This window comes from Watersipora subatra, chromosome 4 (assembly GCF_963576615.1).
Source record: "Watersipora subatra chromosome 4, tzWatSuba1.1, whole genome shotgun sequence".
NCBI lineage: Eukaryota > Metazoa > Bryozoa > Gymnolaemata > Cheilostomatida > Watersiporidae > Watersipora > Watersipora subatra.
In genome coordinates this window covers 63066419-63210597 of record NC_088711.1, presented here as the reverse complement: position 1 = coordinate 63210597, position 144179 = coordinate 63066419, and the positions used below count along the sequence as shown (strand labels likewise).

Below are 144179 nucleotides of genomic sequence, written 5' to 3'. Positions count from 1 at the left end.
AATCCATCCATCTTACGTAGCTCAATTGGTAAGATATTTGCCTGGACAAACCGAAACACCCACACTTTAAGATTTATATATATATACATGGTATATAGACAACTTATGATTGACTTTAATATTAAAAATGTTGGGATAGCATAGGTACTGTCTCGTAGGACCTTTATTATGATAATCATAATTAAACAGTAAGAACAAAATTTATATATCAATAACTTTCAACTTAGTGTTTTCCTGACTGTTTATTTGGAGATCAATACAATGCTGTTCGACCCAAATAATGTCAACTCATCATAAATATTTTAGTTATAACATTTGACCAATCAACATCTAAGTATTAGATTTGAGAGTTGTAAAATTTGACCAATCAGCAGGCAAGTACTTTGACTTGAGAATTGTAGCATGTGACCAATCAACAGGCAGGTACTGTGACTTTGTTATCTAAACAATCATAACATTGTAAGCTTATCGGCAGTTTATATATTGTTACTGGAAGAGACCTGCCATGACCTAATTGTTTAAAGGAGCTGACCTATGAACAACAGGTTGAGGTTGTTTCTTGAAAAGGCTGCCGCTGGCAGCAAGGGCCTCTGACCCCACTGTACTATTTCTCATGAATTAACAAAGCAGAGTATGCGCTCTGCCTACCCATATAAAGATTTGCCAAAATATTATGAATTGATTTTGACTTTTCACTGTTTCTGGCCTTCTGTGACATGTGATTTTTATGTGACACATTTCCAAATTTGGTTATAAACAGTTATTTTACCAAGAAAATAAAAGCCGTCATATATTATGCCGAATTGTGACAATGGGGACAGTCATGCTGTTATAATTAAACTATGAAAACTAATTAAGTTTGAACAAAATACAGCAACGAGACTTTAATTGTACAATATATGGCTTCTGTGTTTTGGCCATAGATGTAATAAAACTACTTTTTTATTTGATGCTAAATATAGCATTAGCAATATAGTGTAAGTAAAGTGTAGAGTAAACCATTTATAAAATGATAAAAGTCTAGTGTTTATACTTCAGGGTAACAAGTGAACTGCGCGTGTTACAGGGTAACAAGAGTGAACTGCGCGTGTTACAGGGTAACAAGAGTGAACTGCGCGTGTTACAGGGCTACAAGTGAACTGCGCGTGTTACAGGGCTACAAGTGAACTGCGCGTGTTACAGGGCTACAAGTGAACTGCGTGTGTTACAGGGCTACAAGTGAACTGCGCGTGTTACAGGGCTACAAGAATGAACCCTTCATGATTGTCTATGTAACATGTGGTCTGGGGCAGATGATAGCAAACCTGGTAGCCACTCAGCAGTTTAAAAAGGAAAGCAGATCAAGGACTCGGTCTGAGGGCAGCCAAGGTGAGCATTTTTTACTGTTCAACAAATTTAATAGCTATAGTAATTGTAATAGTTGAAATCAAAATAACGATTTACTTATAATTAAAAAAAAACAGTCATTGAATTTTTTTGGTTGTTTGTCGAAATCGACGATGACATGCATGCATCTTAGCGATGCATGCTTGGGTCAAGCAGTATGGTAGAGTAGAGGTGACCTAGTTCTCAGTATCTACCACTTCTGGAACTGTCAGATTGACCCGAATGGATGCATTTCGCAACACATCCAGTCTGACAGAGCCAGGTAGCCATTTCACTTGCCCAATGCGCGAAGGACAGAAGTGGATCTTTAACGTGCCCACGATGTCAGTGTGGAACATGGGCCCTCCAAGTTATAGTCTAAATCGAAAGTCTAAGTCGAAAGACCCAGCAATTTAGGGTTGAAGCTTGCTGAGAGCTTTTAGTCAGATCAGCATTAAGCAGGACTCGAACCACCAACCCCATGGTTGATAGTCAGAGATGCTACCACTAGACTACCCTAGGTATATGTAGTCTATAATATAAGACTTCTGATTGAGATAACAAAAACCATAAAATGGTTTTTCTGCAAGGAATTATTTTGAGCCAAATTGTAAGTGACAAACAATTTTAGTGTTTGTTCAAACCTTCCCTTGCTTGAAACTATAAAATATCGGATAGAATTTTGAAAAGATCTACAGACAAAAGTACCTTTGGGTGAGGTGACTAACGAACTGTTCTCATAGCTCCTACAAGGCAGCTGATGTGTACTATGAGTCAGCGGGTTCGTGAAAGAAAGGAATTTCCAAACATACAAAAATTTTATGTAGCAATTTCCAATTAATAAAATAAACATTGTCTTCACCAGTGTAACTCACAATGATTTTACTCGCTGCCAATCACTGAAGATATGTCTAGAATCTGTGTTTCTATCTAGTGCTGACATGAGCCCTCTCTGACAGGCTTCAGGAAGACCTGCATAGAGGCAGCTGATTATGTCTTATAATATATTTATGTTATTCAGTTTAGACAGCTTATATTTAGTGTGAGATGAGAATTCTCTGGATACCTTGGTAAAATTTTTGCATAGTTTGTACGATTTTAGATAATTTTGAAGGATGAAGGTTACTTGGAATCGACAGGCCTTAATTCAGAGAGAATGATTTGTGGGTGCAAATTAAGAGAATCACATGTACTATTGCACAACCAAATCAACATGAAAGTAGAAACAGAATTGTTACTGTTTGATGAGCGGACTTATTTTATGGACCAGTGTATTTAAATGCAACTTAATGATGACATTACACACTCGTGTCATTATTATACTGTATCGGAGTCTGGAGAGACAAACATGTATAACCATGCATAATAGTTGATCTGTAGTCTTTGCAAACAAGCATCTAAAAATGCTGGTGATACTAAAAAGCTTCAACAGACACGCGTGAAAAGAAACAGAATGTAACTAGGACATATGTAGTGCTATTGACTCCTAGACTAGAAGATATTTTGTGCTGAATTATGAGATTAAAAGTAAGAACAGTTTTGTAAATCAAGTGATCTAGTGCCCTTAGAGATCAGGCTAGCTCCACACTTTTTTGACAGCGTACCTAATCAAATATCCCAACGCTGTAGGCGCGCAAAGGCTGTTCCAGATATGGATATGCGTGACTGTGGTCAGTGTGGTGTTGGTGGTGGTCAGTGGAGTGACGGTAGGTGTGCAGTTGAATAAACTGGATGATGCACTCGAGGAAGGCCTTGGGGGAGTGATGAGCATGTATGCTGACGGAGCCATGAGCAAGGTATTATTTTTCGTATTATTTCTATCAAGTATTATTTCGTGCTGCCAACAGGCACATTTTTTCACTACCCGTATAGCCTAAGAACTCCTTTTGCATAGTCCCACGACCAAATGAGCGGAGCGAAGTTTGAGAGTTTTTATAATAAATGCATGTGCACACAACTTATGAAAATTACTCATCAACAACGTCGCAAACCCTTGCATCGAAATCTCATCAGCAAATTTAACCATTTTTTTGTAGAGTCGTTAAAGTATAATAACGATACAACACACATATAAACCTATTTAAATATGTTCCCAAGTCTTTGAAAGGTTACCGCAATATCTTAAAACTAACCCATCTGATCGGATTATACATAAATAGACAGATAAATTCGGCCAAAAATTTTTATTAAAACTGGCCAAGCCTTACTTTTATTAAAATTAAAACCGGCAAACGAAACACCGAGTGACAGAGAATAGAACCATTAAGTCGTGCACATTTCACGAAAAAATAATGTGCACATTTCACCAGTCTATAGCATTGTCGAATTGCCGAAGGTTTCTGTAATTAACGTAGAAGTACAGAAATTGTTTGTTTTTGCCGATTTCAAAGTAACTGAAATTTTGGAAACTTTTGAGTACTTTGGTATTCTAACTGATGTCCAAAGCAGTGAAAGTAAAAGAAATGATGATATTTTTTTCTAACGATTCTTATGAGATTATTACAATATTTAATTATAAGTTTGGATGACTATTGAAGTCTTATAGTCACACTAACAACATCGATGATGGGCAGTATGTTACTGTTATTATTTTTTCTAAATAGTTTTGTTAAATAGATTTTCTAAAAATCTATATAAATATCATAACTTCTTGATATTGTTAGCTATGACGTTTTGAAATGTAAACAAAATTATGCATTGGTTTTCTATTATTACTGTATTACTATATTAATAATATTGGTTATTTTAGTAATATCAGTGCATTTTACTTCTAATACTGCATTTCTCCTATTGCAGGGGGAGAGATATAAAAATATAATCTTTTCCTTTCATTATTGCTGCTTGTCATGACCAAACACTTTTTTAAATAGATTTTCTAAAGATCTATATAAATATCACAACTTCTTTATATTGTTAGCTATGGCGTTTGGAATTGTAAACAAAATTGTGCAATGGTTTTCTATTATTACTATATTAATAATATTGGTTATTCTAATAATATCAGTGCATTTTACTGCTAATATTGGCCAATATTGCATTTTGCATTTCTCCTATTGCAGGGGGAGAGATAAAAACATATAATCTTTTCCTTTCATTATTGCTGTTTGTTGTATATAATAACACCTACACCCAGTACATTACAGCTACCATTGCAGTTATCCTATTGCACTGCAGTGCCATTTGACTGCTAATATTGCATTTCTCAACCATCAGTACCCTTTCTTTTTTCCAATATCACTTTGGTCGTGGGCTGTATGACAGGAGAATTTCTAGTTATATGATATTTATATCACAGAAATGTGTTTGGCCTAATAGTGTACCTGCACATGTACTGTGTCTGGAGCTTTACTTCTGTTTGTTCTTAATTCTAACCTTTAGACTCCCTAAAACATGCTCGCAGGTAAACATGCTACTTGCTTTACCTGCTATTATAGTCATAACCTGCGCAGCTAATGAGTTGTTATGAAGTAGTTATTGGTGAAAACCCTTATCACAGTTGTCAAGAATAATTAAATAGCCTACTGCTTTACAATATAAATCAGATTTGAAGTGCTACGAGCCTATTTAGATGAGCTGTTTCTTTATGGTACTCCATAGATGTATACACTATTAGCCATAGAAAGACCGCGCAGGATTTATCAATGTCTTGAGAAGCAGTGCATCTTATGTTGTAGGTTGTTGTAAGTATTACAGTATGTTTGTTGCTAGTATTAGTCTGATAGTAACCAGAGTTAAAAGTACAAAGACTAATGAGAACACAATCTGATAAGACCAATATGGGGCACTCCAAAATCTGGAGGACTTTTTAAATGCCAGAGTACACTTTTTCAGCAAACCATGGATAACATCCAAATAGACTTCCAATGCTGTGGAAGCACTGGACCTGAAGATTGGTTCACAATTATGTGGAAAAAACAAGAATACCTGCGGGAGGAAAGTCTTGCAAGGTATACTGCATGCACAGATATCAGTTGTATTAATCCTTGCATTCTCCCTCACACGTATGTTCTACTTGCATGTAGTTTATTGCAACCGTGTATTGTAGAATGAAGACTAGTGTGTATCATGTGACTGATGTACCATTCAGTTGTTGTGACCCTGAATCACCTGTGACACCGTGTCAGCATGAAGACATAAACAACATTGCAACTCACAGCGCTGTGTTTGACACCCTGAATGAAGATGGCTGTAAGGTGGCCATGCTAGACTATTTCAAGCAAGCTATTCTGCTGCCAGCAGCGGTATTTCTGACCTGCATCATAGTGCTGCAGGTAGACCTGATCAATACTTTGTTAAAGGTGTTGATAACCTGTTGTTTTAACATTCATTTCTATGAACACGTGTGTACAACCAGGAACCTTAGGTCTAATATGTGCAGTTATTGCTTACTATTTTTTTCTAGTTTGTTACCTTCTGTTAACTCTTGATATTTTGTATATTGTATGTTGCAGTTAATACATTTAACGGTGATGAGATTTCTGGAAACTTCTATAGACAACCTAGAATGGGCATCACCAGATGATGAAGATGGTATAGCTCCGAGCTACCTTATTAGTGTAGCTGACTAGAGATAGTACCTAGGCAGAACCAAATGGAAGGGCTCGGAGACATGAATAAAGGTCAAACGTAATTCCAGAAGTTTGTCATAGAAAGAAACATATTGCGGGTTAAGATGAGTACTGAGGCTACGAGTAGATATGGGAACAAGGGCTCACAAATGACTCAAACAATTGAACGTCTGAAAGGATAGCATTGAATGTTATATATACTTAGAACTGTAACAAAATTCAGCAGACGATTAAAATGAAAACCGAGACACCTATTAGAGCCTACCGTTCAACGCGCGTTTATTTTTAACCCCTTATGAAAAGTGTTGTGCTATATAGTTAATTACACAGTTTATAACATCAAGATTTATATATTAAATGCTGTTATAGAACGTTTCATAATTTATTAAGTCAAAATGTGAGTCTTTTACAAACCAAAGTAAGCTCCCAACTAAATTACCATCATTGTACCTCTGCTAGGAACATGTTCACTCTCACTATTAGCTATCCTTGTAGTTGTCAGCACTATTAGCTATCCTTGTAGTTGTCTGCACTATTAGCTATCCTTGTAGTTGTCTGCACTATTAGCTATCCTTGTAGTTGTCTGCACTATTAGCTATCCTTGTAGTTGTCTGCACTATTAGCTATCCTTGTAGTTGTCTGCACTATTAGCTATCCTTGTAGTTGTCTGTTCAAATTAATTTTACCTTTAGCAAAAGATTCCCTGCCTGTTTAGCTAACAATTATCTCATGGACAAACTAGTAGTACACATAAAAGTTGTGTCAGCAGTAGTGACTCACACATGTAAGCTTTCAGCCGTTGCCGAGCAGCATTTCCAGCGCCTTCTGTTCGTGTTTGCTCTTTTTTTCTTAAGGCTCCTTGTTTGTCTCCTCTCAGTTTCTTCAAGTCTCCTTTTATCTCCATTGCTAGTTTAGTCATGGCTCTTTCCTGCGCAGTGGTTTATGACTAATCATAGTGATCAAGCATTGCTTTACACTCGCATTGTTACATCATAAGGAAAGACTATTTCATGTAATCCATAATACAGATCTATTATGTATTTACTACTAAATAAAATATACTACAGCCAGACCGATTTTCTTGTGTCAAAGTCTCCTAATAATTTTCTATTTATAAATCCAAGTCCATGCAGACATACCTTTCTGGTCTGCATGGCTTGCAGATCTAATAACTCATTATGTAGTCGTCTTCTCTGATGAGCGTCTGCATCCACAGCGAATTTAGCCTTAGGCCAACTCATGGCAATGGCCTACACAAACGGCAAGATAAAATAAATGCCGTCTTAGATCAATAATGCATTATTTGAAGCCAATATAATATATCAAGTTGTAGCGTCACAAGTTAACTTAATGTAACTGTCATACATGTAATTTAAAGAGTATTTTTCAGACTCACCGTAATAATGAAACGCCGTATAGAAGTGAACTCTTTTTATCACGCAAGGGCTTAGCGCTAGCTCTCTCTAACAGTACTATATTTAGAGCACGCCTACACAGTACCTGTTTGCACCTTCCATATACTTCCAAGCTAATCTGTACCACAGAACATGGGAACTGTCAGATGGCTTTAGTCCACAACTCATGACGTAAAACGAGCGATTGTAAGAAAGCAATTTACGGCAATCAGCTCTCTGAAATACCTCAGCAATAGCTACAGACTATTTTCAGCCTGTAGAAAGGTAGTTTTGTTGTCAAATAAATAGCTGAACCCATGCAATCAACCTGAGCAAATAAATCAGGGATCTTCAATCAAATAAGCTTTATAGACCCGAGGCTAATTACCTTACAGCATTGGCTTTGAATTTACACTCAACCTACAAGTGGTCTCATGGAAAATGGATATAAAACCGAAACTGCTAATAAATGTAGCAAAACCATCTCATGCCAAGAAATATCAGAACTAGCCAAACTGTCTTCATCTTAACGTATGATTTTATTGTACAAATTTGGAAAGTAAATATTACTGCTTGTTCAACATAACAGAAGAGAATTATTGGATGAGAAAAAGAAACCGCTTTATAATCCCAGTTGAACAACTCGAGTGTTGTGTGCTATACAGTGTAATAATTAATATTTTGCTGTCAAATGTAGGAGGTGTGCATGCTGACCTGGCAGACGTTTAGACCAACAGGCCATGGAGTGTACTATTTATTGTATATTAAGCATAGAGTATTTGTCGAATTAAACGGACTCAGTGCTGATATTTTTATGAAGAGTTTTTCAAGGAGTTAGAAAGCCAGTCCAGTCCCTCATAGAGACCTTCGCCGTTTGTTGCACATGTCGCCTGAATAAACCACTTCCTGTTGCGCATGTTATGTAGGCCAAGTCTATCTGTTATTTCTTGTGGAGTCATAGCATTGGGTAAATCCTGGTAAATAAAATAATATTGATCAAAATTATTTCAAATGAGAAGTTCTCTTACACTTTCGTGTAGAGAGCACAACTCAGATAAATAAAACCATAAAGGAAGACCTAATGTCAATCAGTGTATTAGAAATGTCACACACTTTTATCCTTGTAATATCGAGACCTGCCATACAATGTAGCATTTATCAGTGTGCAACATTTATCAATCTTACTTGGATAAGAAATATCAACACTAGGTGAGTACAAGTCAGAAGCTGATAACTACCTAGAGAACAATCACAGAATTCAACATGGTCAGACTGAAAAGCATGTCACTGACAAGCAGTTGTAAGTGCTCATGTTTCTAGCTGTCTCTCGATAACTAACCCAGCATCTTATAGCTAGTAAACTAATAGACAGATTTTCAGTAAAAAAGTAGTTTTGGAAGTGAATTTGTGGTAGAAAAGTTTGCTAGAACATGTTTAAACTTTGATCAACAAGCTCAATCAATTTTACCGAGTTTCATGTTTTTAGAAACATAATCGTAATTATTTCTGCTCAAGGTGAAGCTAAAAAGAAACAAATAGAAAAACCATAGATAACTTTCAAAGTAATTGTACTCTATTTTGTACAGGATTGTTGAGCAATTAATTTATCAACAATTATTGAAGTTGGGTACCATTACGAAGAAATGAGTGATAGTTTGACTATATCCTATTAGAGTGATGTTTGAACAAACCAATTCCATGTGTTATAAAAGAAATAGAGTTGAAAGGGGATATGTATAAAGCACACAAAGAGGACTATTGTCTAGTCCCAAACTTGGAGTTACCCTCTACACCCACTTTCAACGAATTCAGATTGACACATTGATTACTCTATTAATTACAAACATGAACTATTTACTAAGAACAATAGTCACATTTTCCAATTAGGCGTAAAGAAACATGCGCTTTTCCACTGGAAACGAGGTCCCCTACTCGGTTATCACATACAGCCCTGTAGCAAAATCTTCGCAAAAAGATACCGCGATTCTATCAGAGTTGTGATAGATACATGACTGGAATCCTCCCATCCAAAGTAGACTCGTTACACATATGAAATCACATTCAAACCTCCTGCTGCCAGACATAAAGTCAAAATTTAATGGGACGCCATCAGCAATTTTGGTTCTTAGAGCTTTAGGAGGAAGCGACTCGTCTTATTGAACTAGTCACATGTACTGATGATCTGATTGAAAAATGTATTTAATCCTTGCAAGTATCTTGTGAAATGGCTCTAATACAACTCTAACACAACAGCGATTCAAAGCTATATTATCGATCTGAAATCCAATTACACTGCGTTATAAACCATTTTACCGTGTAAACGCCGATGTATAATTTTTTTAGCTATTGTGACCAAGTTTGATGTTAAAAATATTTTCAAGGCTTCTGGTTAACGACAAACATGGAAGGAAAATGGACCATAACACTTTCCAGACAATTTCTATAAGTCTGGAAACTTTATCTGAATTTTGAAATTCAGATAAAATTTCCAGACTCCCACTCTAATCAAAGGCATAACTTTCTGTTTACCAACTCTTTAAACATAATAATATCTGATACCGACCAATTGACATGAGAATCAAAGTGTCATATTGACATGAGAATCAAAGTGTCATTTTCTAACTAGTATAGAATGGGAACAGGTTGATCGATCCTAATAAAATCCTCAACTTCATATGAAAAAAAACATCGTACATCATCAACTTCATGAAATTAATTTGATATGCTTCAAAGGTTGTTTCCAAATAATGTTAGCTTACTATGTTTAACGTTGACCTCTTGAAGCAAACTTTTATGGGCAGTACTCATTCAATTTTATTTAATCAACAACTGTTAGATGTGTATGAACATTTATTACAGGTTTGGCCTAAATTTTAATTTATTGTGGATAAATTATAAAACTGGAAAGTTAATATAATTTATTATCGCAGGCGGCTGCTCGATTCGGCAGACCGTAAAACTACTTTTTGGCCAACCACTTCAGCAAACATAAATGAATAAGCTGGAGGGCATATCTTGAAATACGGTAAGCGAGTTTAAACATTTGGCAAATGCTGACGAACCTGTTTGTTGGCAAAGACGAGTAGAACAGCTGATCGCAGCTCATCCTCATCCAACATCCTATTCAGCTCATCCTTTGCTTCAGATATTCTCTCTCGATCATTGCTGTCCACCACAAATATCAGACCTGTCCAGAAACACATGCCAGTTCATGGACATCGTAGCAATACAGATGACTCAGTTAAAAAGAGCCAAGACATTGGTAGTGTGTACTTACCTTGTGTGTTTTGAAAGTAGTGCCTCCACAAGGGTCGAATCTTGTCTTGACCTCCGACATCCCAGACAGTAAAGCTTATGTTTTTATACTCTACAGTCTCAACGTTGAAACCTGTCAAAGTATGAAATAAACCTGGTTAGGATCTAAGGCTTGCTTAGCAACCTTAAAGCGAACTATACCGTTAAAAGAAAATTCCACACTTTGTTTTCTATATCAGTAATGTGTATATGAATCTACAATATTTTAACTCAATGACTTTAGTACTGAAATCAAAATTTAACATTGTGGACGTTTCTTCGAATCAAATCATGTAGGCTGTCAGAGACATATTGGTATTTCAGTTACCATGTTGGCTCCGCAATCATAAACATGATCAAGTTGACAGCTCTTTGAGATTATGACAAGAACGGAGAGGCTCCAGTTGATGCCCCTTTTAGATTTATAGCGAAGCCACAGATATGTATGTTGAAGTTGACAAGCCTTTGGATTGTACTAACTAGAAATGTGTGCCTAAAGAGTTAAAATCCAGCTACTTTTTGCATCAAATTATAAATGCTTGCAAACTGGATAAAATTGTGCATAATGTAATTTCTTATTTATTTATTGCCTCAATTACCATCTGAATGAGTTAAAAAAGGCATCTATTATTCATAGACAATTCATTTTTGTGTCAATGCCACTAAATTTGACAAACTAGTTTCCTGTTATAATACTCAGAGAATTCATTCAGCTGAGCGGTAGACTGCCTTTTCTATTGAAAGCTGACCACTGAGTTGTGAGAGACAACTAAACTGTCTTGGAATTTTCGACCAGTTTTTACATAGATCGAAATTTACAACTATAGTACAAATCTTGCATCTTTGCAAGGATTAAATTGTCTACTAACACGTAGCTACACTCATTGTTTCCTAAACGATATACTTTCTACTACAGTTATTACAACAATTACAGCAAGTTTTGCCAATTTTCTATATCTATTACTTGATCAACAAGCCAAAGATGAAAAGGTGTTGTGTTGCGCCTATTTATAAAACATTCAGAATGTAAAATATTATTGTTTAACGCAATAATTTGAAACAATGATGGTGCCAAACGAATGTTTTTTGTCTTACTGTACACTGTTTACTCCATCATATAATCACAAGCAACGAGAAGGAACTACATCACAGTAATTGAGAATAGCATGTGTACAAGAATTCATGTTTTGTCAATAGACAAGTATGTATGCTGAAAACATTCAACATTTGAGCGCTTTGTAAGAAAAGGAAGTGAGCTTTTGAGGATAACTAGAAATTAATCTCCCATTACTCTTGATCAAATGAAAGAGAGATTATGGCTCGTTACATGCAAAACTTAGTTAGCTGACTGTGGCGGAAGTATACGACAGAGCATTGCCCTGCCATGTAGTAAAATGGAGAGCGTGGAGGTTACTGACCTATAGTTGGGATGGTGGTTACAATCTCTCCTAGCTTAAGTTTATATAGAATAGTAGTTTTACCAGCTGCATCCAACCCAACCATGAGGATTCGCATCTCCTTTTTGCCAAACAAGCCCCTCAAGGCCTTTTCTATCAAATTGCCCATTCCCTGTAACATATCATTAGTCTACCACATGCAGTATGTTCAATATCACAGCTTTGCCAGCTGTTAATACTTATAGCAACACAAGCGTTTAAAAATTTGAATAACCTGCCAGTGCATTGGGCAACACATAAATAGATTAGCTTATACATTTATATACAACTATATATTTATATATAAATATGGTTATTTGTACAAAACTTGCAGTGGCCTGAACTTTATTTTTATGAGCAGCAAGCATATGCTTGCACATACAACATGACTGAAAGAACAGTTGTAAAAATATGGCAGCCTAATGTGAATCAATTGCAGGCAGTTGATTCACGTTGATCATGAGGAGTTTGATCAATCTTCACCTGACTACAAATAGCAACCATTTTATATTTTCCCAATAAATATAAAATACTTTACTTTCAGCATTAATATTAACTAATAATTCCACTTGTCAGATAACTGATGACCAGTATAAAACCAGCCAGTGGTGACTTACACAGACAGTAAAACTGCCCAGATTGGTATAAGCTAACCTACTTTAGCACTGGTGATACATAGTACACTTATAGATGGCTCTCATATTAGATCATTTGTTTGCAGCTTGTTTTGTTTTTCTTAACAAAATAATTGCTCTCATGGTTATACATAGCTATTTCGCTATGTGGCTACTAAAAATACGTACAATATTTATAGCATTACGAATAAAATGTTGGTTCTACCATGCTCTGACTATGCAAATGAAATTAACTTTTAAAACTGGGCAAAGGTGCTTGTGACTTACACGCAACTGCTGAACAATAGCGCCATCAGTTCTTTTTGCGAAGTAAAACAATATTTTTTTATCTTTATCTATCCTATTGAAAGCCAAATTACTGAGTTCAGCTATAAACAACAGGTTCTGTAAATTGTTGACATGACTAAAAAAAAGATAACTCTTTCATATCTTCTTTTCTCATTGTTAGCTAATCTAGAATTAATGAGTAAAAAATCTTATAGGCCTATTCATAATTGTTCAACAACATCATCAGCTTAACTAGCCATTTTTAATAGCCGAAATGTATCCATTCAACCATAATTTCATGAACTATTAATGAATAACTACTATTTCTTAATTATATGTTGGTTCAATAAAAATGTGTAGTAAGACTTGGTCGTCTATTAAGTGAATTATTTGACAGAATGATGTAATTGCCGAGACTTCAATATAAAAAAATATAATGCTTGATCAGCAATAAATAATATGCACAATAACTATTAGGACTACTGCGATGTTACAAACAAATAAATAAATAAAACACAAAGAAAGAACCAAAACACTGTTTGTTAAAAGTGTCGGTCTCTGTAGGGTCCTAGTCCTTGGGTGGTACTAAATCAGCAGATCATAATTCATCCAAATTCGCTTAGACGTTATCGAATAGTTTGTCCAATATTAGCTTATAAATTTTACTGTAAAGCACAGACATCAAACCAGTATCATAAATACAACCGTGAATACAAATTGACCATGTGAAAACTTGGAGAGGCCGCAAAGTAAATTTGAAGTATCAACGATTATTTTGGCGAGTAATTTTCTAAATTAAACAGCGCTTTCGACAATTCAACAAACAAAAGAATGTAGTTGAACTTACGGCCTACGTGTAGCTAAGCAATGGATTAAGAAACAGCTTTAACAACGACAATTAAAGGAAATCCGTTGATGAAGCGACGTTGCTAGCTTTCTTCTTCCAAGCTGTCAAGCGGAAGTGACCTTAATCTCGTTTGAAGCAAGGACTTCTCGCGAGACACGCCCCATTAAGAGAACAACTCCAGAAATACTTGAACGCTTAAAATTCCGATAGGTTTCGAAGCGATATCGATAGGTTCGCGACTCACAGGTGTACAAGCCATAGATATAGGAAACCCATAGTCCCATAGTATAGTGGGTTTACTATATGATGTCTATATCTATGGTACAAGCTTATATAAACGAGCACATTCGTACATGTTTTCCATTATCTACCAAACATTCGTGTCGTGACCTTTTTGCTTTGTTATGATTTGTTCTAAGTCACACAGATAGTGAAAACTAAAAGTGAAGAAGAGATGTGTAATGGTTACGACAATCTACGAAATGCAGTTACATGGTCAGAAAAAAACTGCTACAACAGTATGCAATTTCATTAATGTTCAAATTCGCATTAACTATAAACATACATCAAAGTGTACTAAACTAACAGTGTATATGTTTTCGTGATCTCAGATTCTAAACCTGAACCAGCAATAGAATCCATCACTTCAAGGACAAAAATGCTACAACATAGTTTGGCCCTAGATAGAGAAATACAGATTTTGCCAAATAGCACATCATTAGGCTGTGGGCCAAGCAGGCAAAGAGCTCTAGAAATGATGCTCCGTTGGCGTGCTCTTTCAGTGACAATTTCTATGGTGATTCAGACTTATTTTGGTATGGAGAATTCAAAACTGAAGAGTTGCCGCAGCTGCCATTCTTACTTCTATGAGAAATTTGATGAAAAAGATACTTTAGGTTGTATCTCCCCTGTAAATAAGATTCTTTCCATAGAAGCATTGGATTTGCAGCTTTTTATCATAATTATTTTGCAGTGATTTAAAATGTCAGTGGCGAAGTCAAAATTTACTTTCTATCTATTTTCGAACATTCCATATCCTACGATTGTTACACGCACATGTAAGCTATATACATGTATATACGTATATGTACATGTGTATATAATCATATGGTTTGATAGCTTTATTTTACAAAAAAAATTCAAAACACTATAATTATGTTTTATGACCTGACAGTGATGAATCATAGATAATAATAAGATACAATTTAAGTGTATTTAGGTTTTGAGCTTTGACATGACTTGTCTGGCCCACATACATGGCTCTCAAGAAATTAATTTGATAAACATTGACTAAGCACACAGGTCAAACACTTAGTCACTGTCTAGAAAGCTGGAAAAACACTTTTTTAAAGAGCCTGAAAGGTCTGTTTCCAATGGTGTATGCCTTCAACTTGTCTGCAAAGGCTCACAGTTTCGCAGAACATGCTATCAGAGACTGACTAACACCAAAATTGAGCTTGCTAGGAGAAAACACAGTGAGATGAGTATTTTTTTTAGACTTGTGATACTTTACCACTCAAACATTTAAGGTGAAATAACGGGGACTTATAATTATTCTATAAAATAATTATTATGTAATTTAATTACATAATTAATAATCATTAATTCATTATTAAGATGGAAGAAATGCTGACATTGTAATCTATACAAACCAGTAGTGGTGGCTACTGATCAAGATGCTTGTATTCAATTTGAAAAATAACTAAATTTCAATCCAGCAAGGCATTAACCATTAGTATTGCCCTCGTTTATCAAATGGACAAATCATGCATGTATTCACTCTAGTTTATTGGTCTAAGCTGACTAAGTGGTAGTGATTTCCTCAGTCAATGTTGTCCTGGCATTTATTTAGCCACATGAAGAGAGTCGGAAACCCGGTACTCATAATACACCTTGTCAAGATGAAGATGAAGCCATCAAAGAAAATCACAAGATCCAATCCTGCTGTCCACTTATATGTGTCAAGACCTACATGTACATTTAACACATATGCATGAATTGTGAAAATAAGGTGCAGTACTACTCACACCAATCAACTAAATTCTTGCAAAGCTGTCCTTCATGTGGCCAAAACTGTGTCTGCTGGTATGTCCATCTATCCTGTAAATTAACCTAAGATATGATTTCTTCAGTTGCATTGACAATGATTAAGTAATTGATAAGTAATTGATAAGCAGTGCCCTGTATTGTTTTGCAGACCAACTTGTACTGGTATGGCACCAATGATTGGCATCATATCACCCTACAAGCAACTATAATGGCCCTCACAACGGGTTTAAACTCCTATTGACATCTTCAAGCATGGTTTCACGTGAACAACTTGCTAATTTTGCGAGCGGTGCACCTGTCTACATATGCAGATGGATTGAAGAATGCTGCTACCATCAAACAGGAAGAACGTCTACTTTGTAGAATTTTGATAAAGATGTGGTTGCTTTAGAGATGGCCTCTCATAACAAGTGTTATGACGAGTATATTTGCGTAATGCTCGATACACAACTGTGTAAGTGGTGAAAATGTTGATCAGTCTTGCCTCAGTAGAATCAATTAAGATTGTTCAATACTTACCTATCATAGTATCTTATCATAGTATCCCCTTACAAATTTTTATGTAAGGGGACAAGCAGAGAGGTGTGCCTCTAATTGCAGTTTGTGGATATTACAGACCAGATTTCCAGAGGACAACTGAGTAAGAAACCTTCTCAGAGCACTACTCCATATCTACAGCAGACATGATCAAACTACCATAAATGCAGTGACTGCAAGCTATTGAGAATGTGGGGCCATCCTTGTGGATGCCATGACGCTTATCCAAGCCCTGCCAGCCAGTGCCATTCTTTCAACATTCCATCAACTTGCTGATACCATTCTTGATTTGCTTATTGCTCATACTAAGAAGTACAAGGCTGCTTGTGTGGATTTTGTGATCAAAAACTATTGCAAGAATAGAGCTGCTAAGGCTAGTAAGCTCGGAGATAAACTTCCAATGTGAAAATCTCATAGGTTTGCACTGTTTTAATAGCTGTGTTTTGACTTCACTACTGACGTCCTAAATCACTGCAAAATAATTATGATAAAAAGTTGCAAATCTGAAGTCGACTTTTAGCAGGCAATGAAAGGACTCTGAGAATCATTTAAGTTTCGGGGCAACTTTATTCTCTCTGTGAGACTTACACATGCAGACTCTATGGCCAAGAAGATACCACCCTGGAAAACGGCACAGACTTCAACTGACTAAAGGACGGGGTTTTTGTGTATAGGTCTAGGCCAGTCAGTCCCTCCCTTCAATCGATGAAAAAACGTGCATTGTTTCAATTATGTAGCAGCTACCTACATGTACATGGAAAGAGGCAACAACACAATTTGCCAATGCACCATTTCCTTCTTTACATGGGTGGATACTGGTTAAGTAAAACGATGCAGTAAAGTGTCATACCAGAATCATCGCCCCACCTGATATTCTACAAGCAGTTCTATGGGAGTGTCAAAAATCCAGGTGCCGAGGGAACTGATGTGCCAGTATCATGGCAAAGCTGCCTTACACAGAGCTTTGCACATGCATGCACTAAGATAAAACTGAAGCGAAAGTAGCAGAGGATGCCGATGGTGAGGACAAGGACTAAGAACTCAACATATTGAACAAATAGTAGGTTATGTGATGTTTTGAAATATCCCAGCTCATTTTGCAAGACTGTTCATATTAGCTACTAATACTACTACTAATAATAATGCTAATAATTTACACCATGTTCACTCTGCTTGCAGTGTTCTTATTATTTTCAATGATTCATCAGTGTCAGGTTATAAAACATAATTATAGTGTTTAAAATTTTTTTTGTAAATTAAAGCTATTAAACTATACAAGTATATACCCATGTACATATAGGTATATACATGTTTACACTTTACATGTGCGTGTAACAATCGTAGGATATGGAATGTTCGGAAATAGTCAGATGAATTTTGACTTCACCACTGACGTCCTAAATCACTGCAAAATAAGTAGGATAAAAAGTTGCAAATCTGATGCTTCTATGGAAGGAATCCTATTTACAGGGGAGATAAATCCTAAAATATCATTTTTATTAAATTTTTCATTGGAAGTAGGAATGGCAGCTGCGGAAACTCTTCAGTTTTGAATTTTCCATACCAAAGTTAGTCTAAATCACAGCAGAAACTGCCACTGAAAAGAGGTGCCAACAGAAATGCAAGATAAACTGCCTTGACCCAAGGCCTACATTTGGAACTGAAACAAATCAGTTGCTATTGTCTATCGCCAGCTAAGGCACATACCGAACCGCTTAAAACACCTGAATCGAATAAGTTTATGACTATGATGAGACTCGCAGACTATGATAAGAATGCTCGTTTTGCTAATGGTGTGAACCTTGTATTCAGTCAAGTCAATTTAATTCATCGCATTCACCCCCAAATGGGGCATTAGAGCAATATCTTTATTTAAAACATGAAAAGATGACTCTTAGTTTATATTATATTTCTAGCTTCTGAAGTTAACAACAGGTTGGGGGTAAAAAGTGTTGTGAAGGGATTAAATGAGAGAGTAAGGAAACTGTGAGTTAATTGTTAAGGGTCCCCACAAAAAAGGTATGTTTTTTATGTTTGTGTCAATGGTACCTTTGGTATTTTTGTGGTGTGTATAGTGTAGGTGGGCATTAAAGTGAAAATCTACAGGCATTGCAATTTCTTCAGTAATGATTTTATGTTTTAGGTTTCAGTCAGAAGTTCTTTGACGCTCTGCAAGAGTGGCCCATGACCACTCCGACATGAGGTCAGAAATCATGTCGTTTTTGCGAAGGTAAAACGCCTACCTAAAAACTTTCCTAGTCACTGGTTCGAAAGAATTAATGTGCTTTGATAAAAATGGGGACTAGGCAGTTGAGGCATACTCAAGCACTGGGCGGCAGATGGTTCTAAAAAAAAGGGTTTTTGTTTTGGTTGAGCAATTTCTTAGGTACCTCATCAGCTTGTATAGGGCAGATAAAGACTTAATTATGGCCTTTTCTATGTGAAGGTTAAGGTTGAGTTTGTTGTCAATGATAACTCCAAGTTATCTAAAGTGAGTGACAAATGTTAGCTGTTGGCCTTCCATTAAAGGTTTAGTTGCAACAAAATTCACATTACAGTTATTTGGTATTAAAAGATTCACCATGTCTTACTCTGCTGTATTGTAAGTGCAAAATATGTGGAAATATGATTACAAGTTCTTAAAAGCTGAAAACGCCGTAGATTGGAATCCTTTTCCAAAACGGATCGAATGGGACGTAGTTGATGGCTCCTGTTAACACTTTCATGCAACCTAATTCGTCGAAATATTTTGACAAATATACTTCACCCATTCAATAAAACCCTGTCAATTGTCCTTGCGCGTCTATTTAATCATTTTAATGCTGTCACTTTGAGCGCTGATATCTCAAAACCTACCGTAAAAATTCCACTAAATTTTTAATCCTAGCTCGAAGGAGTGCATATCACCCTCTGATGAACATGACGAGTCTGTTGGTCACCTGTGATAGTTGAAAAATGCCGCAAAAATTGTTCGCGCCATTTGGCAGAAGTATGGGTCACATGATCGGATTACGACTAGATGATTAGACCAGGCTAAAACGAAACTGTCAAGTAGTGAGCATTTATATTTGATATGGGCTTTGCGGTAGAACCCGAAGTGTTCGTCATAAACTAGTGCTACGAGACATTTTATATTGAGCCTTTAATTTCAGGTGATAACATAACCTGTCAAAACAATAACCACAATGTTTGAGAACGTCATCGAAATAAAGAGATTCCAAACTACGGCGTTTTCGTGATGGCTGCTATTAACTGTTCATTTTGAGCTTTTAAGAGCTTGTCATCACATGTTCACATATTTTGCACCTACGATACAGCAGAGTAAGACATGGTGACATGTTTTTCATTTGTTAGAAAAATGGGGTTAGTCCCATCATCAACCGTAAAAATTGAGAAAAAAGGTCTCAGCTAAGGTGTTGGCTATGTTTTCAGATTGTTTTCCAGTTTGGTCATGCAGGGTTTTGGCTGTGTTGCTGGAGCCTCTTTTTGCTGACATAAACTTGAAGAGAGGTTTATTATTACCTTCCGTCAATTCATGAAAGATGTAAATATTTGGGAAGTTGTTGTAGCTGTTTTATAAGTTTTTTACACCTTTTTATCTGTAGCTGAAGCACCTCTTTATTTTCGGCAGTTGGGTCTTTTTTACATGTTTTGAAGTCTATTTCTTTTGTGAATTTCTTTGATACTAGTGTGTTTAATCCAAAATTTCCGTTTTCTTGCTTTAAGAGGGGAGTAAGGCGATTGAGGCCTTAGCCACTGTTACAACTCCAGTTTTAAATGATTCCCAAACTTCATCTATGTTAGAATTGACAGATATAAGGTTAATGATTTGTCTGTCAAGTGCCTGGAATTGGATGATAAGTTCTACATGATCAATTGGATTGTATTTTCATTTAAAAAGGAATGATGGTTTGAGAGGGTTTGTCTGTTTACTGTAGTCGGGTATGTTCACGCCAAAATGCACATAAAAATGGTCAGATGTGTTGGGCTCTCCATGGGCATTTTTAATTTCCGTCGAAGATATGACAAGGTCGAGTGTGTTTCCTTTGATGTGTGTTGCAAAACCAACAGGTTGTGAGAGGCCATATGTTTTAATGAGGTGAAGAAAATCTGTTTGCATTTGCTTGCCTCGGCTAGATTCGAGACCGCAAATCCTTACCACATAATTGCCAGTGTTAATATAACAAATTGCAACTGGGTTTTACATAGAAATTTTCTCTAAGGCTCTCCTGTCGCGTGCAAAGACATACCTATCAGCTTTAATACTTATGGCCATGGGTACAGCATAGCTATATTACATGTATTCTATAATATATATCTGAAAAATGTAAGCAAAGCTTGGAGAAGTAACTTTTATTGACTATAGCATAAAATAAATGTCATTATATAAAAAGAGATGAAAACACAGCATAACATATGATTGATCAACCAAGTCAAATATTAAAGATTAGCTTGTCCATCTCTCTTTGCACCTGAAACATACAAAAACATTAATAGCAACTGGTTTGATGATATGTCAAAGTGCACCAATGTACTACGCCCCCAGGGTTGATACTCTGAAAGAAACACCCACCTGGCTAGGCCCAGACTTGAATATTGTACCCCCAATCACCTGGTTGGTCAATTTGAAATACACCCCCTAAACACGGGAAGTTCCCTAGGGGCAAACAGGTTTAATGCCCCACTAAACATTAATATGATTCAGAAGCTATAAAAATAAATTTCACTAGACCTATAGTATATGAATTCCCTGTGTATCTAGGGGAACACCTAATCAGGCCAATCGATGAAAGAAATTGTTCGGCAAAACTTAGTAAATTTTATTTGGGTTTCAGTTATAACAGCCATCTATAATGGGCATGGGCCCTTTCACTGGCTTGGATGTGGAAACCCCCCCCCCCCACCTTGAAGTAGCAAATTTACTGACAGTGCCCCATGGTCTGAAAAAACCCCCCAAAATGTGATTTTGGGCCGATGCTAATGGGCCTTTTGGGTAGAGTATCAACCCCGGGACTACGCCCAACTTTTGAGTTAATCGATGCACAGTCAGCGAGTAGGGAAGTGGGGCTATCTCTAATGTATTACATCCCGATAAGTTTGCATCAGAACTCAAAATTTTGTGAAAACAACAATTAGCCTTCGTAACCCATGTAGTGATAGTATCCCTTTGCAAGCGTTTGCTGTGGAAAAGAAGTAAGAGCTGAATGGGGAGCCATCAAAGAAATGCATAGAGTTGGACATGTATTACGATAGTATTAAACATGAACCGAGTGGTCATGAAGACGGTATAACAAACAATTCTCACATAAACTAAGGTTTTTAAATACAAACCTGATGCTATGATGTCTTTGATTTCGGATTGTTAACTGTCAGATAATGGTAGAGAACGACCAAGAGAAAGAGTCCAATGCCAAGAAAGTTTGAGAATATGGCGAGCTGAATGTCTGTAATCATTTTTCTTGTCCTGCATACATATACAGACTGTGCTAAAATGCAAGGAGGCCACTCAAAGCAAAACCAAGTGAACTACATTTATTATTGTACGCATAAACCAGTGCAATAATGCAAAATCCATTTTTTGTTTTTATATTATAAAATATACATTGTAGGTGCAAATTGATATAAAAAAAATTTAATATCCTACTTAGTTTCCACACGGGGCTAAAAGAGCACCTGCTAAAAGTTTTAGAAATAAAACAAGGGCCATAAATAACAGCTGACTCAACAGTGTGGAATTATTATTACATCAGGTAAAGTGTAAATAAAGTCGCAAGAAACATCTTTTATCAACTTTGTTCAGGATGGATGGTGATAACAAAATTGCTGAGATTAGTGTACACGTAGAGCTAATGAGTTTAAAAAGAAAAGTGAAAACAAATAAAGAAAACGAGACCGTGGCAGAAGACGTTCATAGCCATATTAGCTAGTGTTGAAGACATAAAACTGGTCTCTATTGGATCAAGTAAATAGGCTAAGCAAGCAACCTCTGCGGAGAGTAAAATTCCGGGATTACGAAGTTTATTGTAGTCTGTTTATAGCTTTCATTGTTACCAAAGTTCAAACAAGTCACACAAATTCTTTTTTGGTTCTGTTAGACATGAGCAATAAAAAGACAATTAAATAAATATATGAAGTGTTGTCGACAATAAAATTTTCTTTACAACCAATTTATATTCAGTACCAACAAGGAGTAACCATTGTTATTGACATTTATGGGTTGGATCAGAAACGGTTATGGCAAAATATAACATGGTTTCACAAAGAAACATCAATATGAGCATTTCAACATCATCTTGGTGTTAGTTCTTAAAATGCCCACTCAAATAACTCAAGTACACTCTTCTTGGTATGCTCAGAAATAGCATGTTTCTCCTGTTCTCTATCTTGCCTAAATGAGAACACACGCTAGAATTGTTACCATATAGTGTTGGTGTTAACAAATCAAATTGAGGCAAGATTTCAGTTTGAGACCGTTTATTCAAAGTCATATACAACTTGGCCTTATGGAGGAGTCATCAGGCTCATGCGTCGGGTGAACCATGTATTTCTCTATATATAGTTGATGTGCCCAGTAGTTTAATACGAAAGTTGAAGCAGTTTAGAAACGAGAAGAACAGAAACCTGATATCCAGAGAAATACTACTGAAACACATAAAAACATACTTGATGGTGTCTAATGGTCACTGCCAGCAAAGGTGGATTGATCAAATCCCGATCTAGCAGTGTACAACTCAAGTGATTCTTTTCAGAGACACTAAGCTAAGCAAAACGATTGTTCAAAGAGTTTCTTCACAGATTTGGCAGACCAAATGGTTTGATGCTCAATTTATAGTTTAATTGCAGATTTCATGCAGTTGAGAATGTTAAAGACCGATGCCTAAATAAAATTGATACAAAAACATCTGAAGTAATATGTATAATTATGCTAATGCGCTTATTCATTAAGTGTTATAGCTACATATAGAACTGGCATATTTTACTGCTTTTATACCTATTACCAAATCACGAGTATGGAAATATTGACGTAATCAACATTAGAGCTTTTTGCCCAGTGACAGAGGAGACCACATCCAAAACTGATAGCCTCCATTCAGAGATTTATCACCAGATTACTGCAAAAAATTACCTGACTCTCAAGCTTTATAACCTAATCTCAAAAATAATACATGTATTAGATATAATTTATAATTCAGCTGAATGCATGGCTCTTTGTGGATAACATCACACATTTTACAATCACATTCTTATCATCTGCACCAAAAGATTGCTTTAATACTTCAATCTTAATTTTATTTTGCAAAATTAGAACTTAGGACATCTTAAACATCTAGACAGAGCCAATAATAGTAGAGATAATCATCTTTCGAGTCTTGAGCATTACCTGTGTGAACCTAAGGATGAGCATATCGCTGGATCGCTAACTAGCACTAATGTCATACATTGTAAATAAAAATGTGATAAATAAATATCAAACATGCCATCATAGCTTTGAGTCTTTCAGTGTATTAAAAACAGTACATTTTCATGAGTATATAAACATGAGTTATAAAGAGGACGCGTTGCGGCAAACTTGCGCTGGTTCCAAGAACTTGGCGCTCAATTGAAAATTAATGATAGTAGTTTTAATGGGCATTTTACCTTGAAGCTGACTAGTGTGAAATTGTGTAGCAAAGACCGGATTGGTGATGTCGAATTAGTCTCCGGTTACCTGTGACAAATAATATCAGTCCACGGGTACCAATGAAAAAGTGTGTAGCCTAACACCGGAAGTGCCACCGAGTTTCTTTTGCAGTCGAAAAACCAACGGGACTGCATCCTGAAGTTCAAACTAATTTCACTGGAGTTGTGATACCGTTAAAAGCCCGTATTTAGGGGTAAGCAACTCTAGCAATATACATAGGTGGTTGTCATGCTTCTGATCGTCAATGTGTATTACAATGTACCAGTATTAGGAATGCATTTCTAATTAGGTAAGCGACCTTCAGCGTTGACAACAATGGCCAACAATAAAGTTAAATTTGTTTTACTAAAGAGCGATTATGTAGAATTGATATATAGAAGTATGAACGAATTCAGATAGCATAATGGAGAAACGCCCAAGCGCGGAATATTACAATGAACATGGCACCTAATACATTAGAGGACCAGCAATAAAGGCAGTCATTCTATACTCATCTACAAGCAGCTTAGAAACCTTCTGTGTAAGTAGCCCATGAGGAAAAAGACATCAATTGACATGTCAAAAAACCAGTTAAAGATATCAGACCTGTACTAGACATGACCAAGACAATTGGAGATAGTTATAATTTCCAATCATTATATTCTCATGACGTACTTGAGACAAGTTCAATCAATTGTTAACTCTCTGCAACATAAAGAAAAAAACCTGAGCACCTAAACACCTTCTTACGGGCTAATAAAGACATCAATAAAAGAGAACAGCCCCAGCGATTCAGCCTCTATCTGGCCGTCGATCTATCTATCTCTTCTTTCTGAAGGATCTTTTGAGGCTCTCCCCGCTTGCTGAGGCGCGTTCTTCTGAAGCCTCCCTTTCTTTTTTCTTTACTTCTGGAGCCTCTATTCTTTTCCTACCTGGAGCCTCCTTCTCCATCATCAGCTGATCTTCTTCTACTTCCCTATTTCAACTAACAAGCCGCTACATTTAAGGACTGCCATGACTATCGTTTGACTGTTGAAACTCGCAGTCATATGGACAGAGCAAACAAACATGGACAACTGTTCGAGTAAGGGTGTAAGTCTTATTGGCTATTTCAATATTTTGCCATTAATATTATTGTTTAGAATTTTGTTGGTTGTGTATTTTAATTGTTGAACTTGTAGAATAAAAAAGTACCTTTTACTGGTAAATATCAGTATTGCTTACAGTATTGCTTCACTTGTACCTGAACCAGTGATAATCAAATTAGTTTTTACATAACAAAGCAAAGGTACGCAAGCTGAACATAATCAAAATAAAATGACAAAGCAAATTCAACATTGATGTCGTGTGTAGATTCAGAAAAGTTATGCATAACATAATTTCATCATATGCACCCATAAGAAGATAAAAATATTACTTAAAAAGCTCATGTGTCATAATTATATATCAAAGTTTTTGCACAATGCTAAAAAAAATTGTGTGCGTAGTTGTGCTTTGGTGCTGAATTAAAATAAAAATGCCAATGCAAACAATCTATACTGTCATTGAATATCATCTGTCAAAAATGTTTAAATTGTTGCTAAACTAACTAAGTATAATAATAATACACTAAATCTTTTGCATGACTGATATTTGAGTTTATCATAAAATATGATACATGATGCACAAGAGCAAAAATGTTGTTACATGTACATGTAACACCATTTTTGTCCTAATGTATCACGCATTATATTTTATAGACGAAACAAAAGAGTTGTCCTCTCGCTTTAAATGATTGGAACAGAGTAGTTTCTTTTCGGATAAACAAAACAAACAGTGAGCGTGTTCCTCATCAAGCAAATTCCGGATTTACAAAAATATAAACAGTTGATAAGTAAAACTATACTTAAATACATGATATGCTTGTTTTAAACTGTTTTACAAAAACAATAACAAAACCATTGCTTCTAACAGCCGAAACTCGAAGAAAACCAGTTTCCCGCCAAAATATCGAATGCCCGTCACAATCTAGGACGCATTTTGATTGGCATCTCCGAGGAAACGAGCACCTTGCGCTCTTTTGAGCTAGTATCCGCCATTTTCTATTTTGAAGCGAGCACGATACTTATCTTCGGTTTAGATTTTTAGCGTGCAAAAGCAGATTATATCGTATGCCTACCGTCGGAATTTACCTCGTGTTGACTGGGTTTCTCACTTGCTAAGTGATTTGGCGATTTACAATTGAGCCTTCTGAAAACTGGTATGAGTCACTACTGAAATAAAACAAAATAACATGATTATTATGGTAAACTCGCACAAATATGACTATTGTTGGGCTTGAACATTGGCTATGTATTAATGTACGTATTGATCGTTGCTTTTTGCAACAGCTTGTTCAGCCTTCTAACTGATTTGTATATGCAAGTAGCTTAGTGGCATAGTCGTTTGACATTTACACCAAGTTGCAACTCTAGTCCTAGGACGTATTAACTTGATGTAAATATAGCATGTGTTAAAATGCCTACGCTGTTTGTTAATAGAATTGTACGTCGCTAGTTTTTAGACTGTTGATGGGTAATTTACTGCTAAAAGCAGGTTCAACAAAAGTGATAATTTTTTGCATAACTTCAAATGAAAGTTTTTCAAGCATTATGTAAATATATATTGTGTGTAAAGTAAAAGTTCCTCAACTTTTGCAGCTAATGTAAAGTTAGTATGATGTAGTTTATCGTCTATGTGTGTTTTTTAACCTAACGGTACCCTCATGAAAATGCGTATTATAGTTTTTTTACAACTCTGGCATTGAGTTTTATGCTGCATAATTTTAATGTTTCAATAATTCAAAGATGTTTGATTTCAAAATAATACTTGTTAAGGATTTTATATAATGCAATAGCTGCTGTCTATGGCAGGTGAGCGACGTTTCATCCTTGAAAGTCCCGGTAAGCCATGTTCAGATGAAACCATTTTTATCACCATACTGTTGAGCGGTTTTTATGTAGAATAAACAAATTTCAGTTCGTTTGAAGCACCTGTTGTTTTATACTGGCTAAAATGTCCATACATACATGGTCACGGCTCAAAATCACTATTGTGGTCTTGACCTGTCCATTGATGAATTATAAAAATAATTGGGCATTAACAAGGCTGTGCTTGCTTTCCGTTTTGTGGCCAAACATATCTGTACATTTTAGTCAGTTCCAAACAAAACTGATGCTTTGAATGACCGGAAATTTGGTGATTCTACATAAAAGAATTTGTTTATCAACACGGTGTTGGCAGATTGTTTCGTCTGATCATGGCCCTGCAGGACCTTTAACTATAATTTGCTTTATGCTCTTCAAATGTTTGGCTGTAGAAAGCTACATATGCTTTAATAGTTCATTATGCTTTTCAATTTTTGTGTCTCGTGCAGACCACAATCATAGTGTTACACACCCTTTCAAAATAGACTAAAGGTCGGGCCACACGTATCGTGTATTTTCAACTAATCTGGGAAATTCCATTCGTACGAAATTTCTGACTTGCCACACGGAGTTTCCCCACCACGGATTCGTACGAAACTAACTTTAAACTAGCCAATCATAACGCGGTGATAAATTGAAGCCGATTCCGTTTCAATCATTTGCTTCAGTACAAACATGCGGGTCAGATCTAATAAAGATAACGATTTGTGAGTTTCTAGTCGCAATTCCTAATTCCTAAAATCGGTTGCGGAATGTACACGTAAATTAATTTCGGCGCCTACAATATAACTGCGCGTTAATAAGGTCGTTTCTATGCAACTACAAAACTGCTAATGCTAGATGCACTGAGTAGTTGTAGTAGGCTGTTGTTGTAAATGGTTTTAGTATACTTTTGAATAGAGCTTGTACATTGATAATATTATTACGAACTATTACGTATGTACTACATTGCAAAACGGTTCTTTTGTATGACTACAGCAGGTTTTGGCTTGTCCACAAAACCGTTTTACTTTTTCTTCTAATTACAATACAAATTTGAACCTGACTTTTCAGCAATTATTAGCCTAGCTACAAAGCAGTTATATTTCTATTAAATACATATTGGAACCTGACTTTTCAGCAAATATTAGTCTAGCTACAAAACAGTTATATTTCTATTAAATAAATCCATTACGTCCATGGTGCTACTGATTACATATAATCGCCAACACAGTACACAGTTTTCAATCCGAGTTAGGAACTGCGGGCTAGAAACTCGCAAATCGTTATCTTTTTTAGATATGTCCAAACATGCGCAAAAGAAAACGGCCTTCAACATTCAACTAACCTTTTCAACCGACCAATCAAACAACGAGTCGTAGGAATTTCAGACCTTTCGTCCAATTCAGGATTCGTTCATCGTGCGCAACCAACGATGGACGAATTCGTCCAAATTTCAATTCGTACGAATCGTTTCGTCCAAATTTCGCCGATTTCGTGAGAATTTTGTCTCGTGTGGCCTTACCTTTAATCATTTGGCATCTTGACCATAACTATGTACAGGGGGCTAGACTTTTCAGATAATTCATAGCATATATATATACATATACATTTGTATATCAATATAACTAAAGGTGAGTGAATCTGTAGAGATAAACTTATCATTGTTAATCTTTTTCGGATGCTGTCGGTTTCATGCATCCTTATTCGCCAGGCTGTGAAGTTGAAATGGACTGCTTTACAACATATAACACCAACACCTTGCCAGTTCACATTATGCAGCAGCGTTATGTAGAAAGAGCTTTTTCTTTCAATACACATAATTTACTTGACTTTACTATTTTCTGTTTTTGTCTCATGGTCTATTTTGCTGGTATAAACAAAGTTAATATCCATCGTATCATACATTTAGGTTGAGGTCATGGTGGCTAATTTAATTATCGTGGTAAGCTATGCATCAATTACACTAGTTGCCTGCAAGCCTTTGCAGTTCTCTTGTTTCTCAAAATAAACTTTTTCTCTATTGCTAGCAAGACGGATAACTATCAAAGCGACTGTAATGTTCTATCTGAGTAGAATTAAATTATCGATGGTGTGTTTTTTTGTTTACAATTTTGTATTGAAATGCAAATTTTTAAAATTCTAGCAACTGTTGACAATTTAACCTCATTGTGACCTCATTGTGACACTGAATGACTAGACTCCATGCTACTGAACTTTGAATTATTTAGTGTCCTGGATGTAATAGCTTGATTTTTAGGAAATCTGATGTATTTTTTTCACTAAGTTGTGAGCTATGATATCAAGGTACATGCAAATGTTGTTCTAATGGCACCGTGTCTGCTAATTAAAGGAATCATCTGGGATGTTAGCTGTGGTTAAATTATCATTTGTGGTTATGTACTTCGACCATAAGCGTTTCTGGCAGCTATATTTGCTTTACTCAACAAGTGCTAAAAATATAATTGGTGACACATTAGCCACTCTGCTTGTATTGATGTCGGTACTTTAGTTGAAGAGTTTTTAGTCTTTTGAGTATCTAGGCCCTGCTAGTGATTATTACCATCTTGTTTATGGGAAATACGTCCTCAAAAACTAAAGTAAAATTGTTCACTTTTAACATCTACATTTTATTTCATTCAAGCAATTATCAAGTTCTGGTCATTTTATATCAAATGTCACCAACTTTCATGTTCTATTAATTATCTGTATTTTAATTGGTTATTATTGGTTATTATACTAGCAATTTGTAGTTCTATTATCATTTCTTGTGCCTCATTGCTCACTATAGTAACTTTTAACAGGTAATTTGTATCTCCATTATCTATCTACAGAATCTAAAAGCATATGAACTAAAGTCCAGTCACTGATATTCCTGAAAAGTTCAGCTCCGTTCTACCTGCTGCTAAAACAAAGGTAAAGATTTGTATGTGCCATTGCTACCAGTAACAGCGTTGCAATTGTTTAATTCACATTGCGGGTCAGTTTTTAATGTGCTGTCATAACTTGACATCGCGTGAGCTTAATGCGTTCATCAATTGAGCTCGTATGTCAATTTACTCCTATCTCAAAGCAATATTTCCTATATAAAATAACTCAATACCGGTTAATCAGCTCCCGTGCTATGAAAACCCACCTAAAACTAGGATATAGGAATATGAGATAGGAAAAACATGTTTTCAACTCTTGTAATTCACTACCTACGCTCACAAAGTAACAGTTACGTATTTAGTGGTTATGATCTGCAATAAAATGTAGCATTACTATGTACAGTCCTGTATGGAGTTTTTAACTTCAAGATAGACATAGCAGCTAACGGCAGTGTGAGAGACTGAGACAGCACGTTCATTACACTAGACTATTATGACTCTATGTTACAACATAAACTTTGAATTTAACTTAAATGAGTTTAGCTTAATAAGCAGACACTTGAAGCTAAGTTTCAATCCTTTTCAAAATTCAACTCTAATTTTGTCTTTGTTTTAATTTTTTCATTATTTTTTTTTCAGCTTGGCACATTCTGCCTCGCTTTCAATATAACTTTTAGCTGGCCTTTTTCGAACTGATTTGACAATAAAGTCCAAGATACTAGATAAGAAGAAATATATATATAGAAAAAGTCCAAGATAAGTCTCACATACTTGAACACTCAGTCACCGTATTGAAAACCGGCTTGTATGCTCATTTCTCAGAGCTGTCTCATATTTGAAGGTAGAAACTTGGTCATATTTCAATTTTCTCATATGTTAGGGTACTCGTATGTCGTGATATGATTGTACTGTGATTGCGAACTTGCTGTGTAGGCTATAATGGAGTTTGAGGGTACCTAGTGAGCGTAAAGCTTAAAAGACTCCATGATGGCCGCTGGTGCAGCCAGCGAAGCAATGGCTGGTGCTGGGGACTTTTATCGGACTGCCTCCTCTGGACCACTCAGGAAGCTCAGCGTGGACTTGATAAAGACATATAAACATATAAATGAGGTGAGAATGTCTTGTTTAGCTTTTTCTTATCTCAAAGAATGCTTCAGAGTATGTCAGTTTGTCACAACAAACATTTCTCTAGTAGTCGGCGTGATAAAGGTGATGTCTTAACAACTCTCCTTGCAGGTGTACTATGCGAAGAAGAAACGACGCGCCGAACAGCAGCAGGGAGATGATTCCAACAGCCACCATAAGAAGGAAAAGCGGTTGTACAATGATGGATACGATGATGAGAATCACGACTATATTGTGAAGCCAGGAGAGAAATGGCACAGTCGATATGAGATAGACTCGCTGATTGGTAAAGGTTCTTTTGGCCAGGTTAGTAACTTGCTGTTGGTCACCTGCTGTCAGTCACCTGCTGCCATACTAATCTTCAATAAGGCAGTATTTCTAGTTGCAGAAGTTTCTCATTGAAGTCTTCTGCTTGGAGACCTCTTTTTCAACTAATACTAACACTCTTGCCGTTAATGGCACATTTTCACACCATTTTTCATGTACCTTTAGTTTATAGCAGTACAACTTTTTTGAATGTGATAAAACTTGCTAGATATTAAACTGATAACTATATTATGTGTCAAATTTTAACAATAAAGCCATTGTTAATGTGAGGCCACTAATTGCAGAATATAATAGTGACCAGATGTCATAAGTTCAGTCTTTCTCAATAATTACCTGCAGCAATTAATGGCAGCAAAGGTACTCTCCCTACCAAGTCTGCACTAGTTTAGTGGTATCCGGCCAGTGGAAATTTATCGCTGTGTATCAGAAAGGCAGTTTTTAATTTAAGTTTTTACCATTTGTATTGAAATTGTCCATTAACCTAATTTGATGACTTCGTGCAGTGGATCTGTCATTTGTTTCCTTAGAATAGTATTTTAGGCTCTGTTCACCAGTTTTCTTACAAAGAAAAAATGAAAACTTATTTGAATTGTTATATTTGGTGCCCAAAATAATTCATGTACTGTTTCTTTGTATGCAGTGAATTTTTATTAGCCCAGTCCAAGTATTGTTAACCACTTGTTTCATTAAATATTACCATTATAAATAGTTTGCATCTGCTGAAAAATATATAAGATGTTTCAAACTGTTTCATAAACAACAAACTGTTTCACATGTACATCATAATTAAGCTGGTTCTAAACGATCTGTCGTAGATTTTTAAAAAGTAAAGAGCATTATCCGATGATGGTTTCTGTCCGCTATAGCTAAGTTGTTGCCAACCCCATGGTATCAGCCATGGTTCTCTAAGCTGGGGCGAAGAGGCCGACTGCAACCATCATTTTTTGCCCGTCCCCGTCTCGCTAACTCCTTTCACGATTGAGTGCACATGGCAACGAATGCTCTATATAGATGACTCTATTCAGCAGCAGAATTTTTACCGCACCCTAGGACACCTGTATTTCGCTAGTACAGTCAAACATGGATAACTCGTCCACGGATAGCTCGAACACATGGTTAATTCGAACATTTCCTTTGGTCCGTTCCCACGTAATGATAAATTGCTATAGATAACTCGAACTCAACACTGTTAATTCGAACTGTTTTTTTTGCCCAACGGCTACCGAAACGGTTGTTATCGCTTTAGAAAAACACTTTATTCAAAGCCATAGAGGTAAACTTCATCTTTTCGTAATTCATAAGCATCGTTATTACCACCATCGGCAAAATATTTTTGTCAACGACTTTTCTAAAAATTTGGTGAAATTTGATTCATACTACGATACGATGAATAGCACGGGCTAGCCGGGGCATGCGTGTAAGGATTTTCGCCACGCACATACAAAACAAAAATCGCATGTTGTTTTTGTTTTGTATGTGCGTGGCGAAAATCCTTGAGTGCGTGGCGTAACCCAGCTAGCCCGTGATGAATAGTTTTCCGACGTTGATTCCGTGTTGAATCAACGTCGGAATGTTGAATGTTCAAATCGTCTTAAAAATTCTTGTAATTAAACGTATACGTTGTCTGAGCTACAAAAAAACTATTCATCGTTTGACCTAAACACAGAATACGTGTGTACATTCAATAAGTATCTATTAAAAAAGCGTGAGTGATATAGAATGTACCGTAAAACCTCGTAAAACTTCTAATTGAACTGCCTCGGAGTGTTGCTCTTAACGAATCCCAGGTAAAGTAAGGTAATCTGCATAAACTTCAAGAAAAAAACGGCAAAATTGATCGTGGGTAAAACCCCAAAAGAAAAAAATGTCTTTTCTTTTGAGCATTTCAACAACGATCAAGTTTTGCCAATGTCAATCTGAAAAACGTCCTGGCAATAACATCACCTCAAACAACAAACCAATCTCAAGTGATAGAAAAATCTCTATACTTTTTCATGAAAACGTTTTAAACTTTACATTGGAAGCATTTAATTTGAAACAAGCCTTTTGTGCTTTTGATTTATATTATAGTTTGTCTATGTACATGTATCTACTAATAAATAAGTAAATATATTGACTTGTGACAGTGCTCTGATAACTTGAACGCTCTGATAATTCGAACACTTTTGCTCGGTCCCTTGAAGTTCGAGTTATCCATGTTTGACTGTATTTAGTTTCGTGAGTAGCATGCAGAGTAAAATTTCGCTGCAACCTAATTCTGCGGCTCTGATGAGTGCGAAAATATAGTGATGTAAAAATAAATGCAGTGAAACAAACATATTTAGATTCCTCAGGTCCAGTTCACTGGTAAAAAGTTTTCAAATTTGGACTAGTTTGTATTTGTGAACCGCAGGTAGAAATGTGTGTGCGAGATCGACAATGTGATTTGATCGCTTGCTGCCGTTTGTTTGCTGGACTATCAATGAACAAGGCTATTTATTTTTGCGTTTTTGCTCGTTCGTTACGATAGTTTAGTTTCGCTCATGAAATTTTCGCGAGAGGATGACTTCGCGAAAACGTGAAAGTTAGACGACGCGAATACATAAGTGTCCTAGGGTATGCTGCTTTGGACAAATTTGTAAACTATTTAAAAAGTATTTATATCATTTATATCAAGGTTTATATCATCCTAAATGTTTTGGGATTTGTCATAAGGGCACGAGAGGACAACCCCAAATTTATGGCCCGTCATAAAATTTTCATCTCATAGATTACAATTCCTTGGGAGGACTAATAACATACAGATAAAAATCTTATCTTTCCAACGAGCTATTATATTAAGCTCTAACTAGTTGTGTAGGTTGCCTTCAATGTTGTACCTTTAAAGTTGATGTCTACCAGATGTTCCATATGTTGAAACTGTTGCTTGTTTTACCATCTATTCCCATTAGGATTCATGGCAGCTTGTACGTATCATTCCACGACCAAAACTTATAACTCTTATTGGCAATTTAAACATAACATCCTAACATTTATTATGGTCAATTTTGAAACAAACAAAATGTTGGTGCATGGATTAGTAGTGGGTATGACTGTATTGACAATCACTGCGTTTCCATGTTTCGAATGGTTTTGGAGTTGCCCATTCCCAACGAATTTGCACCCTACCGTCTCAATGATTCAGAGTTGCACAGTAGATCTTTCCGAGATTTGCGATAGTGTTTTAGTGATTCGGAGTTGCGCTATAGATATATCTCTCCAAACAAAACTTGTTAAAGTAGACTCACTTTCCGGTCACGGTGACTTTTTAGTTTTTGCGTATTTAACTGGTTGCACTAAAAAGTATTATTTTGTCAACCTCGTACGAGTAGCCCAGCATTGGCATGTAAATGGTAATCTAAAGGCAAAAGATCAAGTAGAAACAGTAGTGAGTAGCGGTGGAACGTTTTCGTAGCAATTGTGTGTTCAAATTTTTTTTACCTCCACTGATGCGAGCTTAGCCAAGCATTATCGATTCCGATCCATCAGCGGGTAGTGTTTCTATGATGACAAAGTGGCTCCCCAGCAAATGTCTTCATACTAATTAAGAGCAGCGAAGTGGCATTGATTCTGTTAAGATTTTACCGTACTTATGATTTGGAGTGGAAGCACCTCCGAACCCATTTGGCCGAAATTAATAAGCCTATAAACCTGATGATATGAAAATATGAAATGACATACTTTGTCATACTCTGATTCATCTGCCAAAAAATGCAGGCTTTACCTTTCAAAAGAAGAACTTTCCGAAATAATTATCTGTCAAACTTGTCAACAGAATTTGGATTTTTTATAATTTTGCCAAGTTTGAATTTGTTCGCGTTACTATTAGGAGCTAGATTAGTGAATATATAAAGAGGCATGAAGTCTTTTATTTGTCAGCAACATCTTTCAGCATTCGTAAGAAATTCTTCAAAATTTATAATGAAAATCTACGCTATAAAGCTGTAAACATTGATCTCTTGAGTCTCTCAGAAGCAGGAGCATACAAGCATATATTTATATACTGTTGGGTACAAATGTATTAAGCTACTAATGTTCCCACGTTGCTGTCTGTGTATAGATGTATAAGCTGAAGACCATTCCATAAAGACCCTACAATATCGGTGTTTATATCTACAGGTGGTGAAAGCATTTGACGTTGTGGACCAGGAGTACGTAGCAGTAAAAATTATTAAAAACAAAAAGCCCTTTCTCAGTCAGGCCCAGACAGAGGTGCGGCTTCTAGAGCTCATGAACCGCAATGATCCACACAACAAGTATTATATAGGTCAGTATACGCACACAGCAAGTATTATATAGGTCAGTATATACGCACACAGCAAGTATTATATAGGTCAGTATACGCATACAACAAATATTATATAGGTCAGTATATGTACACAAGTAGTATATAGGTCCGCACAAACAACCTCAGTTGATCCGAACAAGTTAATCGTAAGTCAATTTGATCGGAATTCGATCCAATCACAAATTAAATTGTCATATTTTATGCTGAGGGATCTCACTAGAATTATATTAAAGTTTTATTTGGTTGACATTTTCCTTCATTTTTTGTCATTTGTACTATATTTTTACTATCATCTGTTGTAATGTTTTTCTACGCGTTATTTCTTATGTTTGCATTTAGTATCTTCAATTCTGACACCGCATCCTGCAAGTTTGAATCATTTATTCGCAAAAAACTATTCAACATGTACTGGAATGTAACTTTCTTAATTGCTTTTATCTTTGGTGTGTCACAAAAGACTAACTTCAGTATGCTTGGATGGTTTGCTGCCGTTGAGTGTAAACAGCCTGTATCAGTTTCACTTGTTGCCAACTGCACAGGTAGCTGTCAAGCTGATTCTACTGTGACCCAGTTGAGCAAACATGAACTGTCATAAGTCTCATTATTGCTCGTTGGTATACAACTACCTGTATTATATAGGTCACAATATACACACATGTGTTATATACATGTCGGTCAGTATATCTACACAGGTATTCCATTGAGTGTGTCTAACCTTGCCTTTTCAGCATAATTTTTAATACAGGATTTTTAAAAAGTGAAATATTGGTATAGATTTGTGTTGATTTCTTTGTAAACCATGAGATAACCTCATTCTAAACGGGTAGTAGTTAACTTGTTTCCTAAGTAATTTTTCTGTTGCAAACCGCTCAAGTGTTATGGTGTGCTAATAAGGAACAAATTTTATTTATCAAACTAAATAATCATGGATTTTGGAGGGGGGGGGCGAGGGAGATCGGGAGAGGGAGGAGAGAGAAAATACGGCTCTCAATAAACTTTTCGCACAGATTATCTCATGTAACCTCTTCAAGCAACTCTCTTTGTATGTTCATTGCTGCCCAGTTAGTTTTGGACTAGTTTAATCTTGATTTTTACAAAACTTGGCAGTCTACATTTCGATTTACACGGGTATAATTGCGTGTGCCTTCGTCACAGCTTTTCTGTGGATGTGTTCAGTTTTATAGTCAATAATATTTTACGATTATCTGTTGTAGTCAAACTACGGAGGCACTTTATGTACAAGAACCATCTGTGTCTGGTGTTTGAACTTCTGTCCTATAACCTCTACGACCTCTTGAGGAACACAAACTTCAGAGGTGTCTCCCTCAACCTTACAAGGAAGTTTGCCCAGCAACTCTGCACGGCGCTGCTCTTTCTCGCGACACCTGAACTCAGCGTCATTCACTGTGATCTGAAGCCTGAGAACATCCTGTTGTGCAATCCCAAGCGGAGCGCCATAAAGATAGTCGACTTTGGCAGTTCATGTCAAATAGGTCAGCGGGTGAGTGGGGCGATTATTTTGTAGCATTTTGCACAACATCACGGGTTAGATTTGTGTAGATTTTTCTCTGTAACATACTCCATACAGTTACATTTTGATATTTTACAATTCGTGATCTATTGGACGTGATGCAAGCAAAAAACTGTTTATTTGGCTATGGTAGATGTTTATTTGACTATGGTAGATGGATGTACATCTACCATAGCCAACTATGTGCGATGTCCTTTCTCGCATTGCTGATACATTTAGTGCAGTTGTACGAGTTGGCATTATCTGCTACTACATTTAGAGCTCATTCTTCTGAGCTTGCCTAGTGCTAAGAGTTGACATCAATTCCATAGATCTGTCAGTACATAGAATTGGCATTGTATTTTTGTAGATCTACCAGTACATTCAGAGCAGGTTCTACAGATCTCCTGAAGTTCTACTTGGGATAGCGTATGATCTGGCCATAGACATGTGGTCACTGGGCTGCATTCTTGTTGAGATGCATACCGGGGAACCTCTCTTTGCTGGATCCAATGAGGTAAGCCGAAGTGCCAGTGTATGATGTGTTGATACTTAAATTTAGTGCTTGTCTATGAGGTCAACAAAATTCTTGTGATTGCAGTTTGATCAGATGATGAAAATTGTGGAGGTACTAGGCATGCCACCAACTCAGATGTTGGATCAGGCACCTAAGGCTAGAAAATTCTTTGAGAAACTTCCAGACAAGACATACCAGTGTCGCAAGTCTAAGGACAACAAGAAGGTTGGTTCCTATATGTACCGTTTTTGTTACATTTGTATTCCAAATGTTTTATATCCGATTTTTTCAGTGTCAGTTTCCACCATTCCATGGCATCCAGTGCTGCAGGCTACTGGTTTTCATCATTTTAGCAAATCTGGTTTATTGCCCAAAATCAGTTTCAATCAATAATCCTGTTACAGTATGCTAAACCCGGATGCCGAAAACTACATGATATAATTGGTGCTGAGAAAGGAGGACCCGGTGGGCGCCGGGCTGGGGAGGCGGGCCATGGCCTCCGTGACTACCTCAAGTTTAAGGATCTCGTCACGAGAATGCTTGAGTTGGATCCGAAGAATCGTCTAACCCCATACTATGCATTACAGGTAAACCTCAAACTCATCAGTTCACTCCATACTATGGCCTTAGTAGCGTCTGGTGGGAGTCTTTCTGTAGACTTCACATTCGCTACCTTGTTACTCTTTATTGTGGTTGTTCATCGCTGTGGAATTAGTAATGACACAACCACACTAACGCTATTAAAGCGTTAGTGTGGTTGTGTGTTGTTCAAGTAGTTGTCAGGTAGTTAGCTACGTAGTTGTCAAATAGTTAGCTACGCAGTTGTCAAGTAGCTAGCTACGTAGTTGTCAAGTAGTTAGCTACGTAGTTGTCAAGTAGTTAGCTACGTAGTTGTCAAGTAGTTAGCTACGTAGTTGTCAAGTAGTTAGCTACGCAGTTGTCAAGTAGCTAGCTACATAGTTGTCAAGTAGTTAGCTACGTAGTTGTCAAGAGGTTTACAGAACAGTCAATGCTTTTTAGTACATTCTGGGTAGCATTTTATTGAATATATTTTGAATAGTAGCCCAACTTCTAGGGCTGATCATATCTTCCCTATGTCTTTATAGCACAACTTTTTCAAGAGAACGAGTGATGAGAGCACAAATACCAGTGCATCTACGAGTCCGGTTGTGACAGCGGACTCCATTAACAAAGCCACCACTTCGCGGCAAGGTATTACATATTGTCACAGACACCTTAGTCGCTTTAAACGAGCTTGCTGTCGCAGAAGTCTGCTGGCGGCCATCAGCCAATGCGCTTTTTTATAAAGAAAATGCATAGAACTTTTCAGTTTTTGATTTCACACTTACTGTATTTAAGTTGACAATAAACTTATGATAAATGTTCTTCTATTAGTCATTAGAATCCAATTCTACAGTACTTAGTCACACAATACAAACCACCATAAGTTTTGCTAACTGTGTTTGTCATCAAGTTTCAGCTAATTTATCTTCTAAAAATCCTTTAATAGATAGAAATTCTGAAACCTCATACCTATGTTGATCACTTTGGATGGAATTATTTTTATTGAGATAAGAAAGTTCGAACATTATGTCCTCTATGTGGAGTTATGTCCTCTACGCAGAGTTATGTCCTCTGCGTAGAATGAATATTTGGTAATTTTTTTGAGCCCATTATCTTTTTTGTATTTGTAGGAACTGTCAGTGTTATTAGAAGAGATAAAATAAGTTTGAAGCAGAAACGATGATAAAAAATTTATTGTGACAGCGTGTTTTTTGTAGAGGAACTTATTTCAAAAAAGTGCTTTGAACATACTAATTTAAATGATTTCTTCATGATTTGTAGCTCTCCCCATGTCCGCTACAGATTTCCCCTCCAAGCACCCGCGTGCCCTACCTGAATTGGCAATGCCAACATCGAGCATGACATTTTCGCTTGACCAATCCTTAGCCAAAGCACCGTGTTCTTCAGCTGGTGCCATATCCTCTCCCTCCACGATGGACTGCGCTTCACCCAGGATCAAGTCAGGACGCAGTTCGACAGACTCTGGTCGCTTGAGTCAAACACTAGGCCGATCGAGGACTGAGTCACAGCTCTCTAAGACCCACATTTATGACAATGATTTTTCAGGTAGTAGGAGGAACAGTTATAATAGTCCAAGTTCAACTTCAGCTGCTGAAAGGACTAGTCGAGGTGTTAGTGATGATCCATCTAGGGTTGTGGTGTCACACCCACCCTCTGCACTCACCAGCCACTGAGTTTCCAACTATTTGTTGTTTTTTATATTGCTATTAACCATGACAAATGATGACTGTGTGTGGTGGAGACAACTGCTCGCAGCAAAGTGTGTCTGTTATGTATATGTTAGGATATCTGTATATATTGTATGTAGGAGTGGTATCTGATAGCATGTAATGCAGTAATATATTATAGTACATTTTATTGCCTGTATATTTGTATAGGAAACTACTTGACGACTCTGTCAATAAACATCTGTTACTTAAACTATGGAAGGTTCTTTCAGCGCGAACAGAACAGACAACTTAATTCTAATCGTTAGTGGAATACATGCTTATTAAAATTATGTAATTGAAGATATGTCGAAAAGATGTAGAAATAATACAGTTATGAGATAGACAAATGCTAAGATGTCTATCATGTACCTCAACATCAAATGGCTAGAAGAGGTAATATAGCAAGTGATGACATAGCTTTAGGTTTTCTACTTGAAAGGGTTAATGGCATCATTTTGTGCAACCTGTCGCACTGTTCTCCACAATCCCTTCACTGTAAGCAAGCACCTTACCTTCATGCCACCGGAAATATAAAATATAATTTTACACTCAATCTATATAGAAAAGATAACTCCATGATTTCAGTAAACATTGGACTGGGTAGAAATCAAATTGCCAACTCATAAAGCAAAATCTGCTGAGACCCTGTACCCTTATGAATCTCCATCTGAGGTAGAAACAACCCTAGCTTTCCTCTGTAAGCGCTGCATGTTAACTCTCAGATGATGTGAAGTCAAGTCTCTATGTAGGGTATGTTAGGTTTCTCTCCGTACAGCATCTCAAGTCGGCTTCTATATGAAGTACACAGATTTTCAAGTCATTACCACAAACTTTGTCTTCCTTTTATTCAATACCTTCTTTGGTGCAGCGTTGAGGTCGTCCTTCATGGGCTCAACATCAGCACTCTCCGAGTTGGACATGGTAGACAATGTATAGTTGGTGACACCTGTCAACAAGTAACTTATTTTAGATTTGTATTATTTATAAATTGTACAAAATTAAGTCTAAAAACACGAAATCAAGCAAACAACTGCTATACCTCACTATTTGAGTAGAATATGCACTTTATGTATAAAATACTAGACAAAGGATAACCAGTCTGATGCAAACACTTTCAGTTTTTCAGTTTCATGCCACGCTTACATTGCACATTGCACGTTATTCATGCTTTGTGTTATAGCGCTTTTATCTGTTGATGGCTGCTTGTTTGAATTGTTACGATGATGTAAACATACGATAGACGAAGAAGAGTTATGGTGGCATTCGACTTGGCATTTTTACTAATAAGAAACCTTGTGCGGACATAAAAAACTTGTATGGACAGTAGAACGAAATTTAATTGATTTTCAATTCACATATGCACCATTTAGTGCTGACTTGTCTCAAAATCAATAAAACTCATCAAGTTACGATGAATCTTACAGTGGTAAGTAAGATTTTGTGCCTACTTCCTTTTTCTTCGCCTTTTAATGCTTATAAAATTCTATATTGTGGCTAAAACTTACTCATGGCTTGTAAATAGCATCCATATTCACAATGTGTATATACATTATTGAAGGTTTAGAGGTACAGAGAGCATATAGGTGATATACTTCCTAAAAGCTTGGCATTTATGTAAAGTTCACCTCTATATTTTGATCTTTTACTGAACAGCAATTGAGTATTTTGTCGTTTGTGTTGCCAAAAGTAAAGTGCTGACATGACATTCATCTTCCATCAATTTGCTCCTTTCCATATTGTGACATCACAAAGGTTTGTGTCTACATGTGTCTACACTCCGACGTTACAACAGCCGAAGGGATTTGCTGCGTCGACAAGTTTTAGTAGAGTTAAACCCTTTCACTATGCAAAAACGGTTAACATCAATATAAAGTTATAACAGTATTACCAAGTATACACAACATATACTTCCAGTTTTAAACAAGATAGCTTATACAGTGCACCCTCGAGATACGATGTTTATCCGTTCTAAGGTTGGCATCGTATGGTGAAAAAATCGTATGTCGGGGTATAGAAACCATTGTTATTATACAATGGAAAAATGCAAGGTAAAAATCGTCCAAAATTTTATAAAAATTGTCCAAAATTTTATAAAAATGCGGTACATATCGAAAATTAGTATCAAAATAGTATGCTAATTTATGTTTTAGTATGTATTTTGAATTAGTTTACTGAATTTCAACTTATTATCACGAAATTTTATCCTTCATAAGTTTCTGTCTTCACTTTCATTATAAAATTTAGCGTGTCTGGTTGAAACCTTTTTCAACCAGAATTCAATAAAAAAGGTCGAGCGATGCAGTTATCGAAAGCGGCCTCTCACGCATCTGACCATTTAATGGCTACCGAAAAGAAAAATGAAATTCTATGTACTACATGTATTATACAGGACGTACATACCTTTGGAGTAACGTGACTTTAGCTGGTACATGTAGCGAATAAACCAGAGAGGAGGTAAAAACGTATCAATGTTAATTATGTTGCTGTACACTTGAAGGTTAATTTAATACGTAATGATATTGAATTTTTGGCAGGCGAAAGAAAGTTGTCTAGTCCTGTCCAATTTTTCTTCTGATTTAAAATAAAAAATGCTGGTGCAATGCAAAAAACTGCTGGCTAGCTAACGCTTGTAGAAGGATCCAGAAGGTGCTACAGTAGTTTTTCTTGTATGAAACGTGCACAAGAATCAATGTAACCATACGTACAAAGTTGGTACGTATTTATACACTAGAGGACAAGGCTTTAACGAGTTTCAGAAAGTAATGTGAATGCATCAACTATCTTGAGTAGCTAGTTATATGAGTTACATACATACGATGAATTGTATTCACATAGAAGATAACAAGCCCATCTGCAAAGACATGGTTAAACAAGAAAATAAAACAAAATCAAAAGGAAACAAATAAAATATGAAAAACGTGCCACACAAGAGATAAATAATATATATTATACATGTATTGTTTTAATGTACCATTCCACATCAGTAAATTAAACACTTGAAACATTTCTGCCAATGTGGGGGTTTTCTGTATCTTCTACCTCCTCGCCCTTACTAATTGGTTGCTCCTTTTGAATGCTGATCGCGTGCATGGCCTTCTAACTCCTTCAAATCTTCAGTCGTAAGCTTCTTCTTGTGCTTGCTTTAGTGGAGTTCTTGTTTTAATAATAATTGCAAATGCTGATTGGTTGCGACCATATTCCTTGACAGTGTTAATAATACGGGTGCCTCTTCTTATGTACGACATCCAACTTTGTTGACATATAAATCATTTTTCCTTCGTTTTGTAACGTTTGTATCGGTCTCAGATTTCATAGCTAACGAATTAAATGTAGATACTTGTAGTTATATACGTATGCTGACTTAAAAGTTTATAGTAAAAGATATAATAACGCTACAAATGAATATTTGCTTTCGCTTGTGTATTTTACGCGAAATTTTCCACGCGGAATGCTGACATGAGAGAAGTCGATCATCGTGTCTCTTCTAAACGTTCTGAAAATGTTTTCGGCAAACTATATTTCGGTGTCTTTTTTATTTCGACGTGCGTTATGAGCACACCGACCGCCAAATTTTAACTCGGGCGAAACTTTTCTCACAATCGTATGGTGAAATAAAATTCGTATAGCGAGGTGAAGATCTCACAATGTTTGACTTCGTAAGGTGAAAAAATCGTATATCAGGGTAATCGTATCTCGAGGGTACACTGTACATTGATACAACTGACAGTCGCTTATTGTTTTGCATAGAACATAATTGAAAAAACCGTGAACATTCAAGTCACACATTACATGCCACAATTTTTTCTTCTTGACCTTTATGCTTTATCATAACTGATATGTTGAAGCAACTGCATAAAAATACCCATAATACCTTGCTACTTCAAATTGCACACCCAGTCGCCATTAGAGAGATAGTGTGTTGCCGCTACATAGAGATATACTAATTACTCAATGAAAGGTATCATAAGTACAAGCTATAGCACGGCACCCTATACACTGCTTTTGAAATGTCATGTCTTTTATATTCCATTCTCCAAAGACAGTTGCAATAGAGGGTAAAATAACTAACCTTTTTTCCGCTGTCCAACTGGACAATCTCTACGAAAATGTCTAACAGATCCGCACTCAAGACAGCAACCACCATTCGGGTAAAGGCCATGATCATTGTTTGGACAATCCTTAGATATGTGTCCAGTTAGTTTGCAGACAAAGCATGTGGCATATGGGTAAGCGCCTAAAATTAGTCAAAGACCACCCGTTTGTGGCGATAGCATGAAGATTTTAAGTTACCCTATCCGCATTAGAACATGCTATTAATCTAAAACATTTATACTATTTAGAGCATGTTAGTCACTTACCTATCTATAGTACTTAAAGCACATTAGTCACTCACCCTGACCGCCCTCTTTGGTTTTCACTTTACAAAACTTCGAAGTATGATTAGTTGAACCGCACTTGAAGCAAATGCCTGTTCCCTCTGTTTGCTTGTTTGTTTTGGGACAGTTTGAGAGAACATGGCCAGTTTTACGACAGTTAAAACAATGCTAAAACAGAAGCGATGAAAGTAAAGGTTACACACAGACCATAATGAAAAACTTGCAACGTATATACATAAATCTAGATTAGGGGTTAGGAACTTTTTGACTGAGAGCCAAAAAACACATGTTTTAAAATTTAAGCCTAGGAGAGCCATATGTACATTTTGAAACTCGAAAACAAAATGAAAAAGGAAGAACAACAAATTTAGTATGTTTGAGCAATTTTAGAGTATAAGAAAACTGGATTTATTTTGAACAACAATGTTCAAATAACAAGTTTTTCAATTAACCATCTTTTGGCTTGAAAGGTTTACCTTTTTATCTAACAATGACTCGCGCGGTCTCTGTGCGGCCTGCGCAGAGCGTAGTACAGAAAGCACTAGAAACTGCTGCAAGCGCCACATCAAAAAGCTGCAAATGAAAATATATCTTTATTAAATGAACGTTATTTTTTATTTTGTTTATTATTACTGTAATTTCAGCATTATTTGTATTATTATGTTCATTAAATTAACAGCCAATTTATGGATTATTTCTCGACTGATTTATCAAAGAGCCAGATGCAATCATCAAAAGAGCCACATATGGCTCAAGAGCCATAGGTTCCCTACCCCTGATCTAGGTTCTACTCATAAAAAATTTATGAAGTAGCACTTACTCAGTGACATACATACAAAAGAACAACTTAAAAAACTTCAACAGGTAAATAACTAGTTGCATTTCAATATATTAGTTTCTAACAAGATTAAGAGAATTGGTTTGTAGCCAGTACCACTGCAGAAGGGGTTATTACTATACCGTTGTCAATGCAGAATGTTTGAAATGCATTCAATGATGATATGGCTACTACAGCCAATGGTTTTACATTAAGATGAAACCTATTACCTTGCCAGAGCCACGCACAGCAATGCGTTTGACTCTTCGAGACTCAGACTTCCTTATTCGCTTTACTTCCTTGATTGCGTCGGGTATAGCCTTCAACCTTTTTTCGGTTTTATCAGCTGCAATGAAATCAACATGAAGTAAAGATAAAGAATAAGAAAAGTAGAAATAATTGAGCTGACATGAGAAAAGAATGGAGAGAATGCAAGGGTTTAATTATTTTAGTTCACTGTAAAGATACTGGTTACTCTACATACCTTTAGCAGGCAAACTGACTGCTTTACCCGACTTTTCCGTTTTCTTTTTCACTTTTTTAACTGTGGTATTCGATGACAGTTCTTCCCAAGGGGTTGCATCAAGAGCTCTTTTTTTCTTACCTGGTTTTGTGGCTGTTCGAGTCATACCTTGACAAACAGAGATGATCGCTGTCAGAAGCTAATTATGGGAGAACCAGTGCATGTAAATCTGTAGTCCGCTTTCACTCTACCAAATTCTCTCAAACCTTTTAAAGGCCCTGTTGAACCATGTTCAGATGTAAAACAAAATTTGTTGCTACTATGTTGTTAAGCAGTCATTTTATGTAGAGCCCCATGTTCAGATCATTGAAGCACCAAGGTTTCTGTAACTGGCTAAAATCTTAATGCATACTTGGCCATAGCTTGAAAAACAACTATGGGTTTTTCTAGTTGAAAAACAGCTGGGTTTTTCTAGTTTTTTTCCCAACTAGTCATTTGATGACAAATAAAAGAACTGTGCATTATAGTTTAAGACAGTTAACTAATGAGTGAAGAAGTTTTTTATCATTACTCGGTAAGCATGTAAAAGGGCTAACAACAAGTTAGTATGTTTAGGTGTTTAAAACCATTTCAGCAATCATTCTACGCGCATGAAAGTAAAATATTATGTTTTTATCAAGTTTGTAGTTCTCTCAACTTCAACATGGTTCACCAACCTAACGATGACATGGCAGCAGTACAAGATGTTAAATTTGGTAAGCTTATTGTACAAATTATACAATAGTGTATGCGACTTATGTCAAATGAGCTATCATGAATTCTACACAATGATGTGGAATAAATAACAGCTGAAACTTATCTGTCTGTAGACTATTCACAAAATATGCTGCAACATTACAAATATGGTAAGAAGAAAGGTTGAAAACTCCATATATGCTGCAATGCTCCAAAACTACTGTTCATACAAAAAATTATTAATGGCTTCTAAATACCATATTAGCAGACACTTGTAAAAAGCATTATTGCATGAGTGAGTAATTGTAATGGTTAATGTTTAAAATCATAATTTTTACTATCACATAAATAGAAGATATCCCTTTGAGACCCAAGAGATTTTGAGTAGATATTTTAAACTTGCAATTATGTTTCTATGAAAAAATTAGACAAAATAACACATAAAACCAAGTTTTCTTTCTAAATGTATATTATCGGCAGCACTACTGACTGTCCCCTGTAGAGGACACTGGAACTTGGTGACTATAAAAGTGGTCTAAAACACTTGTTATAGATGCAACATAAAAACTAAGCATAAAGGCATAAAGCAGCAATCAACATTTTAAAATTGTAAGCAAAACTAGCAGGTACTTTTATGAAATAACATGAAGCAATTTCTGCTTGCATTGATACACAAAAAAACATTGCATTTTGTGCAGCGTATGCTAGTTTTGTTCAAGCAACCTTCTCGTCTACAACGAGCACTATTATTCAGTTTCACTGCTTCTGGCAAATGTTTTGCTCCCTTTTCCCGATTGTACGCCATTGGAAGTGGAACTATTTTTCTGGTAGTTTGCAGCTCGTCATCTGTCGTGTAATCACTATCAGCTTCCTTTGCTGCTGATGCTATTATTTGTTCTCCCATAATGAAACGATAGCCAAATAGCTGCATGAGTTCGTTTGAAGAGTTGGATTGTCTCTGAGTAAGCCAGCAGTTGTTAACTGTCAAGTCTAGAAGATGATTTATCACGCGAATGGGCCATCATTTTGACCTTGCTGTTACTCTGTGGTAAGAAATGGCTTGGTCACAAAGATCAACACCACCCATCGATAAGTTGTATTTTTGAGCAACCGCTGGTCTGGGTACAGTAATGAATTGCTTTTTTTGCTTACACCATCTTTTACAATCTTCAACAGGATGCAATCCATGCAAAGAAGACGCCATTGAAATGCTTTTTGTGTCGAACCATTTTCGGTTCATTCCCGCTACTCACTGTAACAAATTGCTCCATTGTACCCCTTCCTTTTGATTTCATGACCTTGTCGGAAGAGAACTGCACTGGCACACATTTAGCACTTATCGTTCCAGTAAGAGAGATACTTCGCTTGGCTAAATGCTCAATCAGTGGAATTGTTGTAAAAAACCTGTCACAGAACACATGCTTGCCCGGCCCCAAATCGTTTGTTAAACGAAGCACCGCTCCTACTCCTTGCCCTCCTGATCCATCCTTTAACTTGAATTTAGCAAATGTTCCTTCTCCTTTATAAATTTCAAAATCATAAACTAGTCCACTTGAACCCGCCAAAACAAAGTTTTTTAAACCTGTGGGGTTTGGTTTCCTTGGAACATACTGCCGTGCTGGACACCTGCCTGTGAACGAAATCATCTGCTCGTCAATGCTTAAGAAACTTTCTCGTGGTAATTCAGTGCAGATCTTTCTGATATGCTCTACTAATGGTGTAACTTTCCACAACCTGTCCTCTTTTTTAGCTTCTTCACTTATGAGCACATTATCTACATCTTTCAAGTTGTTTCGTATCTTAAAAAAACGATTTCTAGTCATCGCATTTGCAACAATAGGCACTTTGGTTTTCTTCTTCCAATACATCCTGAGGGCGCTTCATGCCGATGCATCCGATTACCAGGCTGATTCCAAAAAATGTTTTGATTTCAGCAGGCGTCACCTTCAGAGATTTACCTAAATGCTGAGTATGATAGCGATTGGTTAAATCCGCCATTGACTCAAATATTTTATTAGAAAAATACTTGCTAATGGCTTCTACTGGGCTTTCACAATCATCCATCTCAGCAGTTTGATGTAATACTTTGAACTTGCTGGCAAGGCTATCACTTTTGCGGAATGAGCATGTTTTTTTTTGAAGATTTTTTGCTCCTTTTTGATGGTGGTGGCTCAACATCATCATCAGATTCCTCAGAATGATTCAATAGGGATGCACTGCTAGGGTCATAATCTACATCTGCATCACTGTCATCTGAACATAAGTCTAGGTCAGAGTTGTCAAGCTGTTCTAATACATCAATGGCATCAATGTCAGTTAAATTTCTTGATGGTCTTTTCGTTGGTAGTCCTAAATGAATAAAAACAAAAATGCTTCAGGTTTAACATTAATCCTAATAGTAAAGATAATCGAAATTTATTTTATTTCAGTATTGTTAATTATAGCTGTTCAGCAAAATATTTAGTGGGAATGTGAAAGACTTTTTAGCTAGCATAAAATAAAAACCATTAAATAAAATGAAAAAGCTGTTAGAAAGAAACATTCATCATAACTTTAAATTTAAAGTTGATCTAATTCATAGGCATCAAAACCCAATGTCCCTTGTGAGGGACATTGAAAAATTATTTCCAATAAAAACAGTAGCAAAAACGTTTTTGAAAAGCTTTTTTGAGCTTGTGACAGAGGAATATGTTCACAGCCACAATAACTAATCACAACTTTTTAAACACTAGAAAAACTTAATTAATTGAAGAATTTACCTGAAGAAGTTGAAGCAAATGGATCAGAACAGGAAGCAGCCATTTTGTTTTTGTTGTAGCTCTCTACTGAAGGAGGTAATAAATATAAAATTGTGAGAGAACAACTCACAATTTGTCCCTTAAATAGGAAATCTGGTTCTTAGTTTCTATAATTCATTTTTGTTGATGATACTGTATAGTTTATGACTGTCCTCTGAGGGGGACACAAGGACTCAAAGGGATATCAGGTCACAAAATTATAAACGTTATGAAATCCTCAAATTTTTCTGATAGCCCTTTTCTTCCTTTCAGGAGGCACCTAATTCAAGTGTTATAGCGATTACAAAAACCATAGCTCCTAGAATCATTAATGAAAGATTAATCAGAATGGACTCAATGCTAGTCAAGAAACGGGTTGCAAAAGACATCATCAACATTGTCAAACAGTCATAAAGGATAGAGAACTTGATTTGAACCTAATAAATAGTTGAACTGTTCATATGAATTCAGATTTACAATCTATAATATAATAAGGCACTACATTAAAATGGTGACACTGTCAGTCTAGCCATTAACTCTGATATCAACTAGTTCTGCACAAAAATGGTTTATAACAGTTTCGAGCTAAGAAAATATTAAATGATGAGATTGGGCTCGCCCTTAAGAAATAAACATTAAATTCTAATCACGAATGTTAATGAAACGCAAATGTTCTTCTATTGGGCGTTACAGAAGCTTTTGCGGCTATCAACCTAACTTTAACAGTTTCCAACTCCTTTCCGTAAATGTATTGAAATCAGGCCTGTTAACCCAAGAGTGGGGCAATGCTTGAGATTTGGTTTTGGGGCAATTGATGTATCAATGATAGTATATATAAAATTGTGGAAACTGGGGCAAAAATCTCACGCGTTTCTCACGCATTTTCATTTTTTCTTTGGGTTGATTGCGTGAGTCTCACGCCCAATGCGTGAGAGTTGGCAGGTACGATTGAAATCTCATATTGACCCAAACCTGCATCTCTCCGAACATTTATCTTTTATGATAGGTTAGACAGCCTAGTTTTTTGTGTGAACTATATATAATTTCCAAAATTTCTAAATATTTAATGTTGTAGGCAAAGTTTTAGCTCCATGACTTCTAAAGAGAACTTAAACATTTGAAAAATTTTAATAAAAAAACAGAACGCTCGCATTTTCTAACAGGATAACGATGGGGAGAAAAGCTATGTAATAAACGACTGTTCGAAGATTTGTGTTGTTATTATTATTAAAAGTTTGATTTTTATTTATTTTTAAATATTATAAATAAAGTGTATACAACGTAAAATCATTTAACAAATTATAAAATAAATCGAACTGTTTGACAGCCTGTTCACTACACTAATTTCACGTTTCTGGTTTTGCAGCTCATTTCAGTCTTACACCTATATGTTATAGTTGTTAGCCTAGGTTTTCATTAACCGTAACTACTAAGCACCGAAGTCACATAACAGTAGTCAAAGCGCTCTTTGCATTTCTAGTGGTTATTTGTGGATGTTTTCAAGCCGAACTGTATATTTTAATTATTGCAATTTTAAAGAATATGCGGTTAATGGTATTGAAGTAGAATTTTGCCAGCGACCACTATTTTGTGGGATCGATTACTAGTTGTCTGACTCTGACTTGGACTTAGTTCTCATATATAAATGCGGTGGAAAGCTCTGCAGTGGTCACTTTGGGTGTTAATTGTGTGTTTCTACTCCCGTTCTAAGCACTACAATCTGAGGATAAGGAGTTGTGCGTGTTTTGCTGATGCTCCACAGAACACAATCATCATAATTTTGCCCTTGAACTACATTTTTTTGTTGCTGTGTAGTTTTTCTGGAAGGCCAAATTACAAAACACATGACTGTCCAGAGCCTCTGCCACTGCCGGGGCACTAGCTTTAGGGAGTGGTATGGCATCTTGCCAGCAGGTAGAAGTGTCTGTTAAAACTAGTACCTACTTATTTTCTCACATAGTCACTGGCAGGGGTCTAACCAAGTTAATGGAAACTTTCTGCCAGGGTCTGTCGACCCAATGCAGTCCCTGATTGGAAAGAAACAGACCTTGCTTGCTGGCAGACTTCACAGCTCCTCACTCTGATGAACGTCAAAAGTTGTACCAGGCTAATACCATGTCAGCTTAAGCCTGCAAGGAGTCCTCATTATCCCTACATGGGATAGGGTGTGCATATCTCAGATAAGGCGTTTTGCATCTCGATGGAACACAGCTTCTCAAGGTCTTGTCGACAATCATTATATGAATCTTTTTCATGAGATATATTACAGTGCTAAGTTTCAGCAGTTCTCGACTACCAAGGTTGACTAGAGCTTAGACTAGCTCTTGTTGATCCTTAACTGTTTGGTACGTGGGAGCCACATCGCTCGGCAATGGCTGTGCTTCCCTCAATTCTTCCATTTTACAATGCCAGTCTCCTCTAGTTGATGGATCTGTCTTTGTTCCTCTACAAAGTCATCTGCTTTTTTGTGGTATTCACTATGCAATAAACATTCCTGTTGTCAACCTTCAGACATCGGGTAGGCCTGAAAGGTGCTTCTCAGATGAATTAATGGCACAGAGCTCGCTGCCACAAATTTTAGCTGCCTTCCCCTGTACTTTGCTTGTAGATCTCTGAGGCTGCACATCAGTATGTGAGTCTTCATCCTCCAAACCATCACACGAGATGCTTGTTTCCCACAACTGCTCTCCAAATAGTCTAGTGACAAAAAGGTTTTCTACCTTTGCTCTAGCTGACAATTTTTCTTCAGTCTCTAGCATAGTAGGTCATCCACATAATTGTGTGGCTTTCTCCGATTTGTAACAGTTTTAGCATAGTTTTTTTGGGATGGGGATGAAACCAAGATCACTCACTTTCTCTTTTATTATTGGAGTGAACCTTTTTAGTTTTCTGTAGTATGATTAGGAGGTCTCTAAATCAACCATTTATTTTGTGCTGACATTGAGCGTTAAGGACAGTTTTGTCTAAAGTGAGAAAGATTACCACACTAGAAGCCGTGTGGTACCCCATCCTGTTGGTCTTGGCATCAGTTAGCTCTAGCTCCATGTCATTTCAAATTGATAAGGAGCCTAGGCTGCTTTTCTGCTAATACAGGCTGCTGATTTATCTTGAAAGACATAGTTTTTGTGAGCTGACGCACCGTTCCCTCACCAGCTTGTGCGGCACTCTCTTTTCCTGTGCAGTGACTAAGCTTTCCATTCCAGCAATGCAATTAGCTACTCGAACTTGAGGTGGTCTAAAATATTGGTGCCTCACTAGCTCGTGCTGGTGTGCAGCTGTAACCATCTCATTAAGGTTTCTTGGCTGCACAACTAGCAGACGTCGTCTCAGAACAACGTCATCAATAGCTCGATCAAAATGTTTTATTCCCATTTGAGCTTCAACAGATGGACCCATACCACCATATGCTAGCTTGGCAAGCTTTTTCACTCGGTTGCTCAAGGACAAATAGCTTTTGCTGCCAACACAACTAATAATGTGTAAACTAGCTCTGGCTTCCGTTGGCTAAATGCTATATTTGTTGAGAGACTTGAGATTAATTTCTGGCACAGTGTCACCCTCTCAACAATCTATTGCTTCCACAAGCTAGCTCTTAGTTGTACCCCTGCCACAAGCTTATTCCACTCTTTCATTTGATAGACCTCTGTGAATTGTTTGATGAACAAGTGCATATTTTCCTGCCCATCAAATCGTGGTCGCTTCAAGTCCTCCCTATTGCTTGCAATAGAGTTTGAAGCTTGAAATGTGCCATTTAGTGGTAGCATCTGTAATTTGTTTGAGGAAAGTATTGAAAAGGTCTTGTGTCAAGCCGCTTGAGTTGGTCATGGTTGACAAAAGAGTATTATTTTGCTGTGAGACAGGCAGTGGGTCAGCGAATAGGTTAGTTTCCTTGTTAACAGAATACTAAATATGTCTGTTCTTCGGCGCAGGTATTGGTGTAACATTTATTTGGATAGTGTTATTCGTGCTTACGGGCTCAGTCACGTATCCCCATGTAGGCACTGTCTATTATAGTTCTGCTTATGAAGATATTACTATTGGGGTGTTGGTGAATGGATTGAAGGGCTCCCCGTCTGCCATACTAGTCCTCATGAAGGAATTCGTGGAGCTGGATTTGACGAGTTTAGCCAGATTAGCTAATAGCCGCTGTAAGTTCTGTGTTACAGCCATTAAGTTCTGTGTTACAACAGCTAAACCCATGGTTTAGCTGTTGTACACCCATCGATGGTTGTAGCACAGAATTTACAGAGCTTGCATCTTTTTTCCTGAATACTACTAATCCCCAACAAACTAAGAGATACCAAGCCCCAGAACTACGCATTGACCACTTGTGTAGCTAAGCCATGCAGGCCATCTATACGAATCTGTTACAATATTGTGACTCACTCCTAAAAGCAGAACAAGTCAATCTACTCAATAATTGAGTAGATTGACTTGTTTTACTTTCAGAATTTTCACTGTGACGCAATCCTAAGCTGCCTCGGTTAGGTTGCAGTCTAACAGTTTTAACTAACAGGATCTGGACTTCTAATTAGCTCTGCTCTCATTGTTTTTGAGAGCTACATGCTTACTTTATGCTTATCTGCCCTTTCCCATTTACCTTGTTTTTCTGTTATGATACTCGGGCGCGTATAAACAAATATAGTGGTAAATGATATTCTGAAGTAAAGATTTTTGCATTAGATCTTGTTTATTATGTAGCTGAGCCTAAATGAAGTTTTACTAACCTATTCTCTTATCTATTCACGCATGACACGCAACTTGGAGTTATGTTCGCTAAAATTGGAAAATCATTGTCGTGTAGCGCATGTGCAGATTTGCTCCTACAGGTACAATTATGGACCTATACGGCCAACATGTAGCACTTAAAAGTCAATAAAACATAGCTGGCTTCAGTGCTTTCGATGCTGGCAACTTTTCATTCAAAAACAATCTATACACAAATATGTGTTTAGTATATTTTTTGCAGCAAGACAAGGTAAGACTCAATGTATTCCAGTGTATTAATGGTTTAGCTCAATGAGAGAAAATAAGTCATTTTACTGGTGAGTGAATTTCCCCTTTGAATGCTTTAATTATTTATTTCAAACCATAGTGATATCTTGGACTAGAAGTCATTTCAGACAAAATTCTAAGAGTGCTGAGTCATGTCTAGTTCATGTCCTTATTAGAGTTTAATAAACATTTGGTTTAGGCTTGCCTTGATTTTTTAGATACGAGTTAATCAATAACTTGAATGAAATAGTCCAATTGTGAAAATAACGTCGAAAGCCAAGCAATGTTGTGGGCATGTTGAATAGAATTTTGAAATGTTTTCAATAAAACAAGAACAATGCCACATAAAACTTTTTTAGTGTTCAGTCTTGAGTCAGATATCCAAAATCTATTTTTACAATAGTTTAGTTGAACTATTGGTTAGTGTGTTCACAACAATATAAAAAAGTGTGAATAAAAGAGATACTGTGAGTTTACATGTACATTGTATATAATAAATCAAAAAATGAGTAACCCAAAAGAAGAAAAGATCATAACAACAATAAAAAAATGAATGTTACTAAAAGTAGAAAATTAGTCTAACAAAGGTAAAAGTGATTACAGCGATAGTCTTTGCTTTGTTTATCTTCAACCTGTTACCTTTTAAAAGGATCAGTGACCAAGAGAGTGATTGGCAGTTATCATTTCAATTACAAATGTACTACAAATTATCTTTTGAGCTGAACACGCATTAGTTTTATTCCAATTTGTGCAGACTATCCGCTGTTTTCAAATCAGAGCAGGAAAGAAGTTGGGTAGAGGCAGTGGTGGATAAAGGGTAGGCTTCATAGAGAAGGGCCTGGGTTAAAGAAGGCTAGACGGAGAATTGGGTAGAAGGTGAGCCAAGTAGAGAGAGAAAGAGTTAGGTAGAAGAAGAAATCGTAACCAGGGAGCCAAGTGGAGGAAGCACAGGATAGAAAGAGCTCCGTCATAGGTGCTATAGTAGTTGATCAAATGTGATAGTTCCATCAAAACTTAGTTTAGCCCGGTTTACAGTTTGTAGAATGGTGAGAGTGAAACATCGGTACTTGCTGGCGGAGATTGTCTATGCGGACAACAGGTCAATTGATGCAACTGATACTCAGATTTACCAGGCGATAAGAGATGCATTTACAGAGGGGTTTGGAGAGTACGGAATAGCATTGATCAAGAGATCACTCAGTGTAAGTCTGTTGTCTTTTTATCTAAATGGATATAAGAATGCAGCCGAATTAGAGACATTTTATTTACATGTATATATCTTACATGTATCTTGCAGTCATTTAATGATGTCATGCTTCTCTGTCTGTTTGGAAAATAGTTTTTTTCAATTATTAGATTCGCATCGTGATGAGAGATACACGAATGATACTTGTGAGAGTACGAAGAGGAGCTGAGACAATGCTCAGTAATGCATTAACTACCATTAATTCTCTGAATAAGACTGCCATAAGGATGGTGACACGTCACGTCAGCGGTAGCATTAGGTATGAAACTCCTGTGAAAACATGTAACAGTCTATAAACACCTGTAGCAGCCTATAAACACATGTAGTATTCTATGAACACATGTAGTGCCCTATGAACACCCATAGTACCTTATGAACCCTTTTAGTAGCTTTTAAACACCTGTAGCAGCCTATAAACACCTGTAGCAGCCTATAAAACACCTGTAGTAGCCTATAAAACATCTTTAGTTTTTTGTAAGCATCTTTAGAAGTGGAGCTTCCTGTAGCAACCTATAAACACCTGTAGCACCTTATAATCACCTGTGGCAACCTATAAACACCTGTAGCACCTTATAATCACCTGCAGCACCTTATAATCACCTGTGGCAACCTATAAACACCTGTAGCACCTTATAATCACCTGTGGCAACCTATAAACACCTGTAGCACCTTATAATCACCTGTAGCACCTTATAATCACCTGTGGCAACCTATAAACTCCTGTAGCACCTTATAATCACCTGTAGCACTTTATATGCACCTGTAGCACCTTATAATCACCTGTAGCACCTTATAATCACCTGTGGCACCTTATAATCACTTGTAGTACCCTATAAACACCTTTAGGACTCGGTAAACATCTTTTGTACTTTGTAAAAACCTTTAAAATTGTAAATACCTACAGCACTCTATAAGTACCTATAGTGCCCTATAATCACCTTTTGTACTCCATAAACATATGTAGTGCTCTATAAACACTTGTAGCCCTGTGTAAACCCCATGGATATTTGATGGTGGCCCCAGCAAGTACACATAGCATCTGTGAACAGCCTACAGATGTATTTACGGGCCTGGTTAGAATACTTGTCTGAATATATTTTAATATAATAGTATGTAATGGTAATTATATAGTATTATAGCATTTTCTGGTAGAGCTTCCATTGCATTTATTTCACTGAACAGAAGCATTCTCGTGTATGTGATTGTGACATTGCACTAGCGGCGTAGCAGCCATCACAGTTGTTAGAGATGTTTCCTACCTACCGGTGTTCAGCTGTTCTACTGCAGCGTGAGGTAATCTTCTGAAATGACTGCGAATGTTCATATTCTTTTGTAGATGTGCACAGAAATACTGGATTCGTATGAACAGACGACTCTTACAGTCAGCTATCCGGGAGTGTAAAGAGAGTGAGAGACAGAAGCTTTTGGAGAAAATCAAGGAAATAAATCAGGCAGACTTTTCTGAACTTTTCAAACCAAAACGGTTGCAGTCCAAATCTTGAAGGATCTGACTAGCTCAATCATGGCTTCACTCATGGCTTCACTCATGGCTTCACTCATGGCTTCAATAATGGCTTCAATCATGGCTTCACTCATGGCTTCACTCATGGCTGCACCCGAGTCTTAAGAAATGCATCAGCAATGTTGCTACAGGGTGTCTACGTTCAGCATGTAATTCAAGTGTGATGGTTTTGGAAAGATTAGTGCTCCTGAATATGATATTATGTCGAGTTTTTACTTGCGCAAAGGGACCAGTTTTGCTTGTTTGACTAGCTTTTATTTAGACTCCAGACATTTGGGTTTTTTATGGCTCGTGATTGCATACCAGTACCTTCCAGTCATAGGACATCCTTGGTTTAGTGTACACATGGAAATAGTTAACTGACTGTATGTATATGTCCTTACATATGTACACATATTTCACATATGTACATGTACACTCTTATGTACATATGTACACTTTTATGTACATATGTATGATCTTATGTAAACATGTACACTCTTATGTACATATGTACAATATTATGTTCACAAGTACACTCTTATGTACATATGTACACTCTTCTGTACATATGTACAATCTTATGTACACATGTACACTCTTATGTACACATGTAAACTTTTATGTGCATATGTTATAATAAAGTTATTTTCTGCAATTTTTATTGACTAATTAGTAAAATATAGTCTCAAAGTCAAAACCTCAACTTTACACTAATGCTGGATATTTCTCTACTGAGCTTCACGAGTTCTGATATTCTAGTTTAAAAACGGATAAAGACATTCGTAACATTTTTTTTCCTTTTAAAACTATTATGCTTACAATTCAACAAAATTCCATAAACACATGTTAAATTGGTTGATAGCTGAGATGAAGGTATATCACCTAAGACATCTTATAGCACATCAATATTGTTGATTAGTCACCTTCAAGTACTCATAATAGAACACATCAGTATATAGTATAATGCATTATTTCATGTAGCGATATGTTAGGAGTAAATCAATGGGCAAATGTTTTTATGCAGACAAAATGTGTATAAAATATAGCATATCACTGTAATGCTCTGTTAATTTCAAAAATTGTCTATCTTTATATTTTTTTATTCTCTGAACAGGCAGACTTTGTCACCAGGCAAAATAAAATTATTATCTAAGGTTAAACAAGGGACAAATCTTTTTGTCAACTGCAATTGATGAAAAAAGTTAGTATTGTAACCGATGATGCCCATTACATGGTACCATGCCCTTATGACTGAATGCAGTGCTCTAAATGTAGAGCTTAAAACAATAATTCAAGTATATGTAAACGGTTGCGCCTATCTGTTGCTGCATCTTAGTTCTGAAAGGTTAACTTTTTTTGGATTACACATAGCTCTATTTTGAACTGTGCTAGATATCAACCATGCGCTGCAATTACTGGTAACCAGGCTGTAGTTGCTTGGGTACATTTTAGCTACGATCAACCATTATGAGGCTAGTCTGATAAGTCTAATGACACTGTTAAATTCCTAGTGTTACATATTTCAAACCCAAGTTCCAAAAATTTTTAATGTAGCTTGGAGTTGTGTTACACGAAAAGATAACTCATATTTTGTAACATTCCAAAGTCGTAAAATACACATCCACCGTTCGCGGCAGGTAACTTGGGAATATACACCCAACAAAGGATCCTTGGTCTAAACGTGTTGGTAACATGAATCACATAAGTTTAAATGTTTGATCACTGGAAATTGGAATGAAGCCCTCAACTTTCACAATGTTAATGTTTTTTACGTTATTATATTTTGTTGGTAAGTAAATATTTCTCAATCACCTATAGCTGTTAAGCCCATGTATACTTTTTCATTTTTAGTTCAATTAAAGAATTTTATATTGGCTAATGAATACGGGGATTTAATCGATAGTAGATTATAGTTAGTTTTACAGTTTTTTTTTATTGTAGTCTCAAGTTTTACAGTGACTTCTGCGACAAGTCATGATAAGAGTGAATTATTAACTCAAGAGAATTAAACAGTTAAAGTTACCTTAATGTAATACTGTACTCGCGTTGTCTTCTTTTTCTTTCATAAGTATATTTTATGTGCTCGGCTAATTTTTTTTATAACTGCCGATGCCGTCGTGCTTATCTGTTAAAAATCGTTTGGTTTGTCAAATACTTCTACCACCCACTGTCGCCTCCGTGTTATTCTCAACTTGCAATATAAAATCGAGCTTGTGGAATGATAGTTCATATCCTTGGCCGTTTTCCTGTTTCTTTTCATATGCCATTTTTACTGATACTTTCTATCTTCTTCTATAGTTGTTTTGTTTTTCATACCATTTCAAACAGATTCGATGCGTTTTTTTAATTTTAGGTGCATTAGAACTCCATAACACAGCATATGATCCAATGGTTGCTTTTGTATGCAACAAAGGAGCAATGCATATGGATCCAACAACTGGATGGACTATTGATCCATTTGCAAACTGTTTGGAAGAAAAATCAAGTATTTTAGCATACTGCCAGCGTACATATCCCGGCTTAGACATACGGAATGTTGTCGAGACAACAAATGAGATGACCATTAAAGGATGGTGTCCCCTTGGGACAAGTGATTGCAAGTATCCTGACACATTCACGGTGCAAGCCTATAGGTACTTATGGCGTATTATTTTGAATTTTGCTTTTTCTTTATATCTAGTCGCCATGTTGAAAACAGTCTTTGAAAACTTTTACAGATTGAGAATTTCAGATTTCAAACTTTTCAAATGCTGACAGCAGTCACTCGGAGCAATAAAGTATTTATTAGTTTTTGAAAGAATTGCCGTACAATCTACTTGTTTTGCAATATTAATTGACGGATGATCACATTTTTAGATGTCTGGCTGGAGCTTTTCAAAGTGATGTCCTTGTGGTTCCGGATGCTTGCGAGTTTGAGCACACACAACCGAATCATACATGCAAGGGTTTTAACTACTGGTCCAGTCTTGCTACTACGAGCTGTGCAAATCAGAATGGCTTAGTAGTACACAGTTTTGGAACATTGCTGCCATGCGGCACAGATCTCTGGTCTGGTGTCGAGTATGTCTGCTGCCCACCAGGTGATTACACCGACTTATTCTACAAACCTATTTCTCTTGAAATGCTTTTCAATAGGTTTTAGTCATGTGCTAGTTTCACTGTGTAATTCCTTTGTCTGCTTTTCGTCGGCACTATAAGACGCGATATTGAGATAGTGAATAAGGCTAGCATCTCCTTGAATGACATTACATTCCCTTCTCTCTAATGACAAGAAATATTTTCTAGAATTATTCCCTCACTAATAATAATAATTCTCCAACTACTGATATGTAATTAGAAATAGTACTAGTTCTTAGAGTGTCTCTCAGACATCCTTGACAGAGAATACTTTTTATATTTGCTTGAAATGGTTGAGTGTTGTGACATCATGTATAACTTTAAGTCTAAATAATGGCACCTTACCTGCTCATTCACTTTTACCGCTAGTAACTATTTGTGGTGAACTGTGGAAACCTGATTAAGTCAACCACAAAACATTTGACAGGGGAAGAAGAGAGTGAGAAAGATGATGCGATCGACAAGTACCTGGGCCTCAAGCTCATTGGTGGCCTGTACAACAATGAGCACGATGCCTATGAATTGGCTAAACATAGGCAAGCAGAAATGAACAAGGAGAAATCGAGTAAAGTATGTAGTTACATGTATTTCAGTTACTTTAGCCATACTTTATAAAATTATTGCTCGTTTCCTTTGTTAGTTTTTTGATGGAAAATTCATTAAAAAGTTTAAATATTTTGCAGTTAATGGAAGAGTGGTATGCTGCAAGGGCGAGAGTTGTTGAGATGCAGAAAAGTGACCCGCAGGGGGCGGAGGAGATGAACAAAGAGATAAGTGAAAGGTTTTCCAAGGAATATGAAGCGTTGCGGTACCAGGAGAACAACGAGATGGGCCAGTTGGACACGGTGCACCAGCAACATGTCCAACTTAATCTCAACTCTAAGAAGAGTATAGCGATGCAGAAGTTGATGGAGGAATTGCAGAGCAACTCACATGATTCAGATGATCTTTTCACTCTCCTCCAGAACTACATCTTAATTGAGCAAAAGGATGCGGCTCATTGTGTAAAGCATTTTGTCAAGGTTAGGGCAAGAGATTCAAATGCTGCTAGGCCTCTGCTGCCGACCACCATAGAGCATCTGACACTCATCAGGTTAGCGCAATGTTCCCTTTAATATGAGACAACCTTGAGTTCACACCTTCCTTATGAGATCTATTTGATGTCACACCCTTTTGTGTGAAATGTGCTTGATTTCACACCCTTTTATATGTGATATGCTTGAGTCCACTCCCTTTCTCTTCACATTGAGATTTAGAAATCTAATGCCGTCCAATTTTTATGGAATCACATGAAAACTTTACAAAGGTGATTGCCACAACTGTATATGCATTTGTGGAATCATTTTTGTATTTTAAGGGCTCTATAACACATGTATACTTAATATACAAATGTAGCATAGGCTGCTGCTTTCTCCCCTCTTGTCCCAATCTTAGGTTGTTTTTAAATTGCCTACACGTAAAGGGGTATGTGATTGGGGTAAACATTACCCCTCACAATTTTAAGCGAGCTATGTTAAACACTAGCAGAGTTGGGTAGTGTTAACAGTGGATAAGCACATATGTGCCGATGCATTAACAGAAGCCATAGCCCAAGATCTATATAAATCCTAGGGTTCAAGATATTTATTAACGTTTCAAGTCTAAAATAACTGAACTTTTTTCCTACAGCAAGGACATTTTATTTATGCTAAAAAGGTTTTATTGGATTCATTATGCGGTATGTCGACATAAACTCCAGGTTTATGGTACGTGCAGGTATCAAACGAATGCTTATCATAAACACTTTTCGTGATAAATATTTTTGCAAAATTTTGTCACTGGCGCCCACCAAAGTATGCACAAGGTCATCTGAAGGTAGCTAGCAGATCCTTTGTGTGTCATTGCTGCATTCCTTGTATTGTATTGCAAAGGATAGGTGAACCAGGCTTAATCTACCATGTAATAAAGTTATATAATAGCAATGTACATTTGACTGTTTGTGACATACACTACTGTTGAGTATTCTGTGGATATTTGTCACGTAGTTTCCATTTCTCTGCACACTGACATGCTGTCTGCTGCTTTCCAAGTATATTAGGAATTGTGTCAAAACTTGTAATCCGCTCACAGCATTTTTATCCATTTATTAACAGGCTACTGTGAAACTTCAAGCGTTAATTTCTTAATTTTTAATGGTCTGCTTGTCTTATAACCCTGCTGTGCCGTGGCAGGAGAACACATGTCTCTATTATGGACGGAATGGAGCAGGGGTCACTCAGATTTTTTGTCTTACAGTATGAGAATCAACCAGAGCATCGAATTGTTTGACACACTACTTGATCGGAGACTCGCTGATCGGCTAAAAACCAACATCGCTAGGTGGGTCACAACTTCCTCCTTCAGCATTGAGGAGACCCTCTCTCTGCTCAAGGAGCTACCAGAAGCTAAGCCTATTGACGAGGTATTTGAAGTTTTAGTCCCCGCTTGTTTGTTGTACTGTGTGCTGACTGCCCATGTAAGTTCAAGTTGTTTCTTTAGTAGGTTTCACCAGAATTATTCCTAGGAATCATTGCTTAGGTCATTCATAGCTTCTCAGTGTTCCAGTTGCCATTGACAACCTTCCCACAAAGGAAGGTCTGTGTATAAGTTGGAATAATTTATTTCCATTCTCTTGAATGAGTCATACTCCTTGAGTCAATTAAAGTTGTTTTTGTATTCGCTACATGTAGGGAGTATGTACGAGTATATAACATCTGGATACCAATTGCGTACACCTCAAATTTGTAGAAAAATTTGGTAGTATTTTTGTAATTATAGTGGCACCTGATGGTACTTGTGCGTAATTTCATCTTCAGTTCTTGTTGACCAAAGGTATGTGAGGGTTGACTGAAGTTTCGATTGAAAAAAGCAGCTAAAGTAAAGCCTGGTTTCCATATGACAGCGCAAAGTGCGCAATAAGGTGCGCGACGTCGTACGTAGGCCAGCTGTGATATGGAAACGTCAACGCGCGATGAGCGCAAAGATCCAACCGAATGGACTCTTGCGACGGGTGAGTGCGATGATGTATCCCACAATACACCGCTCGATCATTTCAACCTATCCCACAATGCAAACGGAGGACTGTTTTAGTTTATATCGCGAAGAAATTGGTCTCCCGTACAAAAGAGCAAGCGAAAATTACCAACCCTGTTCGATGCAAGCATGGCGCCTACGTACGCTATGGAAACACTGTATCGCAGCCCAAGCAATGCGTTGCACACGATCACTGGGCCACGCACGATCATTGCGCTGTCATATGGAAACCTACAGATTTAAAACTAAATGGCTGTGGTCATGCTCAATATGATTTTGCCAGATACAACTGAAGCTCACATATCATTGGACAATTTATTATTAGCGAGTCCAATATTCGCTGTTACTCCAAACTTGACTAAAAATGTAACAAATAGATTCGTGTGACAATAGAACAGTAAAGAGCTACTACAAAATTAATTTTTAAAGTTTAATTTGTGGCCGATCATTGCAAACTTTGGTTGTTTTCGTTTGGATATGGGCTCTTACGTCTTAACCACATTACGTCGGTAATGTGGGAAAAGAGCTTTAATAATGTCTCTATCTTGCAGTCGGTCGTTTCGACAATGACTGTCTTATGGTTTAGGCTTCATCACTGACTTCCATGCAGCTCTGTTTTCCACCTTCTCTTACCATCTGTTTGTGTCTAGTTCCTCGACTTCATGTTACACTTAACTACATCTTTGTATCTCAGTCTGGATCTGCCATGATTCTTATTTCATAGAGTCCCGAATATAATAGGCCTAGTTGTCTTGCCATTCACTCAACCCATCCTGTACACGTGTCCCAGCGATCTTAGTCCTTTTCTAATAGAATATACCCCATGGATGTGAAGCTAGCCCGTAATACGCACCTTCTTCAGTGGTTTTGCACGGGTCTTCTCATGTTTCTGTTGTATTTTGACTGATCATAGAACAGACCATGTTATAGCTTGTACAGTAGTCTGCAGTCTGCACTTCTGTAAACGCGAGTGTCCGAAACATCTCTATGGTCTACTTGTTTTGTAATTACACAGTCCAGTCTAGTAGGTGCCAATATGTAATTATTAATCTGTAGTGTTTATATAACAAACCAGTCAGCAACCACTAAATATTGTACTATCGAGGTCATCCAGAGGTCTTAACAGGCTTAACAGAAGTCTTTACTCCATTAGCTGGTTCTTGAGTCCATCACCGCTGTGGACAAGCAGCTCTGAATTTTTAAGCATGATGTGGTCTCAATAGTTGCTTGAGTGATACTCCTATTAAATGACAGTTATTTTTCATGTCTACCTCTAAGGCCCGCGGGGCAATTGTAGTTCATCGGAACCTGAATCACTTCATCCATTCTCCCCACCCATTATATTTGTCGGGTCACGTTTCTCAATAGCAGTCCTTCCTGTAACCTTACAGTTCATCCTTGACTTCTTGTCACTACTCTACTCATATAGTTTGAATCATCAAGCCTCTCACTAAACCTGACTCATTTTTAATTTCATTCATTCCGACCTCTTTATATGAAATTAGGTTATTCTAGGATTTGCTTTGTACGCATGTTAGAACAGGTAATTACACATATCATTCTAGTAAATACACTATATATAAATAAATATTATTAATGTAAAAAGAGACATAAAAACGAAATTTGTGAATTACTAATAAGTAAAAGAAGGCTTCGCTACTTTACTTGGAGTCATGAAAACAGAAACATAGGCTTGCGATGTGCTGCTACGGAGAAGAGACTGATTATAGAGATCCATCGCTTAACTTACTCTAACTAGTCTAGCTGATATATTTTAATTATTTTTATATTGTTTACGTTGTAATTTTCACCAGTTTTTTCCCCTTGTTTTTTTCGCAATGTACAACTGCAGCACATTGCAAAAAATCGTAAGGTTTGATTAGTTATAGATTAGTGTTTAGCTGTAATTTGGGTTGCACCTCATCACTGTGGCCTATTCTTAGCATGATCCACACATTATTCACAGTAACCCAATTGCACAAATACAAAACTATACAGTTTGACACGGCAGTAGAGTAAGAATTGGGTTACACAAGCTACACAGCTCAGGTGTGCATTCCACAACTTCCATACATTACTATTAGGAAGGCTGAGGGGTGCTTTTACGTGACCGATATGTGTCTACCAGTTATATTTGCAAAGACAGCACTGTTATACACACACAGCTGAACAAACTCTCATCTCATGAGAACAATAGCTGATTCAGATGATATTAACAATCTGGCAGCGCACGATGCCTACTGGATAATCTGACTAGCTTAGATAATATATCGCTACTTTATAACAGCTGGAGTTCCTTTATAGGGAGAGGAGCTCAGGTCTTCTTTGGTGAAAGCGGTTACTGGAAGACCTCCACTAGATGCTGAAACCACCAAACTGTCTCATAACTTTGTACCCAGCCACCGCTTGCCTGGTATGTGATCGGGTCATCTTTATACAAATGTTAGTACGTGGTGTTTCCTGTGGTGTTTCCTGTGGCGGTGGGTTCAAGCTAACGTGTTTGACAGTATTTGTCTGTGAACAGACTCCCTTCCATAATTTCTAAGTACTGACATTCTTTTGCATTTCTTCCCTAATATTAGATATATCACAGCAGAAAGGGCAAATGGATACAGCCATTTGGTGTCAGGTGGCCTACTAAAATGCATGTAAGCGACACTGAAAATAAAACAATGGTCGATCACATTAATGGATGTAATTAGGAGCCATAATAACCTAATTGATTCCTCGAGTAGGCTAATCAATGGTTCTATGTTGAGCTCGCTCACGGGCTTGGCTTTGTATGTATCTTTTCTTCTCATATTGATTAAGTTGTTTCAACTAGTTAGTATTTAATTAGAGAGTCTATACTATAGCCCTAAAACCTTTTAATATTTTCAAAGAGAAAGGGTTAGGCAATGCTAGGCCTAAGATCTTGGAAGCACAGGTAGTTACGACACTAGTCCCTAGTATTGATGGAGCCATAATTATTTTGTTGCCAATGAATTGTTCTGCTTGACTTGTTCATAACAAGACTTTTGTTTTCGCCGATTAGTTACATTGTCACGGTAGCTTTACTTTGAGTTCAACTTTAGCTTTACTTTGTACCGTTGAATAACAGAAAGTTTTTTTGATAGTTTCTACGCCAGTGCCTTGAAGTTGCCTTCAAAGATGAATGCCTGAACTCTACTGTAATAGAAGTGGAGTATATCCATCCGCTTTGGTAGTAAAATATTTCCTGACCAAACCACTAACAATGAAGGTTCTTTAGTGCAGTTTGGGTGATGCAGGACACACTAAATCGACCATAAACTTTTGAGTTCATATTTGTGTTTTAATTTCCCAGTGACAAATGAGAGGGGAGATGACACGCCGTTGATAGAAACAAGCAGGAAAACGCTAGTTACAGAAGAGGTCAGTGTGCATTTTTGTTTGATATTCAGAGTCTAGGTCTTGTACCCAGCGGTTTTAACTAACAGCCAATAAGGCAGAGCCTCCGCTGGACAACCTCATTGTCAGCTTTTATTTGCTGCTCGTGTAGCTAGAATGTTTTGGAGTCTCTAATGGTATATCCTTGATCTGTTATAACCTTGTAAGGAAATTACACAGCTGAGCGATAAGAGCATTATCCTCTGACATGCATTATCACTGAATCTTCTCATTGGTTAGGTGGGAGGTGCGGAGACAGAGTCCATGACTGCAGCAAGCGTAAATCTACAATCCTGGCCACTCATTGCTTTCCTTATAACATTCGGTGAATATTAAGAGTATTTCGTGCTATTCTATTTCCTGTCTTGTATGTTTGAGTTCTTCTATCTGACTAGATAAATGCTGTCTAAATCTAAATATTAATTATACTGCAGGTTTGAAGTAATCTTCATTTGCGTTTATATATGCGTGTCTTTACGATTCTCACATTTTTCTTACGCACTGGCAGTGCTTTTCAACCTCACCGGCGATAGCGTAGTGACACCAAACCGTATGGCACTCCACCGTATGACACCCAACCGTATGCCAGCACTCTCATGTCGTGTCACTCTCACGTCGTGTCGCTCTCATGTCGTGTCGCTCTCATGTTGTGTCGCTCTCATGTCGTGTCGCTCTCATGCCGTGTCGCTCTCATGTCGTGTCGCTCTCATGTCGTGTCGCTTTCATGTCGTGTCGCTCTCATGTCGTGTGACTCTCATGTCGTGTGACTCTCATGTCGTGTCGCTCTCATGTCGTGTCGCTCTCATGTCGTGTCGCTCTCATGTCGTGTCGCTCTCATGCCATATCGCTCTCATGCCGTGTCGCTCTCATGTCGTGTCGCTCTCATGTCGTGTCGCATTGCTCTCATGTCGTGTCGCTCTCTTTCTGTCGTGTCGCGCTCTTTCTGTCGTGTCGCTCTCATGCCGTGTCGCTCTCATGCCGTGTCGCTCTCATGCCGTGTCGCTCTCATGTCGTGTGACTCTCATGTCGTGTCGCTCTCATGTCGTGTCGCTCTCATGTCGTGTCGCTCTCATGTCGTGTCGCTCTCATGTCGTGTCGCTGTCGTGTCGCTCTCATGTCGTGTCGCTCTCTTTCTGTCGTGTCGCTCTCATTCTGTTGTGTCATAATTCAATATAGTTGTTTGGAAGCGAAACACCCATGCGATGCGCCATATTTTGTGCTATGAAAAACAGGCTTAACGACTAATGACATCACACTTGTGCGCGCATATACTACATATGTAGGTCATGCTTTCCTGTTGCTTCTTATGCAGAAATCTTTGTTGTTGAAGCGCTCTTATCTATCTGTTTTTACATGAAACTGAAAATTGCAGAAGAGAAGGCTGTATATATCATAGTTTGATGCAGTAGTAACTAAAGCTGTTCATTAACTCATTTTGTCCTTGACCTCTTAAGGATACAACCTTGACATGAGGCTTCGCACAAACATCGCTCTACTATGGCTCCTTATAGAAACATGATCTGCCTTTCAGCCAAGTATAACCCTTCAGCACTGGCGCACCCAGGCATCGTTACACTATCGCTGTAAGGAAACTTGGAAATTTTTAAGTTGTCGATCTATAGTGCAGTTAGTATCAGCTACAATTAACACCATCTGTTTTGTTCATTTCGAGAATGAAAAAAATCTGGCTTTGTTTATCAAAAGCGAACAATGTAGCCCATCTCTATTATGTTGCTAGTGTTTCATTACTTTTATGACTTATGACTCGATATTTTTCAGGTCGAAATAAAGAATAGTTTATGTAAAAATGATAAACACTTGTGAGCCATTCGTCATGCATACTCCCTTTTTTGACAGGTGTTGTTACGACGCTGTTCACAATTTTCGTCGTTATCGTTGTTGTTAAACGATCAAAACATAGACCCAAAAGAAGGTCTCACAACTACCTGGAGGTTTCACAGAGCATTCATTCCGTATGTCCAGAGGACAGGCATATAGTGGCCATGCAGGTAAACATAATAATCATCCGTAAAATACTATCAAATTCACTCACCTTTTGTTACACAACCGGTCTTCATCATTTCAAATTCTGGTGATTCGGATCAGAAAGTAACAAGCAAATCAAGTGAACTGTTGTCTTGTAGTTCATCTCAGATACAGGCGCCCAATAGGTGAAATATTGGAGTTTGTTGGCTATGTGTTCTATCAATGGTTAGAGAGTTATCTTCACTTAGCCAGTTCCATTGCAAAGCCTGTTTAATTATGCAGTTTCAAATAGATTCCCTACTGTTAATAGTGTAGTTGCTATCAGTTGTTAACTGCAGTAGTGCATAACTGATAGCACAAGTCATTAAGTGACACGGTGATAATCGTTTTACGCTCAACTGTTACGCTACATGAATCAATATGGTCAACAATAACTTATCTCGGTCATGCGTCATCACATACACGCTGTCAGCAATAGTGCGCTGAAGTATTTCGCAGTAGAAGTTCGCTGGAAGGTCATGAAAGTAGTGGTATTTGACAGCTACACCAACCCATAGCATAATTCACGTAATTTGTTTGGACACTGCAGCCATGAAACGATAACTCCACACCGATTATGTGGAAAGGCGCATCACTGACTGCTCCCCAATTTTGCTGCGACGTCACTAGTCATTAACGTCATGCAGCACATTTGTATGACTCTCATACATTTGTTGTGTTAATCAATGTACACTTATCATGCCAGTCAATTATCTTTTTTAGAATGGATACGAGAACCCAACATACTCACTGTTGGAACAGAAAAAGCTCTAGGTTCCGCAACATACTGATCTATCAACCTCTAACCTAACTACTTCACTTTGCACCTGCAGTTTGTAGTCCACTAGCTGTTGAGATACTTAACAAGATAATTTTATTGAATAGCTAGAGGTCACTGTGAACTCACTGTATTGTACACAATAGCTGCATTGTTCCAGACATCTGATCACAATGACAGGTTAGACAATGCAGCCAAGTTTACTGCATACAATTGTATCTATTTTACTAGTTATTTATTAGATCAGAGCAGTCCATTATTATACTGCTCCTTTCCGTCTCATTCGCTCACATCTTTAGACTTTATAATGAAAATACAACTTGTTTAGACAACACAATCTGTTCTGCATGTGCAGTAAATAGCAAACACATATTTTAGAGTTGTGACATCATGTAACTATGTCTAACAACTTGTGGCATTCTCTCTATGTAATATGTGCATGTGAACAACCAGGTTGACTGTCACTAGACCATCGGATTTCACCTACACATTTGATGTTTCGTATGAATAATCACATTTAAATAATGAATAATCACATGCGTTTCATGTGCTTTGTCAAATCTAACGGGAGTCATCTTTCTCAGAAGCACATAATGGACAGCAATCGTTAGCTTTCCAGTGTCATTTGTCAGAGCAAATATACAACGCAGACTATCTTGTGTGTAGATGTTGTCTTCTCGGTGTTAAGCTTTCCTGGATTGGCTAGTTTTCCCTCCGCCACTAGCAGCTCGTAGTCATCCATATTTCGATATTCAACCTGCCAGCACCTGTTCATACTCTTCACGAAGGGTCTGCCATGAGTATTTTGACACATCCAGCTAAAATCATTTAATGATAAATTAGATGTCCTTGTAATGGTGAATAGCGGTAAAATACAAGAGAATTCACCATGTAAATTGCTTTTAAATAACCTTGAATTTAGTAGTCTTGTGAGGATATCTGGAGAAATATCTCAGTTTCTTGGTGAGCTGTGAGGTAGTCCTGTAGAGACATTCCTCTAAAAAACAAATGTACTGACATCATAGTGTATTCAATCAGCTGTTGGTAGAATACCATCAGATATTTTATTGAGCGATGCATGAATTTTATAATTAAATTACGAACTTGTGCATTAAATAAAATTTGTTTTCAGAAAAGATCATAAATAATATAATAAAAACCAATACTTAAGTGACGTTTTTCTGTAACAAATATGAGTATGTCCGATCGGGAAAAGTCAAACTTTTCATTTGAAGCAGGATAGATCAATAAAACTAACAAGCTAGGAACAAGATTTTGGAGGGAAAGTGCCAACCTACCAGGAAAGTGTTCAGGATATGCTAATCCATGAGGTGCCAGTGGATAACATCCAAAGTGCACAGCTTCCAGCCTAAAATGAAAGTTATTCATACTGTCTTTACAAAAAAATTCTTTTACATTGACCACAATGGTTCTCTTGGAAGTTGCCCTATCACAGTATCATGAGAAGACAACACATTTAAACACTTACATAGCAACGCCAAAGAACTCATGCAAAGCTGTTGAGACAACAACATGGGCACTGGATAGCACCTGATAGTATTTCTCCTTACTCTCCTGATATCCCCACTCAACAATGTAATCACCCATCACCTCTTGCATCCGCTTAAATACTTCTGTAAGCAGATAATACAGTAGCTCACCCAACTCATTGTCATTTGCGCTGATGACAGCAACAGCAAACTTTCTAATTCTCTCATCATTGCGTAATAAGGAATGCAAAATCTGTTGTTAGTCTCCATATATAATTAAGAAATAACTAATACAATGAAACCATTGAAGACTAGAATTAAAAATTTAGTTGAAATTTAGTGTAACGGAACTCTAAACATTTGACTTGTTCCTCAGCAGAAACAATCTGTAAACTTGTTTAACATTGTCCTACATAAAATTGGAATAAATCCGTACAGGGGACTGAACCATGTGGCTAAAAACCAGCTACATCTGCCTCCCGAGTTGGATAGAATTATACCCTAACTATTCAAATTATTCGAATCACACGTTAATTGTCTCGACACTACATTTAGTGTCAAAAAGTGGACCGAGAACCCAGCACTAAATATTTCCATGACAAGTGGCCAGATTTCATACTGGATTCCATTTAATTGTGCGAAATATACAGGCAAAATTTTTCAATTCTATTAAACCATCTTGAAAAAATAAAAATTTAGCTTGGTTGCTGCTTCGCAAATTTTTGATCATATTGTACAAATTCTCATTTGCATTCAATAATGTTCAAATATATACTTTTTCTCAACAAAAACATGAATAAAAATAGATGAACTGTAGCCCTATCACAAAAGTGAGAACCAGAGCAAAGTATAACAACAAAATAAAGTTAGATTAGAGCTAAAGAGAGCGACTGTAATTAGTAATGTTCACTTAATCAGTAATGGTGACTTCTACACAAAAAATCCAATAGGAAACAAGTTTACATAATAGCCCACAGATGATTGAGGAAGGTTGCCTATTTCTATTCATTGACATGTTTTAATCATTGCATTTTCAATATTCCTTATAAAAAAGAAATTTATTTAGATATAAAAAATCTATTGCAGAGCAAGAACCTAGTCTGCAGTTGTTAACTACCTGGTGTCTCATTGTACTTCTCTCCCAGAATAGAGACTCTGAAGGCGAGCTGCTCCGTCTTCATGTCTTCTAAGACTTGGAAAAATGTGTTTGGATCCTTGTCATGCTCCCTCCATGATAAAAGTAGAATAGTAAAAGGATAAAAAAGAGCGATAACAATTGTGATAATGCTGCGTTTAAAGAACAAATAAATAGATAATAACACGACATCAGCTCACAAAGTTCAAGAAAAGTAAATACAAAACCTTGTGTGGTACATTGTAGGGTTGCACGATCGCTCGATTTCGATAGTCGATAGTTGTCTTTCTCGATATGAATAGGTTGCCTATTTTTAGCCTATCGAAACATCTGAAATAAATATATCGTTATCGAATAATAAAAAATAATATAATTCGATAGTTATCACCCTCGGATAGCTCGAACACATGGTTAACTCGAACGGAATTGTTTGGTCCGTTCCCACGCAATGATAAATTGCTTTAGATAATTCGACCTCAACTTGGTTAACTCGAACAGTTTTTTGCCCAACGGCTACTACGATGGTTGTTATCGCTTTAGAAAATCACTTTATTCCAAACCATAGAGACAAACCTCAACTTTTAGTAGTTATTAGACGTCGTTATTACCATCATCAGCAAAATATTTGCGTTAACGACTTTTCTAAAGGTTTGCAAAAATCAAATTTTGCCAATCATCTGCTTAGCGATGGCCCTCCGAAAGCTAAAAAAAGTGAGCTAACCTTCGAATAAACTTGAGAAAAATCGGCAAACTTGATCTTGGTTAAAACAATGATATACAGCCCCCTGTATATCATTCCTGGGGGCTGTATATCATTAGTTAAAACACTCAAAAAAGATGTCTTTTCTTCTGAGCATTTCAACAGCGATCAAGTTTGGCTAATTTTAATCTGAAAACGTCCTGGCAATCACATCACTTCAAACAACAAACCAATCTCAAGTGATAGAAAAGTCTCTATACTTTCTGATGAAATTTTTTTTAAATTTTACACTAGAAGCCTTTTAATTTGCAACAAGCCATCTATGCGTTTGATTTATATATAGTTTGTATATGTACATTTATCTACTAATAAATTCATGGACTTGTGACAGTGCTCTGATAACTTGAACGCTCTGATAGCTCGAACAACTTTTCCTATTCCTTCCCACAATCTTCGATCTTTTCAGGCACGATAATTCGATAGTTTTACCAGCTGCAAAGTCACTCGATAACTATCGATGAACTCTGTCTGCTTATTGATAATTCGATACTATTGCTATCGGTGGGACAACTCCAACGATAGTCGATAACACCTTTTCAAACAACAAATGCCATCCCTAGTACATTGTCAATCAAGAAAAAGAAATCGGTACAAATTTTCGGTGATTTCTTACACATTGCTATGTTTTATAAGCGGAATTGGAGTAGATGGAGCCAATAGCGGCATTTGCACTTGATGACCATATTCGATATGTGGTATCACAAGCCAAACTATAGTAACCCAAAGAATATCCAACACTTGTTATAGTCATTTCTTATGCCGTATCCTATTTTGGTAAATGTATATTTGCAAAAATAAAAAATGTACTTAAAGCTACAGGCATACTCTCTTCTTTGTTCACGTAGATAACTGAATAAATATTACACCACAGTGAAACAAAAACTTAAAGATGTGGTTGCGTCAAAAAATTCGATTGAATGAAATTAAGACCAATAAAAAACTAAAACATCAGCTACAATTTGATGCCATTTTGTCTTTGTAGACCAACTCTGTCCAGAGATATATGCGTTTGAATGAGGCCCTCTTTTAAAAAGCTCACATTCCAGCGGGTGCTTCTTCCGTGACGTCACAAGCAATATATCTGAAAAGAAACTACGAGCGATAAATATGAGGTTGCTTCCTTAGCCAATCAACAGCGCGAAATTTTTATATAGGCCGTAATAAATGTTATCACTCGTAAAACGCGTTGTCTGTGATCTCAAATTTAGGGATTTTAATCTATTATTAAATCGCACGGACATCGATATTTACTAAATTAATTAACATCGTTACTTTAATGAATTACTCAATCGACACGTTTTATTGGCAAACAACATAATTGTAAAAATTGCTGTAAAGTTACTGCGAAGGTGACTCCGAGTTTTCTTGGCATCAGGTAGTTAAAGTTTTACGGAGGAAGATCGGAGAATGGAGGTAAATTTATCTTTTACTTTGAGTCTCCTATAGAGTTTCCTGTTGAGTTTACATTCAGATTATATTTCCCTGTTTGAGGCTAAAATGTAATTTCCTGCGCATGCGAGATACGTATGTACAGTGAGTTCTTGACGGCTTCTTTTTAATCTTTAGCATCTAGCAATACAATGGCTTAGATTGATGAATATACTAAAGGTAATATTTTAGTACTCATTAATACATGTACTAATTAATAAAATTATAACTTTTTGCTATCACTAATCATCGTTTTATGTTTTTTTATCGGTTCACCTAGCTACATTTGCTTCAAATTTTTTGTGGCAGTTTTATCTAGTAAATTAGATTTATGATTTGATTTTAGATGTTCACTTTTCACTTGTAGAAAATGAAGAAAATCGATTAATCAATGCAAATCTTTAACTTCCAGAACCACAGCTTCGAATCATTGGCTTGGTGTATTGTGCCTTTGTTAAACATTTATTCGTTTTTAAAATTACACTCGCAATCTATCAAACTCCCAATTTGAAAGCTTTCAGTAGATACGCTTTAGAATGACATATCTACGAATGACATATTTATTGCATTTGTTTTACTGATTACAGGATGTTTATGTCGTCCCACCAGCCGAAGCAGCTTTGTCAGTGTGGAAACTGCCATAAAGGGGAAAGAGAGACTTGAATGTGTGCTGCATAAACCATGATGTTTTGTTTGAGTTTGTTGCTGTAGATGAATTTGTCTTATTGTATTAGCTAAAACTATGTGAGTGGCCACGACTTGATGAATATTTTTAATAAAAGCTTTATGCCGAGATGAAAATTTTTTGCTTGTAAAAATTATATAATAAAATAATATTGTTGAAGATAATGCAAAACATGATTGGCATAATATTGTAGTGAATTGGATACGGTATATGGATGTCCGCAGAACTGGAGAATGTGAGTTCAAATCCAGTTTGCAGCAGACTTCTCATCCTTAAAACTCTATAACTATGTATATTCTTTTCAAAGACGCAGCTTGCTTATTTTACTTACAGTAGTAAGAAACGCGTTTTCAGTGTGGGCAATGATATACAGCCCCGCCCTAAGGATAGGCGACGGACATAGTGTGGGCGGGGCTTTTGGGAGGCTGTATATCGTTAGTGTGGGTAGCGGCGGAACTGTGCTGATACAAAGACCTTATTCTACATAGTTTGCTTGACAGAATTACCGTAGACCGGTAGAATTGGTAGTCGGTACTCAAATGTTTACACAGCATTTGGAGAAAGTGAGTAAGACAAATTTTCAATTTTCGTTATTTGAGACCTTTAAAACATTCATAATAATGTATCTGTAGCGGGGTTTAAAATTGTATTCTAACCAACATGAGCAAATACAAAATAAAATATATGCCAATAGAGCCGCGTAGGACTAGATTTTTATCGCAAATAGCCGATGTGAATACGAGATACATTGACAGATAAATCACGCGTGACATCATTTTGGGCAAGTCTGGGCATGTTTTTTTGGCCTGAGCGTTTTTACCGTGACCAGATTTTTTCGATTTTAATCTTCAAATATCTTGGCAATGAGATCGCCTAACACAACAAACAACATATCAACTGATAGAGAAAAAAAATGCTTTCTTTTAAGATCAACTCAAATTTGACGCAACCACATCTTTAAAGCACATAAATTACATAATTTTTTTATTGTATATTTCAATACATCGAAGTCTTGGCTTTTAAATGAGCTATTGTTTGCCATGGTGAGACAGACATTGGTTGGTGTTTATAGGATTTTCCCAGAGCTCTACCGCAGAAATGTTTACTGGCATAGGCTCAGAAATTGTGATGTCACAATTTTCATATGCGGTGTTGTGTGCTCTTACCGCCTATTTTATTGCTTACCGCTTATATTTATCAACTACGATAATGACGCTAGTGTCAGGCGAAGGTAGGACAACTCCAGAGAACCAATGAAGATGACAAAGGAATCAGTGTCATTAGTTCTCCATGTACAGATTATTTCTATGATAAACAACTCACGATTCCAAGCACCATATTATGTTTTCCCGATGATATTATGCACTAACCCTCTCATTTTATTGTGTTGTTGAGGGTCGGCGGCTGAGACTAATTAGTTTCAAGCATTGCTTGATCTCGCGAAAGTGCGATTGACATATAGTCCTAGTGCCATGCAACCGCAGGTCAGAATTTAATCGATGTGATTTCATTACCTTTATCAACGACAGTACATTTATTGAAGCATAATTAATTAACCCAGAACATGTGTTTGTCTTGGTCTGGCATTAGCACAATCCCGGGCATTGTTGATTATCTAGAATCCTAATTTATTATTCGCGCTCTCTGGGTTTAACAGCACCGATTGTCACAGAAAAGCGCAGCCTCAATGGCAGCGAAAAGGATCGACTACCTAAGGCTAAATAATAATTGTGACATCACATTTTGAGAACCTGAACCAAGTGTTTTTTTTTGCAGGACATACTTTTGACACCCTGTTTTTCATAGTTCTATTATTCTTTGTGTATTGAATATAGGCTCATTCGAAAGCCAAGACTCTGATGTATTGAAATATATAATAAAAAAATTATGTAATTTATGTGCTTTAAGGTCATTGGTCAAACCCAAAATCTCTACCATGACCAACAAGTCAGTAAAACCAAAACATGTGAAATTGCCAAATTAAAAAAAGAATTTGTTTTATAACACGGTGACAATAGTCAAGTATATTCACAGCCAGAATGAGTCAGTTTACCATCTATGAGGCCAGACGATATGCAAGACATCACCTTTGCTAATGGAAAGGTAGTTATCAAGAGGGGGCAAATCCAAAGCAAAATATAGCAGCCTGCTTTTTATCCTCAAGGTTTCCACAATCTGCTGGGCATCAGCCCTTCCATCGGGAACAGTTTTAAGGAATGATGGTATCTTCTCTAAGAAGGACTCCATGTTGTACCGAGAATTGAAGAGATTAATATCCGCGACAAGCCTGTAATAAATAAAGATATGACAGATAAGTTGGTATAATTTTAAAAATTAAATAAAAGGAAAGTGCTCAACAAATCAATGGAGCTTTTAATAAAATTAATAAATTCTGCTTATATTTGCTTCCAGCCACTTTTTTTCGCATATTATATATTATCTTTGTTGATATATATTAACAATAATATATAGTGTGAAGAGTAACGTGAATAGAAAGCTATTTATAACAGCTGATCTGCATGAAAGAGAGAGTTCTGTCATAAGAAACCCAAATGGAAAAATGCCAGCTTTGTTTTCAGCTATTCTGCAGTGACAAGTGCAAGTATTTAACAAAAACACCCAGTCCAGACATTTGCTATAGTTGGTGCTAAGAAATAGTAAGACTCTCATCCCTGACCTAATAGTAATGTTGACTCTTGCAGCTTCAAATAGTACTTCAAAGAGGGACTATTTAAGTAAATACCATGATATTTACACTGTGTAGTTATACTCTGGTATTTAATTATGTAATTTTACGTTTACGGCTCATTGACTACAGATATATAAGATCTGTTATTCTAATAACATTCAGTTTGGCAAACTTGGCTAAAACCTCACTTAACATTACGGCAAGCAAAACACAGATTCATTCACAAGAATATATAAATACAGCACAAATAGCTCTATTGGTTGTATTATTATTATTATTATTATTGCTACCGAAAAGAAAGAGGTGTCTCAAGTTTTATCTAAACTTTCATAGCAAATTATACTATAGAAAGATTTCACACTTAATATTAATTTATTAAGCGTTCCAAATAAACTACTACTATTACTACTATTGTAATCCCAAAGTCGTAAAATATTAAATATTTAAATGAGCATATAAAGCCGTAACTTGAAGAAATCGAACCAAGAATGTGAAACAATTTTGAAGTAGGTAGGAAAGAAAGATAAACGAGGACAAACTGTGACGTACCCTGACAGAATTTGATTGTAACCATATTGAAAATCTCGTTGCTGAGACTTCTGCAGAGGATATTGAAGCTGATTCTCATGAAAATAGAGGAGCTTCCTGCAAGCAGCTAAATCTGGTCTGAGGGCTACTAGCTCTGCTAGGTTAAGGACAGAGCTAGCAAAAATGGTAGTGTTTGTAGATCCCTTTTCTACTAAAGGTATCTGTAATAATAAACAGCGTGAAAGCATAATTTTGATTCTTCTATGAAAACCAGAAGCAGATAACTCCAACTCATATGCAAAGGTTTGGGGATGCTCATTTTATTCAGACAGAAAATCGTTTTTATTATAATAACGTAATAATAAAATAATGATAATAATAAACAATAATAGACTCTGTTAACATCTTAACATATTAACTCTGTTAACAAATATCTTAATCTCGACATTCTTGCTATACCCCTAAATAGGAGAGAATGGCTTTATATTGGTAGGGTTGAGGCATATAGACAATTAAGAAAGAATCCTTTTTGATAACAATATCAAGATCACCTCATTGATTGCTAAACAAGCTCTCTAACTACTATAGGATGACAAGGAGCTGATATAGCCAGCTTCTACAGACTCATAATCGTAAAAGACCAGAAAACTTTTTCTATAGTAAAATAAACAATGGTGACGGCCAAGCACCTGCCACATCTAGTTAGCACGATACCCTGAGCCGCTAACCTCCAACAAGATGCCAGTGTTGCCCAAACTGTAGCTGAGCCAACTAAGCGAGTAAAAACACTACTCATTGAGACATATGGAAAGATCTTGCAAGTCCATGGTAGAATTAGTCACAGAATATAGAAGTCTTACCTGCTGTGAGAAATACAGAGCGGAGGTCCTAGCCTTCCAGTGCCATTTTTTGGCAGGTAGAGTATATATGGAGGTGTATGGCCGAGAGCTTACATCACCAAACACAGTATTTAACAGCTGCTTATGAGAGCCTCCGTAAAATGGCTCAACAATTATGCATCTTCTTTCATCCATCTTGGACTAGGGCTGGCAACAGATAAACAGACTTAATAAATATCATACATTTGGCCGGCGTGATGCTCTCCATAAGCCATCGACAGTTTACACTGTTCATGGTGATAGCACTTTCTTACATTTGGCATTTACGTTTGGAGTGCCTCATGGCTTGGTCCTTGGACCAGCACTCTTTCTCACCTTACATGTATATCAATGACATCAGTCATGTGTTAACTTCTAGTATAAAGCTGTATGGAGTTGATGCATTAATGCACTATCCAATCACCAGTTCTTCCTTTATTGATATTTCTCAGAAAGATAGAAATATTTTAGAAAGCTAGGCAAAGTCTTTTAATACACCTAAATGCTCTATTATAACTTTTGGTACCACCAAAGTAGTCAATGTTCGTAGCATCCAATACCGACTGAGCAATGTGGTTTCAAATCATGTTAGTATTAAAAATTTAGGAGTTATAATAACAATTGATTTTAACTGAAGTAACCATATAAGAAACTATCAGAAGCGCTACAGGTTTTGGGAGTTACGAGGTATAGATGTTGGTCATATGGTTTAAAGGTCATATGGTTCAAAGGTCAGATGGTTCAAAGGTCATATGGCTTAACGGTTATATTTAAAGAAAACCAATAATGAAAACAACAAGAAATAAATCTTGGTACAAAGAGGTTTTGATTGTAGACCAGCACCGGAGCAGATGAGTAAAGGTTTAAAAGAAAATATTAAAGTAACTTAAACAGCGGGTTGTTAAAATGTAAGTTTGCCCAAAATATTACCTCGAAGCAAACATTGACAGACATTTTAATAACCTCAGCTCACCTATTGCGACCAAGAGTGATATATTTAAAAAAGGACCGGGTTGTTGATGAGACTGACACACAGGACAACTATCATGGAGATATGAAAAAAAAGTACCTACATGCTCAGTGATAGAGATGCGTATGTGCGTAACTTGCCTTATTTAAGACTAGATAAAGTCTCAACTAAGTTTGTTTTCATGTTTTGTATTATTTTAGATATATTTTTTATACTAAATTTTTACCTGCCTCTGTACTTTTATTTACAAAACTGTAATGATTAGTGAAACTCTGAAAGTCATTCACAGAAAATCCCTACAGCCAAGGTACAGTCAAGTACAAGCATGTATTTGATGAGCTTTAAATTGTATGTTGGAGTAATTTTATGTTGAGGGGATCATAGGTAAACGTTCATCTGTATAATGTATTTAATATTTATTTTTACAATGTCTAAAGATAGGTTTCACAATGCTAACAAAATTAAACTTACTGTATACAATCTATTTTAAATATACAGCAGCATAGGTCAGCAACTAGTAGTTTTGAGCACAAGTTTCGAACCTGGCAACAAATGTAGCAAAGTGAGCAACTTCAACAGTAGGTCTATGACACTTACCAAGTTAGCATGTTTAACTTTCCCCGATAATTTTTTAATTACTTTGTGCAATGATGAATAATGCTTTCATCATTGGCTTATCATCATTTTAAAAAGAAAAAATAAACGTGTGATTAACTTGACAAAGTGAGAATATCTATCGAATATAGATATTGTCACTTTGTCTTGCAATTAAAGTAACTGTCAATGAAAACCTTTTTTCATTGACAGTTACTCGGTTTAATTAGTTTTTCAGTTACAGTTACATATACTTGGTTTAATTTCTTACTTACAATGTAGATTTTCAATTCAGTTTTTTACAGTTTTATATATAATACTTTTGTTCTTTAGCTACAAATAGCCTTCTGAGGTATTTACCATTAGGTTTCCAACAGTTAAAGAAATTAAACCAAACACAATTTATTCTGATAAGAAAATGTGATGGAACATGCAACGGTTTCAGCATGACAACAAATATTGGAGCAGATAACTTCACACGCCAAGGTTGAGTTACCAACCACCAAGCCTGTATTGAGTCATTTAGAAGATTCGAGTTTAGTTTCTAGTTTTGTTGCACAATTTATCAAAACCTTCTGTAGTTAAAAAAATCCATATGGAGTGGCTTGTACGTTTACTCCTATTTTAGTTCTAAAGATATCTTCTTTTCAGAGCAAATTTTATATCACATCCTTGAGAATATTCATCGAGACCAAAAAAGTCAGTAGAAAATACAAAATCCCGACTGGACTATCAGCTAACAACTAGTTAAAACCAAATACTGCAAAAATAAGAAATAATGCATGGTAGCAAATGTCTGGTATGATTAGAAAAGAGTGCTTCATTAGGCCTGCGTTGAACAAGCATTTGTTTTACGATGTATTAATGATCAGCAATTCGTTTAAATCTACTTCAAGCTGATCCAGTAGGATTTAATTTAGGATGCAAGAGTGATGACCATTTTTAAAAATCAGTGTTCTTGGAGATGAGTGTTTTAGAGGAGTTTTTTAAGAGACCCGTGTTGGCTACTACCTTTTTTGCATTTCTAAGTACATATGACCATATTCTATTGAATCAACTCTAAACCTGAGACGAATATTCAACTAATCACGAAAAATTGTTTATGGAATAATGCAATCTGCAGAGATTGTATTAACATATATGAAAAATGGTATTTGCCTCCTGAATTTTAATTCAGACATAATCATCATATATAGTTGAGGTTGGGACATTTAAATGGCCAAGTATACAAAAACTATTCAGCCGTAATGATGAAGTTATAGCTAATTGCTAAGCAGTAGAAGTAAACATGGGTAACATCAAAGTGTGTGGGTATTGAAATGCTGCGAATTTCAGCAACCAGTCATTAGCCAACTATTACAGGAGTTCAGACAGATCTAGAGCTCTAGCTACATAAAAGCAAAAATAAATTAGTCACCAAACCCTGTCCTCCCGTATGGGGAACTGGTTAATGACAGAAATTCGTATCAATATGCATGCCAATCTAGATATACTATAGCAGTCTCCTACCCAGTACCATGAGAGATCTGAGGCTAGGCTCCAAAATAACCGCCAACAATCAAAAGTAGATAGCAACATGGTTTGACAGACAAATCCAAAAGATAAATCACTGACCCAAAAAAGAATTTCCTTAATTTATGCGCTAAAACAACATTGTGTGAGCTATATCCTTCTAGGTTTCTAAAAGAATACAGACCTATAACCTTCTAGGCTATAGGTTTCTTCTATTTAATTGATTCTAGTCAATATATTTAGGCAAAATATCGACTATTTTCTCGGAACCCATAAAAAAAACTCTTTCGTAAAATACTATGCCTCATTAATTTAAATAGTTGCATATGCAGGCGTCTCTCACATGCCTATGTTTCAGGAACTTAAGCTAAGGAAAGCAGATCGGCTTTGGGAAGCAAAGCCTCTTACAGAAGCTAGCAGTATTATGTATCTTTTTCAGCTTATTGTGGTCCCTAAGCATATGCAAAGATGTATAGGAGAGCATTCTTCTTCCTGCTTCTAGCTAGTGAAGACATGGTGAGTGATCATAAAGCATGGCTTCATAAGCAAACTTGGTTTGCAGGAGAAAGTGATAGTATTGACAGTGTTTAGTACTCGAACTGTCATGTAGAATTTGGAGAGAGTGGTGTAAGGAAGAGTGATACAGTGTAATGTGTTTAATATTCGAATAGTCATGTTGACATTTGAGAGTGGTGTAAAGATAAGTTTTCAGTGAATTGTGTTACAGAAATTGGTTACCTATTCGTTTCAAGAAGAGCGAGGGTAAGTGTTTGTATACTACTAGTTGGTGATCGTGGTAGAGGCGCTTTCGTTATTTTTAACGATGGCTGCATTCAAGTTCAATGTTAATGATTTCCCTAGGTTAGCTATCAAATCTAGTGATGCAGTTAATTCTTGTAAGTCTAGGTTATCAGAATTGGGTTTATGTGTAGAACTTATCACTCTGCAAATAGGTAAGGCTGAAGGAGGTCAGAATAATTCTAGCGGTCGCATTAAACTGCTTGCGCTATTGAATGCTATAGGTAAGGATGGCCGCGAGGCTTTACAATTTGTAGGATTTAGTTTAGAGTTTCATGATTCTACTTATGAGCAGGCCATGAAACACATAACAAGAATTTATGGTGGGGAAGAGACAGTATACGTTTGGACTACGAAATTTGTTACTTGTTCTCAAGCATGTGATGAAAATGAAAGCAGTTATATGTTAAGAAAAACTCGGCAAGAATTTAGATTTTGTTGGAGATGATAAAATGGAAGATTTTGCTCTTGCGATAACTGTTAATGGACTTGGAGAGTCAAAGCTACATAGGCAATTGATGCAGGAAAGAGATTTAGATTGGGGAAGATTATCTGATACTCTCAGAGCTACACAACCTGCTCGTGATTTAGAAGCAGTACTAAAAGATGCTAAGGCTAAAGCTAGTTGTACTGAGGTTTCACAAGTAGCGGCCATTGTTTCTAAACAATATAAAAATAAAACTAGAAGCGCTAGTCGTTACTTTAGTGAAGGTGCAGAAGTTCATAGAATTTCTCAGAAGGAATGTAAGGGCTATTATGATAATAGTTCTAAGAATAGGTGCCCCAAGGTTGGGTGTTGATCTTCAGGTCATGAGTCTACTAGACATAAATATAGGAGCTGATATAAAAACTCTAGTCGGTCTTCTAGTGCTAATAGAGATAATTGGCGCACTAGATCTAAGGGTGAGCTTTCACCTGAGTGATAAATGTCACAACTGTGGTAGTTGACAGCACCGACTTCGCAGTTGTCCTACTGCTAAGTGCTTTACTTGCAATAGGAAAGGTCATGCTAGTATTGACTGCACTAGGAATAGTTCTGAGGACACCCGGAGACAAGATCTTAACAGGTACCACTGTGATAGAAGTAGCAGTAGCCAAAGTGACAGGAGTATAAAGCAGAGGTTCAGTTGAGAAGTAGATACAGATCTATGGTCACTGAGGTTCATGTTATAAAAGGATTGAGCAAAAATTTCTTGGGCGTAAATGAGTTGAGGCAGTTAAAATTATTAGCTGTTTTAAATGCATTATGTAGGAAAGGTTATAAGCCAGTTACATTGTTGCCTCCTAGATCTATTACTGCTGATCTATATTGACATCTTTTAGATGGCAAGTTGCCAAACTTGGTGAATAAAAATGATAGAAAAGGTAAAGGTCCCAGAGATGGGAAGGACAGGAATGAAGGTCGACCAGAAAAGGTATCAATGAGGGATAGCACTAGCTCAGAAGGAGCTGGTCCGCAAACAAAAATGCATGCTCGTAGCACCATCTACGCAGAGGCAGCTCAGGGTAAGCTTCAACCTTTCATGAATCAGGTGAGCAGCTTTCTTAATAAAGTTCAGTCAAGTTTTATGTCACATGAGATCATCCAACAGCGCAAACACACCTTTGTCGAGCACAGGTTGAGAATTGAGGAACAGTACAGGAAAGCCATTGCAGCTGTAGAGGTTGATGAGTGCCAGCTTCGGTTGGAGATAGAGAATAAGCAGGAGGTACAGGATGCCTTGGCAAACTTGGGCATTCTGAAGGACAAAGTTCTGAAATACGCTAAGCGACCCGCTACTCAGTCTAAGGTAAAGTTACCTACAGACAACCAGCTGTCTGTTGGCGAGAAGGCTCACTTAGCTCCCTACACCTCAAATAAGGGAGGTGCAGAGGATACTGTTTCGACAGCAGCCTATACAGATGGCATGGCTAATGAGATTAGCCATGCCACAACAGGTGGCATGGTAGCTCAAGAAAAGACTTCTTGGGCTAAAGAGATGGAGGCACAAGATGCATGATAGGAGAGGAGTCAGGCTCTGAGGAGGAATTTAGGATCTACCCTCCGTATGACTCAGATAACCCGATGATGTCGGTAAGAGGAGAGAGTGGCCTGAATGCCTAGAAAATGCATGAGCAGATGAAAAAAAACAGGCATGTACTCAGAACTTGCGGGTTAGAGCTGAAGACAACAGGTTAGGCTAGCGGGAGCTACTATAGACGGGAGAGTAAGTATAGGAAGAAGATGACCCAACCCACACAGGTAAGGCCAATTTTGAATTTAGTACAAGGTTAACATCTGGTTCACAGGCTATCTTAATACTCATGTATGATTGCCATGTTCCCATTTAACACCTTGGGTAAGCTTGCTAACTTCTCCCGCTCCCAGTGTGACTAACACCTTGGCGAGCTCATGATGACTGCAGGCCCTATTAGTGTAATAGAGGATAGTATACATGCGTATCAGATACTGCATCGGAAGCTTGTTGCTTCCGAACATGATTCCTGGCGGTGGTAAAACCCATGTTTACCAATAGTGGCCTAGGGCTAAAAAAGGTACCTAGAACCAAAAAGGGTACCTAGTACCCTTGGCCTAAAAATGGCATGTTGTATATGCAGGCGTCTCTTGCAAGTCTGACTATGTTTCAGGCACTTGGGCTAAGGAAACCCGATCAGCTTTAAGAGGCAAAGCCTCTTACACAGGCTTGCAGGATTATATAGCTTTGTCAGCTTATCGAGGTCCCTAAGTATATACAAAGGTGTATAGGAGAGCATTATTCTTCCCGCTTAAAGCTAGTGAAAACGTGGTGAGTGATCATAAAACAGATACATTATAGTTAAGAAATATCATTCTGGTATTTGAAAGCTTGAGGCTACTTTTGCTTATACATGTAGTTTCAAAAGCAAGGCAAATGCAACGTCGGCCAGTCTCGAATCCATGACCAGTCTCTAATCCATGACCACTGAGGCACTGACCAGTGTTTGTTGATAGATCAAAACAATGATATACAGCCCCAAAGGATAGCCGACGGCGCTCATATGGGCGGGGTTTAATGATGAAGCTCTGTTGGGATTAACCCGAACACGGCACCCGAACAAACAAATATGCTGAATAAAGCACCTCGTAAATTTACGAATATTATGAACTATAGCGGTTGTTTTACTTATCTGTTGAATTCATTTTTTTGTCAAATAAATATAGTATCCCAATATTGTCACCGTTATGATCAGTCAGTTGCCATTCACAAGCATTCGTGATATTAATAGTCACAATCGTAAAATAGCTCAAATTCGGTTTTGCATTAGATTTTGAGTATGAAAACTACACTGCACAGCTTTGCCTGCTGTCCCATCTTATTGGCAAGGTAAAACAATGTGAAACCGATGAAAGACTTTGTCATTTTATATTACGAGTGGCAAAATATTAATCAAAAACTAGAAAAAAAATGCCATTGTTCGGGTAATTATATTCAACTTTAGGCATATACTACGATCTTTACTAATTTTAAAATTACTAAAAGTAGGTAATTTGAAATGTTTTATTTTGATTAGATACATTATTTTGGTTAGGTATTACCCCTACATTGCAGAAATTCAATGTTTGCTATTGTGACCCGCGGGGTCTAATGGCTGAATAAGCTAATGAAACGATAACAGCGATTCGTGTTTTCTAAAACTTAACAAGGCAACGCGACCGCCCCGCGAGAGTTGTGTTTGCTTTGAAACCCAGGTTAGCACAATCCTAATAGAGCTCCATAATTAAACCCCGCCCATATGATAGCCGTCGGCTATCCTTTTGGGCTGTATATCATTGATCAAAAGCACGGTGCACGACGGAAAATGTTTAGAAAAAATAATTCTACAAATATTTTAAAAGCATACGTATAAATCTACCATCGTAACAGACTAAAACATTTACAACGCTTGTAGTTGTAAATGTCATTTACGCTTGTAGTACAAAGTTTGTACTACAAACCAGAGCCGTATAGTTCCACAGCTGTACGGGAACTTTGCGAAACAGCGCGCTGCGAGCGCAATTAAACCACGTTGCTGTCACGTGACATTTTGAGCGAGTTTCATTGGTAATCGCTTCATACCTGACGTAATTGGTTTATGGTAATAAGATGATTTTGATTCGATCAAGCTATGGCTTTTATTAACCACGTGCGTTGGTTTCTCTCTCGATCGTGCAATATACGGTATTTTAAAAGCTGTTCAACTTTAGCCGCACATGAAAGCATGTATTAAAAGCTACAACAGGGTAAGCATTTACCACAGTAATGACGGAAAACCTCTTTATACATAATAACACTTTTATAAAGATTGTTGCAGTTTATCTTAATTATTTACTGTAGCAGCAGGGAGCTGAGAAATTATAAGCAATGCTATTAAGGTGGTTTTTACATTGGTAAAAGTCTCTGCGATTATTGCTTTGGAGCTTGCTTTGTAAATCATCAAACATATATTATTATTGTAAATCTTAAGGAGTATTGTTTATTTGATCTGTGAATAGCAAACCAATCACTATGGAATAGTTTGAGGTTGTAAAGAGCTTTTAAACCCTATCACTAAAGTTATTTACTCAGAATATTAGCTTTTTTACAAAATGTTGTTTGGACAATTTATTGTCTTGAGTTGCTCCGAAATGCTATCAATAATTTCATTATCAACTATGTTATCTCATTGTATTTTGTCATTTAAGATGATCTTCTTACTGGCAGTCTTGTTGATTGTACTAAAGTAATTATTGATATAAATTTTATATACTCTTTTGTTTCTACTTGCATACTTAAGCAATATATCAGACTGCTTTGCGCCACCATGGAATACATATTTTCCTTGTTTTATTTTTAGTTTGGAAATGGGGGGGCAACACTCTACTAGTCAAACTGCACGACCCTCACCAGCCTCTCACAGGCGCCCATCTCCATCTCCACAAAGATGGCACAAGCCACTTAAGAACCTTCCGGAAATGAATAATAATACGACTACTAGATCTACTACACAGGAATCAATCTCGCTTATTGACAAGGAGGCAAGATGTGAACCTGCAAATGTCACAGACTATTATATTACACACAGTGCTAATCAGGATGTTTCCTTTTCAAAAGAGGTTACCCGACTCCAGTTAGAAACTGCGAATGGTAGGGCATCTTCCCTGATTGTGGAAGCAAAGGAGGAAACAGTCTACAGGTTTCATTTAAAGGTAATGCCTACTTTGTTAAATTATGTTAGGCAAAAGTTTGGCATGCCTTCAGGCCTTGCATGTTGTGTCGACAATAGTTGAGACACACGCACAGGACTAGCTTTAGCCCTTCTCTGACTTAGTTCTAATCATCGTTAATTATCGTCTGCAAAATAGTCTAGTTTGCCACATTTAGTAGCGATAACAGAAATCTTTAGTTGGTCTATAGGACTTTATAAGCGTGTGTTTGGGCATCTACATTTTGTTGTAAAGGGTTTTCCAGTTATATTAATATTGAAACTAAAGCATACTTCAATTCTGTGAATCAGCATTGAAGGCTGCTATGTACGGGTTGACTCTCCCTTTCATCGCTGGCAGCAGTTTATCAACACTTGTAACTACTACACTGATTTTGTAAATCATGTATCTGAAGTGCTAACTCTGAGTAGGCTAACAAAATTATCTTAAGCCTGAGGCCACGGTTTCTGCAGCCAATTAGCGCCTGTAGGCAAGGGCATGCGTCTACGTAAATCAAAACAGGTTAGCCTTATTTCTGCAGCCAGCTTCAGCTCGGTTTCATCTCTGATTGGTAGCTACACAATCATTCACTTTTGTATCACTGAATATTTGAACTAGGCTATAACGTTTCTGGTTTTTCGCTTTATGGGCTCTGCAAAAGCATTTCTGTAGCACGGCAGCGCATGACTGTTTGCACAAGTCACTGGGCACTTGTATCAAGTGTCTCCACTTGAGTTGGGCCAGGCAGAGGCGTTCTCTCAAGCACTCACTTGTCTCTTACACAAATTGTCAGTATATTTGTTGATGCCCTCATGAATCCGGCAGCATGGGGATTTCTAATTTGTTTATTATCAAGATTTTTTGAAACCTAGTGATTCAGCTAAATTTTGTGTGTAAAAAGTTCTAACCTCGCCCCTATTGAGCAGTGATACTGCAACGGTAAAACGGTAGGTTCGAATGTCGAGGGAAACAGATTAGTGTTAATCCCGTGGTAGCCTGTAGAAGCGCAGGTGCCCAACATTCCTTTTGGAAAATAATCATGTATGACAGCCATCATTAATCCATTGCTTTATATATTAGTTGACCTGTCAAATTCTGTCATACCGTATCTGGTGTGACAAGTAGACAATAGACAAGAAATACAAGGGTTTTGCTTCTCACAACACTTCTTAGACATTGCATGGATTAATATCTACTACCTTCATGACCTGGAAGAAAGTGGTTGGGCGAAAGAAAGCCTTTTACGGTGTGAATATTATATGACCTGTGAAGGTCACATCCTTCTATTCTTAGAGGGCTATTAACCCAATACTTACCTCGTTGCTGTCTAATTGGTCAGTGTTACTCACCTGGTAGCTGAGAGTGCTGACCCTAATGTAATTCTTTTTCATGCTGCGCTTGGAGCCATTGACACATAATTTTGCGGATAGATGGATCCTGTGAAGTGGCAGGGATTCAGTGAATAAGGTCAATTAGGTTACTATAATAAGAATAACTATAATAAGAATAGCCATGCGTTCTGCTGCTAGAAGTGGTAATGGTCAGCTGGCAGCAGTACTCGCAAATCACCAGGTGATAGATCAATGCTTAATTATCAGATGATTTTATTGAGGCGTAGAAATTCCGTAACTCTCTAGAAATAATTGCTGGCATGGAGAGCTCATCAGGGAAGCTCTCTTAAGATGCACAGACTAATAGTATTTATGAGTTAGCGATTGTTCAGATTGTTAGGGTGGGATTTCACTCGCCCCATCCTGTATTATCGTAACTAGCTGCACACTCATGGGTTTGCCATTACAGACAACTCCAAAGATTTTTGCATAACCGATGTTGAAAACACTTGTAGATGTATTTAAAAGTCTATGAGATTCATTCTGGTCGGTCGCTAACATTATGGTTGACATCTGTTATTGGAGGTGATGGTTGTGTTTAGGTGTAAACATATTCTCTACTACTGTAGAGTACTCAGTGTTATAGGTATAAGGACATCTCTAAGTACTGTGATTACAGGTGTATGCATTAGTATTGTATATACATATGTGTACCTAATACTGTAGGTACTGGTGTGCACCTAATATTATAGTTATAGGTTTATCTGTTAATATTGCAGGTTCTGCTCTATCCCCTAATACAAATTATATAGGTATATACCTTATGTTGTGCTGGATCCCACTAATATAACAAGGAAAGGCGGAGCCTAAAATTGTAGGTTCACTTGTATCCGTAATTCTATAATTGTATGTATTGGATATTGACAGTTCAGCTGTATCCTCCAACGTTGTAGGTATAATCACGTTGAAGGATTTGCTCTAACTATTAATACTGTAGGTATAGATATGACCCCGAATGCTATAGGTATAGATGTATATGTGATTCTGCAGGGGTTGGTGTATACCTCATATTGTTGCAATACAGCAGGTATAGGTGTGTCTATGATGTAACAGGCATACATACTGCAGGTATATATACATCCCTAACATTGAAAGTTTATTGTAAGGATAGTAACGATACATAGAGGTGTGTCCCTACGTATCGGTTGGGCGGACTGTAACTAAAGCGTCAACGCCCATACAATAGGGAGGTTGAACTGGACACCCTTACAGAACCAATGGCGTGTAAATACACTGCGCTATTTCAATGATGCACCGTGGCAGCATCTAGAGCGAGGATAAACAAACCAATCCATAGACACTGCAACAGGATGGAAATATGACAGCATGTTTTAATCAGTTCTTACCTGCTGGATACCGCTTCCTTCCTGTCGAGAGAGAGAGTAACTCTGGTCTAGTGAAAGTTGGAAATCAGTTCAACATTTGCATGCAGTTCTATAAAATAAATGATGAATGCTACAATCTCTACCGGCTCAAATGTTTTCCTGGTTAACAAGGTTCACGCTGGGTCACTCCCTTTCCAGCACCTGTGAGAAGTATGCTAAGAAGAGATGTAAACAGTCAGAAATTACTGAATCTAGTTGAGTGGATTGTATGTTATATACGTATGGGTTCATCCAGGAATATTGATGGTTCATATGTAATCCCTGATACTGCAGGTTTCAGACTCCAGTACAGCGCAGCTGACACATAGGGACTCCAACTTTAAGAAAGCCCATCATCCTCAATACACAATAGAGTACAGAGAAGATCCTTTCAGCTTAGTTGTGAAACGCAAGACCACAGGCTTTATTCTGTAAGTACATGAGGCCTATTCTCATAGGGTTTCCCAGCATGCATGAATCTAGCTGCACCGGGACACCCTTTGATTTAGCAGGCTAGTGAACAGCTGCTAGCCATGGTGCCATATCATTGCATTATAACAATTCCAATGAATAAAACACTGCACGACAAAGTGATATGTTTGTTAACAATGTTTCTTTGTGATTAGCCACTTTACAACTGGGCTAATGTTTGGTACGTAACAAACACCAACAACGGCCAATGGCTCATTCAGTAAAGCTGCTCGACTGCAACTTTTTCAAAATGAGATTTTTTACATTTTTCCGTTCTTGATACGGTTAATCAGCTCATTCTAATGCCGTACGCAAACACTCACAGCAGGTTTATCAGCATCGAGTCGTTTGGTTGACATTTACGTTTGTGCAGATCACTCGAGAACTTTTAGACAATAGTAGGGTGCCTGTCCTTCAGCAAACAATATTTGGTGCACTATGCAAGTTTTTAGAGGCTGATGTGGAAAACGCTATAGAAATATAATGACAGTTGGTGGGTGCTGTTGTGTCAGACTAACAGCAAACCCAGCAAAAGATTATGTATGCGGTATCAAACGCTGCCAATGATCAATAATTGCCTACATCGGTCAGCATCGCTGCTGAAGTGAGGAGCTAATCGTATCTCCTCAACCACAATGCGTATTCATTGAGAATTTCTTGTGATGCTAGCAGCTGCATTTGTACCAGGAGGTAGTAGTCAGGCTTGTTACTAAGAACGATAGTACTGCTGCTGCCAGTAAAAAGGTGCAGCACTTCTGCACAAAGACCATCAGCTCATGTATAAGGCCATTCGTAAAATATGTCTTTTCTATTATCACTGAGGCATTCCTCGATCAGCACGCTCATAAAGTGAGCAATTGTTTTCATTCTAAATATGTACACGGTTGTATCCTGAGGCTAACAACAAGCTCTTCCTTAATTAGAAATCTTGATCCTATCTTGGCTGTCCCTGTACATGTATAAGGGTTTGTCAGGCAGCCCGACCTGTCTCCTTAATCTTACACCATTTAGTATTGACATAGGCTATTCTCAAGAGAATAATTCCTCTGGCTGTTTGACTAGCATATGGGGTAAATAGGCAAGAGGACAACAAATAGCAATCTTACAGGAAGCCTGACTCTGGCATTGTTGGAACCTTGTCAGAGCCGAGAAACATACAAATTTAACATATGCAAAGGCTGTTTAACTTTTGTATATATTTATATATTCTAAAATGTGTTGACTGAATAATATCCTGTTGACTGAACAGAAAACTAAGAATTATTTTGTTACTACAGTATTGTAACCATGGAAACTTGGATCATTAACCGTAGGCACTCCTTTTGACTGTGTAAACACGCAAATGGTGGCCGTTGTAGATTCGATAGTAGTCATGGCGAGTTGCGCTATGAAGAGGGAAGGATGCGTGTCACTACGGCAGTCTATAGCAGGTGTCTCTATGGTCTCACATCTGCTCGTACTAGCTTCCTCATAGACACGAGATGTGGAGGATCTCAACCTTTTTCATGTCCTACCAAGCTTCAGCAGGTTTTTTTACAATGATTTTCATTTTCACAGTGCGCCAAATGAGATGAAACCTTCGAGTGCTTTGGAGTTGTATTCTCATCACTCAGTAGTACAAAATAAATAGATTCCTTGCTAGCCTTTTTGTATAAGATATATTTCATTATAAAAGCAATGGCATAAGTCCATGAAAGTCTTGACAGGTTGTATATGAGCCAGCTAATCTAGAGAATATTCATATAACTGCACATGACCTTTGCCCTCACATCACAGTTTTGTTTAATTATTATTCTACTGACTGGTGTAGAATGTTTTGATGCATGAATTATCAGATGGTTGAATGCAATTTGACCAGTAGATGATAGCACTATGGTGCTTGCCTGTACAGCTGCTCTGGTCGCACATGTAGTTAATGTACTAAACAGCATCCAACCACATGACCCATGAATTCTAGACACAGCAACCGACAGCTTTTTGACATATGCAAAGCATTTAGTAGTCAACAAATATGCCAATATCCTTTCCTTTCAGACTCAAAATTGTCAGCCGTTTTTCCTTGCACTGGAGGAAGATGGAAATGCTCATGGACTGTATCTGTGCAACAACTTTATTACAGGTATTGTTATTATTATTATTGTTATTATTAGTATTGTTATTATTATTATTATTGTTATTATTATTATTGTTATTATTAGTATTGTTATTATTATTATTATTATTATTATTATTATTATTGTTATTATTATTATTGTTATTATTATTATTGTTATTATTATTATTGTTATTATTATTAATATTATTAGTAGTAGTGAAGCTTTCAAGTTCATTGTTTAAAATTATACATTGTAATTACATCATTTCTATTTTTTACTTGTATCTACAGATATCTCTATTCGTCACGGCCAGCCAGGATACCTTTCATATGATTGTGGCAGAGCGTTTGACCTATATATATTCACAGGGCCTGGACCAATGGAAGTACGTAATCTTTTTCAATGGCATTTTTTGACAGCCAATAGAAACTCACTTATATTTCATACAGTTTATCACAAGCAAATTCATGTTTTTGTGCTAGAGTTATTTACTCAACATTAGAGGAACAACTCCAATTAAAAATTATTTATCGAGTTACAATCGTTGTGCTATTATATTTATAGGTGGTGCAACAGTACCAAGAGATGATAGGCAGGCCTCATATACCCCCGTACTGGAGTTTAGGCTTTCACTTTGCAGTAGAAGATTGTCACTCCGCAGTTGAACTAAACAGTGCAATAGAGAAGAGGAAACAATTCCTTACACCTCATGTATGTGTCAAAGCGCTATATATGGCCAAGTTATTTCTTCAGTCAAATCAAAACTTATTAACACGCCTGCATACAAATTGTTCAATGTGCAACGTAAAATATAAGCAGATATTTGACGCAACATGTGGTGACATGCAACATGTGGTGTACATGCAACATGTGGTGTACATGCAACAAGTGATGTACATGCAACATGTGATGTACATGCAACATGTGGGGTACATGCAACATGTGGGGTACATGCAACATGTGGGGTACATGCAACATATGATGGACGTAAAACATGTGGTGTACATGCAACATGTAATGGACATACAACATCCGATGCCTAGGATATTTTAAAATGTCGCAGCTTTATAAAAGTAGAAAATATAGCATAAGAACAATAACAAATATATAAATTAAATTAGTTTACGCTGTATTTAGTGTAACCTGCTTACAGCTGTCACTTTTGCATTGAACCTAAGCATTGCTGAGCCTACACTTACAGCCACCTGTCCCTGAAGTAACTTAACTTAATTTAAGTAAAGTGACTTAATTTTGTTGCAAGTCAACCTTTAACAATTACTGATTATAACTTTCTTGATTAAGTTTTTATACATGTACATGATTTAGAGCTCTAAACTGTTTTCTTAGTATTATATAATGCGTTTGTTCTTGTTTTGCTTGTAACTATCTGAAGTATTTATGATTGTATTTGAGTTATGAAACGAATTGCACACAATTCAAATATATATTCATATAAAAAGGTTTGCTCTAACATACGACTGTTTTGACATACAAAGTACATATTGAAATGGATTGATTTTGTATCTTGTGGTTCCTCTGTAGGGGAGAAGTGGGTAATGTGGACAGCTGGGTAATGTGGACAGTTGATTGTCTTGATGTCTAAATTGTTAAGTTCTACTACTACTAGGCTTACTAGTAAATTTACTAATATATGTAGCCTGCATGTAAATTTTTCAGTTCAACAATTATTTGCCAATAATTACGAATGCAAAAGTGAATGTTGTTTTGCACCATCTATTGATTGTGATTAGTAGACGCAAGTTTTTTAAAATGTTGTAATTAGAAAATGAATGTTAAATTAATTGCCTTAAGTTAATTAAAACTATTGCCTCTGAAGAGTTGGAAGTAGACTTTTACCGGCACAGGAGTGGGAAGTTTTTCAAGCCAGACCTACCAGATTGTAAATATGTGAGTCGCAGCCAGCTCAAATTAGTCTTACCTAAACCGCTGTCGCAGGGAAATACAGAAAGAACCAGAAGTGGACACATATTTGAATTTAAGCAATCAGCATTCAATTTAAGATAGACATAATTTGTTATACCAACAATACTAAAGGAAAATCTGGGTTATTACCATAATTATTCCTGTACAGTTTACATTAAATTGAATATAACTAAATGCATATATTACTTGTAGTTATTTAAATATTTGAAAAATATTTACTTTTAATGACAAAAAATGACATGTTCACATTACCCAGTGCACCTGTCCACATTACCCACTGATGGTGGGTAATGTGGAAAATCTTGTGGTTTACGATATGGTGGATTCCGGAAAAACTATTGCTTGTATTATAAAACATGCAATTAAGAAAAGAGAGCCAACAAACTCTGCAAGCTAAAGACATAATTTAGAGTATTCTAAAGTGAATAGAATAGTAGTAACTGTAATAAAAAGAAAAACTGTCCACATTACCCACTTCTCTTCTACCTTAGAATGTGTATGCGTTAAAATAACTTTTAATAATATGCTTTATTGTTTATTTATAGGAGAGTCAGTGGGCCGATCTAGACATCAATCTACCACAAGAAATGCTTGAACAATTGGGGAGAGTTGTGCAGAATCTACACGGAAATGGACAAAGATACATTCCAATCATTGTAAGTAGCCACAAAGGAAGGCTTTGGAAACTGTAAGATTAAAGTAGATGAAGCAGTTGCATTTATAGCTCTGTAGTTGTTCTCTGTTGACATGTTTAGTACTCTCAACTTTACAGTCACAGAATGTGCTGCACCACAGATTTGTTCAGAGCCCAACAAGTGATAACAAGGTGAGCCTTTATTACAACACGCGCTATATATAGATATACGTACTAGCTGTGCTAACCGGCCTTGCCTAGGTATTAAAAATCAACTTATAAACAATGCGACAATGAGCGTCGCCTGCCACTTGCTATTAGCTTGGCACATTGCCGATGGATAATTTGAGTAAGGTTACTAATAAGAGCTACCGCTTTTCATGACGTTACGCCATCACTTTGCATTGTGACCGAAAGCGGTAGCCTATTTGCTCCCATATAGGGACATATATTGCCTAGCGAATTCTATGAAGCTTGTGTGGCTTAGTAAGGTGTTGGACAGACGAATGGGAGGTTTTGAGATCAAGTCTTCCGCTTTCCGGATTCTTTATTCCAAGATTTTTTATAGCTATAAATGGATATATACAACGACGAACAACCAACATTGAGAAATATAATATATATAGATATAAGATATATCAAGAGCAATGGTTGAATTATGGTAGTTGTGCTTTCATGCAAGTTCAAGTGTTCTCGATTGAATGGAGTCAAGAGAAACGCTAAAGAATTGTTTCGTAAACAAGCTACTGAAAATTTATTGCTGTTTTAATGACTTTGTGTAGAACATCTAGTAGCTAGTACATTGATGAGATGTATACCTAATCATTCTGCACTATTTATAAACCCCTCAGGCTGTGACACAGGGTAAAGAAAGACCGGTAATTGGAAGCCCTACTGAAGAGCTGAGATACTGGTTGGAATTTGTACAGAGGCTACACAGAGATATCCCTTTTGATGGACTTTGCTTGGTAAGTCATTGCATCTGCATGTATCTAGTCGCTGACTCTTTACTGCCAGTAACACTAGCTTCGGTGTAAGCCATTGAAATCACACTATGAGAACTTAAGCCATGCAACTGGAAAACTTTGTTTAGTGCAACCTGCTGCTTCTCTGGCTGTAGATATTTTCTTAACCACTGTTCATACTTCCGTTTGAATCAGTCAGCATTAGAGTTAAAATAATTGGCTCAATCTTTTACAGGATGTTGACGAATCTGATGCCCAGATGGGTTGCGATTATCCTTCCTGTGACTTGGCTCATGCTCACTCCTCCAGTTAGTTCTTGCTCTTCCACTTGCTTTCTTATTTGATTAACTCTTCAGTTAGGAGACAGTGATATCAAAAAACATAATGAAACTATATTTACTTTAGATAACCATACCAGAAATGGCAGAAATGGGATGGCAGCAGTTCGAGTATCGAGGAAGAGAAATCATTCAACTGTTGAGAGGCTTTCTTGTGCTTCCCTACGGGATGCTAACAGGTAGTAGCAGGCACTAACATGTACTAATAGATGCCAACAGGTACTAGCAAGTGCTGATAGGTACTAACAGGTGCTAACGGGTAGCAGCAGGTGCTAACAGGTAGAAATGGGTACTAACAAGTAGTGACAGGTGCTAACAGGTAGAAATGGGTACAAACACGTAGTAACAGGTGCTGACAAGTACTAGCAGGTGTTAATAGGTACTAACATGTATTAACAGATACTAGTAGGTATTAACAAGTGCTAACATTTACTAGTATATGCTAACATGTACTAGCAGGTGCTAACAGGTACTGACAAGTGCTAACAGGTGCTAACAGATACTGACAGGTGCTAGCGGGTAGCAACATTTGCTGACAGGTGCTAATAGGAACTAACAGGTGCTAACAGATGCTATCAAGTGTCTATGTTACTACTGCCTACATATTCAAAATTATTTCTATCATAACTATGAAGGAAAATCGATGAGAACGATCTGTGAAATGTTAGCTGTGAAATCGGGTCATTAGGTGATAAGCACACAAAATCTGCCTTATCATTCCAATGGCAACATGCTAGAGAACCTATGTGTTTCTATGAGTATGTGATGTAGGTAAAGCTTGTTTCACTGGCTGTTGTGGATCCAACAGCTGTCTGTAATATTTAAACTAGTGTTGCCTGACTGCTAATCATACCAATTCCATCGACTGATCGCTATAGGGATGAGTATATCTACTATAGGCTAGCACTATAGTCTGATCATAAGGATGGCGAGAATCTGAACACACATATCCATAGAGTCAATCATAGACTGGCAAAAGATTTGTCTGTTTATTTGTTTTATTTCTTTGGAAAAAAAGTACAGAACAGTGAAAAGTAGAAAAAAGGAGATGAAATTTATCATGTTTTTCTTTAGTCTGTGCAGAAGAGTTCGGGGGAGGCGGAGTTTGCTAATATCCAGCTACACGACTGGAGGAAGTGGGCAGTACTCAGGCCACTGCATTGGAAAAGTTTTATCCTTTCCTGACCTGAGACATTCCATAGCAGGTACCTCAGGCCAGTATTATCTGTATACAGCGTGTAATATAAACACCCTGCGTAGACTTTAACTACATTTTCAAAGCGATAGTCGCATAGTAAATGGTAAAGGTAGGTGCTTGTCTAGCGTAAATCTATACCTAGTCAGTAGTTACACTTCTAGTAAAAGTGGTAATTCACTGCCCAACGCAAACAAGTAATTCCTCGTGTAAATATATGAACAGATTGTTATGGATATATTGCAGTGCTGATAGTAGTATCAGATGCTTCTATAAATACTCAATAACTTATCTGATATGAAAATTTTTTTATGAAAGTAGAAGTTAATATTTTTAGCTTTTCGTTGTTAACTTTGGGCACTTATATTTTGGTTAATATAACTCTTGAAGATCGTAAGAGGTGGATATTTGATTGAAAGACTGTTTTTATTTCAGCCATTTTAGCTAACAGCATGTATGGGGTCTCTCTCGTTGGATCAGACATCAGTTCTACTTGTACAGGAGAGCTTTACATTCGTTGGCTTCAGTTAGCAGCTTTCTTTCCACTCCTCAAAAACACTTCCATTGCTGCTTCCAAAACCGTAAGTAAAAACATTTACATTACTTCCTACAAAACTGTAAGTGTAGGCAGCAATGTAAATCTGCCTACATTCACAGATTTACATATAATTGTATGATAAGCATACAATTATATTATAGCTTAAGTGTATAACTGTCGGGGCAGCTATTGGTAGACCTATAGAATTCTGTTTTGTTTTTAAGAAGCTATTGCGCATTTGGGTGCTTCGGCCTTCACTGTAAATCCTGATCAGTTCAGTCATGAGTTCACTTGTCTAGTCAAAGCGCTTGTCTAATTTCGCTGTTTGCGGGGTTCATATTTTATTGGCTTACAAATATTTGTGTAGCACATTAATTAAACTAAAAGTTGAAACTACTGGACAGAGGAGGATGATTTTTAAGAAAGCATATTGTTTGCACATTTAGTAACAATTTTTGGCATTGCTGTTAAGTATTACAGTTCAAAAATTTGGACAGATATTTGGGTCAGACTTCAATGTTACAAGAGCAATATGAGAGTTGTCTTTCATTGTCAGAAGGCAGACTTGGAAACAGATGAACAGGCAATTGTGAATGACATTGTTAGAATTCGGTACTCGCTACTTCCTTTCCTTTACACCTTGTTATATGAGTGCCATATGGTGGGGACAACTGCGGTCAGACCTCTCCTTATGATGTAAGTTAATACAACTGCATCGCTCACAGGCTAGATAATTGTTACATTGCTTATTGGTTTAATTTTTGTTGAGAAGCCAATATGGTTGATTACACTTATACAATTTGGCTACTGATTGGTTAAACCAAACCTAAATTGACCTATGATTGGATAAAACTAGTCAACTTGTCTATAGATTATTCATTATAAATTTATGTTAGCTATTAAATGCTGTAAGCAAGATAAAATTTGGATACTAGTTGGTAGCCTAATTGAAAGTTGGCTATTGATTGGTAGGCTAAATGTAAAGCCTGGTTCCCATATCGATTGCGAGACTCCGACGGTAATCTTGCGCCGCCAAACACCTGCGACGCTAGGCTCGGTGGCTTCTGTTCACATAAAGCTGCATCGCTAATAATCGCATAAAAATGTTCGCTCGCCATGCCGATTCGATAATGCTGACCTTCACCTGCACAGTGCATTTCGGGAAGGTTTTGCCTGCGGCTCTTCGCGAAATTTGAACAGCGCTAAACTCTTGCGTTGACTGCCAGCAACTATCAACGGTACTCGGTGCGCAGGTTCACATGGCTGATAGCCTGTGGTTCTGTCGCCGGTGCTTGCCGCGTACATGAGAACCAGGCTTTACGGGGCTACCGATTGGTAGACTAAATTGTAAGTTGGCTATTGATTGTAGACTAATTAAGTTGGCTAGGGCTGGTTGAAAAGGAGTTATTCTTATTTACTGACAAATTTCTGCTTAGTCTGCAAATCTAAACAAGTTTCTCCCCAAACTTGTCAGCCAAATAAAACAGCTATATTTTTGGAGTTATCTTGAAAAATGGATGGCGAACTCTGGTAACTCTGAAACTAAACCTGACAGAATAAGCTTTAGTTTTACATTTTACTGGTGTAAATAGTGATTATGTAGCGGTTTTTCACAATATTAGTTTTCATTTTATAAGTTATTCAGGGCAAATATTTTAGCCTTGGTTCCATGCCCCTTGATTGAAGGTCTCAATGAAACATTTTATAAGCATTTTTAATACTGCAGTCAAATCTCTACATACAAGGTAAATTTGCTCTGATACGTGCTTTGTATGTTAAAGCCATTGTATCCTGGCGCAATATTCCTATAAGAATATGCTGTCATTCATTTAATTCGCTCCATAGTCCAAAAACTTATGAAAACTCGTCAATAAATACTGTCGATAGTCATATATTGCAGTAAAACGAATGCATCCTTTGAAACCAGGTTAAAAGACTAAATGCAAAAAATTAACTGAATAAATAGAGGTTTTTCATTGTGACTTTACCTCTATGTTAAAGATGCTTGAATAGAAGTGTAGGCTCAGTGATAGAGTTTGTGAGGAAAAGTCGCTGCATAACCTAGGCTATCATAAACTAGGTGATAGCTAAACTAATTTGGCTTATCTCTCTTTAATTATTCTTATGTTTGTTTATGTTTTCACCTAATTTCACCAGCCTCTTCATTATGCTTATGGAAGGCTAGAAAAGCCTCAAACGACATGTGCTGGAAATAACTTCGGGTGTGGTCCCAGAACTTTGTTCAAATTTCATGATGTATGGTATGTTGAAAAATCAGTATCGTTGGAGATTGTAAATGAATATTTAGATATAGAATATTTAAACTAAATAAAACACCACCTGAAAGAGGGTAGTATTGACATCTACAAAGAGAGTGTGTAGTCGGGAAGTTCAATAGTAGATCTGTATGATTTGAAGACATAATCACTGACTACAGACACATTGCTAATTATCTTAGTAGTATTCTAATACTCTTGAATAATGCATCATTTAGAGAATCATACAGTTGCTCTCCTTTTGGCCGAAATCGGTGGAGTTAGTCAAATGGGAAAGGAACACAACTTCAACTTTTTTTATGGTTTGTTTTTTGCCAGTTTGCATGGAAGTTTTTTCGAGATGGTGTCTGGTATTGTCTTGTTTGCCAAATGCTGTTTTACAGATGTTTTTAGATAGCTCTAGTCTCCTGACTTTATAGCAACATTATTTGAGCTTTTTATGTCATTGATCAGGATTTTCAAGAGCGATTCTCTTTTCAGTTATCCTAAAGACAAACAGACCTACAGCATAGATAGTCAGTTTATGTGGGGAAGCTCTCTCCTCTTCTCCCCATGCCTCACACGGGTAGGTTGTCATCCTCTCAGCTAACTCTCAGAGTACTGACAATTCCGAATATTACGCAAAACTGATAGCCGCTAGCCGACTATCCGAGATTTTAGTGCCCAATGTTGTTGGATCTCTGGCGTCTGCCTAAAACAAAAATGTACAAAAAATATATTTAATTAGATTAAACTCTAAAAATCAAAATTATTATAACGGAATTTTGTGAGACATCCATATAAAAGGTTGTTCAAGATAGTTAAAAAAGAATCATGAAAAAGGCCAATACTGCTTTTACCTTCGGTAAGCCAAATGTTGTCCTTCAGCTTGTAAAGTTTTGATAGCACCTTTTGGGTTGCCTGTTTGAATCATAAGGTATCAACTAGCAGACAATTTTTTAGCTCTCAATGGCTTTTTGACAATTTTTACTAGTTGAAGTTAAATTTGTTATTTGTTATAAAGGTTTTTCGGCTGACGGTATTTTGACCTGTAAATTTGGTAAATTTACAGGTTGAAATTTACCGAATTACCTGTAACTTGGTAAATTGATTTGTAAAGCAAGTACCTACACTCGGGCATCTGTTACATGCTTATAATACTTAAATAATATTTATTATTGGTTCAATCTCATATCCCACATGTTAGTTCTATTTCCTGACTCACTCTGGCACTAATTCTGTCAGTAAGTCACAACAGACGTCAGGATTATCTGATACAGTATGACATCACATCCTCAGCTGAATATGCAGTATGACATGGCACTGAAGTCTGAATGTCCAGTTTATACAACATACCATATTTAACATATTGGTATTCAATATGAACCTAAATATTTGGAGTTGTGTTACTATGCACATGGCGAGAAACACTGTAGCAGTTGGTCAGCCGAAACTCAACAGAACTCAACTGACGCACTGGTGATGCTATAATTAAAGCAAATCAGTTTTTATAATATAAGTTAGTGATTTAAAAATTTAACTTTACCAAATTATTGTGCGTCATGTCTGTAACAAAGGCAAGTGTGCGACCATGCATGCACCAGTTCTGGCATCATGAGTGATACTGGGTGTTGTTAGTAATGCCGGCACACTTGCTCAGACTATGTTTACTTGATCAAAAGAAAAGCCAAGGAAAGGTGGTGCAACTTCTAGCATCACTCTTTTGCTTCATGAAATACTAAAAAATAGTAATGTGGTATAGAATTAATTCTTCACATGTTAACATCGCTTCACAGGGTACACTGCCACTGAAGTATTTGGAATTTCAAGGTCATAGTTTAACCTGCTTTTTAAAATACAGTCAAACATGGATAACTCGCCCACGGATAGCTCGAACACATGGTTAATTCGAACGGTTTCTTTGGTCCGTTCCCACGTAATGATAAATTGCTATAGATAACTCGAACTCAACACTGTTAACTCGAACCGTTTTTTGCCCAACGGCTACTGAAACGGTTGTTATCGCTTTAGAAAATCACTTTATTCCAAACCATAGAGGTAAACCTCAACTTTTCGTAATTCATAAGCGTCGTTATTACCACCATCGGCAAAATATTTTTGTCAACGACCTTCTAAAGGTTTGGTGAAATTTGATTTATACCAAACATCCGCTTAGCAATCGCCCTTCGGAAGCGAGGTAAAGTGAGGTAATCTTTGCATAAACTTCAAGAAAAATCGGCAAATTTGATCGTTGGTAAAACGCTCAAAAGAAAAAGATGTCTTTTCTTTTGAGCATTTCAACAACGATCAAGTTTTGCCAATGTCAATCTAAAAAACGTCCTGGCAATAACATCACCTCAATCAACAAACAAATCTCAAATGATAAAAAAATCTCTATAATTTTTGATAAAAACGTTTTAAACTTTACATTAGAAGCATTTAATTTGAAACAAGCCATTTGTGCTTTTGATTTATATTATAGTTTGTATAGGTACATGTATCTACTAATAAATAAGTAAATACATGGACTTGTGACAGTGCTCTGATAACTTGAACGCTCTGATAATTCGAACACTTTCGCTCGGTCCCGTGAAGTTCGAGTTATCCATGTTTGACTGTGTTAAAGTTGGTTAGACTGTGTGTCACGCATTGATAAGAAACCAAAACCATCTCACCAAGTTACAAGCTAATTTCCTTCAAATTTTCGCTACTATTGTTATTGTTACTATTATTGTTACTACTGTTGTACAAATGTGTTCGCTTACATGTATTGATGTGAAGAAGTAGAAGAACGTCCGTCTTTCATTATATTTATTTATATTCTCCCCATACTGCCTTATACTACCTAATCTACTAGCCTTATTCGCTAGCTTTATTCCGCTTTATTCACTCACCGTAATTGCCAAGACCACCTGTGAGCTCAGAGGCAAATGTAGCCTGGGCCTAACAAATCCCATTACACAACAGCTACGACTTCCAAACTGTTGTACAATAGCTTTTGCGATTTGCTTGACCGCCTCGGCTACTTTGCAATAGTTCCCAAATTTATGATAGATTTCCTTGTGGTTCTTTACTATGCCTACCTTTTGCTTATTTACAGGGTGCTTCTACTGTCTCTGCATACTTTCCCTTTGACATCTGGTATGATTTCTTCAGTGGATACCGTCTTGATAAAGTAGGTGCAACTGTTCAGCTACCTTCCCCCTTGTCTCACACAAATATCCATGTCAGAGGGGGCTCTATAATCAGCACGCAAAGCCCTGGACAGAACACAAGCTGCAGGTTGGTACAAAGCTTATAGACACTTGTGAGTGAAACTTCGGGGGCCACAGGCCATTTCAGCACATTTAGCTGATTGCAGGACAAGAATGAGAAAAATATTTTTATGCTGAATTTCCTAAGAATCAGTCCAAACCTAGAGCCAAGCCTCTCAAGTGTTTTTGTCGCTATTACTGGCTTTTTGTGCCGCTTCAGTTCTAACATGAGTAGCCAATGAGAATTCAGTGCTAACAAGAGTAGCCAATGAGGTTTCAGTGCTAACGTGAGTGGCCAATGAGGCTTTAGTGCTAACGTGAGTGGCCAATGAGGCTTTAGTGCTAACATGAGTAGCCAATGAGACTTTAGTGCTAACATGAGTAGCCAATGAGACTTTAGTGCTAACATGAGTAGCCAATAAGACTTTAGTGCTAACATGAATAGCCAATGAGACTTATCCAATGCAAAAACATTCCAAACAAACACAAACATCGTAAAGCGCCATGCACTTGTGCTGAACATATCAGTGTCTGTATTGTAAGGAAACATGAACCTGTGTAGCCATGACATTAGAGAGAGTTTGTCTTACGTGGGTCAAAGTTCACATTGACTAACATTCGTTGTTATGCTTCGTCATTTTCAACTTTAGTATAAAACTATCGGTGTCACAATGTAGTACCTATTGCTGCAACTATCAGTGTCACAGTGCAGTACCTATTGCTGCAACTATCAGTGTCACAGTGCAGTACCTATTGCTGCAACTATCAGTGTCACAGTGCAGTACCTATTGCTGCAACTATCAGTGTCACAGTGCAGTACCTATTGCTGCAACTATCAGTGTCACAGTGTAGCACCTATTGCTGCAACTATCAGTGTCACAGTGTAGCACCTATTGCTGCAACTATCAGTGTCACAGTGCAGTACCTATTGCTGCAACTATCAGTGTCACAGTGCAGTACCTATTGCTGCAACTATCAGTGTCACAGTGCAGTACCTATTGCTGCAACTATCAGTGTCACAGTGCAGTACCTATTGCTGCAACTATCAGTGTCACAGTGCAGCACCTAATGCTGCAACTATCAGTGTCACAGTGCAGCACCTATTGCTGCAACTATCAGTGTCACAGTGCAGTACCTATTGCTGCAACTATCAGTATCACAGTGCAGTACCTATTGCTGCAACTATCAGTGTCACAGTGCAGTACCTATTGCTGCAACTATCAGTGTCACAGTGCAGCACCTATTGCTGCAACTATCAGTGTCACAGTGCAGTACCTATTGCTGCAACTATCAGTGTCACAGTGCAGCACCTATTGCTGCAACTATCAGTGTCACAGTGCAGCACCTATTGCTGCAACTATCAGTGTCACAGTGCAGCACCTATTGCTGCAACTATCAGTGTCACAGTGCAGCACCTATTGCTGCAACTATCAGTGTCACAGTGCAGTACCTATTGCTGCAACTATCAGTGTCACAGTGCAGCACCTATTGCTGCGACTATCGAAAATTAGCCATTGGTTTCTTAGATTATTATGGCCTACAAACATTGAATTTTTTGTCGTGAAGTATGGAAACAATTTTTCTACCCAACCCTCTGCCAACGCATTGCTATGGTATTACGCAATTTTAATAGAAATCTACTTTCATCGAATCTATGGGTAACCTTTGTTTTAACAATCAACAAAATTAACTCTTTTGTCATTACTCTATTGTTTGCTACTCAATGATTTATTGTGCTGTCGCGCATAATCATTAAATTTGTCATGGTAACACAAATCCAATATGTCACATGAGGACTTCATGGGTGACGATAGGAGATGACAACTCTTATAAAGCTGAAGACGAATGGCTTCAAAGTGTGAACAAATTTTTTATACTTATCCTGCTGCGTGTGAACTTGTTGGTCTCATTACAGCCAGCGCAGTCCTTTTGGACTTCTTGCCGCACTTGATTGTAACCATTCTGCCAAAGGAAGACTTTATTGGGATGATGGGGAGTCGTTGGACCCTGCAGAGAGCAAGTCCTACAACCTCATCAGGTTTAATATTGAAAAGGTGTGGCCAATCATAGATTAGGAGGTTACGCATTGCCACTAGGGCTTTGTTATTAAATTAACTAATATTCTGTAAAGTAAAATATTTGAAAAGTTTGTAAAGCTTAAACTAGTTCCCAATCTATATACACATTTCTCAAAGTTGGTGTCTGTTTGTCCAGCTATAGCTTTTAAAATCTTGGAATTATAAATTCGCGTTCTGATAGATTTGAGCTCACGAAGGTTGCAATCCCAAGTTTAGAATCCAGGCGCTCTACACTGAACCATACAAGGCATGATCTAGTGTATGCACGTTAGCGTATGCACATGCTAAATGACGTATTATTTTAGCATTGCATCCACGTGTTACGATGCCCCTGTTATGAAATATTTTTTGCGTAACTATGAAACACGTTGCATTTTCGTGTTTTCGTAAACTTCTATTGTCGGTTTTTCTTAAGGTTCAATTGCTATATCGTGGGCAATGCTGATTCTTTTCACGCGGGCGTTTGTATTATCGTCGTGAGAAAAACCTCGACATTCTCTCCTTGTTCAGTCAGACAAGGACAGTTCGGTATTTAATTTTTACATTTGTACCAGTATCAAGAGGTACCAGTATCTTTGTATTCAGTGTTTTGATGGATAGCTTCTGGTGAAAGAGTAACCTTTTTATACACTCACACTTATATGCAAGAATTGTTATTATTAATTCAACATATTCAGAATTTTTATTTTGTTTTCTCAGTCTGTATTAATTGTATCATTATCGAATCATCTTTTATTGTAATCGTAGCAAAACAGACTCAATTTAGACTTGCTAATTATTTCACATTTACATTTAAATGTTTTTATAGCTGTTTTATTTTTTTTATTTATTTGACCTGCAGAAAACATTCTCCTCATGAAGTTTGAAGGTTACAGTTGTTTGAAAAAGTTTGAAAACCTTCACAGTTGTTTTTATGTTCTCTCTTAATTTATTTCAATTACACAAAACACTTATCTCATGATATGTAGTTTGAAAGTTGGAATGGCCAATGTTATTATATGTTAAAACAAATAAATTTTCTGTCTAGACTTTATTTATTACCCGAAAAACGCCGGGTAGTACAGCTAGTAATTCAATAAAACTGAAGACGATTTAATCTACAGTTCTTTTAATGCCGTCAAAATATTATTGTTTTTAATCCCAGTATTTATTTATATAATCTATTTGTTTGAAATCAACTAGTTGATGAATTTATGTTATATTGAACCATGCGGCTTACCACTGTTTTGGTGGGTAAGGTGTGTCACTTGCCATCACTTGCTGTCACTTGTCGTTTGTAGTAGTTTTTGTACTAGTGATTAAGGGTTAGGGGTTTATAGCACTGTAAGTTTTCATGAATTTTTTTTGAGCTGCTTTTTATAGTGTTTTATTCCAGCTCTAGAAAACATAAGAGAGTTTGACTTAAAACAGCTCAACATTTGTAACATTTTCTAAAGTAATACATGTGATTCTATGATTTATTTTTGTTCTCAAAAAAAATACCATGGTACATTTCCTGCTACCTTTCTCATGATTTGGCTCGAGTCCAAAATATCTGAGGAACTGGATTGTTGCAAAAAATCTCAGCGTAAGTTAAATATCATCCTCATATTGCGAGAGGTTTTTCTTACAAATGACTGGGTTTGTTTCAGGGTTGCTTGACTAGCCAGTTGGAAGTGCTAGGTTACCGTAACTGTAACATGCAGTTGAAACTTGTTCAGATATTTGGGCTGTTTGTTCCTCCGGAGACTGTTATAGTGAATGGCTCAGCCACTCCTTTCACTTACAGAGCCAACAGAGTAAGTATCAATGGTACTTACTGATTCATCCATAATCTGGTATTTCCTTGTCTTGTTAGTAACCTCTCATTTCTTGGGCTCTCAACACTTAGCAAAGATCTATTCATGCTTCTAGTTTAAGCTTATTTTAACTTTCAAATTTATTGAAATGTTTAAAATCTATCGCTCAAATTTATAGACCATGAATAGCTGCCTCACCAGCAACCAATGATAAAATATTTATTATGAGTGTAATTAGCACCTTATAGCAATCTGTTCTACTTTTGCACTATTGACCTGTTTTCCAATGAGCCTGGAAATCTAATGCAGATGCAAAGACCTCTGGGTAACACAGTGGTGACCCAACCACGCATTTACGATGATTAGACAAAAAGCTATTGGTTGTTTGTTTATTATTTGTTGGATTGTTGATTATCAGTTTTCCTTTTTTGATTTGCACATCGAATTGATTCAAGCAGTGATAGTGACTTATCAGACAGATATGGAAATTTTTTTTGACATTTTCCTGCAGGTGCTCCAGTTAGACAGATTGAATGTCAACTTACTAGAACCACTACAGATCACATGGTAGACCAGAAGAGCACTGTTCTCTCAATTCTCTATAACCATTATTTATTTCCATTTTGAAACCAGTTTTGGTCATATTTTTGTACTCAGATATTTTATAACATGTTATATTACATATCAGTGGTTCGGTAGGCTACTTTTCCCATACAGATATTTTGTGCTACAAAGTTCATATAATGTGTACACTTTATGCTATTATTATGGAGCATTTCCAGCTAAAGGATTGCTGTCTTACTTGTTGCAGTCATTTTATGAACTTGTCATAAAAGTCATAGTTCCTAGTCAACAATACGGCATCCTATATTACTTATTGATTATTACTTATTGATTATAACCTCCAGGTAAGTGGTTTTGTACTGCAGCAAAGGATGTAGTTAATGAATGATGTTTACTTCTGTAATGTGGGGTCATTAAGATCTGTGTTTGAAACACAAAGTATCTTTTAGCTTTGATTGCTTATTGACAGTTTCTACTAGTAGAAGTTAAATTTGTTATTTGTTATAAAGAGTTTCTCTGCTGAAGACATTTCCACCACTTTGACTCTTCTTGGTAAACTGCTTTTAAAGCAAGCACCTGCACTCTTGCATCTGTTACCCGCTTATAATACTTGAATAATATTTATTATTGGTTCAACCTCATATCCCACATTTTAATGGTAAATTTTAAATGTTATTGACATGCGAAAAACGGATTACAGTTTTTCTATTAGCTTAAGTAATAAGTGGCAGAGAAGTTTCATAAATACTGGGTTAGTATAATAGTATAGAGGGTTAGTAAAATCAATTTTTTAGTTTACCAACATTTATTGAAAGGTAAAATTGCTGCTACTGTATTGACCTTACATCTACATAAGTGTCAAGGTCACCCAATTTATGAAAAAAATCTAAGTATTGGTATATGTTAAAATTTTAAAAATTACATTTGCATCGTTTGACAGATGTTGTCGTTGGCAAGTAACTCATAACTTCATGTCTTCTGTTAGACTTCACACAACTTGAAATTATTTTTGATCCGCATCGAAACCTGCATAATAGTTTTAGAACTTGTTTTCAACATTTGATGCATTAATTACAGAAATACTGAACTTTAACATCTGTAGTACATGATTTTAAATTAGAGTTGATACGCTGCTGCTATGTTAGAACAATAATAATAATAACCAAAGACGAGTAGAACCAAATATGCTGTCATCCTGATTAATAAGATTATCTAAAAAACGTAAGATGATATGCAAATCATTTTTCATATCTGGGAATATATAGAGTATATATATAAATATACTATAATGATATTAATATAACTAATTTATATATTAGTATATTATTACTATAATATTAAAATAATTATTGTATGTAAATATACAATATATAAAGTATAAACTATATACAAGATAAATGCATAAATTTTTGCATATCTGAGAATATATAAAGAGTGAAATATAAGATTTTGCATACTCTTGCTTTTGTGAATATGAAAGGTTATGCAAATAAGCACATAAGAACCAATTAGCATTGATGTTTCAACAATTAACCAATGACAGTTTGTTACATGAGCGCATAACCAGCCTATAGGTGCGCGCGCACACACACACACACGCAGTCATGTAGCATATTTGAACAGGAGTTGCCTACTCTACATAAGGAAATCAACATCTTAAGCATAGCATAGTTCTCCACAGTAAGATTGGTTTTATAGTAAAATTGATTACTATTTATCATTAATTCATGATTACTCCATTCAAGTATATGTATTATTCAAGTGCTTACTGATCGGAACCAAAGCGTTTGCTTAAAATAGTTGATATATAATACCTAAATTTTATATTATAGTTATATATATATAGTTGCTTGTAATATAATTGCATTTTAGAGAAAACGGCAAGGAGTTTTTGCATGATAGGCTTCAGATGAAATTCCATAAACTGCATAGAAAGAAGCAGTAAAATAATCTTTACCCAGAGAATGTATGAAGTAGTGGTATGAATTAGTATGAATAATAAAGGTTAGCAGTATTTGATGACTATCTAATACTAATCCATGATCAAGAGGATAAGCTTTGCGAGAACTCGCTGACATTCTCAAATTGTTGGTAAGCTTCTGACTTTCTTACAAGTATACGAGTACCTATAATTGCGATAACATATTTTGTTTTTTGCGACATTACATGATGAAACGACTACTAAAACATCTATGACGGGGCTTGCTCAGCGCAATAGAAAGACCAAAGAAATTATTCATATACTAGAAATGAAACTTACTGCAATTGATGACATCAACAGTGGTAGCGCAATTTGGTAACGAAATCTGCAAGTCGATGTCTGTATAAGGCAGGGTTGTGTCCATTACAAAAAATAATAGCTGCGCATTGATAGTACTCGCTGATGCCCATATATAAAATGCATTACATTTGTATTAGCAACTGCTAATGCAACTATCGTAATTGCACGCATACTGTGCAGTACACAGTATGCATGCAGTACAACTATTTTCTAATGCGCAGTAAGCAGTATTAGTGCAGTGGGAACTTCATTGCGCTGTACATAAATTTACAGCACATTTTTGTGAAAACTTATCACAGAACGAAGTAATCAGTTGACCTTGACCCAACCACAACATGATTGGAAAATGTGAATGTTGCTTAGACTTGAATATATGTTGGTAAACACATTGATCACAATTGGCATATTGCATAAGATTGAAATGAAAATCTATTATGGTTTTAAGATATAATGTTAATGAATGAAAATACAACTCAAAGACCCAAATTTCATCAATTGGAATGGTGACAGTGCCTGACTCCTATTCCAAAATGATATGGGATTGGAACGCAAGTGCATGAGCTTGCTAAACATAGTATTTTACAATCTTGTACAATGCAGTAGCGACGCTTGGAAAGCAGCAGTCTCAGTGCATTCACAATAACAACTTTACTCTAATGCACTGTTGCAGTACATATGCAGTTGTAAGTTTAGAAGAATGCGCATTAGAGGTATGCATGATTTGCTGGGTTTCAGATAATGCGTCTTAGAAGTAAATGCGCAGTAGACCTCATTGGGCAAATTGCAGAAATATTGGCAAAAGTTGCAGTAAATGTCTATTGCGCATTAGAAGTTGTAATCTACTGCACAATTAGTGCGAACTGTCCTGTGATGATGCAGTGCAGTTTTAATGTTACAGCCCTCGTATGAGATCATTTGAGTGGCTCACGAACTCTAACTTGTAAATATGTATACTTAAAAGTTGACTTGCAACAAAATTCACATTACAGTTATTTGGTATCAAAAGATTCACCATGTCTTACTCTGTTGTGTTGTAAGTGCCAAATATGTGGAAATGAGATTACAAGCTCTTAAAAGCTCAAAAACGAAAAGCCGCCGTAGATTGGAATCTCCTTATTTCGATGACGTAACCACGAAATTTGGTTATCGTCTTATCACGTATGTTCTCACGTGAATTCAAAGGCCAATACAAAGCTCAATATAAAACTTATCGTAGTACTAGTTTATGACAAACACTTCGGGTTTACCGAAGACCCCGTATCAAATATAGATGCTTGCTACTTTACAGTTTTGTTTCGGCATTATTCAATCGTCAAGTCGTAATCTGATCATGTGACCCAATACTTCGCAAATAATTTTTGCAGCACTTTTCGATTATCACAGGTGACCAACAGGCTCGTCATGATTATCAGACAATGATATGTACTTCTTCGAGCTAAGGTTAAAAAGTTTAACGATTTTTTACGGTAAGTTATAAGATATCAGTGCTAAAAGTGACAGCATTACAATGACGATAAAACAGACGCGTAAGAACAATAGACATAGTTTTATTGAATGCGTGAAGTATATTTGTGAAAATATTTCGACGAATAAGGTTGCAAGAAAGTGTAAACAGAAACCATCTCTCACCACTACATCACATTTGAGCCGTTTTGGAAAGGGAATCCAAACTACGGCGGTCTCGTGTGGCTGCGATTTTCTATTCGTTTTTGAGCTTTTAAGAGCTTGTAATCACCTTTCCACATATTTTGCACCTACGACACAACAGAGTATGACATGGTGAATCTTTCATGTCAAATAACGGTAAGGTGAATTTTGTTGCAAGTCAACCTTTAAGATTACCACATTTTTACAATCTCATCGTGCCGGATAAAAATACCATGGATAACTTTGTGAAAACTAACTGTTAAAGGCAGCAACATTCTGATATCAATCAGTACTCTTGTAAAAAGGCTGCTGTTGTTAGCAAATGAAATTCAGCTTTGATGACATAATAATTAGAAAACAGATTTCCAGATGCTTGGTGATTCCATCTAAAGAGATTTGATTCGATATAACCTCAGCATTTCCATGGACTGGTGTAACTCAGAAATCAACCATATCATTTATGCTAATGAGAGGGTAAAAAAATGCTAGCCAAAGGCTGGTATTAAAAATGTTAGTAAAAATTATAGAGAAGTTCAAGGAACGGGTAGGGTAATACAATTTACTGGCCATAGGCTATATGGAAAGTATTGTCTCAGAGAATTTTGGTTTACAACTATGAAAGACTTCGTATCACTTTTACGTTCAATCATAAAATGGTACTTTATTAAAAACTTTGATGATATAATTTCTATCATATTTCTGTAAACAGCCGTAAAACCAAGACAAGTCATTAGACATAACTTTTGGAGCAGCAGACCCTAACACGAGTCCCGCCAGTCAAACCTTTCAGGGAGAGTGAAAGGAAGCAAGTATCATTTGCCCTATTGAAAATATACTGAAACTATGATGTCCCTGACGTACGCTGATGCAATTGAGCGCCAGCAATTATTCACCATTTCTTATCGATGCCTTTTAACATGTATTTTAGAAGCGTTTATCTATTAAAACTAAATATCCTATAAGACACACATGTATGTTTAGTTTAGGGTGTGTTCAAGCTTAAAAAGAGGACAGAAGGAAACATTGTTGATGCTAGTTTTGCTGGCATGATGAAACTAAAAGAAAATCGTTCAAATCAATTATGGAATAGCTGACGAGAAGTGCATGAGAAATCTAAGCAACCTGACAACAGTGGCCTGCAGCTGCGACACTGACCTTACGATTTTATTGCATTATGTAGAGCCATTGATATAATTAGTCAGTCCTGAAATTAGATTGCTTTTCCAAGCGAAGACTATCAGTCAGGCATGTCAGAAAATCTGCTCACAATAAAGACAAAACTTACTGCATTTTATGGCGAAGTAGCGGAATAGGTCACTTGGCAACAGGAAATTTGACAATAATGACTGCACTGATGCGCAAAAGTATAGGACCACACAATAAATTTCATGATTTTTGTATACTTGAACATTAAGCCCAATATAGTCAACTAAAAGTTACCGTATGTACCATTCTAATCTTAAAAATGTACACTTTTCTGTGATGTTATTGTAATATTTGTGGATTAAATTTATTCCTCCTAATGATATAATACTCTTTCGCGCTGAGATCTGCTTCATAGGAGTAAAACATTAGCCAAAGTTAATAGGGGGTAATTCTCTCTTTCAAACCATTATGTTAAATTTTTTGAAATTTTTAAATGTTTGACATTTTTACCTTCCTAGCGGTATAATTGATTCAGTCATTTTTGCAAGTTTAACCACTCATTTCTCAAAATAGCATTTAGTAAAAGAATATTTACATTAAACACTGCTTAGCAACGTAGCAGTCGATTGTTTTTAACAACTAGTACAAAAAAACAGATGGAGGAGATTCTGATGTCAAGTTTTCATGCTCTTGTGCTTTTTTAAAACACATTACAACTTGTTATATATATTTCAGAAATACTAGATTGTTGTAGGTGGTCTTATACTTTTGCACATGACTGTAAATTAATAATTACAATCGTTACATGTTCTTTATTAATAACCTGAACTTCAAGTGAGCCTGTTATTGAAGTGTCACATCGAGGAAGATGACTCGCTCGCAGTTCACAAGCTTAACTCTGATTGGCGGAGAACTTAGGCTATATGGTCAAATGTTGAGTTTTTCATGCAAGAAAATAGAAATTGTCTCAGATAAAAAGGAGCAGTTAGACTGACCAATTATACAAAATTTTGATGCATGTTCATCTTCTCTACATTCTGAATGAAGGAATGTTACATTTAGTAGCCCTTTCTCTTAACAATAGCCAAATGTGAGGCTGGAAATCTCCCCGTCTCTACCAGACTTCCTGTCATGCTGTAGCCCAGCTGAAAGTCTTCCTCATACACTGCAGTGCATAGCCTGAGCTCAAACTTGTCTGACCGTTCCGGGTGCTCCCCAAGCTTGCCTTTAGACTTTTTAAAACTCCCTTTGATGACCACATTGCCCTCGGGAAGAACCTTGACTTTGGCTTTGCTCTGTCTGCAATGGTTGCCATATATCTCCAAAACCTGTGCCTTGTTTTGCCATTTACTCACAGTGATAACCCAGTGCCATGATAAACTCGTACCAAAGTTCTCCTCTGGAAATATGTTCACATGCAGCGGAATACCTTCATACCTCAGCAATTTCCGGATGCTCTTGCCTCGAGCGTCATGGTAGAAGAGTTGAACCATGCTCGCCACCAGGAGGCTTTATGTATCGTTCATTCTGCAGAATGCCAACATGTATCAGCGATGAATAAGGGTTCCATTGTAAGGTGTCATTTTTCAAGATATTGGAGTAAACAATATGAGTGAATCATCTTGAAATTTATGTAACACAATGATATAATTAACTAAAACACAACACATATCCACAATCAGGTGGGTCACATGAAAATTTAGACAACTAATAAATAAAACTATGATATATTAAATTAGGACTATCAAGTACCTGTAAAGCGGTGTCAACCACTGTCAATGGATTGAATATTATTGCCAAGTGACAGAAATCACAGTTAGAAGCGTTATTACATACCTGCCAGCAAATGTCAGATGAAGTGTGCCTGCACAGTCCTCAGGCGACAAATGTCAGTCATGGTTTATATTGTCTGAAGAGACTCCAAGGACAGTAATCCAATATTGGAGGAACCAGTAAGTTACATAACCTCAGTTAGAGTGATTTCCCTAAGGAAAGCTAATGAGAAGAGCTTTTATTAAATAAGTCGCTTATTAGATCTCCATAATTCATTGGACATTACCTATAGATTGTATGGCGATGACGAGTAATCTGATTATCTACACAGGGATGCACATATGTCACACGGCAACATGGCAAGCCAGCCTTTGGTGCTGACTTACCTCTAAAGCTATTTCTAAAGATAGTTTATTTTGGTCTGAAAGTGTAGACATAATGATGAGATGTATCACAGAAAAATAATTGGAGATGATAGAAAAAGGCATGAACACTTAACTCTCGCACATTTGTCTACATAGTAAACAATATAGCAATATAGTGAAAAGAACTGAAAACTCAAAGTAGCTCGGAGTTGTCATACACTGATAAATAATATAGAATTATGGCGCTACCTATATACAAAGTAATATTACCTACGATTAGCAATATCATCAATAGCAATTAGTTTTAACACAGTTCAGTATAAATAAGAAATATCATTGAAAATTTTATAGTTATATAAAAAGCTATACTGGACTAGTAATATCTACTACAAGTAGTGTGGAAGAAGTTGGAATGTCGCTATGTAACAGCCGATGCTTGAATCGGTACTGATCAACAACGGTAGGTGCTTGGCTAGTACTGGTCAACGATGGCAGATGCTTGGCTAGTACTTGTCAACGATGGCAAGTGCTTGGCTAGTACTGGTCAGTAAACTGCGGGTTAATTAACTCCAAAAGAGACCCAACAGCTCCAAAGTAGCCCTGAGAAAAGTTATCAACAGTTAATCTCCAGTTGTCACTTACATCTTGTATGCAAGGCTATTGGTAGTATGCATGAGATACATAGGCATTACTACCAAACTATGCAATATGAAGATATCACTGTACAAATCTATGCAGTATGAAGATATCAATGTCGAAATCTATGCAATATGAAAATATCATTGTCAAAATCTATGCAATATGAAAATATCATTGTCCAAATCTATGCAATATGAAGATATCATTGTCCAAATCTATGCAATATGAAAATATCATTGTCCAAATCTATGCAATATGAAAATATCATTGTCCAAATCTGTGCAATATGAATATACCTATCATTGTCCAAATCTATGCAATATGAAGATATCATTGTCCAAATCTATGCAATATGAAGATATCATTGTCTGAAACTATGAAATATGAAGATATCATTGTCTGAAACTATGCAATATGAAGATATCATTGTCTGAAACTATGCAATATGAAGATATCATTGTCTGAAACTATGCAATATGAAGATATCATTGTCTGAAACTATGAAATATGAAGATATCATTGTCTGAAACTATGAAATATGAAGATATCATTGTCTGAAACTATGAAATATGAAGATATCATTGTCTGGAACTATGAAATATGAAGATATCATTGTCTGGAACTATGAAATATGAAGATATCATTGTCTGAAACTGTGAAATATGAAGATATCATTGTCTGAAACTATGAAATATGAAGATATCATTGTCTGGAACTATGAAATATGAAGATATCATTGTCTGAAACTATGAAATATGAAGATACCATTGTCTGAAACTGTGAAATATGAAGATATCATTGTCTGAAACTATGAAATATGAAGATATCATTGTCTGAAACTATGAAATATGAAGATATCATTGTCTGGAACTATGAAATATGAAGATATCATTGTCTGAAACTATGAAATATGAAGATACCATTGTCTGAAACTGTGAAATATGAAGATATCATTGTCTGAAACTATGAAATATGAAGATATCATTGTTTGAAACTATGAAATATGAAGATATCATTGTCTGAAACTATGAAATATGAAGATATCATTGTCTGAAACTATGAAATATGAAGATATCATTGTCTGGAACTATGAAATATGAAGATATCATTGTCTGAAACTATGAAATATGAAGATACCATTGTCTGAAACTGTGAAATATGAAGATATCATTGTCTGAAACTATGAAATATGAAGATATCATTGTCTGAAACTATGAAATATGAAGATATCATTGTCTGAAACTATGAAATATGAAGATATCATTGTCTGAAACTATGCAATACTAGCATTAAGCCTGGCGTTGCCCCAGATTTCTTTCACGTTTAATCATATAGCCTGCGCCCTGCAGTATGTGGGTGGATTTCAACTCGAATTGCTACACTGCCTTCACAACAACCTATCAACATATTGATGAAAGGCAATAGTCCTTAAAGCAAGCGGAGGTGCATCTTTCTGATTACAATCAGACATATCTTGGCACATTTCTCTGTGTTGTAACAACACAGAAAACCAAATTCCCAAACTTTTGTTTTATTCTCTCAAAATTGTGATCTAGACTGATTTGCTTGTTTATTTTTCCTTTTTTTTTCCGGAGGATAAAAAATAACGCTGCACCTTAAACAATTATTACGAATAACTTTCACTCATGTAGCCTTCGAAAAATGACCTTAGCCTTAGAAAAATGACGAGCTAGCCCAGCAACACTTGTTTTCTGTTTAATCTTGCAGTCAGCATAAAAGGGTTCTAAGACTAATAGCCTGCATCTTTGTTAGCTCAAAATATTTCTAAATTTATGATCTCAAACGTCTGTCTCTTAGTCCTCTATAGGTGACACACATGATAGAGCAGTAAAATTGAGGTGAGGGATTCTGTATACATTGTGATGGTACATCGCGTTTATTAGTGGTTAGCGGATGGTATAAGTCAATCATTATACGTGTCATGGCTGACACCTTTCAACCTAACTAATTGAGAAGTGTCTTGCCCTACCGACAAGGTATCATCTTAAGAGAATTTTCTCTGTAACTTCCGCACTCAGCCGGTTACATCGCGGTAAGTTAACCTTGAGGGGTCGCAACACAGTAATAAATCTAACGCTTGCGTCGACCGAAGCTTTAGTCGAAAGCTTTAGTTTGTTTACTTCGATCGGAGAACGAGTCGCAGCAAACAAACCTTGCAAACCAAACAGCTTCAGTCTTACTCAAGTTGGACAACGCTATAAGAGGAGCAAAGATCCGTATTAATAACTGTCACTTTGTCATTGTGTGTCTGTCCACATAAACACTGCGTTTCCAAGCTTTTTGGCTGATTTTATTCAAACATCGCATGCATATGCTCAGTGCTTTTCACCAGATTTCTAAAATGTCGGGTTTCCAATCTCTGTCTGGTACCTGAAAAGCAGCATCGTAAACGCCAACCTGCGGGTTGGCGGATCGACAAGTAAAAGAAGTCCCGGCATCACCGAGCTTGGCTCTTTCGCTACCGCAAGCCGGTATATCGACTTTCGCAATAATGTAAGTACTGACCGTAAGTCGATGTATCGGCTTATCAATAGGGTTTTACTTTTGTTTTCATTATGAAGCCCTTACATTAACTAGACTAATCAAATTTTGTCTCCAGTGAAACAACCTGGTTGCCTATCATGTGCAACCAATGAAAGATTTTTCGACTCAATGGTTCCGCTTCTAATTGTTTTTTCGATACGGGAAACCAGATCGTTATGACAATAAGAAACACACTGCAATCGTTCAACGCAAAGAAAGCATTAGAAAGTTTGCGAGAGTGGGATTTACTAAACAATTTTGTACTTATCTTGTAGAGAATTTTGCTCTGAATAAGATGCATTTTACAGGGAAACGATATCTGTTTTGATTCTCGAAATATTGCTTGAATACTAGTAACAGTATATCGGTTTTTCGAAAATCCGTTTGAATTAATTCGGGAAGAACAATCGTTCGGTCAGAATTTAATGCGGTAGCGAAAGAGTTAATGGTAGTTTACTTTATTTCTCCTCTTGATTGAATTTCAACGAATGGAACCAAGAAACTGTAAAGCAAAAAATAGCTGAAATGACATAAATCTTTTACTAGTTGCGTTCTGGCTCAAGGGGACACTTTTGTTTTGACTGAGATACGCACACTTTTAAGCCTTGCTTCAATTGCCTTGCGGCGATCCCTAGTGTTAAACATAAAAACTTAGTGGCGTACTAGTAGATACCTCATGTTGTAGGAATAATGCCTTCATAGACTTCTTAGACCAATAGTCCATCGCATGAGACAACAGCCTCATCGACAATGTATTCCTCCTCAGAAAGTTTCCAACAAACACAACTCTTTCCATATCCTGTAAAACCCATCGAATGTAACATTCCAACAGTTCAATATAAATTAGTTAAAAAAGAGTAGGTTCAATAACGGCATAGCAAGCAATATATTTTTCTTGAAGCCCAGTACCCTCAGCTGGTAATCTCAAGAAATAATCTTAAACAAGTTAAACATGGTTCCTTTTCACATAACCTTTCACATTACAGTGGGAACTTACTTTATAAAATATATTGTTGAGCACATCAACTACATTTACAATGTAGACCAAAGATGATAACGAACCAGGTCTACTAGAACAGAAACCCAACAGAGAGAACTATTATTGACCATGATGAAGGAATTTATGTATATTTATGTATGTTAAATATGTTTCCTTTTTGTGACTGAGTAAATCATTATCAGTCATTTAGCTTTCATATAAAGTGCAATTTAAACTTAAATTTGTTTTCAAATAATACTAAATCTCTACATACTATTAAAAACAGTAACAGTATTAAGCACAAAAGGTTTTGAGCCTGGTATACATTGCAGAGTCATATAGATCATAATGTGTATGTACTACAATAGACTTCCAGGTTTCATTGCTATAATTAAGTGAATATTTAGGACACATTGAGGAACATTTAGGTTTGCCTTTAGGAAGCGAACAGCCTTACAAGGCCGGTTCACACTAAATCGCTGTATCTTGATGTTGATGCCACAATACTTCGGTGACGGTCGATGATAACAATGTTCACATTATCATAAACACATCCCCGTTTGCATAAGGGAATACTCCGAGACATACTGTTCTCAGTTTTTTGTTAATTTTTCGCGAAAAAACTTCTTTGTTTTTGCGTGTTTGAATCAAATATTAGACCCGCAGCAACTGTCATAAACGAAAATAAATAAATAAATGTGAATACAATAAACCGTGAATTACGATAGTTGAAACAGGTCACATTGTACAGACGGTCACCGACGCTTGGCGGAATATCAGGAAAGTTTGACAGCTGCAAACTTTTCCGACGTATCCATGTTGCTTCGTCGATGCCATTGGTTTACGGTTCACATAATCGACGATGAATGCCGGAAAAAAATGCCGACACACGATGATATAGTGTGAACCAGACTTCAGCCTTTTGTCGGTGGCCTTTGGAAAAGTTTTCATAGCTATAGTTTTTTAAGCTATTTTAAGTGAACATTTAGGTTTTGATTTAAGAAGCGAACAGCCTTATGAATAAGCCTTTTGTCAGTGGCCTTGACACACAAACATCATGGGTATATTTATATTTTGCCAGACCGATTGCAATAACATAACGTTAGAGGATAGGAATTACCAGTTTCTCAGCGTTGAGCCTGGCGAGGGAAGAGATATTGTATGTGATCATAGCTAGACACGACCTCGCCATGTCAGCAGTACTTGCAGACTTCATTCTCTCTGGGTCCATCATATATCCAAAGCTAGATAACGAGCAGAACATTTCATCCCTAAATCAACTAATAACAAGCCTGTGACGTTTTCAACCAATCACATTGAACCGAAACTTAACAGAATGCGCTTTGAGAAACAGTTACCGTAAATTCTGGTGCCCAAGTCGACCCGGTGTGTAAGTCGAAGTCGAGTAAGTTTGGTTTAACAATCCTGATTTTGACATGTACCTGCCGTATAAGTCGACCCCCTTTTCTGGCTTTAATCAATTGATTGCTAATAGTTCAGTCGGCATCAGAGGCAGGCGATTTGTAGCTGAGAAAATGGCATTAAAAAATGCCATCAGCAAAAACGCACATATTTTTTGATGCCATCGGCAACAACCATTAACAAAAGAACGAATACGACAGTTCTATTGAAGATCACAAGGCACAAAACAATACTTCACTATCATATTGGACCGCCTTGCCAATAGAACGAAACTGCCATCCCTGATAATACGCATTTAAGAGAAAATCAAGACATGTTTTTCGAGTCACTAACACGTCACCGCGGTATAAGTCGAGGAAGGATTTTTGAGCGTGAAATTTGATGTCAAATTTTCGATTGATACGTTGGAATTTATGGTACGCATACGTGCAGAATTTTATTTAAACTAGTTATGTTTTCCTTACAATAGTTGACTATAACTTGACACTTTGTTTCAAAACCCTGCAGCTTGAAGCAGGTGCTTAAAGTCTACACTCGCAGGCATGCTGCCAGGTTTCAACTGGTCTTGTGTCATGCTATTTGCATGTTAGCAACAAAGAAAATGAGACATACCAGATGGAGTTAATCATACTGGAGCATTAGGTTAATTTTTTGGAAAATTGACTAATCAGTTACAGGAGATTTAATGCGTGTGCGCCTATGTTGATCTTTCACAGAAGATATATTAAGATATTTTCCAATTTACTGAATGCATAGGAAAACGGCAAATATCTTTGACTTAAGCCTTACATCTTTCAGTCCACTGCTGTTAGTTACTAACTATAAGTCACTATGCTAAAGGTGGCTGAAAAATTACACAACTTTTTTGCAGAAAAACTGCTCAGAATTGCAGTCGAGAAATTGGAGTAAAGAAATATGAGCAACTAAAAATGCATGACATTTTCAAATAAACCTAAGCTAATGTTAATATGGCAGGTAGAAACCATGATTTATATCAGACGATATATCAACAGTGCTGAAAACAACAAGGCGCGCCTATAATTGCCGAGTTGAAAATGGCACAAAAATGAGTGGATTGCAATAATATCTTGTGAGAAACAAATGGTGCAGTTTTCTAATTGTTACAATTAGAAATGGGAGATGTAAAAAACCAGGTTAGTAAGCTCTCACCTACTAGCTACTAGATGTCCTGGAAGGCTGAACTTATCATAGTCGCCGCCATAGATATCACTGACTAGTTTGTCACATCTTGCATTGTCACCGGTCGATGCCAAGTCGATGGCTTCCTCAAAGGATCCACAGCCAGTCAAGGCAGCACACAAACCGAGGAATGTTCCTCCTCCGATACTACAATACCAATGCAGAGCTAACAAAAACAGAAGCCAACCACTACAGACAGTTCTCGTTTTGTCACAAAGATTGACCAATAGCAAGCCTGGCCAAGTACATTTAGTAGCATGGAGCACTTTAACAAAACAGAAAATTTGAACTGATGGATTGAAACAAGTCTGTCTGGTGTCTCCACCACCACCATGGAGTATAGAAACAGGTAACACACTTGAGCAATGAAGCAAAGTCCTAAATAGAAAGAAAGACCTTTCTCAAAAAGTTGGATGGTCAGACGTAAACTCCGGACCTCTTGAGTTCTTGATGCTACCAATGCTTGTTTCATAGCGATAACTCAAAAAATGCTTCAAATGGAAATGGCCAATCATAGCCTGAGGGGGGCATTTATATTGGAACAAACAATTCAACTCTAGTTCTAATTTTTCCTGAGTATTGCATGCATGGCTGAATGATTGAAACTGCCTCTAGCATTACAGAAATTGCCTCCCTTTAATACTCTCATATTCTTTCATGACTCCCACCTTGTGCCACCAACCCGTGTGAACGAGTTGGCTCCAGTCACAGCCAAGATGCTAACACCAGAGCCAATATTGACACATAGATATGGATAAGGATTGGAAAAGTCATATGTATGTTTTGCATATAAGTGGTCATCTGTAGGGTCGGTGAAAAAGAAGCACTCATTAGCATTCACGCTGTCCATGTAGTAGATCCCTCTGATCAGCGCTGCCAATTCATCTATCTTGCGTAACCTCATCTTAAGGTTCTGTAATAAAAACAAATGCGACAAGATCATTAGCGAGCTTGGCAGAAAAAATGGGAAAGAAAAAACATACAGCGTAGACTCAGTTCAGGCAGAAAGGATAGTAATTATGTGAGTTATCAGATATATTTATCAAGACAGCAAATATTTATGTAAGAAGCTAGATTCATTGTAACATATGGTAAACTCACAGTCTCGTACAGCTCAGAGAACTTGTGTGCTCCTCCTCCGGTAGCGCAGACGGTAGTGGCCAGCAGAGGAAAGTTTTTAGCTTTAGCTAGATCTATGAAAGCCGGCATGGCACTCGTTGGAAACCGAATAAAATGCATCGAGCCATGGTAGCCGCCTAAGGCTATACTGATCTCTAAATGTGTGTCTCTTACACCAGTGTTTCCATAGGCTGTGTTGCCGGAGAGGTACTTGTGTATAATGTTGACAGTCTTCTTTATATCAGATGAATCTTCATCATTGTCTGGAATGTCATTTGGCTCGAAGTAGACGAGCTTTGTGAGAGAGCCACCGATATCCAGCCCAAACCAGGTGAATGCTATAAGTGACCGGATTCGACTGGTAACAATCTGGGTTGCCACAAAAATTGATGACCATTATTAGCCTGCATGAACCAAATCTGAAACTACTTGACAATCAAGCGATCGCACAAACATTTAAAAAGAAAGTAAGGCCAAATCGCTGATTATGATTGCCTTGACAGATGAATTTTTCAACATATGATGGAAATTTTAGCGAAATTGATCCTACATCCAGCATAAAGTTCAACATATGACATTTAGAGTTACTCAAAGCTCTTTAGTTTCGTAAATGAAGGTGATGAGGTTGAAGGTGAAAAGTAATGACAGTAAAACGCATATATGCTGAGTTAAATAAACATCAGTTAGTCTAACTGAAATATTCTATGTACTTCTATCACTACATGTCCTCTGCACTGACACATCATCAAATCTACACTTCTGTTTGTTTGTCTATGAGGTAAGGCAATAAAAATCGATTTTTATTGTTATTTCTTTGTTAGCATATTTGTTCCACACCTCTTTAGATCTCTCTATAATACTTTGTTTCTTGCCATGTGTAGTTATTTATAGTATTTATCAAAGAGCGATTAGGTTTTTCAAACTGAGTATTAATTAAATTACAGTCTATTCATAGAAGAATAATTGATCCACTATACAAAGCAGTTAACTGCATAGATATAAAGGATTGACTCTGCACATATGTAGAATATTACTTACGAGCCAAAACACGATACTCTGTCAATTTGTCATCTTCAAAGACTTTGGAAGACATGTTGAATACAGGACAGGCTGATAGTACGATGCCTTTCCGATTCTGTGAATGTGTCTAAATAGCAAATACAATTCAATACTACATGTATATACATATATCCAAATCTACACTTGCACACAATTGACAACAATTAGTTGAAGGAAAGAACTTACCTAACACGTAAGAACAACATGTAAGAACACCAGACATGTCAGAAATATTACAATAGAAAGACAACATTTAGGAAAAAATACAATAAACACTTATCTAATCAGGGTCAATTCACGAAAATCTGACGTATTTTGACACCATTTTTGAATTTCACCAAGACCAAATGCAATAGAATGTAACTTAACCAACCCATATGTACATATATATAGTGAATTATACGTTGAAAAGAACTTTGCTAAAGGGCATATATGACATGGTTTCCTTCACTAAAACACATACAGTGAAACATGGATAACTCAAACTTCACGGGACCGAGCGAAAGTGTTTGAGTTATCAGAGCGTTCAAGTTATCAGAGCACAGTCACAAGTGAATGTATTTATCAGTAGATACATATACAAACTACATGTACATATAAAACTAAAATATAGGTTGTTTGTTGTAAGTTAAAGGGCATCTGATGTAGAGTTTTAAAGTATTTATCAGAAAGTATAGATATTTTTATACACTTGAGATTTGTGTGTTGTTTTAGGTGATATGACTGCCAGAACTTTTTCAGATTAAAATTGGCAAAACCTAATCACGGTTAAAACGCTCAGAAGACATTTTTTTTTCTGAGTGTTTTACTCGAGATCAATTTTGCCAATTTTAATCTTAAAACGTCTTGTCAGTCACATCACCTAAAACTGCAAACAAATCTCAGCCTAATAGAAAAATATCTATTCTTTCTGATAATTTTTAAAACTGGACATAAGTAAACATTTATGACCAACGCAAAACAGCATGCTTTACATCTGATCAGTTGCTTCATTTAAAAAACTTATCGAGTGTAGTCTGTGACAAGGTATTTTTTTGACAAAGATCAACAGTGTGACTTATTGTAGAAATAGATTTTAAACAGTTATTATAGTCCTTAAAAACTTGTTAGCCTTTTCTAACAAAATTGGCCCATCGATAGGTACGCCTTCACTACGCACTTGTCTAAACCAAGTCAATAATACACCATCCAAATCATCATGCGACGTTGAACGATCTCTTAGCCATGATGAATTTTGGTCACATAACGATCTTATTCTTTCTTTTTGTTTAATCCATTTTGACACTGTACTTTTTGGAAGATTTTCTCTTTTTGATAATGCTGATAGCTTTTGTCCTGCTTCGATTTCCTCGAGTACTTCAAGTTTGTCAGAAGGTTTCTACGCTTTGCTTGCGTGATGCCATCGTAAAGCGGATGTCTGTTGTAGCGGACGCCAAGCCACGAGCCTATTTGTGACATTTTATCTTTATGTATCCGCATATAATCACTGTTACAATATGTATTTTGCATGCTGTGTCTATCTTTATTAAATTTTTATCGCTAATACCTTCTAACGTTTAACGTTTAGCGACCTTATTAATAATTTTTATACGATTTCTTTTTCGGTTCCATTATACGGTATGGGGGAAATTATATGTACACTATACGCGTATAAAAAGCGCTTTCGTTAAGAAAGCAGAGTAGTCTCAGCTCCGCGACTAGTGGAAACTCCTTCGAAATAAATTGAACGGAAACCACGTTTGTGAATTCGGCAAAAAACTGTTCGAGTTAACGGTGCCGAGGTCGAGTTATATAAAGCCATTTATCATTGCAAGGAAACGGACCAAGCAAATCCATTCGAGTTAACCATGTGTTCGATATATCCGAGGGCGAGTTATCCATATTTCACTGTATATTGTTACATCAAAACTGATGCTTGCATTAAAGGTTAACTAATAGCATAAAATATCATTGCATTAACAGTAGGGTATAATGTTACAGTATGGAGTTTGAACAATAATGTTGTATAATTTTGATCAAATACCAGGCTTTATCAGCTCATCTTTTTCAAGATGAGCAAATGAAAAGAAAGATTCGAGATCGTGTCCAAATATCGTCAAGAACAGCTGCAGTGCTATATAATTATATTCAAAGCGTTCGATTTTAGAACTACATGTAGATTTTCTAAAAAGTGTGCATCTAAAGTCTTTATTCCAAAAATCAGAGCATTTGTTAACAGGTTTTTTAAAACAGATGACTTGTAAGAACAGCTCATTTCTACAGATAATTTTTTTTTATAAATTTCCAATTTGTGTTAAGGAAGAATCTGTTGTTTGAGCACTCCACAAGATGATAAAAACAGGCTGAATGGTTTAATTCTGTGATCACCCCTTGAAAATTAATGTGGGATGTATAAACACAGATGTTTATAAACACCTGTGTTTATAAACACCTCGTGGTATTTGCGGAATCTGCTTCAACCTTGCGGTATAATCAGCTGCCATGTTGGGTATCAAAATGATGTAGTGTGGCGACTAGATGAGAGAAATGTATAATGGTAGCGAACATAGGCGATTTTGACTCATAATGAAATGACATTTTGCTGACAAAATGACCTCTTTACGTCACGGCTTGGAGCTTGCATTGCAAATGTTGTTGCAAAAACTAGTTTTTTATTCTTTTAACATTGAATCATTGCTGAGAAACAAAATACTGTATCTTGATTCTATTATTACGAATATGTAATTTTAAAATTCTGCCGGTTAACCTTCAAGTGACTTTTTGTAGGAATAACAGGCCTAAATTGCGCTATGATAACTCTGTTACAAAGTATGAGTGTTTTATATTTCTTGCTGGTCTATATCTATTTAAACTTTCATTCAGTGGTCTTATAAAATTGAAGAAAATTATTTTTTTCATAAGACATGCCTATTAACAGAAGAGTAGCAGTGCTACTGGGACAAGAGCTGAGAAAAATGGGATGACAAAAAGAAGGCAAAGTAAAAAGGTTTTTCAATCTATTCACCATTTACATATTGGAAAATATTTGACATTTTATTCTTTCAATTTTATTCATGTTCTCATTTTGAGAAAGGATCTATACTATGAAAACATATTGAACCATATTCTAAAATTTACATTCTAAAGTACCCACTCTTTTAGATGAGAGGATGAGGTTTCTCGATGAAATATATTAGAATGTGAAATAATCCAGTTATATATTTAATACAGTCCTTTAAGTTTACTTCCAACACTAGATCATTAACATTATGAACCAAGTATTATTCAAAGGTATTTAAATGAGCGACTTTTAGTTACATGTAGATGAGACTATCGGAAACAATGTTGAAAAAAAAATGTACTAATAGGCATGGACCACTCCAAAACATCCTTTCTTGTTGGATGAAAAACTTTTCAGAAACCTTTCAAGCTGCTCCTATAAACTGCCTATAAAATGCCTAATGTTGGTGAAAAGACAAATCGTACCATGACCACACAAACAACAGGTTGATGCACTAACGTAACAATATGATGTACTGGAGGTTTAACCATTATAGGTCATAAAGCATATAATCAAGCCAATACTATAATTTAGGTTTATGTTTTAGATATATCTCGCTCAAAAGGAAATTTCTACTACTAAACTAACGCTTCTGGCAAAGCATTAACAAGTTAAACAGTTTATAAAATGTAACAATATGCCAACAATTAGACAATTTGAACTTTTAAATAGTTAAACTTTTAAGTTTATACTCCATGTATAATCAGTTCAGAAACGAAGTGTACAAATCAAATTACGCCAACAAAGATATACTAAGCTGTACAGTTTATAAACGGTGAATAAATCGCTTCCTACTTTAAGTATATACCCTATAAAAAAACTTGGTAATGTAGTTATCAAAACAGCTGAAAACAACAATTACTGTAAGTGACAACTTAGCGGCTGATACCAACACCGGTTTTACTAACAGGCACGCGCTACCATAGGCTGTATTCGAGTGAGACTGAAGAAGATTATGGACATCAAACATTGTAAAAATATCCACTTTTAAAACTCATGAAATGCGTCATTTATAACCGGTTATCATGCAGATTAAACGTGTCAACTAGGTGGGGCTCCAAAATACGCACACGAAAGCTTAATGACGAACATTACTGACAAAAGAAGAAAACGTGAACTGTAGAAAGTGGGTTTAGTCAAAATACTCAGTCTTTATACTGTACGTATAAAATCGGGTTTACGCATCGAATCTTCGATAATTCTTGAAAAAGCATTTTAGATCGCTACTAAGCCCTTTATGGGTTCAAGACGCTTTTATTCAAACCGTGTTACAATACACTTGTCCGTCTGCAAAAACACTGTTTCGCTTTCACATCTGTAAAAGCCAATGCTTATTTTTAGCGACTGCCTATAAGTGATCAATGAAGGCGAGTTATAGAATAAGCAAATTAGCCAGCCGCCATAAGGAGCTCTGGAGTGCGTACAAATGCAAGTCCAAACTTATTGAAACTAAAAATGAATTCAACTTCGTATGTCAAGATGCTCCTTCACGCAGCAAAGTATCCGCATTGCTCTGTAAATGGCTTGTTTGTTCGCAAAAAATCTAAAAAAGAAGACGAAAGCTCTCGAACTCCTATGCAAGCAAAAAATTGTATACCTCTTTTTCACGGCAATCTAACACTTCTACCCATGCTCGAGTTGGCACTTACGGAGGTAATTCGCTTCTTTTGTATAATAGAACTAATATGATTATTCGTAAAGTATCATACAAAGTCTTGATTAACCGAGCTCTATGTTTTTTTGCTGGGAATGCATTCCCTTTTAGTTGTACGTCTATAAATTGGTTTAGGTTGACAGTTTTTCTAATTACCGCTAGTATGTATAATTTCTGTCTGCAGGTAGAAGCTTACTGTGAAGAAGAAGGTTTAACTGTGTGTGGCTACTATCATATACACAGTGACATCAATAATACTTTGTGAGTTTTTTCCTTTTTATCTACTCTTCGTTTGGTGTCTTGACATAATCCTATGTTCTTGTATTTACCTTTGATAAGCTCGTTATATGTGGTATTTAAAGAATTTACTCACTTGAACACCGCACTTACATCATTGATTAGTAACTACTATATTATCACTTTATTCAGACAATGCTTCTATGATTGATTGATTAATCAAAGGCAAACCGCCTTATTTTGTAATGGCTGTCAAGAGTTGAGCGTTCAATTTATAGAACTTAACCCAGATCTTTAGTGCAAGTCTAACTATGCTATTTTTCAGATGCTATTGTAGCAATAGAATTTTTATTCTCATAAACCCAAACCTAATACACAAGTAGCAAAATTCTAGAATAGATCAAAGATAATCACTAGCAGCAAAAGATAAGTGCTATAAAATATATATATCTTACGCCAATGGCCGTGTCTGCTCTTAGGCTTAGTCTTTTACGTCTACAAGGTGTCAATGTCAAAAGAGAACTATAAATGTTCTCTTTCATAGGCATTTTATTAGCCTGAGGGTATATGTATAAGTGTTCAGGGTTGTGTCTTTACGTTACTGAGGTCGGTCATTTAGGGGGCACTGTCTTTGGGTACGTGATCGGAAATTCACCAGATTAATGAGATGGTATATGCAGATTATTTTGTCAATGTCCGGTGTTAGCTGGGAGGAGAATGAATTTCAGTTTCTCTGATATGCGATTAGCTCATCTACTGTGGTTGATTCGTCTCAATTTTGAGTTTCTAATTAACTTTTTGCTGCTTTTTAATTATTGGACTTTAGATGCCTTCAGGTGTCTTGTTGCTGGCATGGCTTGCTATCTGTACGTCCCGTTGTGTGTATCGTATGTCTATCTTCTGGTCTCACTCCATTCTTCGTTGGTGTCTCAATATCTCCAAGCAACGGCATAATGCTTGTATATCCAGTGGTCTGGCTCCATTTCCTGTTGGTATCGAGTTTTAGTGAAATATAACAAGCTTGAACGTTTATTAACAGACCGGACATCTTTACACACAAACTAATGGAGAAGCTGGATGAAAACTATGGTAATGTCTGCCTTGTAATCGTCGATAACCGCAAGATAAATAACGAGGAGGACGAAGTGCCATATTCAACATATAACTACGTGGATGGAAGGCTTGTACCTACATCTAGGTCGGTGTTTTTTGATTTGTTTACAAGTGGTGTTTGAGTTGCTTAACCTTCTGTAGTCATTCTAGAGATAAATTTAGACGATGAAGTTCATGATTTGCTATTTTGCTTTTCAACAAGAATTTTTCAATGTTCTATATAGGTTTCGCTAATTCAAGGAACCTAACCAAATCTTTTTGCTACATTAGTTCAGATAGAGTTAGCTACTAAATTGATATGTATTTAAACAAACACTAATTTCGTGAGCTGAAATGTAGCACATAGGGTAATCAACTTGACTTTTATCGTGTTAAGACAATATATGGAAAAAGCAGTTTCATTCGTAAGTGAACTCATTGTTGTTGATTTTTACAGTAATGTTGCGTTTTTACTAGCACTTGCAGTTCAATATCCTTTATGGCAAGTGTATGTGCTATTATTTATGCAAATTAGATATACCGTAGTTTAAAAAATGCTACAAAAGGCTGTTTGCATTGATATATTTGGTGTAAGACTATTATTCAGCTTCCTGAATGTAGCTTCTGTGATTGTGATATTTTCTCTTGAAGCTCTTCTAGAATATTCTTTTGCCAGATAGTAATGCCTACTGCCTGCAACTAATGCCTGGTTCAGACCAATGTCGTGCGGGGGAGGTGCTGCCCCTGCTATGCATGCTAATGCAGTTGGGTGATCTATGTGAACCGTGATAGTTATGAAATCGCAGGATGACGCAATTAAATCCTGCACACACTCCACAAGAGCATTGCACTACCCAGTCATTTGAGAGCTCAGCACTTCCATGCCATACATACGACGTTGGTCTGAACCAGGCATAACTGCTTGTTATGCCTGCCTTCGTCGATTTACCTCTAGCTTCTCACTGTAGCTAGCTTCTGGCTATGAATAGATTATTTTTTAGTGTCTTCATGGATACTGAAGCCGCTGAACGAGCTGGGAAGGCAATTCAAGATGGTCTGTATCGAGATCTAGTTGACTTTGATAACCATCTAGATAATATCAGCTTGGATTGGAGGAATGAACATCTGGACAAATGAACAATGTCCCTGTCGCTACAGCGATTTCTTGTCGCAAAAATCCTTGATTTTCTTCGAGTCAGTCAATAGCTAGTCAGTTAGCGGCCATTTCTTTATGGTACTACTTTCTTGGATATTTCACCTAAATTTTTGTGATTTATAATTTGCTCTGTGATTTTAATATTAGATAAGGTATACTGGATTGTAGATAAACTGAATGGTTCGGTGATATAGTTATAGGATGCGCCGGAACAAAACAATGGCTCGCATCTTACCCATTTGTCAACACTTTTAATGTATATATATATTATACAGTATGAAGACAGTCATCACTATTAATATAAAAAATATATGTATAACATCTAGGTGCTTAACAGCAAAAGGATGAGATTATTCTTCTTAAAATGAATGTCATGTAAAAACCTATTGTATTGGACAATGGTGTAACTATAGCAACATGATTACAATGATGACATCGCTGGATAGCATCATCCATGGATTGTTACTTTAGCAATGTACATGTAATTAAAAAGTATAACCACGCAACTATACCAAAAAAGGTATGACAATGGAAGAACAGGCAACTAAAGCCTACCAGATATACATAGACAATTTATCTGCACTAGGATAGATCGATGAGGTAACAGAAGTAGCGTGGACTTACATAAAATACTATTTCATAGTTCATCTCAACAATCTCACTCCGCAAACTACGACACGTCGGAACACCCGTAATAAGAAGTACTTTGAATATCTTCTTTTTAATCTTGTATTATTTAAAAACAGACAACTCTTAAAATAAATATCTATCTGGTGAGGATTGTTATTAATACCAAAACGATGGCTGAAATAGTGTATGTAACGGCTGGACCTTTTACCAGTTTGGGGTCGATGGAGCTCGTAGAAGCCTTAGCATCATGAGACATGCAAAAAATATTGGGTGCGTGCATATAGTTTCTTGGCCGCTCCAGCTACGCCTTGTAACTACACCATAGAGTATAAACTACACAGTAACAAACATATACTGCATAGATTATGCAACAAGTTGGAGAGGGAGAGAGAAATCTTCTAGAGGCCCATCTCAATTGGATTTTCCAAAAGCCTTTTCACTACGGAGAGAAACTGGACAGCTTGATCAGCCTCTATCGCCCTGCCATCATATGTCAGCGAAAAGTTTAAAACAGGAACAATGCTGCCTTCGTGTAATGATGCCTGTTCACAGCCGACACTTAATATCGTTGCTTGTGGAGGGTCGATGACAGCAGTGAACTCCTTTACCCCGTACATTCCTAGATTCGATACTCTACAATAACGAATGACATTTAGTAACAAAGGAAACAGTATCTGTTGGATAATCTGGGATAGCCCACCGTCAGGTTTATTCGTTGACTTTCAGGTCCAGCATCTTGCCGGGTTACGTGCATTGGGGACTGTATCTCTATTATCATGGCTAATAATCCATAAAATATTTACATACGGATTTTTTCTTTTCTTTATTATCACTAATTTCAGATTGCTTATGATCGATGTGAAACAAAACATTAAACATGAAAGAAAAGTTCATGGGACTAAATGTAGATTAGAGTACACAACTAAAGTAGAAATTGCTACAACTTAGCTATTCATTGGTTCTATGTTTAACAAAAGGATAAATTTGAGACAGTGAACTGGAGGGAAAAATTGCATTGAATACTTGGTTGCAACACATTGAAGTCCAACCTTGTATACTGAAGTAAGTCCAATGATCCTAGACAGTAATAAAAGTTTCAAATTTGAATCACTTCATTCGCTATACGCTTTCAATGCAATTCCAAATTTTCAAGTCTATTGGACAATTCTTGAGCTATCACCGAAATACCGAGAGCACTTGAATGAAAAATGTCTGCCGCCAGAGCATTCGTAGCCTGTCTTGACAAACTGTTGTTTTAGCGGAGTTGTCCCCCGTTGAGCGGGCGAGCAACACAACAGCTTGTCACAAGACGTACTGCGCCTGATGCATCAGCTGCACTTCTAGGGAGTTGTTCTCTTCCGTCTATGCGGCTTGGTTGCGATGTTATGTCGGTCGCTCCATTGGTAATCATAACGAATTTTGCGCAAAAATGTATGTAGAAAAAAAGAAGATTACATGTATAACGTTTAACTAGCGACCAGTCTCTGCGGTAAACTTTAGTAGAACTTGAGAACTTAGGCAACAACAGCGACTAAACATGTCGTTATTTGTGCGCTCAGTCAGTTTTATTTCTGTATTTTTGTATCAGTCAGTTTTATTTGTTCTTATGGATTTTATTTTCAATTTATTTTATTCTTAAGTTCTACTAAAGTTAACAACAAAGACTGGTCGCTGGTTAACAGTTGTAACTTTATTTTTTTCTACATACATTTTGCGCGAAATTCGTTATGATTACCAATGGAGCGACCGAAATAACATCGCAACCAAGCCGCATAGACAGAAGAGAACAACTCCCTATAAGTGCAGCTGATGCATCAGGTGCAGTACGTCTTGTGACAAGCTGTTGTGTTGCTCGCCCGCTCAACAGGGGACAACTCCGCAAAAACAATGGTTTGTCAAGACAGGCTACGAATGTTCTGGCGACAGACATTTTTCATTCAAGTGCTCTCGGTATTTCGGTGATAGCTCAAGAATTGTCCAATAGACTTGAAAATTTGGAATTGCATTGAAAGCGTATAGCGAATGAAGTGACTCAAATTTTGTAATTTTACATAAACTGCAAAAAAAATAAAGGGCAAATGGGAAACCGCGTAGGTAGGGTAGGATCAGATCAAAAAACATATCCCAAATTATCCCAAGCATCAGCGTTAATTAATCCAATCAGCAAACTGATTTCCAACAAATAAGGTTGAACCTACGAACAACTTCACTACTTATATCCATGTAAATACCATGGTTGGTTAAAGACAACCTATTCTGCTATGAAGAGTGTTAAACCAAAAGATCATATTTATCTTATCATGCTGCATTACCATCCATGGTTTCATCCAAAATGAGACTTACGTAAGGGAACCACTTGACATCTTGCTAGACTGAAGGGTGCCATCCTCAGCATGTAATCCTAGTTCCTGAAATAGATTGTTAAAATTGCAGGCACCACTACGGTAATTAGGTCACAATGTCCAAGAAGTGGTCTTTGATTCACATACCTTTGTAATGCGTGATATCTCCTCTAGTGATTTAGTATTAGCCTCTGGTACTACTGGCATTAACAACCCTGAATCAGTAGCCATAGCTACTGATATGTCCACTGAATTTAGAGCTATGATCTCGCCTTCAATCCAAGAGCAGTTGATGTTTGGCATTCGCTAGAAGAATAAAAAGTGCAAAAGCCTACAACTTGAATACAATGTTGTCGAAGAGCTGAGCAAATAATTTTAAATGTCACATTTGGCTGTCAGAATAAACAATGAAACAATGGAATTTAACAACAAAAAATTGATTATTTTGAAAAATCTAAACATAATATAAATAAAGCAGAATAAAATTCATTAAATCAAAAACTCTGATGACTGAACCATAACGCATAACAAAACTATCATAATATCTTTAACTGCTGAAGGTTTGCATTCAATTACTTGACAATGATGGTTACACAACCCTGTTGTGAGAGCTAAGGTAGCCTGCCTTGACAAGCTGTTGTTTTTGCGTAGTTGTCCCCCCGTCGAGCGGCGAGCAACAACAGCTTGTCACAAGACGTACTGCACCTGATGCATCAGCTGCACTTATAGGGAGTTGTTCTCTTCCGTCTACCCGGCTTGGCCGCGATGTTATGTTGGCCGCTCCATTGGTAATCATAACGGATTTCACACAAAAATTTATGTAAAAAAAAACAAGATTACAACGTTCAACTAAAGACCAGTTTCTGTCATAAACTTTAGTAGAACTTAAGAATAAAATAAACTCAAAATAAAATCCATAAGAGCAAATAAAACTGACTGATACAAAAATAGAAATAAAACTGACTGAGCGCACAAATAACGACATGTTTAGTCGCTGTTGTTGCCTAAGTTCTCAAATCCTAATAACGTTTACTGCAGAGAGGGGTCGCCAGTTAAACGTTCTTATCTTAATTTTTCTACATAAATTTTTGCGTGAAATCCGTTATGATTACCAATGGAGCGACCGGAATAACATCGCAGCCGAGCCGCGTAGACGAAAGAGAACAACTCCTTATAAGTGCAGCTGATGCATCAGGTGCAGTACGTCTTGTGACAAGCTGTTGTTGCTCGCCGCTCGACGGAGGGGACAACTACGCAAAAACAACAGCTTGTCAAGACAGGCTAGAGCTAAGGCTAACAATTACTGTTTCTTCCCACTCAAAAGGGTATTATAACTCCAAATTCTATTTCATCATGACAATCAGTTTTTCACTTCAAATAAGGATAGACCTACAAAGCATAGTTTGATTCACATGCTATTAACAATAGCTGCAAGTTAACGAACATCATGTTTTCATAGACACTTAGAAAGATACAGGCATGGAATGGCAGACAAGCTGAGTGGCTAACATTCACTGTACATGTATGAATATCAGCCGGCTACGAAAAACGATCACTTTACTCCTAATGTTATGTAGCTTCTACGGATCAGGGTTAGAAATTTCCACACCTCTAAATTAGAGATGCTGTTGAGCAACCCGCAGCCACATGACTATGGCAGATTGTATCATCAGAAACTTCAGTTAAAAATGCAGCCAAGGTAACCAAAGCTCACAAACTTGCAACTAAATGGCTGTGGTCATGTTTAACCTGGTTCTGCCAGATGCAACTGAAGCTCAAATTTGACATGGGTAATAGCAATATACACTCTATTTCTTTACAGACGGTCGGTCGCCTCTTATGTACTTCAAAACACCATAAATAGATTCGTGCGATCAGAGGGCACCGAATGTCTAAATCAACATTTTTTTTAGCTTGTATCTGACTCAAGCTAAGTGGCTGTGTTATGGTCATTACAATCTTAGGTTGCTCTGGCTGTTGGTGATGAGATAAAAAAGACAGGTTAACATCGATATGACGGCTTATTCGATCAATTTTAATAGATTCTCACAATAATAAACTCTGTCTAGTTCCTTCCATGGTTTATTCTACATTTCTAAAATTTAGAATTTCAGTGAGTTGTATAGAGTTACTTGAAAACAAAAATTAATCACAAAAATTACGGTAATTTCAGTACCGCAATGTCTGTGATTATCAAACACCTGCCCAGCAGTGATAATTATAGAATGAGTACCTGTAAAGCTGTGGCACATGCCTTGATTATGAAGTCATTGATAGACACTTGGATTCCATGTTCTGCTAATGACTGCTGCAGATCCTTCAGTTTGACCATCAGACATTCAGTAGAGGCATAGAGATGTGGAACATTGAGCTGCAAAACAAGCTCATCCAAACTATTCTAGTAATAAAACAACTATATAACTATGATAGCAATAGGAATTGCCTGTCCCTTATTTACAGAGTACAATGCAATCAAATGATTGAGCCATGCTCCCTGATTGGCCAAAGCCTCATTGATATACCCTAGGACACTTATATTTCGCTAGCATTCAGTTTTGTGAGTAGCATACAGAGTAAAATTTCGTTGCAACTTAATTTCGCGGCTCTGATTAGTGCGAAAATATAGTGATGTGAAAATAAATCCGATGAAACAAACATAATTAGATTTCTTAGGCTCAGTTCACTAGTAAGAAAATTTTTTTCCAATTTGGGACTAGTTTGTATTTGTGAACCGCAGGTAGAAATGTGTGGACGAGATCGATAATGCAATTTGATCGCTTGCTACTATTTGTTTCTTGGACTATCAATGACATCTAGGTCCTTGCCGCCGTGACTGATGTGATACCAATATTAGATCTCAAGTATTTATAGCATGCGGTGGCCATGGCTCCAGGTTGTTATTGTTTTTGGTTGGTAATAAAATTCATCGCTACAATAATTATTATACAATTTTATGACTTTCCCTACCAGACTTTCATTCTCATCAGTTACAAATTGAGTGACTAAACTAATATCATCATCTTCCTCATTTGTCTTGGCTTTTCCAAAAAAACTTGTTATCTTAATTTGCTTTGCCATGCTGCTCAGTCAGTGTATTAGCTATAATGAGTTTAGCAGAAATTGCCCAATGAGCCCAAACACACACGAAAATTACCTGCATTTCTAATACTAGAAATTCCACTGTCATACAGCCCACGACCAAAGTAATACTGGAAAAAAGAAAGGGTACTGTTGGTTGTTGAAAGAGTAGTTCTCAGCAGGAATTGACAGAGTATAATGTAAATGAGACTTGTTTGAGATGATATAAAATAAATTTGAGGGAGCACGACTCTAAAAAGGCGACGACGTAATGTTCTGGGAGGTTGTATGTCCATGGTAGTTGTCAAGTAGTTTTGAAATGAAATTCAAAAGGTCAATTATGCACAACAAAAGGTTGTATAAAAATCAGACCTAATCTACTACTATCTCAAGCTTATGTTTTACAATAATAAAATAAATATTAATTCAAGCTGTAGACCTAAACTACTGTACGTAATTTAAATAACAACAGCAATAATGAAATATGTTTATTAGATCTCTGAAATGCAATATTAAAAGTAAAATATATTGTAATATACAGTTTGAAAATTGGTTGTGTTGAATGTAGAACGGTTCTGACAGCGATATGTAACAGAAATAAATATTAATAAAATAAATATTTAACTATCTCAAACTTATGTTTTACAATAATAAAATGAATATTAATTCAAGCTGTAGACCTAAACTACTGTATGTTATTTAACTAACAACAGCAATAATGATGTATGTTTATTATATCTCTTATTATATTGAAATGCAATATTAAAAGTAAAATGGCAAGCTGCCGTGTAATATACAATTTGAAAGTTGGTTGTTGGTTAAAATAAATATTAATTCAAGCTGTAGACCTTAACTACTGTAAGCAAGTAAACTAACAACAGCAATAATGAAATATGTTTATTATATCTCTGAAATGCAATATTAAAAGTAAAATATATTGTAATATACAGTTTGACAGTTGGTTGTGAATGTAGAACGGTTTTGACAGCGATATGTAACAGAAACAAATATTAATAAAATCAATATTTAACTATCTCAAACTTATGTTTTACAATAATAAAATAAATATTAATTCAAGCTGTAGACCTAACCTACTGTACGTAATTTAACTAACAACAACCATAATGAAATATCTTTATTATATCTCTGAAATGCAATATTAAAAGATAAACGGCAAGCTGATGTGTAATATACAGTTTGAAAGTTGGTTGTGTTGTGAATGTAGAATGGTTTTGACAGCGATATGTAACAGAAAGCAAGCGTTGGCATTTACGCGTCTGGAAATTTTATGCAAACTAGAGTGAAATAAAGAAATATTCTTGTCATAAAAGGGCGTTGTAGTAACGCCCTATCTTGTAGATAAGATGTAAAGAAATCTGGCTGATGTTCTAGATAATTTGAAAAACCTTCGGTAATTGGACAAAAACGTAGGCTGATAAACTGTGTACGACATTTTAGCCAATACTACAATTGTAGAGCCAATAGAAAACCAATGCACAATTTTGTTTACATTTCAAAACGTCCTAGCTAACAATATCAAGAAGAATATCCAAACTTATAATTAAATATCGTAATCTCATAATAATCGTTAGAAAAAAATATCATCGTCATTTCCTTTACTGAAATGATTTCAGTACTCCTACGCTAATTACAGAAACCTTCAACAATGCTATAGACGGGTGAAATGTGCATGTTATTTTTCGTGAAATGCGCACGACTTTATCATTCTATTCTCTGTCGCTCGGCGTTTCAATTTCCGGTCTTAACTTTTATTAAACCGAGCTTTTCTAGCATTTTGTGGCAATTTTTGTCCAAATTAATCTGTCTATTTGTGTATAATCCGATCAGATGGGTTAGTTTTAGGAATTCGCGGTAACCTTTCAAAGGCTTGGTAACATATATAAATAGGTTTATATGCGTTTTGTATCATTATTATATTTAAACGACTCTACTGAAAAATAGTTAAATTTGTTGATAGGGTTTCGTTGCAAGGGTTTGGTGATGGCTGTTAACGGATAATTTTTCGGGAGTTGTGTGCACATGTGCATTTATCATAAATCTCCCAATCAATCGCTTCGCTCTTGTTTGGTCGTGGGATGACGATTTTATTGTGGATATCAATGAACAAAGCTATTCAATTTCGCGTTTTTGCTCATTCGTTATGATAGTTTAGTTTCGCTCATGAAATTTTCGCGAGAGGATGACTCCGCGAAAACGCGAAAGTTAGATGACGCGAATACATAAGTGTTCTAGGGTATTATAAAACCTTTATTTGACCGACACTATGAGAGAATCGTTGAAAAATAAAGCGTCACCCTCTATTTGAACACCACCTTGAAAACCTTTGATCTTATTGAACCCATAATATCAAGTTAAGTAATCAGGAGAAAAGTGTCTACAAAATTGTATTAATAATGAATCGTGTACATCAATAACAATCAATTCTCTCGTCATCCAACTCCAAAGCCTTTAGCTTTTTCATTACAACTTTGAAAGCAACACCATGGAAATAATTAATAACTGTCTCAGGCTAATAGTAGCCCTTGTTTAACGTGGTCTGGGTATGTCAAAGTACAAGTATATAAAAACAGTTTAAATTCATGATGGTAGATGAAAGAATAGTTTTAGACTACAGGTTACATTTAGCGAGCAAAACTTTTACGTGTTGCATTTGTGCTAAATGCAACGCATGAAAGTTTTGCTCTGCTAAAAAATTGTTTCGATGCTAATATCGACTAGTTCAGCAGTGCAGAAAAAGAGTTGAGGTCAGAAAACATCGTGGATGGCATTGGACGATCAGAAAATGTTCATTCCATCAAAAGCAACATAGCTATCCGAGCGAACGATGCATATATTTTTGTTTAAAAAATGTTAATTTTTTGTTTCTGCATGTAGTATAAGTATGGTTCGTTTATGTCACTTGTCCATAAACATGTATTTGTAGCATTTGATAGATTATCCTTATATAACCTATACATTTGCAGATTTATAGCATATTATCTGATAACATCATTACGGTAATCTGATCGTACAATCGGTCGACACTCATAACTCCTCTTCTATTGTGCATAAAAAGCTAGTTTTGGCTGCAAACTGTAGCAAACATAACGATAAGTGCAATGAGCTTTTATGTAACATTGGTAAATACATTGTATAGTTATAAAATAAAAATGTAATCAAATTTAAAATGAACTAAAAATTGAAAGATCCAACAAATTGCAAAGCAGGACACAGGCTATGATATCATCGCAAGATAATTGCAAGCAATATATATCACCTTATAGAGATATTTCTCAGTTTCTTAATGCATATTTATTAAGAGATCTTGGACATGTAGGAGGTAAGTTAGCAGATTTATTGTATCCAAAAGGTTTAATATCGCTCCACCGAGAAGAGAGCAGAATATAGGCGGACATTCGCTTGACTCATAAAAGTACTAAATTTATTTTTCCAAAATTCTGACGAGCCATTTGAAAAATACACCGCCAGCCGCTATTTGAACGCCACCTCCAATTGACCGCCACCATAGAGGGGAGGTTGAAAATAGAGCGCAATGGCATTCAATTAAGAGGTTTTATGGTACATATAAAAGAACTTGTAGATTGTTATAAATATTAGCCAGAAAACAAACTAGTAACTGCAATTTTAATGCTGCATCCTCAACAACTTTGGCAAATCTTCATGACCTGGACAAAACCAAATGGTAAAAAGTACAGCATCAACATTATACTAGGTGATTGGCCAAATGAGGGTCCGAATGAGAGTTTATACCTACCAGCTATATTTCTGCATTCATCATTTGCACAAGTTAGTTGTCAGCTGAAACAATCTGATAGATGAATAGCCAATCAATGCTGTCGTCTGTTCTATTTACAGAATCGGATCAAAAGCCAAGCGGTTTTGTCTTTGTCATCTTTAGGGCATCAGACAAGGGTCTACATTACTTAAATCTTCCTGAAATCTTACAGAACAATTTAGCTGTGTATACAATACCTTAGATTGAGAAACCCGTTGCGCTATAGCTTTTCTCATAGAAGTGATTTCTGAGTCTATGTATTCGATATCATCTAGGACAAGAGGAGGAGCCGTAGGAGAGGAAATACTTTTTGTAACGACATCTGCCACAGCCAGGTCTTTCTTAACCACATCTGTTGTAACTTGACGAGCCAATGCCTGAAATGGCTTAGGTTCCAGTTTGTTGTCCGCTATGTGCTGCAGAACATCTCTATAACAGAATTTCATTCGCGGGCTTAGCTAGCTTGCCCAAAAGTACTATCCTAAGACTCAAAGAACATATATACTAACCCTTTAAGTAGTCTGTGATGAGGGCCTGATGCAGTCACTGAGGCCGGGTCAATGTCATACAGTGTGAGCAGCAGACGAACAGAAGGTCCTACTGACCTACAATTATGACATCAACTTTATTGGTTACATCCATATGATAAATTATTTACACTTTTTTACTTCTATGTCCTATGCAGACTGTAAGCAAAAGAAGTTACTCTTGCAATGCCGACCAGCTAGTGAGGAGTTTAGTAATTAGACCATTTGCAGCCTAAACCAGGGTGTGCTACACAATGCTCGAGAAAGTAGTAACAAAATCTACGTATATTATTAAAAATTGTAAGAGCTTGAAGCTCCAAGTATTCTTGGCCGATTCTTATGTTAAGACCGTTATAAAAAAAACCTTTACTGATTCTAATTAGTCTCTATATTAGTCTAATATATTAAGTAAAAATGTTAACAGCAAAAACCTTTCGATGTATACATCGGCCTGCAACATGCAAATTTCCAAAACACATTAAAAATTGATTAATGAATTTGATTGCATCAACATCTCAAAGCTACTCATGCAGGGCGTAGGACATTTAACCAGGCTTTCTGAATCACACTTAATCCATGGCTTACCCACCTAGAAATTTCGCTTTTTAATTTTAATGCCGAAGTGCTATAATGCGTTGCACAGTTATCGTCAATGAGTGAATTTTGCAAAATTCTAAACCGACGTGGACACCGCTGATAAAAGGTCAAATTAGATTTTAAAACTGTTACGAACGCCCTAGCATTTGCCATCGTAAAATAAGTGCTCAAAATCTTAGTATTGCCCAAGACATCTGCAGCCTAGGTTCTAACTCGGCAATCGCCAGCGAAACTGATGATGTCGTCAATATTACGGTTAGTTTTATGAAACCAACGTGAAATCTGCTAAACCTCTGAATACTGATTGGTGGTCTGTGAGCCGGCTTCATCGAGCATTTTTGCTGTTCTAGAAAAGACAACTTCGTTAAAAACTAAACTATACAACAATAAGTTAATAACCCACCGGTCGTTGATCCCTTCGAGCCAGTTTGCCATGAGTAGACAACGCTCAACTAGAGTTTAAACTATTGAGCGATGAACAATCCGCGCAGCACCAGTCCAATCATATACATGAAATATATAATATAAAAAATACTTAGCTGTTAGTGAATCTTTAGTAAATTACTTGTTTCTAACAGATATATATGTGCTCTCATCAGAGAATAACTTGAGAATCTAATACAAAAAAGCTGAGTGTCAAAGTCAAGCGTGGCATCTACCAAGGTGACTCCTTATCATTACTGCTTTTTTGCATACGCCTAAACCCTCTAAGTAATATTATGGATGGTACCCAATATAAATACCAGTTTGAGAGTGGCACTAAAACTGACTAACTCTTCTACATTAATAACATCAAGCTGTATGCAAAGAAGGAAAAGGACATTGATTTGCTGGTACACCTTACTCAAGACAATAGCAAGGACATTAGAATCGATGCCGAAAAATATGAAAGGCTAATCTACAAAAAGGCTACACTATGCATACAAGTGGCCTGCATGTGCTAACTCGTACCATCAAGAACTTAAAAGTATATAAAAATACTTGTAAATTATGCAAAGCAGCATCAACCATGAAACCGTAATGCATTATAAGGCCATTACCAAATACAAGAAATACAAGAATACAAGAAAGGTCATCAACCGGTCTTTTTAAACCAGCTCATTGCCAGAAACCAGGTTGAGTGAA

At 36.6% G+C, this 144179-nt stretch overlaps 12 protein-coding genes and 1 pseudogene across 15 annotated transcripts in view; 6 read left to right on the top strand and 7 right to left on the bottom strand.

Annotated features, from left to right (window-relative positions):
* LOC137393264 (RDS/peripherin-like protein xRDS35) overlaps positions 1–6996 on the top strand; it is an 8676-nt gene extending 1680 nt beyond the window's left edge. For all 3 annotated transcript variants that reach the window (XM_068079730.1, XM_068079731.1, XM_068079729.1), the window contains 5 exons: positions 1239–1368; positions 2995–3161; positions 5197–5312; positions 5411–5636; positions 5817–6996. In XM_068079730.1, the coding sequence (XP_067935831.1) occupies positions 1239–1368; positions 2995–3161; positions 5197–5312; positions 5411–5636; positions 5817–5933 (756 nt within the window). In that variant the 3' untranslated portion in view covers positions 5934–6996. The remainder of the gene's footprint in view (positions 1–1238; positions 1369–2994; positions 3162–5196; positions 5313–5410; positions 5637–5816) is intronic.
* Positions 6997–7847: 851 nt separating this feature from the next.
* LOC137393509 (ADP-ribosylation factor) lies at positions 7848–13921 on the bottom strand. The gene is made up of 5 exons (XM_068080087.1): positions 13807–13921; positions 12040–12190; positions 10605–10715; positions 10390–10514; positions 7848–8301 (listed from the first exon to the last, which is right to left on the bottom strand). The coding sequence occupies exons 2-5, from the start codon at positions 12185–12187 to the stop codon at positions 8140–8142; spliced, it is 546 nt and encodes a 181-aa protein (XP_067936188.1). The 5' UTR covers positions 12188–12190; positions 13807–13921; the 3' UTR covers positions 7848–8139.
* Positions 13922–26135: 12214 nt separating this feature from the next.
* LOC137394957 (dual specificity tyrosine-phosphorylation-regulated kinase 1A-like) lies at positions 26136–39907 on the top strand. The gene is made up of 11 exons (XM_068081737.1): positions 26136–26291; positions 29811–29892; positions 30780–30956; positions 31083–31277; positions 35436–35583; positions 36819–37105; positions 37485–37631; positions 37716–37856; positions 38036–38218; positions 38738–38843; positions 39477–39907. Exons 3-11 carry the CDS (start codon positions 30831–30833, stop codon positions 39887–39889), a joined length of 1746 nt encoding a protein of 581 aa, XP_067937838.1. The 5' UTR covers positions 26136–26291; positions 29811–29892; positions 30780–30830; the 3' UTR covers positions 39890–39907.
* An 830-nt stretch (positions 39908–40737) lies between these two features.
* Positions 40738–45748, bottom strand: LOC137394959 (zinc finger CCHC domain-containing protein 9-like). Its single transcript, XM_068081738.1, has 5 exons — positions 45603–45748; positions 45349–45464; positions 44319–44469; positions 43995–44159; positions 40738–40871 (listed from the first exon to the last, which is right to left on the bottom strand). Exons 1-5 carry the CDS (start codon positions 45745–45747, stop codon positions 40738–40740), a joined length of 711 nt encoding a protein of 236 aa, XP_067937839.1. The 5' UTR covers position 45748.
* Positions 45749–46935: 1187 nt separating this feature from the next.
* LOC137394472 (piggyBac transposable element-derived protein 3-like) lies at positions 46936–48184 on the bottom strand (annotated as a pseudogene).
* A 6446-nt stretch (positions 48185–54630) lies between these two features.
* Positions 54631–57487, top strand: LOC137395094 (ribonuclease P/MRP protein subunit POP5-like). Its single transcript, XM_068081887.1, has 3 exons — positions 54631–55290; positions 55445–55593; positions 56671–57487. The coding sequence occupies exons 1-3, from the start codon at positions 55132–55134 to the stop codon at positions 56834–56836; spliced, it is 474 nt and encodes a 157-aa protein (XP_067937988.1). The 5' UTR covers positions 54631–55131; the 3' UTR covers positions 56837–57487.
* A 1004-nt stretch (positions 57488–58491) lies between these two features.
* On the top strand, positions 58492–69933 carry LOC137395092 (amyloid-beta precursor-like protein). Its single transcript, XM_068081883.1, has 11 exons — positions 58492–58627; positions 59192–59471; positions 59695–59918; positions 60383–60525; positions 60639–61048; positions 62230–62395; positions 65311–65419; positions 66332–66399; positions 66655–66739; positions 68272–68423; positions 69163–69933. The coding sequence occupies exons 1-11, from the start codon at positions 58573–58575 to the stop codon at positions 69211–69213; spliced, it is 1743 nt and encodes a 580-aa protein (XP_067937984.1). The 5' UTR covers positions 58492–58572; the 3' UTR covers positions 69214–69933.
* Positions 69897–86691, bottom strand: LOC137395093 (tRNA-queuosine alpha-mannosyltransferase-like). 2 transcript variants are annotated; one of them, XM_068081886.1, is made up of 9 exons: positions 86640–86691; positions 78793–78978; positions 77954–78153; positions 76769–77002; positions 71825–71934; positions 70707–70851; positions 70516–70586; positions 70129–70214; positions 69897–70035 (listed from the first exon to the last, which is right to left on the bottom strand). In XM_068081886.1, the coding sequence occupies exons 2-9, from the start codon at positions 78964–78966 to the stop codon at positions 69970–69972; spliced, it is 1086 nt and encodes a 361-aa protein (XP_067937987.1). In that variant the 5' UTR covers positions 78967–78978; positions 86640–86691; the 3' UTR covers positions 69897–69969. The 2 variants fall into 2 exon arrangements, with proteins under 2 accessions (XP_067937987.1, XP_067937985.1); XM_068081884.1 differs by having other exon boundaries at positions 86558–86658.
* Positions 86692–87524: 833 nt separating this feature from the next.
* On the top strand, positions 87525–109187 carry LOC137394470 (lysosomal alpha-glucosidase-like). Its single transcript, XM_068081193.1, has 19 exons — positions 87525–87869; positions 90916–91052; positions 92451–92619; positions 93127–93211; positions 93479–93573; positions 93753–93899; positions 95678–95788; positions 95905–95958; positions 96618–96734; positions 96967–97039; positions 97137–97248; positions 98144–98274; positions 98700–98845; positions 99359–99498; positions 101559–101643; positions 104158–104339; positions 106227–106365; positions 108021–108167; positions 108679–109187. The coding sequence occupies exons 1-19, from the start codon at positions 87525–87527 to the stop codon at positions 108736–108738; spliced, it is 2475 nt and encodes an 824-aa protein (XP_067937294.1). The 3' UTR covers positions 108739–109187.
* Positions 109188–114863: 5676 nt separating this feature from the next.
* Positions 114864–115298, bottom strand: LOC137394469 (uncharacterized). The gene has a single exon (XM_068081192.1). The coding sequence runs from the start codon at positions 115296–115298 to the stop codon at positions 114864–114866; it is 435 nt and encodes a 144-aa protein (XP_067937293.1).
* Positions 115299–115867: 569 nt separating this feature from the next.
* Positions 115868–124989, bottom strand: LOC137393162 (pantothenate kinase 3-like). The gene is made up of 7 exons (XM_068079591.1): positions 124885–124989; positions 123829–124184; positions 123396–123640; positions 122698–122874; positions 121226–121349; positions 119800–119925; positions 115868–116543 (listed from the first exon to the last, which is right to left on the bottom strand). The coding sequence occupies exons 1-7, from the start codon at positions 124937–124939 to the stop codon at positions 116478–116480; spliced, it is 1149 nt and encodes a 382-aa protein (XP_067935692.1). The 5' UTR covers positions 124940–124989; the 3' UTR covers positions 115868–116477.
* Positions 124990–129325: 4336 nt separating this feature from the next.
* LOC137393346 (ER membrane protein complex subunit 8-like) lies at positions 129326–132426 on the top strand. Its single transcript, XM_068079854.1, has 4 exons — positions 129326–129598; positions 129784–129860; positions 130876–131034; positions 131930–132426. Exons 1-4 carry the CDS (start codon positions 129401–129403, stop codon positions 132063–132065), a joined length of 570 nt encoding a protein of 189 aa, XP_067935955.1. The 5' UTR covers positions 129326–129400; the 3' UTR covers positions 132066–132426.
* Positions 132427–132566: 140 nt separating this feature from the next.
* Positions 132567–143213, bottom strand: LOC137393345 (pyruvate dehydrogenase protein X component-like). The gene is made up of 7 exons (XM_068079853.1): positions 143047–143213; positions 142440–142535; positions 142128–142359; positions 137290–137427; positions 135204–135362; positions 135058–135122; positions 132567–133347 (listed from the first exon to the last, which is right to left on the bottom strand). The coding sequence occupies exons 1-7, from the start codon at positions 143205–143207 to the stop codon at positions 133113–133115; spliced, it is 1086 nt and encodes a 361-aa protein (XP_067935954.1). The 5' UTR covers positions 143208–143213; the 3' UTR covers positions 132567–133112.
* Between the last annotated feature and the right edge of the window lie 966 nt (positions 143214–144179).

What these genes read in the sequence shown, in the direction of transcription:
- LOC137394470 (XM_068081193.1), top strand. Translation starts at nt 87,525, where the DNA reads ATGGGGGGGCAACACTCTACTAGTCAAACTGCACGACCCTCACCAGCC. An exon ending in AAAGATACATTCCAATCATT is followed by an intron (nt 95,789 to 95,904) that starts GTAAGTAGCCAC and finishes TCAACTTTACAG; the next exon opens with TCACAGAATGTGCTGCACCA. An exon ending in TCACTTACAGAGCCAACAGA is followed by an intron (nt 108,168 to 108,678) that starts GTAAGTATCAAT and finishes ATTTTCCTGCAG; the next exon opens with GTGCTCCAGTTAGACAGATT.
- LOC137393345 (XM_068079853.1), bottom strand. Translation starts at nt 143,207, where the DNA reads ATGGCAAATGCTAGGGCGTTCGTAACAGTTTTAAAATCTAATTTGACC. An exon ending in AACGGGTTTCTCAATCTAAG is followed by an intron (nt 137,428 to 142,127) that starts GTATTGTATACA and finishes CTTGTTTTGCAG; the next exon opens with CTCAATGTTCCACATCTCTA. An exon ending in AGATATCACGCATTACAAAG is followed by an intron (nt 135,123 to 135,203) that starts GTATGTGAATCA and finishes AATCTATTTCAG; the next exon opens with GAACTAGGATTACATGCTGA.
- LOC137394469 (XM_068081192.1), bottom strand. Translation starts at nt 115,298, where the DNA reads ATGGTTCAACTCTTCTACCATGACGCTCGAGGCAAGAGCATCCGGAAA.
- LOC137393509 (XM_068080087.1), bottom strand. Translation starts at nt 12,187, where the DNA reads ATGGGCAATTTGATAGAAAAGGCCTTGAGGGGCTTGTTTGGCAAAAAG. An exon ending in CTACTTTCAAAACACACAAG is followed by an intron (nt 10,515 to 10,604) that starts GTAAGTACACAC and finishes GTTTCTGGACAG; the next exon opens with GTCTGATATTTGTGGTGGAC. An exon ending in TCGTCTTTGCCAACAAACAG is followed by an intron (nt 8,302 to 10,389) that starts GTTCGTCAGCAT and finishes TTTATTTACCAG; the next exon opens with GATTTACCCAATGCTATGAC.
- LOC137395094 (XM_068081887.1), top strand. Translation starts at nt 55,132, where the DNA reads ATGGTGAGAGTGAAACATCGGTACTTGCTGGCGGAGATTGTCTATGCG. An exon ending in TGATCAAGAGATCACTCAGT is followed by an intron (nt 55,291 to 55,444) that starts GTAAGTCTGTTG and finishes TTCAATTATTAG; the next exon opens with ATTCGCATCGTGATGAGAGA. An exon ending in CACGTCAGCGGTAGCATTAG is followed by an intron (nt 55,594 to 56,670) that starts GTATGAAACTCC and finishes ATTCTTTTGTAG; the next exon opens with ATGTGCACAGAAATACTGGA.
- LOC137395092 (XM_068081883.1), top strand. Translation starts at nt 58,573, where the DNA reads ATGAAGCCCTCAACTTTCACAATGTTAATGTTTTTTACGTTATTATAT. An exon ending in TTCACGGTGCAAGCCTATAG is followed by an intron (nt 59,472 to 59,694) that starts GTACTTATGGCG and finishes TCACATTTTTAG; the next exon opens with ATGTCTGGCTGGAGCTTTTC. An exon ending in TGCTTTCCTTATAACATTCG is followed by an intron (nt 66,740 to 68,271) that starts GTGAATATTAAG and finishes CTTTTTTGACAG; the next exon opens with GTGTTGTTACGACGCTGTTC.
- LOC137394957 (XM_068081737.1), top strand. Translation starts at nt 30,831, where the DNA reads ATGATGGCCGCTGGTGCAGCCAGCGAAGCAATGGCTGGTGCTGGGGAC. An exon ending in CCCCATACTATGCATTACAG is followed by an intron (nt 38,219 to 38,737) that starts GTAAACCTCAAA and finishes ATGTCTTTATAG; the next exon opens with CACAACTTTTTCAAGAGAAC. An exon ending in AGCCACCACTTCGCGGCAAG is followed by an intron (nt 38,844 to 39,476) that starts GTATTACATATT and finishes CATGATTTGTAG; the next exon opens with CTCTCCCCATGTCCGCTACA.
- LOC137393346 (XM_068079854.1), top strand. Translation starts at nt 129,401, where the DNA reads ATGAATTCAACTTCGTATGTCAAGATGCTCCTTCACGCAGCAAAGTAT. An exon ending in TCGAGTTGGCACTTACGGAG is followed by an intron (nt 129,599 to 129,783) that starts GTAATTCGCTTC and finishes TTCTGTCTGCAG; the next exon opens with GTAGAAGCTTACTGTGAAGA. An exon ending in AGGCTTGTACCTACATCTAG is followed by an intron (nt 131,035 to 131,929) that starts GTCGGTGTTTTT and finishes ATTATTTTTTAG; the next exon opens with TGTCTTCATGGATACTGAAG.
- LOC137393162 (XM_068079591.1), bottom strand. Translation starts at nt 124,939, where the DNA reads ATGTCTTCCAAAGTCTTTGAAGATGACAAATTGACAGAGTATCGTGTT. An exon ending in ACACGGGTTGGTGGCACAAG is followed by an intron (nt 122,875 to 123,395) that starts GTGGGAGTCATG and finishes TTGGTATTGTAG; the next exon opens with TATCGGAGGAGGAACATTCC. An exon ending in GGACATCTAGTAGCTAGTAG is followed by an intron (nt 121,350 to 122,697) that starts GTGAGAGCTTAC and finishes CTCGTTATCTAG; the next exon opens with CTTTGGATATATGATGGACC.
- LOC137395093 (XM_068081886.1), bottom strand. Translation starts at nt 78,966, where the DNA reads ATGGATGAAAGAAGATGCATAATTGTTGAGCCATTTTACGGAGGCTCT. An exon ending in ATCGTCTGGCCTCATAGATG is followed by an intron (nt 71,935 to 76,768) that starts GTAAACTGACTC and finishes TTTATCATGGAG; the next exon opens with GGAGCATGACAAGGATCCAA. An exon ending in ACAAGACTACTAAATTCAAG is followed by an intron (nt 70,036 to 70,128) that starts GTTATTTAAAAG and finishes AAATGATTTTAG; the next exon opens with CTGGATGTGTCAAAATACTC.
- LOC137394959 (XM_068081738.1), bottom strand. Translation starts at nt 45,747, where the DNA reads ATGACTCGAACAGCCACAAAACCAGGTAAGAAAAAAAGAGCTCTTGAT. An exon ending in CTGTGCGTGGCTCTGGCAAG is followed by an intron (nt 44,470 to 45,348) that starts GTAATAGGTTTC and finishes CTTCTGTTTTAG; the next exon opens with CATTGTTTTAACTGTCGTAA. An exon ending in AGTTGGACAGCGGAAAAAAG is followed by an intron (nt 40,872 to 43,994) that starts GTTAGTTATTTT and finishes ACTTGTTGACAG; the next exon opens with GTGTCACCAACTATACATTG.